Source organism: Chlamydotis macqueenii, chromosome 10 (genome assembly GCF_036417535.1).
Source record: "Chlamydotis macqueenii isolate bChlMac1 chromosome 10, bChlMac1.mat, whole genome shotgun sequence".
NCBI classification, from domain to species: domain Eukaryota; kingdom Metazoa; phylum Chordata; class Aves; order Otidiformes; family Otididae; genus Chlamydotis; species Chlamydotis macqueenii.
In genome coordinates, this window is record NC_141565.1 from 7,696,802 (window position 1) to 7,805,323 (window position 108,522).

General features: G+C 45.8%; 4 protein-coding genes and 1 long non-coding RNA gene across 19 annotated transcripts; 4 read left to right on the plus strand and 1 right to left on the minus strand.

The window, feature by feature from the left end:
- Positions 1 to 373: 373 nt before the first annotated feature.
- On the minus strand, positions 374 to 4,535 carry LOC147599519 (uncharacterized). The gene is made up of 2 exons (XR_015259575.1): positions 4,242 to 4,535; positions 374 to 1,512 (listed from the first exon to the last, which is right to left on the minus strand). It is a non-coding gene; the product is annotated as an uncharacterized LOC147599519 (long non-coding RNA).
- Positions 4,536 to 4,706: 171 nt separating this feature from the next.
- On the plus strand, positions 4,707 to 30,067 carry LOC104478567 (transforming protein RhoA). The gene is made up of 5 exons (XM_086755264.1): positions 4,707 to 4,868; positions 21,832 to 21,989; positions 24,768 to 24,888; positions 27,664 to 27,794; positions 28,797 to 30,067. Exons 2-5 carry the CDS (start codon positions 21,834 to 21,836, stop codon positions 28,968 to 28,970), a joined length of 582 nt encoding a protein of 193 aa, XP_086611390.1. The 5' UTR covers positions 4,707 to 4,868; positions 21,832 to 21,833; the 3' UTR covers positions 28,971 to 30,067.
- A 2,161-nt stretch (positions 30,068 to 32,228) lies between these two features.
- On the plus strand, positions 32,229 to 107,296 carry USP4 (ubiquitin specific peptidase 4). Of its 14 annotated transcripts, none has more exons than XM_086755726.1 (22): positions 32,229 to 32,370; positions 64,241 to 64,368; positions 64,552 to 64,682; positions 75,183 to 75,309; positions 75,930 to 76,075; positions 76,255 to 76,316; positions 81,558 to 81,701; positions 82,346 to 82,463; positions 85,077 to 85,250; positions 87,088 to 87,246; positions 88,693 to 88,917; positions 89,998 to 90,081; positions 90,846 to 90,940; positions 98,103 to 98,294; positions 98,853 to 98,938; positions 99,903 to 100,118; positions 100,193 to 100,263; positions 101,012 to 101,127; positions 102,024 to 102,173; positions 102,855 to 102,958; positions 104,546 to 104,634; positions 104,757 to 105,097. In XM_086755726.1, exons 1-22 carry the CDS (start codon positions 32,258 to 32,260, stop codon positions 104,856 to 104,858), a joined length of 2,832 nt encoding a protein of 943 aa, XP_086611852.1. In that variant the 5' UTR covers positions 32,229 to 32,257; the 3' UTR covers positions 104,859 to 105,097. The 14 variants fall into 14 exon arrangements, 9 of the variants coding, with proteins under 9 accessions (XP_086611852.1, XP_086611860.1, XP_086611854.1 ...); XM_086755727.1 differs by lacking the exons at positions 32,229 to 32,370; positions 64,241 to 64,368; positions 64,552 to 64,682 and adding exons at positions 70,933 to 71,084; positions 71,217 to 71,344; positions 71,621 to 71,751; XM_086755728.1 differs by lacking the exon at positions 81,558 to 81,701 and having other exon boundaries at positions 32,240 to 32,370.
- LOC147599520 (ubiquitin carboxyl-terminal hydrolase 4-like) lies at positions 40,385 to 53,263 on the plus strand. Of its 2 annotated transcripts, none has more exons than XM_086755736.1 (9): positions 40,385 to 40,960; positions 42,161 to 42,278; positions 43,282 to 43,506; positions 44,587 to 44,670; positions 45,434 to 45,528; positions 50,647 to 50,838; positions 51,397 to 51,542; positions 51,623 to 51,693; positions 52,776 to 53,263. In XM_086755736.1, the coding sequence occupies exons 2-9, from the start codon at positions 42,261 to 42,263 to the stop codon at positions 52,947 to 52,949; spliced, it is 1,005 nt and encodes a 334-aa protein (XP_086611862.1). In that variant the 5' UTR covers positions 40,385 to 40,960; positions 42,161 to 42,260; the 3' UTR covers positions 52,950 to 53,263. The 2 variants fall into 2 exon arrangements, with proteins under 2 accessions (XP_086611862.1, XP_086611864.1); XM_086755738.1 differs by having other exon boundaries at positions 43,438 to 43,506.
- GPX1 (glutathione peroxidase 1) lies at positions 58,001 to 59,039 on the plus strand. The gene is made up of 2 exons (XM_086755578.1): positions 58,001 to 58,270; positions 58,382 to 59,039. Exons 1-2 carry the CDS (start codon positions 58,022 to 58,024, stop codon positions 58,745 to 58,747), a joined length of 615 nt encoding a protein of 204 aa, XP_086611704.1. The 5' UTR covers positions 58,001 to 58,021; the 3' UTR covers positions 58,748 to 59,039.
- Positions 107,297 to 108,522: the final 1,226 nt, after the last annotated feature.

Below are 108,522 nucleotides of genomic sequence, written 5' to 3' on the forward strand. Positions count from 1 at the left end.
ATCTTTGTCACCTGATTGCTGTCCAAAGACAAGCATGGTGGAAACCAGTCCACAAACACGTAACATGGCCACCACTTTTTCTTACTTGCCTTTTTCCAATGGCTAACTAATGAATGCATATGACTCGCAAGAACTGGGTCTGAGCCATATTTCTGAAGGCAGAAAGACTGCATAAAGACAGCTCCAGTATGAAGTAGAAAAAGACCTTTGTGGCAAACTGAATTTAGCAACGTCACCAGGAGCTTCTGACTCAGAGCCCCTTTCTGCCCAGCTGCGCACTCAAGCCACCACCACCCCATATACCTGCCAAACCAGCACGATCCAGCCCACTTGGAGCCCTGCCATGAGCAGCTGGACAGAAGACAACTGATGCAGCCATAAAGCAACATTAAATGAAGACCTTCTTTTTATTTCGGGGTTGTAATTAACCCATGCTTTGAAACACTGCTACTGGCTGAGGCAGAAGGCTACCGATGAGTTGTACCGGGAGAAACAGCAGATGGGTGTTATTCCACTTCAGACCAGTCCATGTTGGCTTGAGTCAACCTCAGACCAGTTTACCATAGCTTTTTCCTTGCCTGTTCGTGCTGCCTGGCAGGTATCCCAGATAAAAGGGCTGCTTGCATCGCACGGACACAGGGGAGGGTGCTCTGTCTCTGGCTGTTAGCAGGAAGGCGTTGCACAGGCTGCAGTTTTGCGAGGGCTCTTGGTGCAGCGGAGAGGGGCATTGCTACAGCAACAAAAAGTGCAAGACCCCACTTCCACATGTTCCACCCCTGAACAGCTTCTCAGACCTCCTGCTCCCACTGTCCCTACAGACCAGTTATTGTGGTTTTTATGGTACAGGGGCACAAAATATCACTACATGCACTTAAAGCAAAACCCTTCAGCACTTTCAGGCTAGTGTCCACCTCCTGCAAGTCAGGTTTAACATCTTTCCTCCATGGGCCACCCAGCCAGCTTAACCAGCTCCCAGGTGGGCATCGCTGCTTGCCGAGCAGTTCAATGGTGAGCTGACAGCTCCCTCCTCTGTCAGAAAGCACTAAAAGCAGCCTAAAAATTTGTCCTAGTGCCACTTGGAGCAGGGGACTTAAATAACGGAGGATGTTAGGCATTTTTCCTCTCATTTTTTGCATGTAGGTAGGGAGAGTCTCCAGGAGAGTTTCCTAGTGGTACAGGACCCCCCAGCCAAGTGCACGCAGTGCTACTAAGGCTTCAGTTCTCATACCGACCTGCTGCAGCTGATTTGGGTGAGCCTTACAGCCAGCAGCAGGGCATGGCCAGGACTTCCTTCCCCTTCCAGCTGGACTTGCCAGGTGTCCTGCTCTTGTCCTTTTGTGATTTGGCTTCTCCAGAATGTAGCAGCAGACGGCAGGAAGGGAGCGGAGCAGGGCAGAGGCACTGTCCTGCTCAGGCAGGACTGGAGGTGCTTGTAGATCCCCGGCAGGTCTTTTCTTGCTGCTCACCCACAGCATGTTGCACACTGAGGGGGTATCCCTTAGTCCCTCCCTTCTGCATGTAAGAAAAATAGCAGATTTACTGAGCATTTAATGGCAGGCTGAAATCACGTATGAAAATTTAGTCCCAGTAGGACTAAATCCCCTCTGCTGACAAGCCAGCCTGGGGTAGAAGCAGCGTGCTGCATCTGCTGTACATTTGTGCCTCATGCTAAGAAGTCTAAGGGCTTTTTTTGGTTCTTGAAACAAAACTAGAATTGGGGGGTGGGAGGGGTAGGGGGCATTTAAAACCAGAAAAAAAAATATTTTTAAATATTAGTAAAATGGTGGGGAAATTTAATTATTTCAGGATCAAGTTGCATCAATACATTCTGTTCAATTTACCCTCTAAAACTAAAATGGGAGAGACCTCATAGCAGCCCTCCAGTACCTAAAAGGGGCTTAGAAAAAAAGACCAGGAGAAACTCTTTAGCAGAGCCTGTTGCAATAGGACAAGGGGTAATGCTTTTAAAATAGAGGGAGGTAGATGTCCCTGCTCCGTGCACGGGGGTTGGACTAGATGGCCTTTAAAGGTGCCTTCCAACCCAAACTATTCTATGAAACTGGTTTTATTTCACTTTCTCACAGTATAATTTGCTAGAGGTCTTCCAAATATTTATAAATTCAGAAAATAGGAAGAAAATAATCAGATTATCTTGAACTGCACAAGAAGTGTTAATAAATGCCTTACTGTACAATTGAAATATTCTATTCCCTTTCTATTCTATGTTCTAATGTTTTACAAAGCATTAAAATTCCTGTATAGTAGAGCTATTGCTGGATCCTTCTAAACATCTCTGAATTTTGTCTGTTCTGCTCCATTTACAATCTCAAAGTTCTGGATAAATTTGGTCTTTGAGCATGAACTGAACTTCACAGGTCTTCTTGGCTTGCTGCCTGCTCGTCAAACTGTAGATTTTCTGATATGGTTTTTAGTTCAAATAAGTTTCTCTGCACACACCACAAGGTAAACTTACTTTCATTGCATTTTCTTGCCATAGCAGGGACTGTGCACTTAAAGCCCATGTCCAAGCCCAAAGCAGAGTTGCTGTGTTAGTGTGCAAGCAGCTGAATAATTGCACTGAAATTCGAAGCAGCTTTCAACTGAGATACAAGTTGACATCCAAGGTAAAAGAATAGTGCAGGAAAATAAGTGACTTGCAACAAAATGATAGTGAAAATAGGAAAGGTTTTCACAACTGCATGAGGAGCTGCTTGTGCCCTATTTGTGGGAGAGGAAGGTGGGTCACCCTAGGATTAAGGGATGAGCTTGTGAAAGTCACTCTGCTTGGAGCTGTCATGCCCAAGAGGCACCCAGGGTCTCTAAGAGGTACAGACTTCTGGATACACATTCCCAGGTAGGGATGTGAGATAAAACATTCGATTCAGGTAACAGATTACCTTCACATGAGGAGACCAGGAGGATCCTGCACTTGGACAGGGAATACAGAACACAAAGATCTCTGGTCACTTCCCTGTAGGATTTTAAAGAGTGCTTGCTGCATCTGGGGAGGCAGGGGACAGGCTTTGCAACCCAAGCTGTTCTTGGAAGGTGTACATTCCTCTGAACCTTGATAGTTTCTGTACCAAGGTTTCCCTCCGTCCTGACAGAGCAGGACATGGGGTGATAGACCCATCAAAATCCAAAAAGCTCTCTGCCTTGGGCAAGGAGATCCTGCTCTAGGAAAAGCAGCACACACATACTGTGGTCAAAACACCCTATAGTGTTTTGTAAACAAAGGCCAAACTTCCCACTGGACCATGGAAAATAAGCAGTAGGCCACAAGGTTCTCTATCAGACAGTAAGAATGAAAAAGAGATTATGGAAAGAACATCTGATCTAGAATATCTGATTTGTGGTTAGAGCCCAACCAAGCTGGTGTCGAAACCACACAGGTAATTTCACAGCTGACTTCAGACAAATGAACTTCTGTCTCAATGTTCTGGGAACATTAGAGGTGTAGATGTACCCATCACTCCATGGGACAAACTATCACGGGGCCTCATGACCTCTCCACTGTGGGCGGAGAATCAGTACCAAGCTGTATGCATCAAAACCATTTATCAGTTTGTATCAAATGTTTGCTTGATTGGAAGAGTCAGCTTCCTTGAAACGCTTCACAGAACAAGCTAGTTCCAGAGACATGCTTACGACAGGGGTTAAGCAGCTCCTTCCTCTACAGACACCAGAGAGTAGCCCATAAAAAGGTCAGTCTAAAGTTAGCCAGCAACACAACGGCAGCCAAGTGAGGAGGGAATGGGCACAGGCACCTGCTAACAGGATCACATACCAGGACTGGCACAGCACCCAGTTTCCCTTAGGGGAACCCCAATCAAATAGACTATCCCCTAATGCCAGCTAAGGGCTACAGTGACTGTTGCACAAGGGAACCTTGAGATGTGCAGAGGCTGGCTGTCATCCCTCCCCTCCACAAGCCTGAATTCCCTTTTCAGCAAAGCGATGCCCAAGTGCCCCTAACTACTGAACCTTCCCAGCTGTGCAAGGAGGGAAATCAAGGCAACGGATGAAGCAGTAACCTTCCTCCAGGACACAAAGGAGGCCCTGCATCCCAAGATGAGGGCAATCCTTGCCATCAGGCACACAAACAGTGACACCAACAGCTCAGAAGATCCTGGTAGCAAGACATGGCGCAGAGCCCAACCCTTCCAGCTGCCTCCTGCCAGCATCTTGGTTTCCTCCAGCTCTAACAGCTCTGCTCAGCTTTTCTTCACAGCAGAGCTTACCTCCTAGACCGGAAGAAACAGGGACCCAGCTCCCAGCCTGAAGAGGCTCATCCAAAAGGCCTGTAATCAAACGAATTGCCAGATACAACAGCTCCCCGCCAGGTCCGCCTTCCCCCGGCCTAGGGAGGCCCAGGTACCGGCCGGGGAGCCGTGCCGAGCGGCCAGGCTCCCAACACCGGTGGGTCCCCCCCCAGCGCACGCACTGCTCGGGCCGAAGGGAGCCCCGCAGCCCAGCCGGGGAAGCATGCACAGCCCTTCTCCCGCTGGAGAAGGCCTTAGGGCACACACCGAGCCCGGCCGGCCGCCGGCCCGCACACCGCAGCCCCGCGCCCGCCCAGCCGCCCAACCGGCGCGGCGTAAATAGCACCCGGGCTTTTATAGCGCCCCTTCCCGGCAGCCCCCGCGTCCGGCCGCGCCGATTGGCCGTAAGGCGGGCGGGGACGCGCGCGCGCGCGCACGCCGGAGGCGGGCCGGGCGGGGCCGGGTTGAGAGAGCGCAACGCCGCGCCGCGTCGCGCCGGGCCGGTGAGCGCGCACGCCCCCGCCCCGCCCGTTTCCGTTCGCCGCTGCTCGAGCTCGGGCCTGTGGAGCAGGAAGCGGCGGGAGCGAGACTCAGCACAGGCCGCAGGTACCGCAGGGGGGGCTCTCTGCCGCCCGGGGTGGGGAGGGGGGAGCGGCTCGTCGGCTTTTCTCCCCCCGCCCTCTTCGCGGCGCCACCGTCGCTGCCGCCGCTGCCGGGTGGGGCCCGCCCGCCCCCGCCGGGAGCCCGCGGCCTGCGGGCGGGGGCGGACGGGCCCTGCCGAGCCTCTCGCCGCCGCGTCCGGGCGGCATCGCGCGCACAAAAGGGGAGGGCGTGTGCCGCGGCCCGGCCGCCCCTCAGAGAGCCCTCAAGTTTCCGGGGCCGGTAACGGGGCCTTTTCCGGGCGGCGGGAGCGGGGGAGGGGCGGGCGGGCGGGCTGGGGCGCGGCCCTGCGGGCTGCTCCGCTGGAGCCGCCCGGCCCTGGGCGCCTGGGCCGCGGCGGGGGAACCCCGCTCCCGCCAGCTCCGCCGCGGGCGGCTCGGAGGCGGCGCTCGCCACCCGCCGTGGGGTGTGACACGAGTGGGCACCGGGCGGTGGGGGTGACCCGGCTGACTGGCAGCTTGTTGTGGTGACGTCACCCGGGCGCGCGGGAGGCGCCGCCACGCCGGAGCGCGGAGTCGGGGCGGGAGGAGGGAGCCGGGGCCTCGGGCCGGGCCGCGCCTGCACGCGTGGGTCGCCCACGGGCCCCCCACGCGTCCCGCCGGCGACGCGGCGCCTGGCCGGGGGCCGCAGCTCCGGCGGGAACAGCCCCCGGGTTTTGTTCGCGTTTGAACTTTCTGCTCGCGAAGAAATCGCCTTTCGGAGGGTCACTGCAAACTTTCGGGTTTGGGGTTTTTTTTTTTTTTACCGTAGCCGAAGCCGGCGCAGCCTCAGCAGGCCGAGGGCACGCGGACAAGCGAGTAGCAGAGAGCTCGGGTTTGGGTGAAAACGGCTTCGTGTGGCACAGCAGCCTTACCTGAGACCCAGAATTACCCATCCCAAAGCGATACTGTTACCCGCTACCTAACCCTTCTTGGCCAGGAAGCCCTGCCTTCTGGGGTGAGAGGAGCCTCGAGACTACTTCAGCTGTGTTTGGGTCTGAAAACAAAAAAAAAAGACCCTGAGAACTTATTATAGAGGTTTAGAGAGTAAAAATTATTACAGAGACTCAGGACAAAGTATTGTCCCCAGTGAAATGATGCTGTAACTACTTTGATGTCCCTTTAAGCGTGTCTCTGCGAGCTGTCTGGAACACGGGTTTGTTTGTTTTTAGTTGCTGCCTCATATCCAGCTTTTGTTTCTCTCCTGGTGCTCTTCACCTGTTTGTGGCAGGGAACCCTTCACGAGCAGTGGATCCCACCCTCTCTTTATGTGATGCAGGATTCACAGAAAACTAAATCCTAAGACCTACCTAGGGAATGTTAGGTTTGTTGTTGCTTATTTTTTTCCCCCCAGAGCTTAGACTACATAACAGTTTTGCTGTCTGTGTGATTTTTTTAAAAAAGTGCACTTCTCCTAAAAGCAAACTTTTATACCCTCTTTTCATCTCAGACATTTCAAAAATTAGTTTTACTTGTCCTAAAATTGTTTGTGACTCAAAGTATTAGATTTTCCGATGGCTTTATTTGGGGATTTTTTTTTTTTGAGTAGGGAAATATGAAGTCTCTCCCTCCCTGAAACGATTTTGTGAAAATACTTAACTTTCTGTTGAAGGCTCTCCTAATGCACCTGTGTGCCCTCCTTCTGCCCTGTTCTCTGGCTTTACCCAGATCTCAGCACTAGCATTTCTGTTTCAAATAAGCAGACTAATTCTGGCTCGGATTTGGACCAAGGTTGCATGTTTAAAAAAAGAAAAATTGCCATTAGCCTTATTTCATTTTAATTAGTTCACTGGAATGCTTAACAGCGTATTCAGCATAAATGCTTGACATAAATTAATTTTAATGGGTGATTTGTATCATTTAACACTAGAATACATGGTAAGGTTTTTTGTTTTTTTTTTTTTAATAATTTCTTGAGACATAAATGCACGAAGGGGCAAAAGAAATTCAGTTGGAGAGCTGAGCTGAGCAACTCTTTATGTTCTTCCCTCCTAGTTCACCAAACTCATGCTCTGGCCCAGTGCCACAGCAATTGAGCGCCAGAGGCGGAGAGTTCTCTGAGCCAGGAATTGACAGTAAAAACATCCTAAATGATCTTAACTGCCACCAGGATGTAGGACTAGCGATGGCTCTTCAGATAAGCAAATTCCAAAGAAAAACAATTTTATAGTTTGGAGAGGCTTAGAAATATCGTTGTCTTTCCTCATTTTTTTAAATGCTAACTCTTGTTTTTCCTGCTTTTTACACTTCATCTTTTCCTCTCAATGTATTTTCCTTGCCTTGAACCCTGTTGGCTGTTCTTTACACTGTTTCTGTGGTCCACCCTAGAAATTTCTGACCTTGACTACTACCTTCTCCCTAGCCTAATATATCCTCTCATTCAGCCTCTGAGACTGCTATGATATCATTAGGTTCTTTCCAAGCCTCCACTCAGACACTATCTTTTAGCTTTTATACTAAACTTTAATCTGGCTCACATATTATTTCACATCCATTTATACTCTCTTGTTTACCATTGTTGTCTTACGTTGTCTTTTCAAATGCGGTTTAACTAATGTGGAGGAAAAGTTTTATCAGTGAGTTTGAGGAAGTTAGCGTGTTGAAAAGGCCCTGCTGGCTAGCCTTTAAAATCTGAAATTGATCCATGATGAGTCTGTCCTAGTAAACAAGTCATACAGGTGGAACGCCGTAACACTGAACAGTGCTGTCCGAAATAAATGCACCTAATGGCAGCTTACCTTCATCTGCAGGGATACAGCTGTGCAAATGCATGCGCCTGAATGCACAATGAAAGTCCTCTGCTCATTGCCTGTCGGTGTGATTCCTCTCCTGCAACACTGGGCACTGTATAAACAGCTAAGTAGATAAGCAGAAAAAGGTGGTTGCTTATGACTTTTGAGATGATCCCAAAAGTAAAGCACAAATATCCCGAAAGACTCTCTATACTGCTTAAGTTACCATTGCGTTAAGCCATTTTACACCACTGTTACGCATCCGGGTGTGTGCTGGTGTTGATGTGATCTCTGTTGAGATCTCTGTTGATGTGATCTCATTCTGAACCGTGGATAAAAGCTACCAGAAGCACAATTGGAGTTGGTAGAGCAATTGTGATCCGTCCATCCTCTCTTCTTTTCCTGTCACCATGTTTGCACTTGAAAAGGGCATTTGAAACCGTAAAAGAAAATAGACCACCTTTTAATTAAGATATTTGCCATCCACTGTTGCATACACACAACTAACAGCCAGTCCTTCCTAAGTGAATCATCTAATTAAACTAATCAGAACAAAGTTCCCTGTCTTTCTCTGACCGGCCTCCATGACCAAGATCCCTAGAGTAGAAGGAACAGATGGAGAGTCACTCGTATACCGAGTAAAATTGGGCAGTACACGCACAACAAACATGAGGTCTTTCTTTCCTCAAGCTCTGACAGTTGTGGGGTTTTTGTCTGGGTTTTTTATTTGTTGTTTTTGATCAGAAACAGGGCTGAATTCAATCTCTTTGCTCAGATAATTAGCAATCCTTTGCAACAATAAGTAGTTCTGTCTTACCTGACCATGTACTGACTGATGGAACTGTCACATTTGGAGTAGGTCTCTAGTGTGGATGTGTAAGAAGTGATTCCTCCTTGTCTTCACTGTATAAGGAAAGTTGTCTTTGCGTGTGTCAGTGATTTGAAGGAACTAGCAGCTCTCCAAGTACCAGTTATCTCTGTTTGCATTCTTTGCTAACATTTCATTTTTCTTGTAATTTACACCTGGAGGGTCTTTGTTCTTCGCCTTCTATCTGCTCTGCTGAAATTGTGTGAGATGAGAAGGCTGTCTTACAGCAGGATCTTGACTTGGTACTGACAAAGTGAGTTGGCTCATGTTTTGAACCTCAGTCCAAAAGCTGTTTGGAAGGGCTGGCTTCCATGTAAACCACAGCAGAACTAGGCTTCTGCGCTTGAAATTGAAAATGTTGTTGGGAAGATTTTAAATTATACTGTGGAATGTTGACAGATGAGAATGAGCATGCAGTTTGGGATAAAGAAAGTATTAGAAATAAGAATACAGCCTTCAGAAAGTTCAAGTCGTGAAGTTGACCAGAAAAGTAAATAAGAACGTGAACTCTGGCAAGTCAGATGAAAAATACAAGGACCTGCCAGAAAGACTCAGAGCTGCATCACACTAATAGCGAAGAAAAAAAATATATATATTTTCCAAGTACATCAGAAGCAAGAAAGTTGCTGAGTCTGGAGGGCCATAGATGATGATGAAGTGAAAGAAATATTTGATCATGAAGCCATCAGGAGAAAGTTAAATTACTTATGTGCATTCCTGTTTATTGTGGAGGAGTCCAAAGAGGTTCCTATGCTAGAAATTCTCTTTATGGGGAACAGGACTCACTGGAAGATCTGTCTCTGCTTGAAGTGTCAGGAAATAAGTTTTCAGAATAAAATGATAAATATAGTTACAAAATGCCAAGACCAGATGGTGCTTGCCCAAGGGTTCCAAAGGAAGCCTGAGGATTAAATGACCAAATTATTAATTATGCTATGTGACTTCTCACATAATACCGTGAAACCAGAGAAGCAGAAGACGGCTTACAAGGTAGCAGTTCTTGAATATAGTTCAGCAGGATATCAGAGAGTTCAATGCCTTTTTAAAAAAAAAATTCTAAAAAAAAAAAAAAAAACCAAACAGTTGGGCTAGCAGCTTCTGATGGGAGAAAGTCAACATGGCTTTTGCAAAGGAAACGGTGCAGCTTAAATCTGCTGGAGTGGAATGACTCAACAAGCACTGAGAAGGGAAGTTTGGGACAAGAGAAGAATAGGGGTCTGTGTTACACCTGTACTGGTTAGCATGGTCAGAAGTGATCTAGTGAGGAAGGTGTTGAGTCGTAAGGGAAGAAAGGACAAGAGCTGACAAGAGAAAATTGGAGCTCGTCCTTCTGACACTGAGTTACAGGCAGTAAAATGTCAAATGAAATTTGTTCCAGATAAATACAAAGTTGGGGGGGGGCCGAAATCTTTGTTTATGCACCAATGGGGTGAAAGTTAATTATTGCCACTTAGGAGGAAGAGCTTGTCATAATTCTGTGAAAATGCAAGTTTGATGTTCAACAGTGATCGTGTAAGCACATGTGAGGGGCTTTGGGGAAAGGAATAAAGAAAACAGAGGCTAGCTCTCAGTTCTTAGCATACTGATTACTGTGCTTTTCTGTGGACTTTGAGGTACAGTGCAACTGGAAAAGCTGAGAAGCGTGATCGCGGGTAAGGAGTGGGTTCCATACAGGGATGCTTAAAAAGATTTGAACCTTTCAGCTTGACAAAGACAGGACTGAGCACAGTCTGGTCTAGATTAAAACTGATGGTCCTCTCCTGCAGTCTGTACTGAGACTGCAGAATGCAGCGCCACAAATTGCTTTGAACGACAACAATTTACATGGCTTCAGAATCGAACAGATTAAGTCACAGAAGAAAATGCTATCAAATGGGCTGTTGAGCACAAAGATTAAAATATCTAAGAATACTCCCAAGCTGGAAACTGAGGAAGTACGCTTGCAGAGCTATCAATGTGTTTGCTCCTTTCACTCTTAGTCATCTGGGATACCTGCGTGTGTCAGGCAGGGTGCTGGACTTGATGGGTGTTTGACCCGAACCAGTGCCATCTCAACAGGTATCTTGTGGTAGGAGAAGAGGAGAAACACAGGTGAGAGTGTCAGCTATGAGTACAAAAAGATGGTTGTCTGGAAGAGTTGATGTTAGTTTCTCTTGTTCGTATGTGCTTCTGCCACTAACTGTGGGGCAGCGGTGGGTACCTGAAGATAGGGATCTTGCCCGAGCAGAACCTGCCTTGTTCAGCGTGTGGGCACCCCGTATCCTCTTTGACATGCTGGAGGTGTCTGGGCAAAGAGGATACCACAAAAAAAAAAGTCACAAATGCAAAGCGTTTTGCAGATTGCACACAAGTGGAGATCTACAGATCTACTATAATTACCTCAATATTAAGCCCTAATCTCATTTTGTGCAACGTAATCTTGGGACTCGGTATTGCATAAGAGAAGTGCTCTTGTAAGTCGTTGTACCTACAGATAACAAAGGCCTAGTCGGCAGGGGCAAAGTAATAGGAATGTGAAGTGAGGGTGGAAGGACAGCAATGGCAGCCACAGGTCCTGAGGACAAAATACTGGCTTCTGCCTCCTTGGTCCCTGCTTTGCCTTCAGCCTTGGAGAAGAACTTGTCATGGTGGAGTAAGGCAGGAGAGAAATGCTGGAATTAGTCTTCTTCCCTGCATTCTGAAATGGTGTTAATTTACTAATTGTAGTAGAAATAGGGAAGTGAACAGCATAGGGATGAGCTTTGCAGATGGTCAAGAGCAAAGAAAACTTGTAGTAGACCAGGAGGACCTTGCTGAGTTTGGTGTTTGCAAAACAGGATGCATGGTGACAATGTTAAGATGGCATGTTTTGCTTGCACATATTGCTGGTTTAGTTTCTAACAATTTTGGCTTAAACAGGCTTAAAAAAACATGTTTCAGGAACCTCCTTTTGTGATATTTTTCCCCAATCAAGTGCTGAAAGCAAATTAAATAACCTGACTTGGAAAGGAAACGAAGGCATCTGTTTTGTTTGCACGTAAAAAAAACAATTCAAGAAAGCCCTACAGATGAAATAGGAGAAAAGTAGAAACTGAAAGCAGAAAATACAAAACAGAAGCTCAAAAGCAGAAAAAGTAACTGTGAGAAAAAGGGAGCTCAAAGAGAAATTAGTGACTAAGAAATTGCAGATCTAAAAAGTTGAAGTGTGGTAGAAACAATGAAGCTGTGCTGTGTGCCCTGCTGGGAACCCTGCCTGCTTTTGCTTTGAACCTGACTCATCCTGTGTGCCCTTGTCCTTGTTTTAAAGACTGAACGCTCAGGCCCCAGCTTTTCTCACCTCTGCTTAGGATCTTAGAGAAGTGTCTGTAGTCGTTTTCTTCCTTGGTTGCGTCTCTTCCAGTTTGTCCTCTTTTCCAGTTCTGCAATAGTTGTTCTTCATATGGACGCTGTTGTGGAGTTTAATCGTCTGTGTAGCCCTGCTGTGAGTCATTTCCAGTTCCTTTACAGCCTTTTGGCATGGTGGGCGTCACAACTGCACACGGGGTCAAAAGATGCAGGTGTGTTTGTGGATTCCTGCATCAGCTTAATGATTTCTGTTTTGTTTTTTCCGAGTTCTTAATACTGGAATTTTAATTTTATTTTTTAGTTCTTCAGAGTGTTGAGCTTGTATTTTTTAAAGGAATTAAGTATATAATCCTAAAATAGTGCCCTTAAGTAGCAGTGATCAGCTCCCAGTCCATCATTTCATATAGGAAGTTGAATCTGGTTTTTACCTTGTGTATCACTTCACATGTATCTATTTCAAATTTTATTGCTTAGGCACAGAGTCTGTTAAGGTTCTGAAATTCATCACAGTAAGCCCTTGCCTTTAGTACCTGAATGTCTTGGCATCGTCAATAAATTTTGTTGTATTGCTATTTTTCCTCACGTTTTCAGGTCATTTAGAAATGTCGAGCTGTGCAGGTTCCACTGGTGGTCTTCTGTGACAGCTGAGTATTTCTTTCTGTCTGGTTTGCTGTCTTTCACCAGTTATTTATCTGAACACAGGGACCTTGCCTGTAATCAAGTACTTTGATTATCTCTTTAATTTAATTTAAAAAAAAAAAAAAGTTGAATGTTATTGCATGCCTAATCTGACCTGACTTGGTAGTTGGCACTTTTGTTTTGATATATGTCTTAGCTCTGAAGATCTCTGGTCTGAGAAAGGAGTGGGTTTATATAATTTTATTTTTCCAGAAAGCTCTTTCCATACTGCACCAGTTTTAGAAGTTTGAAAGAATGCTAATATGCAGTAATAATAAAGAGAAGTAGGACAACCTTAATGATTATAATCCCATCAGACTAAGACATCAATCCCAGGTACAATAATGGAATAAGTAACAAAGCGTTAAGGAAAGAATTAAGGCAATGCCACTCAACCTGGACTGAGAGAAATAGAAACAATTAATGTTAATTGTTTCACTTTGGTTCTTAAGTACAGGTGTTCATCTTAGCCTTCAGTTCGCACTTGACAGTAATTGCATGTCATTTGCAGTGAGAAACTAAAGCAGTACAAAATCAATATAATTAATATTAAATTTAATAGAAAGAGGGCAGCTTTAAAAGGCAAGCGGAGACTCAAGTGAATCTGTGTCTAGTAAGAACAGGAAGGAGTTAGCTCCTGGGCTGTATTTCTTATCAGTCACCTGCAAGAAACACAAAGTACCAGTGTGAAGAAATTTGCAGAAGCCAAATAAATGAGGAAGTGACAAATAAAACTTTATCGCTAATGCAGAAAATGGTTACTGGCTGCTGGAGCAAGAAGCATGGGATGGGATTCTCTGTTACTGCCTATTTTAAAGTTAGAGTAGTCCACACTCGAGTTAATGCAAGGAGTGAGACGTGTATGGGGAATGACCAAGCTGCAGCTTGTTTGCACTTGAAATGCAGCTCAGGGTGTGGTTCTCTGATACGGTGTGAGTGGATATAACAGCACACCCTTCTCAAAAAGGGGACATCTCTCTGGGCTCAGCTCCTGGGGCCTGTGTTGCAGCAGCCCTGCTGTGTTTGGGGCTGTGAGGGATGATGTGGGATGGGAAGGTACGTGGTGCTGTGCTGCTGGGCTTCCAAGGGCCCTCCTGGTTGAAGCACTTCACCGTGACACCTCTACCACTTTGTTACTCCTTGTGCTAGGGGCAGTCAGCTGATAGATCAGCCAGTCACTGGTGTCAGTGTGAAGATATTTTAAAAAAACCCAACCAAACAAACAAAAAAAACCAACCAAAAACAACAACAACAAAAAAAACCCAAAAACAAAAATCCCACAACTCTATGTTAGGATGCTTCAGTCTGGAAAGCTTATTATGTGAGCAGCAGAAGGAGGGTGTGTGAGGTAGACTGTTCACCCTCTTTCCATTTTGGAGTTAGGAGGCAGTAAAAGAAACTAATAAGGACAATCTTGAATTTGAAGGAAATGGTTTTACACACAATGTGTAATTAAGCTGTGGGAACTCCCTCCAACAGGATGTTGTGAGTGCTGGAAGTTTTCATGGGTTCAAAGGGAGTCTGAGCAAACTCGTGGAAGAGAAATCTGTTTGAGGTTACCAAACTCATGGGAACCACATCTGATCCAAGAAGCTCCTGAGCTGAAAATGGTTGGAGGCTGGAGAGCACAGAGGGGGAAGCTGCTCGTTCCTTTTCCCTCTTCTGCTTTTCTGTAAGAATCCACTCCTCAGCTGATCCTGAATGCCAGACGCTGAAGTGGAGAGACCTAACTCCCAGGCCGATATCTGTGTTATTATATGTGTGTAGACCTGTAGTAAAGGACAGTCTGTGAGTCTCTAGATGTAGAAAATGTAAGTTTAGCTGTAGGAACAAATTGGTCAGCGGGTCAGTGTCTGTGCTGGAGCTGCTTGCAGGACACAGTGCTGGGTGTAGAAGGTTGCACAGGTCGTGGCTCGGGAGTTTTAACGAAAGATAGTTTGTGTGTTCCTGGGACTGTGTGATTGTGCTCTAAGGCATTGTTCCTGTAAAGGCACGGGCAGATGGGTTGTACAGGGAAAGAGAGCAAAGCAAAATGTTTTTTTTTCCTGTGGTCGTTAGAAATCAAGAAAATTTGTCAGAATCCGAAGGAATTTTCTTCTCCAAGAGTCAGATGAATTGTATGTTGTCACACAGGATTTTGCCTGAAGAGGAAAGCAAGGGCAAAGGCTGTAATTTGATAGGATGAATCCAGCTTTGAGACTTCACATGATATCTCAGATTAGACTTAACTATGTCCACATGACGCACAACATGGATCTAGTACTGACTATTGATTCAGGTTTCCTCAGAAACTTTGCATTGGCAGGCTGGTGAGGTATCTCCTGTCCTCTCACAGCCATCCTAGAGGCAGAGTAAACAACACACTGTGCTTAACTGAAATGCATTGTATGCCAGTGCCTATTAAACACCAGTTTTGTACTTTTGGATAACTCTTAATAACTATATAAACTTCATCGGTCGTTAAGGGTTCACTGGGGCTGGCACCGAACCAATGCTGTTAAGAGCTAATGCAGTTAAGCTGACACTGCTCCCAGTTCTGGTGATGTGGTACAAAGAGGCTTGAGCTGGTTATTTGTGGAGTTAGCTGAGACCTGGTGAGGTTTATTAGCTGGGGTTGTAACGCAGCTACACTGCTCCCAGTTGAAAGCTTGCTCTGGAAAGGTACAGCTATGTTTGCAAAGCACTTTTCCCAAACTAGTAAAATTTGTCAGACTTGAGCATGGTTAACACAGAGTCTGAATAAACTGCTAGCAGGAAGCTGAACGCTGTGCTCACCCTGTGCGAGGACCTTCCCGAAGGACCTTTGTCCAGTACTTTAATCCCATAGGATACTACTTCTGTGTCATTTTTGTCAATTATACTTCAATCTTATAATAGAAAAATTCTGTTTCACTGTGAATTACATTTAATGTGCAACGTCAGTAGCCTGCCCTGTTCTTTGCCAGCTTTGAGATTTTTTTCAAGTGTTATATTTTGTATGTAACCCTCAAAAAAAACCCCAGCAGATATATTTTTTTCTCACCAGCTGGTCCCACATAGTACTGTAGTTGGAAATAGGTCTGTTTTGCAGTACTGTCAGACTGCTTTATGTGCTGGATGCTGTAAGGAATATAAATATAGTTGTTTCCCAAAGGCCTTGTTAGCAATGCTTTAAATAAATGTGGCTTATCACTTTGTGAATGCAGGTGTCCACAGGCAAATCTGCACAGAATTAAGTAAATTTCAATTATTGAAATCAGCTATGTTTACTGTCATCTTCATAGTGGTGACTGCATTCATGTTTTTAGTGTTTGTATTCCAGTGGCTTGTAATTGAACTGTATTTTTACTCCAGTAATACTTGAAATCAAGTTGTATGTGGGTCCCAAACGAGCATGATCACTCTGACCATGGAGTTCCTCTGGCTTTACTTTCAATGCAGCTGTCCAGATGAGTTCTCTTGTGGATGTCTTCAGAAATAAAGACGATAAATAAGTGGTCACTTGCAGCATGTTTTGGTGTACGTAGTTCTTCCAGGATCTTTTGGGAACCCTGTAGCAGAAGCATGGGTTGTATCTAACTCCTTTATGTGATTGAATCACCTTTTTTCTTTTTTTTTATTATTTCTCACTCTTACTGCAGTCCCACGGCTGTTTGCTACCCATTTTGCAACTTCTATAAGAGATTAATTGTGGTCATAGTTTCCTTTACTTCACAAATATTGCTATTTAAGAGCATAGCCCATCCTATATGGGTTATGTGGAAAAAAAAATAGCATGATAGCACACATAGGCTTATGTAAGCTCAAAGGAGCTGATTTGAGGTAGCATGAATAACATTTCAACAGCAAACTGCAATGTTTCTGGCATTTGTTTATACATACTTTCACTAATGAAAAGCATAGCGGAGAACAAAAATACAAAATGTATAATTGCTGACATTTTCCATTGGGACTTCAACGGAGGAGAAGGTTGAAACACTTGCCTCCAGTTGGCAATTAAACAGCTGGGAGATGTGGGGATCCTGGATTCTGCTCTCGAGGGTCGGTTTGAGCAGTTACCTCCTTCTGCCATGCTCCCCCTGGTCTGTTTGCCTGCCCCTTCCTCATTGTCTGCTCATGGTCTTTGTACCTTTTCTTCCACACAAATATTCCGTATCCAGTCCCAGTTTCTTCACTGTCTGTATATAGCTGCCCTAAAAGCAGGCCTATTTGCTTTTGAGCTGATGTGCTCTCTGCTTCAAACTCTTCTGGTAGTTCTCAGTTTTGATACCAGACTTTGCTTAGCAGCCAGAGGAAGACTGTGGAAAAAGCCTGCTCATCCATGTCTCCCTCATCACTGGAGTCTTTGGGGAAACTCACTCCTCCTCCCTGTCAAACTCGAACAAAAGTGAGTGTATTTTATGAGTACATTCAGTAGAAACTGGTGCAGAGGCAGTTCTGCCCTGTGGTAGGTAGAGGGCAGGGCTTGACTGGTCGGGGTGGGGGACACGAGTGGGGCTTCATCATCTGGTCCATCAGCCTTGCTCTTGTTCCTCCTGCTGGCCCAGGGCAGGGCTGCCTGACTGAAGGGGGAAATGAAGCAAGTGAGAAGAGTGCCAGGCTGTAATTCACTCAATAGCTTTCCAACATTTTGGTTTTAAGGACTTCAGCAAGATAAGGTGGGAAAGAATTTAAAGGATGTTTCCCCCCTCAGCATCAGAAACATCATTAACGTCAGTCCTGCTGAACTGCTGCTGCTGGGTTCTTGCTATCATATGCAGTAATCCAGAACTTTTTTTGACAAAACTCTGCATTATACAAGGGATGTACCCATATAGCATAGCAGGCATTAAAAAGTTGGTAGTAGTTGATTGGTAATTTAAATTTAATCCAGTCAGGACACCTGTGTGATGGTAAAGGGCTGTTTCTTCCACCTTACTACTTTCTCCAGGATGAGATCCAGAGCGAGACAGGCAAACCTGACGTGTTTGTTACCAGCTTATCCTGCTTCAGAGTGTCAACAGCTTGTCCACAATCCTCACTCGTGCTGTGTGGCCTTGGGATTTGCAGGAGAGGAGGCACTGGAAATGTTCCTTGGAAAAATAAATAGCATGCTGAAGAGAAGAGACAAATTCCATTGCAGTAAACAATAATGCGTGGGGGGGAGTAAATTTAAAACATGGAAAAAAATATTTTCCCCTTCTCTCATTCTTCTGGAGTATTTGCTAGATTCTCTTAACAAGCAGGGCTTTATGCTGCGTGAGTCTTGGAGCGTCACTGCACTTAGAAATAGCAGCCCTATGTAACAAGGATATTAGTGTGGCAACTCCCAGCAAACAGGAGCTCCTTGTGTTGTAACCTCCTGTGATGTTAGCGGGGATTGAGTAAACAATGTCTAAAGCTCTTGTAGTACCTGTCAAAGGCACTGGCCTAGGTTGAGGAAATGTCATAATCGGATCTCTTCCATTCAGATAAGTCACTTGAGTCATGTTGGGAGAGTTTCCACTTTGAATCTAGCAGCCTAGCTGGTTTTAAGAATCCTATAAATGCACAGGTGGGAGGAGTGTTTCATTTGAGAGTAGAAAAAATTGCAGATCTGTCGTCTTGCTGCAGAAGACAGCACAGATTCTCCTAGAAGATGACTGCAGCCATTCTGTTGCACTAATTGTGATGGAATGTTTCTTGCCCAGTGTTTTGTGCACATCGTCAGTGATGCTGTTCCAGCAGCTTTTTGGATTTATTGGCCTCTCTATGCATTACGTAAAAGGATGAATGTGTAGTACTTGTGTTCAGTTACAGTGAGGTAGTGGTAGCTTGAATTTGATCTATTTGTAATATCCTCTTAGGATTTTTTTACCTCTAAATGTAGACACATACTCACTTGTGACAGGCTGCACTGCACCAAATACTAACCTGCGTGTAACGTAAGTACCGTACATCTTAAATGAAACTTTTTAGGCTAGCGAAGTGCTTTTTGATTCCTGTCAAAACATATTGCTGGTCCAAATTTGATGTATTTTCCAGGCTTCAGAATACTTGATTAAGAGAACCAGAACATGTCAAAACACAGCAGAAAGTCCTGACTGCTGCGAATGCTGTTAGTGTTGTCTTTGTGGTATGCACCACTAAGATGCAGCTCCATTCTAAGCAGTCAGTTTTTTCCTCTATTGTACTACAGAGGTGATGGTTTTCTGAGTATTTGCCAGACCTGAAAATTCCTTATAGCTACCCTCTGGATAGGAATGTACTTATTTTAACTAAAACTAATTAGCTAAAAGATGCTGATCTGTACACTGAATCCTCTGAATTAGGAAGTTATTATTATAAGTGTGCTTAATGCACGGATTACAGGATGCAGTTGCCATGGCCAGATATCTGCTAAAATTTGAAGAACAAATATGTAGCACCACCAGAGCAATTTCCATGCGCATGGAGACCTTCGGCAATACAGACAAGATGAATCTGTCATGAGAAGAAAGCCGGGTGCAGGACCAACAGCAGTGTTCCGTCCTTGAACATCCATGCATTGAGTAGAAGCGAAGTATATTGTTCTGACAGCAAGTAGGGTTCAACCTCACCAGTAAACTTCAAGTATTACAAAGCTGTAAAGGTTGTAACCACTAATGTCAGGAAGAAACAAGCGGTTGTGATGTTTGGTGACTTCCTTCCAAGGTTGATAGAGGGGTCTAGCCAGTGATCAGACCTGACATCCTAAGGCATCTCTCTACCCAGCATTTATATTCTGAGCTGCTTCTGAAAATCTGTTCGTGTCCATAAACAAACTAGCTTCAGCGTGTGCTGCATGCCCAGGGGAACACTTGAGGTAAGCAAATCAAAAGCAATCCTAGGGCTTTGGAGGCAAGGGAGAGCTTCAGAGATCTAAGTGGCAATCTTTACGTCCTGAATTTAATTTTATGCCACACAGTTGTTCCAAGGACATTATGCAGAGGGGATGATAGTGCTCTGGAAGGTGAAACTAAAGTAAAAAAGATGAAGATGTCATAGGTCACCAAGAAAAGATAAGGTGGTTGAGGCTTTTTGTGAGCATTGTGGCAGGATCCTCTAGAAGTTGGTGATGAGGGAATTTTAATTACCTAGATGTTGGATGTACTAGATGGAAGGGACTGCTTAGCAGGTTTGAGATGTCCTGGTGACTGTCCTGCACGTAAAAGACTGTGAGCAAGGGAGAGTCTTGTGGGGTGGGTCTTCAGCAGTGGGAAGGAGGTGATTGAGCATACGCCAGAGTGGTCTTCCACATTGGGTCCAAATAATGTCAGCAGTTCTCAGGAAAGATTCAGGCAGGAAGAGTTTCATGATAGGCTTTTTTCAGGCAAAAGATATTGAGGAGATAAAATAAAATTTCCAAGCTGTTTTTTTTTTTGTTTTTTTTTTTTGTTTTTTTTTTTTTAAGGAAGGGTTTATAGTAAGCACTACATTAGTTTATGATTTTTTTTTTTTTTTTTTGGTACAGAATTGCTGTTTTCTTGAAGACCTTAGGTATAAGTATGTAGAAAGCCAAAGCATAAAATGAGATTCAGCTGGCAAAGAACACTTTAAAAAAAAAAATCTAGAGTGACGGAAGTATTTAGAGGAAGATAAAGGAAGAGTTGATCTGATAATCCACAGAAAAAGACAGTTATCCATAGGTGATGCCGAAAAGGTCACCTACCCTAGGTGTTACCGCAGGTAACACAAGTGATCCAGGGCCAGAGGCCCAACCACTAGCACAGAAGGGAGAAGGAGAGAGGACGCTGAGAAAGGACAGGTTATCCCATGCTGCCATCCACCTGCTTTGTCTCCAGCGTGGTTTTGTCAGTGACCTAGATAATTATCTGGAAATCATGATTATTAAACTTGCATCTGAGAATGATTAAGCTGGAGGACAGAACTAGAACTTGAAGGTAGAATAAAATGTCAATGAGAGGACAGATAAATAAAGCAATGACAGTAGAATATCCAGCTGTGTGAACAGAGAGCAACTCACCATGTAGCAGTCCTAATGGAAACAGATCCGGGAGTCACCATGAATTAAAAGGCAAAAGTATCAACAGTGTTGTCCTTGGTGGGGACTGGGGGCGCAGGGGCAGACCTACACTTCCAGTATGGTATTTAAGCAACAATATATCCTGGAAGATCAATAACATAAACCTTCAGCTCTAGTTAATGTTCCTAAAGCCCTGGGTGGAATACTGGATTCAGCTTCTGAGCTCCGTGCTTTGGTGAGTTTGTGCCAATTGGACTGTGCCCAGAAGTGAGCAACAGGAAAATCTAGTGACTATGATTGACAGAGAATGCTTGAATAAACTGCAATTGTTTTGCCTGAAGAGAAGACTAAATGAAAGCATGTATTCTCAAGTGCACTAGGGAAAGGGAATAATCTGTTCTCATGTAAACAGTAGTGGACTTATGTTACATCAGAGAAGGCTGAGGATACGTGCTGGGGGAAAATTTCTCGTAGTCGATATTGTGGAGCACAGGAATTGACACCTTCAGAGATTTTGTAGGACTCAGCGTTACGGTTTTTAAGGGCAGATTAGACAAAGCTAAAGTAGGTAGAACTTGTAAGTAGTTGATCTTGACTTGGTACAGCGGACAGATGACTTCCAGTTCTGTAAAAATCAGATATTACCATTGCTAGAAAGTATTCAAAACCATCTAAAACCACTGAAAGAAAACCTTTTTAAAGCTTGGATCATTTTAAACCTTCCATAAATGTAAAAATAACCCCAAATTCCTAAGGTAAATAACTTGAATGTGTGTACAAATATATTCACAAGGTTAAAGAAGCTCATTTTAGAGATAGATTTGGATTACTTGAGCAGTTGTGTCTGACAAAGCTGTGCTCTACAAGTCCTTGAGCTGCTTGCTACCTGATGGGCATATATATAGTGCTTCCCAGAGCACTCTCAGCCTCAAAGTACTTTTTACTGTGGCACTTTGTAGTTAAGACAACTCGGCATGACAAGAAAATGTTACTGCCCTCAAATAGAAGCACCTCTTATTTGATTACTTAAAGACACTTTTCAGAAGGTGCTCTTGGACAGTGCTGCTTGCTCGCTCGCTGTCTCTGGGTGTTCCTACCTAACCTTTAGAATAGGTACAGGAATGCTAAACCAGGCTCATCTCCTCTCCTTTCTATTATTTTTGCATCCAGTGGCTCACCAGTGTGTTGACAAGTCCTGGGGAATGTTTTTCTCAAAAGGATGGGAATTTGAACTCGTTTGATTCCAAATACCTGTCTATATCTCTAATGGACACGTAGACCCAATTTAAAAATTCTCACTAATTGAAAACTTAGTGGTTGTTAATTATAAACGTCTCGGTTAAAAGCTGCAATGGACGAATTAATAAGTCGCTGTTTTGTTTTTCAGCTATGGCAGCCATTCGAAAAAAGCTGGTTATAGTGGGTGATGGTGCCTGTGGAAAGACCTGTCTGCTGATTGTATTTAGCAAAGACCAGTTCCCTGAAGTGTATGTTCCCACCGTCTTTGAAAATTATGTAGCAGATATCGAAGTGGATGGAAAGCAGGTATGTGTACACCTCTGTAACAGTCAAAATGAACTTGTATTTATTCAGAATAGCATGGAGATCTCCACACTTACTTAATAAGTGATTAGCACACGTGCTTAGTGCTTATGTTGTAAATATATTTTTTTAAATATTAAGCATGTTCCTATGGAAAAAAATATTGGCCTTGCTAGAACCTGCTCATATCCAATGTCTGCTTAACAACCTTACGCATCTAAGAAATGACAGCTGTTGCAGGTGAAATGTTGCAGTAGGTGGGAGGAGATGGAGCAATTCAGAGATGCCTGCATGCTGAGGACACTGGGCTTGCTAGCCTTTGGAATTGTGTAGTGTAGTTCCTGTTTTGATAGGGACCTGGTATGGTGATTAACAAAGACTAGTTCCCGGAGATAACTCTCTTTCATACTCACTCCTGGCAATGTGCAGGATCCTCTTGAGAAGAGATGACTGGCAGACTTCAAACAGATTTGATTTTTGTAGTGTACACCAGCATCATCTGTCCTGCTTGTCTGAAGGAATGCAATTCTTAGCAGCCAAGCATACCCACAGCTCACTGAGCTTATTTTTTAGTTTGTATTTCAGTAAATTCGTCATTCAAATATTTCATTTTAGTTTTAAACATTTTGAAAATCAGTTTCCACTCTGTGACCTCTGAGTCTTTTTGTTGGCCTTCAAGCAAACGTGCCAGACGCTTGCTCCAAGAGGCAGTTTTCAGAAGACTGCTCTCTGAACGCCAGATAGGTTGCCTTTTGCATTCATTCATGTCACACAAGGCAGCGTGTGATGTGTAGAGTTGTCACTTTCCAGGATACTCTGGAAGCACAGAAAGTGGAAACTTTGCACTTTGAAAGCTCAACTATTTTAAAACCCTTTTAGGCAGCCATGGCGTATGTCTGTTTTGTTACTGTAACCGCACAGAGCTGACCTCGGTGCTGTGCGTCCTCATGTCAAGCAGGTTTTTGATGCTGATGGTGCTGAGCTGCAACATGTGCCTTTGCTCTGGGTTCAGGCACAGCCTGAACATCTGGTTCAGGAACATCTTTCAGTCAGTTCTAGTTCAGATGCAGTGACTGATTGAAACTGCTCGGTTTCGATCCTGATTTGAGCAGAACCTTTTTGAGTTCGTTTTGGGCTTTGTTAAATTTGATTTCCTACTGTTATAGGCATGGATTATTTGTGGTTTTCATCATGATAGTTCATGTTACTTGAGTCTAAAAAGAGCTTTTTTTTCTCCCATGCTATGAATGGGTAAAAAAAGAACTGTACTTTTAGACTAATATTAGAACATGTTTCCCCCCCAAGTGACAGTTTCTTCAATTTCTAAATTGTATCTTAAACTCTAAGGACTATTGTTTAAAATACGTATGATACTAACTTCTCTCTCTTGTCACCTAGTCAAACTACCTCATTCCCTTCTGCCTGAATCTCCGCATCTCTAAATGGGTGAACAGAGAGTCATGCCTTATCAGCTGTAGGCAGCTGGTATCTAAATAAAAATTGCATGAGCAGCTTGAGCAGTGCCTTTTCTGTTGTGGAAATGTCAGCTGAAGTTTTTGTAACTAGATGACGCACTCTAAACACTTTGATTTCTGAAAACTTGATTACAGAAGTTTGTAAGAGAGCCGTGCTTAAAACTATTCTGTTTGACAGCCACTTACTGTGTCTTCCTAGAAAAGTGTTACCAGAAATGTTCAGAAGCCACATGAAGACAAAACAGAGGTGGTATGGGATGTAGCTTTTTAGGTAGAGCAAAGGAGCTGATTTCAGTGTCGTGTGAAGGAACCCTCAACATCTCTGTAAAAAATACAAACATTTGCCATAAAATTCACATTTGCAAGTGCAGAGATGACTCTGAGAGGAGTTTTTCTGATGGAAATACAGAATATTTTTTTTGTATATGCACACAACTAAAGGCTTTATATCTTCACAGGTTAAACAGACGGTTTCATTGCACGTTCAAGCTCACATTTGTGTTCCAGTTCTGCCCATCTATCTTTAGCTGAGCTGCTGTGGACTTTTTTCCTCATAATTTTTGAATGTATGAGCATAAACAAGAAGGAACTCAGGCTGTTGCAAAGGCAGATGCATCTCAAGCAAGAGTATATCTTAAGAGTTTGATACCAGTTTTTAAATTTCCCAGTTTAAACATTGGCTATTCCTTCTGCAGTTTTAAACAGTCCCATTGGGATGTTCTCCCCTAGCTCCACCATAAGTAGAAATATAGAGAACAGTAGCTACTTTACTCAGTTCTAAATGAGTTCTATTTCAAAGCAAATTACAAGTGTAAATTTCTGCTGTGATGGAGTTTTAATGTATTTGTGCACAAGTAAGTACAGTCTTGACATCTCTTAGTCACTAAAGGTTCCAGCTGTAAATTAATTGAAAATGTGCATAGTCCTAAAAGTGTATACTTAGAGAGCCCACTTTCACTGAAAACTGGTATTTCTGGAATGCTTATCAGAGAGATTCCTGACCCTTTGGAGCAGATTCCCTTTGATTCTTCTGTCTTGCTTTTCTGCTGGTAGCTTTTATGTCCTTTCAGAGAATTGACAGTGGTCATGGATGTAGAGAACAGTCTCATAAGATGCAATAAATTGAATTTTGGAGATATGGAACATAAAATTTCTAATAGTTCTCTTGTCAAAGCAGTTTGTCTTGTAGTCTCCTCCTTTTGAGTGGTGTTAACTGAAATATTTTATCCACATCTCTTGGGTTACTAGCTTCTGTATTAAAACTTCCCTGGTGATCTGGCTAACCACCTTGATCTTTCTTCTGCAGGTTGAATTGGCTTTGTGGGATACAGCAGGACAAGAAGACTATGATCGACTTAGACCGCTTTCTTATCCAGATACTGATGTTATACTTATGTGTTTTTCAATTGATAGTCCTGATAGTTTAGGTAAGTAGATCAGTAATTGGATCGGAGCTACGTCTCTGTGTCGCAGTATTACCCTGGGAAATCATGCTGTAAAATACATTTTTCCTGTGCTGTCATGATTGAGAGCATTCCTAGTTTCAGAATGCGTACTGATCTGAATGTGTAGTTTTCAGACATGAAGATCTTAAAAGAAATTGAATTCTTCAACAACGCTGAGTGGCATTTTGGAAGCCTCAGCAGCTCATTGTGTTTACCCAGGGCTGCTGCCCAATTTGAGCAACCCTTGGCAGGGAGGCAGCTCCTTGGCCTAGATCAGCACCTCCAACCCGACAGCGTTGTCTTGTTGACTCAGATTTCTGAGCTCCAAAAACATAGATTTCAAAAACCTGTGTGTTGGAGAGGCACCTCTTCTGTGTGGAGTACAAACCTGAAATCTTCACTGATTGATTTATAAATCTGATGTGTAGCTATTGATGTTTTTTGGTCTTACAAAGACATTTTGAAGAGGGTACGGAGCAGGAGATAGATACTGTTATTTCTAAGACTTGGCATCTCTGGAACTTTGATTTCTGTCCCTCTAAAACGGTAATTACTCCACCCATCCAATGTAGTCTCCTAAGCAAATACATTGTGGTAGCACTTTCTTAAACAAGTGAATTTCCGTAAAAGTTCCCTTGTCTACTTCTCACCGGTGGGATTTGTTCAGTAGTGGCTATTTGTGAGGTTTCTTATTAGAATGCAGGCAAAGTTAGGGTAGGTCTTTAGGCGCATCAGTTCTGGGTGTACGTGCATTTGAATGACCAGTGGTACCCTGACAAGAACTTTCTGCACAGTGACTGGTACTTGTTTGTAACTGGTCAAAATTATGTCCATGCGTTGGGCAGCTCCTAGCCAGGAAAAGTGAGATACCTCTCTGCTTCATTTATTAATGGCAGGTGTCAAATGATTTCAGCTGCTGCTCGTAGATGGGATACTAGTTCTCAGTTAAACGTGTTAAAACCACTGAATCCTTTGGAGTTTTCTACTGCCAGGGTGATCACGATCACTGCAAGCTGTCCTTAGAGAGGCTTTTCCTACACCTCTGATCTATCTTATGGGTGAACCCTGCCTCCCAGAGTTGTGTCTTAGGAAGAAAGAAGAATGAGACAAAAAAGATCCCGGAAGCACAGAAATGCAGTTAATGGAAGGATTAGTCCTGAATGCAGGTACCACAATGGTTGAAAAATACCATTGCTGCCACAGTCACAGAAGGTTTGAGGAAATGAGCAAAGCAAATATTCTTTAAGATCTTGCTGTGGCGTTACAGTCTCCCTGGGATAATGTTTGATAGCTGCTCAGTCTCACTTCTCACCTTGCCTCTGAAGGGTAGCAGCCGTTCAACGGGCAGTTGGGTGTGAAAGTGCCTTTTTAGAAAAATCAATGGCAAATCTGGGAAATCCTGATCTCTCTCTTCATCGCTTCCACCTGATCCTGTGTTTAGAGACATCTTTCATTGTCTTTGTCTCTCTGCAAAACAATTTGAGGTTTAGTTGGCAGCAGCGCTGTGGTCATGCCTGGTGTGGCTGTAAACAGCTACGTCCAAGGTTTGAGCTGTGCTCACTTCTGGCTGCTCCCTTAGCAGCTGGAGCTAAACTGACTGACCACCCTGGAAACAAGATGGGTTACTGAACCCTGGAGGCAAGGCTCCCCTTTGTAATTAAGTCAAGTCTGATCTTAGCTAGTTTTTTCTCCCTCTCCTCCCTGCTTACCAGTATCAGGGGCCCTGTCTCCCTGGGAGCAGTGGAGGGAGCAGTGAATGGCCAGACAGCTCTTCAGGCGTGCAGCATCCAGAGGCCGGTACCCCCTGAGCGCTCCAGGTGCAGCTGCAGATTTGCTGTTTTGGCTGTGGTGTGAAAACTGGCTTCAAAATGCTTGTCGAAGTTGTTCTTTCAAACAGAAAAACAATGCCATAATAATTAATGTCTCTTCCAAAGCTCAATGGAATTTTGTGAAGATAAAAAGAGGTTATGTAGCCTGTAGGTACATCCACTGGGGAATCTCAGATGTCTGAGAGCTTCTGAAAGGAAAGCCGAATGTTTTGGACTGTTCAACACTTCCTGCTGTATAGAATTTATCAAGGATTTGCTTTCAAAAGCCCTTAAGTCTTCTGTTTGCATTTCCATTAAAAAAAAAAAAGTCAGTTAGGGAAGTTACATTAGGAGGAAAAAATTTCATGTATATGAGTGCAAATCCATTTGTTGCAGAGAGGGAGAAATGGCAAATCTGCAAATGACTTACACAAAAAACAAAAGTCTTTGTTTCTGTGCATCTGCAATTAGTGTATAGAAAGCATTTCTGCTGCACTTAATGGGATAGTTTGGAGGGTTGTTTGATGTTGCTTTATAAAAGGAAGAAGTGATGTAAAACCTTAGGCTTCAGGGTTGTGCCCATCTTTAGCTTCTGGAGATAAATAAAATGTTTCTCTTGAAGCAAAATATTCCATAACTTTCTTCTCCAGAATTCTGCACGCTGTTCTTTAAAGTACACCTTATGCTAACTCTTGTCAAGGAAGTACTGAGAGATGTAGAGAAGCCAAGAGCTTAGGTGTCCCTCAGCCTTAAAATTACTGTACATAGGCATGTCTTTTTTTGGTAATACGGGAACAAGTTTCTTTGCTTCCCAAATTGAGAGTAAGAAAAAGGGCATTAATGTGGATTAGCAAGCTAAAACCACACAGGAAGCAGGTAAAAGCTTTAAAATAGAACTCTCTCCAGAAGTGGGTTTTAGTACAGTCATGTTTCTATTTATTTTTTTCAGAAAACATCCCAGAGAAGTGGACCCCAGAGGTGAAGCATTTCTGCCCCAACGTGCCTATCATCTTGGTAGGAAACAAGAAGGACCTGAGGAACGACGAGCACACAAGACGAGAGCTGGCCAAAATGAAGCAGGCAGGTTCCTTTCTGGTAGCCTTACAGTAAATGAAGAACGCGTGCAGTGGTTGTACCAGAGCATTCAAATGGGCATCCGCAGCTTGCGGCCAGCTTCCGATGGGCTGCGTAATGAGCACTTACCCATGGCAGAAACAAGAAAGTATATATTGCCTTTGAGCGCTGCTTTCTTCATATTTGGCGATTTAATTTTTAGAAAAAGGCGTTCTCAGCAATGACAGGGGCTATGGTAAGAGCTGCCGGGTTACTAACAATCAGCTGCTCTCCGTGCTGGAGAGAGCTGGATCCCTGAGGGAGAAGGGAACTAATTAGAAGACATCGAGGCATCGAGTGCTTCTACACTCGAGTTGTTCGTTCTTTTGTACGTTCAGGATGTGGAAGGAAACAGTTTTATCAGTAGGTGTTTTGAGGTGATAACCACGGGTACTTGTAGCTCATTCCGAGCCCGTCACTAGGGTTCGCTTTCAGATCACGTCCGAAACCCCCAGCCTGGGCAGGGGTCTGCAGATATTCTGCTCTGTCCTGGAATTTTTGCTCCTGTTGCCTATTACTTGTTCTTATACAGAAACTGAGGCACTAACTTGGGGATTTGTTCCTAGGCTTTTGTTAAATTGTGGCAAACAGTTGCATAAATGTTTTCTCTGAGATAAGCAATCTTTTGCTCCAGTTTCAAATGGTCTTCTGGCCTTCAAGCGCAGAGGTGTCGAAAACCCGTCGTGTCCTCGAGCGTGGGTGCACTATGCAAATATACACCCTGTCAGCACCAGGCTGAGGTGCATGCTGCCTCTTGAGGAAAATAAGCAAATTTATTTTAAATCTGCCTTTATTATTTTAAGGGATGGCTCTCGGGGGAATAGCTAAGTCTTAATTAACCAAGTAATTATGTGCGTTTAATCCAGAAAATCCTTTGCATTTGTTGGGAAGCTAGATGGGAAAGGGGAGACAGGCGCGCGTCAGTGTGGCTTTGGATTGTCTTCACCTCTTGCTTCTGTGCCGTTACAGGAGCCTGTCAAACCCGAAGAAGGAAGAGATATGGCAAACCGCATTGGTGCATTTGGGTACATGGAGTGTTCGGCAAAGACCAAAGACGGTGTGAGGGAGGTTTTTGAAATGGCCACTAGAGCTGCTTTGCAAGCCCGGCGTGGCAAGAAAAAGTCCGGGTGCCTTCTCTTATAAAGCGTGGCCGGAGGAAGATGGCCAAAGCAGCACCCTGCACTTGAGTAATTTTGAAGTGCTGTTTATTAATCTTAGTGTATGATTACTGGCCTTTTTCATTATCTATAATTTACTTAAGAGATTTAAAAATCGAGTCATCTTGCTACCAGTATTTAGAAGCCAACCATGATTTTTGTAACAATCTGCATCAAATTCATCTGTGCACCCAAGGTTAACCTCAACATTCCTCTAACAAACCTTTTCTGCACTCACAGGATATGCCAGGCACTAATTGAAGACAATTCTCTATCTTCTTTCTTCTCTCTAGGGAGAGAAAAAGCTGTCAACACAGAGGATTGGTCTGTAACTACTTTATAACTAAAGTCCTATTCTAATTGAGTACAACAGTTACATGGCTGTATGTGGAATCAAGCGTAGCTTCAGTGCTATCACATTTGGGAAGATCTGATTTTCATGGCTCAGTGGTGTAAAACATTAGTTTGAAAATGTGATGACTCTGAAATGACCAAGTCCCATTCAGCTAAGGAAAAGTGAGGGTTCTGTGGTTTCATGTTAGTTACCTTTTAGTTACTGTGTAATTAGTGCCAGTTTAAATGTATGTTACCAAAAATAAATCTATTTACCCCAGCTTAGATGTAGTATTTTTTGTATAATTGGATTTCCTAATACTGTTACTTGTAACCTCTGCGTTAAGGTGTTCTGGGTTTTTTAAGAAACTGTATTTGAAAATAAAGTCCGATGGAAAGCAGCTGATCCTCTTCCCCTGTCCATTTGTAAGAGTCTGACCCATTTGAATGATTTGAGTGGTCTGCACACCCAGGAGGAGTTTTTTCCATGACGTGCCGTAGGGATGAGAAAAGACAGCCTGCTCACACTCAAAGCTTCTGAACTGTTCAGTTGCCTTAAGTTCATTGCTGGACCCAGTTTCAAAACATAAAAAAAAAAAAAAAAAACTTTTTGTGTAAGTTTGGTTACCATGTAGTGATCAGACTCCTAACCTGTGAACTTCTTGCTGTTCTGCAGCCAACTAAACTCTTTCTGTACTTTCATTTTTCCAACAACTAATAGAATAAAGGCAGTTTTCTAAGCTCCCTGTATCCTGGTGTCTGTATTCCTCAGTCTGGGTTTTTGGCCCAGCATCTGGCAGCCTGAATCAGAAATACCATTTTCCTACAGCTGTGGTAGGATTTGCAGAGCAGTTGCAAGGGCTTTACTACTTATTTATGTTTCCCAGCAAGTGATACCCATCTGCTGCTCACTGTGGCTTCCAAATGCTGCAGCAGAGCAGAGGTGGAATCCCTCGCCCCGGGGTGAGCGGCAGAGCTTCCCAGGAGCTTCTTGTGATTCTCGAACCAGCTGAGAGGACATCAGTTGAGATAATTTGTCTGTCCTGAGCATGGGCATTGACGAGCAGACGGAGGGAGCGTAGGAAGAAGGAGGGAGAGGATGGCAGCGTTGCTGTAGAAGCATGCGAAGGTACGCAGCGTGCTGGTCTGCACTGGAGCACGCGTGAGATGTTGCGCACGGCAGCACGTTTGCCCTGTAACCCGCCGCTTTCGTGAGGGACGCCTTCAAGGGCTGCAGCAAGGGATGGGCTTGAGGTATGGGCGGTTGTGCTGCACTCACGCTGGAGAGCAGATCGTGCTGCTCCGGGGTGAGAAATGACGTGGAGCACCAGTGTGCATCTCGACGCGTGTACTGGTATCTACAGCAGCTGCTGTTGAGGGGAGCCTCTGCCCACCGGGCTGGCAGGAGGGAGTCCAGTTGCTGATGACAATCCCTGTAAGTGAGCACCGAGCTGCATCCGAGTTCTGTCCTAAAAAATGCCAATGTTGCTGCTTTTCTTTTTTTTTTTTTTTTGACAACGTTCCTGATTCCTTTTCCTGCAACAAAGGAGATGCAGACCTGGTGGTGGAGAGTGCCCCGTACCTCTGGTCCGTATCCTCCCTCCGCAGCCACAGACACCCCAGTGAAGCGCCTGGCCTATCTGCGGTGAGACTGCAATAATGTCATTCCCTAGTACTGAATCAGAAAGCTCTGAATTAGACTATTTTAATTGTTCACCACTCTTCCTACGAGGAGGAGGTAATTCAGTAGCAGAGGGAGGTCAGCCCTGTAAGCTTATCTCAGAATGCTGCCTCACTGGAAGCACACACCCAGTCTTGCCATAACAGGGCATACCAGTTCCCAGAAGCCCAAAGGGGCCCTGCCCTTTGAGGAAAACAGGAGTAAGGAACAGGACTCCACTCTTGCTGGAAGGAGCAAGTGGTCGTCTTTTTCATTGTTAACTGGATGGACTTGCCCTGCTGCTGCTGTTCTTTAGCATTTTACCCAGGAACGCTGCAGAATTGCCAGGCCTGGCTGGTGGGAGGTAGAGCCCATCTGCCCACCACGCTGCCAGGGGAGTGCTCCCCTGCGCAGTCATGGCCCCAGCACACCACTCCCTGTCTCTCTTTTTTTTTTCTTTTTTTTTTTTTTTAATTGGCAAATGGATTTATTTGGTGTATTAGGTTAAAGCAGATTTTTGCATCTCTGTTTCACCATCACCATGTTTCCCAATTTTCCCACTCCTCGAGGACATGCTCCCTATACAGCACAACGCTTCTCCATCAGCATACGCTACTTGAGACACAAATCCCTACATCTCTTCTGGAGAGGTGCCTTCCAGGGACACTCCCAAGCGCTCCCCAGCTGGTTACTCAGACCCATTCCCCCGTTTATTCGCGTAATAACTTGAAGTCTCCTTCTTCAGGCAACGCCCTGAGCAGAGGGCTCCACGAAGTAGTTATGGGAGAAAACGGAGCATGTAACCCTGAAACAGTACAGTCCACAGCAAACGCTTCTGACACCTGCTGTGGCGGTGGCTGCCCCAGGGGACCCTCTCAGACAAGGCCCACGCCGGGAAGGGATGAGGCCGCCCCGCACCCTCTCAAGCAGCCCTGGCTGCTCTCTGCACCCCAGGGGCGCGGGGAGGGGGGTTCTCCATCCTGCCCGCCCCTCAGCGCGGCAGACACCACCTGCCCCGGCTGCCGCAGGGGCTGCGCCCGGCAAGAGCCCGCATTCGTCTGTCACCGCCGCCGGGCCTGGGCGGGGCGAGCCGGGCCAGGAGCCGCCCGCAAGATGGCGGCCGCCGCCATGGCACCCGCGCCGCCAGCCCCGCCCCTTCGAGCGGCCCCGCCCAGGCCGTCACATGGCGCGCGGGTGGGGCGGGGACAGCGCAGCAGGAGCACCCAGGGCGCACGCGTGCGCGAGCCGACATCTGCCTGCGACGGGGCTCGCGCACCGATATGGCGGCGGCCGAGGGAGGCGGCGGAGGTGCTGGGGTGCGGCCGGACACGGCGGTGCAGCGGGCCGAGCTGGGGCCGCTGCTGGCCACGGCCCTCAGGCCGGGGGAGCCCTGGTAAGCGCGGCCGGCTGGCCCTCCCCTCCGTCCCCTTCCCCTCCGGGCGGCGGGGCCTGTGGGAGCGGGCCGGGCCGGGCTGCGCCGCGCCGCCGCTGAGGGGGCCGCGCCGGCCGGTGCCGTGTGTTGCAGGTACCTGGTGGACAGCCGCTGGTTCAGGCGGTGGAAGGACTACGTGGGCTTCATGAGCTGGGGCGTGTTCGGCGTGGGCGATCCCGGCCTCTTCCCTGGGCCCATCGACAACTCGGGTCTCTTCGGCGGTGAGTGGCGCCCGGCGGAGCGGGGCCCGGGGCGGGAGGGTCCGGTGCTCGGGCCGGTGACTCCCGTGCGCGGCCGTCCTGCCGTGCGGGTTTGGCTTTTGAAGCCGTGTGCTCCGGATACAAGTAGCCGTGTTGGCCTTGTAAGCAAGGAGACTGGTGTGGCTTCTGCCGCCCGTGGGAGTGTCGGTATTTCTTAGGGTCATGGCAGTATGTGTGTAGATCTCGAGAAGAACGGATTCTGTTTGATGCCACGTTTTATTGTGTCTGTCTCCCTTTTAGATCCAGAAACTCAGAGTTTAAAAGAAAACCTAATTGACGAGTTAGATTATGTACTGGTTCCTACCGAAGGCTGGAATAAGCTAGTGGCGTGGTATGGCTGCGTGGAAGGACAGCAGCCGATTGTGAGAAAAGTAAGTATGGGTGAACCAAGTTCTCTTCAGCCTGGCTTCATTATCTGATCTCCACCGAACTTGGGTGATGTTTAATTTGCTAGATGTGAGTTAAAACAGGATCCTCAGCAGCTCTTTTGAGGTGTCGTAGTTCAGCCCCGATCGGGACCAGACTACTCAGTCTCTCTCTCGCTCCCCCGACCCTCTGAGAGAATAGGAGGAGATGATATAGGAAAAACGGCTCAAGGTTTGAGATAAGGTCGGGGACAGAATCCTTAAAGTTACCGTTACGGGCAAAACAGACTCAACTTGGGGAAAAACACTCATTTATTTCTAAAATTAGCAGGAGAATGAGACAGGGAACAAGATAACCTCCCCCACCCCTCTCTCTTCCCGGGCTTAAAATTATCTATACTACCTCCCCTCCTGAGTGGCACGGGGGGGGGAAAGGAAATGGGGGTCGCGGTCAGTTCATCACACGTTGTTTTACGCCGCTGTATCATTGTCGGGGGAAGAACTCCTCACGTTCCTCCTCTGCTCCATTGTGGGGTCCCTCCCACGGGCCACAGTCCTTTGTGAAACTGCTCCGGCATGGGTCATCTCTTCCACAGGGTGCAGACCCTCTAGAACAGCTGTCCCAGCGGGCCCTCCATGGGCCACAGCCTCCTTCAGGCCTCCACCTGCTCCGGTATGGGGTCCTCCACGGGCTGCAGGTGGATCTCTGCCCCTCCGTGGGCCTCCATGGGCTGCAGGGGGACAACCTGCTCCACCATGGTCGTCACCACAGGCTGCAGGGGAATCTTGGCCAGGAGCCGCATTACTCCTCCCCCTCCTCCTTCACTGACCTTGGCGTCTGCAGCCGTTCCTCACAACAGGCTGGTAGATGTCTCTCTCTCAGGATTTTTTTTACATCTTAAACATCTTATTCACTTCTCATCTCCTTTCCACTTCTTGCAGCTGGGCCAGACCGAGTTGGGCGCGGTCGGCTGCCTAGCGAGAGGCCAGAGGGTGAGGCCTGCAAGGGCCTGCAAGGCCCATGAGGCTCGCGCCTCCCCCTCTGCGCCTCTGCCCCTGCTCAGCTTCTTCACATCTTCTCTCCTCTCTCCTTTTTTTTTTTTTTCCCCGTTTTCCCCTACTTAAATACATTATCGCAGAGGTGTTATCATGGGACATTCTGCTACCAATTGCCTCGGCCTTGGCCAGCAGCGGGTCCGCCCTAGGCCCGGCCAAGTCCACTGAACAAAGGGGAGCAACTTCTAGCAGTTTCCTACAGAAGCTGCCACCTTAGGCCCTGCCTCACTAACAAAACCACGACAACATGAGGTGATAACATAAGGCCTTTTTGCCTTGTTGTCTGAAGGAATGACCTTCCAATATTACAGTTAAAATGCCTGAGTGTTCACTGACTGTCTGGGGTAAGAACCATGAACCTTGCTCTGGTTAACTTTTGATGTTGCGATTGTTTGGAGCGACGCAGTGCCTGTATGTTCCATGGAATAGTTTATGCTTTGTTGAAAAATGCAAGCTGCTAGTCAAGCTTATGGATCTTCTGTGACGGAATGAGACATTGGAATAAACTGTCCTTTAGCACAGATGGCTTAGGGGCTTTCTCTGGAGTTAAAGATGGTTCTTGTTTTCTGTTCCAAAATTCTGTGATTCTAAAATCATGGGAAGAGATGTATTTGGGTTTTGTCCTGTAGATCTTGCCAGTGAAGTAATTCTGAGTATATAATCTGTTCCAGGAGGTGAAATGAGCACGTTGCTGTTTTGGAAATCTGTCAGACAGTTGTTTATGGGTGAAAGGGGAGTTTGTTTTTATTTTAGTCCTAAGTTTTTGCACTGACTAAATCAAGCATTGCCAGTCTGTGGGTTTCGTAATGACTGATCACTACAGCAAGTGAGCAGTGTTGATATAATGAACAGAATTAACATTGCAAAAGTTTTAAGTAGGATTATATTACAAGAAGGGCTGATTTAAGGTACGCGAGACACAGGAAAGTGTGGCAGCAGAAGGTAAAAAGGAAAAACCAGAAGTGAGGGGAGCAGAAAAGAATTATAGCATACAAAAGAGATGTCTTTTTTTACTAGAAACAGATAATTTCTTGAGGAACAGAAAACCTATGCTTAGAGGAAAAACTAGAACTCTTCCTGATCTGTGCCTCTCTGAGTGAGGAGAAATAGCAGAAATATTGTGTTGAAATATAGCAGAATAGTAGGTTTGTGGGATGTTACAGCCTCTTACCAAAAAAAAAAGGGTCAATGGGACGCACAAGCTTCAGCACTGCGCCTGAGTAGAACGTGGTCAGTATCTGGTTACAGTGTTCTCCAGAGAGCAGTGGAAGTAAAGCTCGTAAAGCATTCAAGGACCACAAGTTTATTCCTTTTCCTAAAGCTGGATCAACTGTAACTTGTACATCAGAGTATCCATAAAAGTAGGATTGGGGAAGTAATTTTCAGACCTCCTTGAAATTTTGCGAGCTAGTATTCCACACCTGCGTACCTGGTGATCAGAGACAAGTACAGGAGGATTAGATTAGATTTATGTGTGGTTCAGGTTTCTTTTGATAATCTCAGACCATCTTTTCAGGCAGTCTTGTATAGAGTCGCCCTGCAAAGTGTATTAATGTGCAAAATATAACAGTGTGCAGCTTGAGCGGTTGAAGGAGTGTTGTGCTCAGATTGCTGTCCAACGGATGACCTGAGTTTTCCTTTGACAAAAAACAAGGTATCTCATCAGGCATTGTTGAAAAGACATCTGCAGGCAATTTCTTGCCGTTCATCCATCCTAACGGGCCCAGTGATCTGATCAGAAGCTGCTTCTTGGAAAGAGTTCTTTGATTTCTGAATATGGTTCTTATTTGTTTCTAACTATAGAATCCCGAAGAAGAGGAAGTTCTATTTAATGAAATTCCTTCTGAAAAAGAAATTGGGACCTTGTGATTTGGTTTTTTTGCATTCTTAAGAAAAAAAACAAACCAACCTGATCTGTCTGTCAAGAAGCTGTTTAAACAGGGAGTTTTACTTTCTCTTTCTGTTGTAACAGCAAAATACTGCAGATGTTTCCAAAAGTATTTGATAATTATTTACCTTTAAAACACCATGCATATCTAATACAGCCCTATAAACGCTCAGAAGAGGGAAGCATAATTTAGGCAAACTCTTACAGTAACTCTTAGTCTTTAATTCTTCTTTTCTTTCCAAAGCTGGGCAGAGTTGTTTAGTTTTTTTTTTTGCTTGGTTTGTGTTGGTGGCGTTTGGTTTGTGTTGGTGGCGTTTGGTTTGTGTTGGTGGCGTTTGGTTTGTGTTGGTGGCGTTTGGTTTGTGTTGGTGGCGTTTGGTTTGTGTTGGTGGCGTTTGGTTGTTAATCTGTAAAATGCTACAGACGTAGATGATAGCAAGTCTGGTGTCACATGACTAGAGTGTTTCAGTTGGAAGGGACCTACAACAATCATCTAGTCCAACTGCCTGACCACTTCAGGGCTGACTGAAAGTTACAGCGAATTATTAAGGGCATTGTCCAAATGTCTCTGAAAGACTGTTACTTTTAAAAATTATACCTGCTAGTTCAATGAAATATGATCTCCATTTCATAGACTTGATAGCTGCAAAGCACTGTGGAGAGTGTTGAGAAGCGTTTTGGTTTTCTTTTTTCTCCAGTTACATCATGGTTGTCTCTTCTTTCTGGCGTAATGTGTTTTGTGATCTGTAGGTGAAGAGTGGTATCTAGGCTTACAGAGTACCTTTCTAAAAATATGCTGAAAGCTACTGGCATGGGTAGATGCAGCTATGGGAGCATTCTCTCGGATGCGAAATTGATTTGAAAATGACTCTGAAATAAAGCAATGTCATCAAAACAAAGATTTTTTTTTTTTTTCTTTTTTCCTAGAATGCTCTGATTGTGTGATCAAATATTTTGGATGGGTATTTAGCTGGCACTATCAGTTCAACTGTGATGATGGATCTTTGGAACTTTGCATTGTGGAAGGATTTCCTATGTTTTAAAAACAAAACAAAACCCCCAAACAAGCTGACAGAAGTTGTGACTGAAACTGGACTTGAGAGCAAGTCACTGTTCAGTTTATGGCTTGACTTGCAAGACTCCTAAATACTTAAAATATTTAGACAAGGATACCTTACGGAGCACTGCTCGGTATTTTAACCTTGTGTTGTTTTGTTGTCGTGTCTGCCTTCTGCTTGCAGGTAGTGGAATACGGTCTGTTTGTCAAGCACTATAAGGTTGAAGTTTATCTTCTAGAGCTGAAGCTGTGTGAGAGCAGCGATCCTGACAATGTGGTTAGCTGCCACTTTAGCAAAGCGGATACTGTTGGTAAGTGGTTCTCTGATACATGAAGCTGTTCTCTGATGCTGTCTCGAGATATTTTACGCCTGCCAGAACAAGAACGATGTTGATAAACTGGGGTGAGTTTAGTGGGCACCAATGGGACAGCTGGGGTGGGAGCATGTGATGTGTGAGAGGAGGCTGAGGGAGTGGCGCTTAACCGGGAGAAGAGGAGGCTTTGGGGGAACGTCATAGCACCCACGAGTAGGTTACTGAGAACTTGGAGTTGGGCTATTTACTGAGTCACAGAGCAAGAAAAGAACAGATGATAGTCATACGTTGAAATAGGAGAGATTCCAACTGAATACAATGAAAACTTTTTCACTATTAGGACAGCTAGACATTTGACCAGGGCACACAGGAGCAGGGGAGTCTCCTTCCTTGCAAGCTTTGAACACCTGATTGGATGAGCCCCAGGCAGGCTGCTCTGAATTCAGTGTTCACCCTACTTTGAGTGGTTGGATGAAGAACCTCCTGAGTTCCTTCCAGCCACGGTGATTCTGTGTGCAACACAGGGAGCTGTGGTTAAGAGCTCTGAGGAGCACATTGCTTAATAGCTCATGTCCTGAAGAAACATCCATGTCGCTCATGTAAAGCAGTTCTGTCTGTGGTTCTCCTACGATTCCTTTCTTTCAGTAACTGAAAACGCTTCCTTCTTGAACCCGTGCTTTCAAATGATGGCTGTTTCACAGAAGTTGGCCTTTGGGCAGAAACTTCTCAATGTGTTCTGAGCGTTCTGTGTTTGAGGGCTTGACAGGCAAACATATGACTGAAAAGAGAAGTCTTTTGTTCTTTCAGACTAAATATTAGACAAATTGTATGAGCAATTGTATCTTCCAGGATACATTTTCTACTTAAAGGATCTTGAAGGGTCAGTGATGTACCTCCTGGGTGAATGTCTGGCTTATCAGATTTTTTTTTTTTTTTGCAAAAGCACTCATGTTTTAGGCATTTTGATGTGAGTGGTGTTTTTTCTTTTTTCCCCCCTGAACAGCTACCATGGAGCAAGAAATGAGAGAACTCTTTAATATCCCAGCGGAGAAGGAAACTAGGTTATGGAATAGGTATACAACTAACGCTTATGAGTTGCTCTATAACGTGGACAGCGCTTTGCAATACGCAGGGCTCTCTGAGAGTGAGGTAAGTGGCGTAACTTTTTTTTTTTAAGATCTCATGTACTGCTTTCTCTGACTTGTAAATGTTGTCACTTACTTCTATGTACTTTGAGTAAACATAAAAAATGTGATTTGTTAATGATTTTGCAGAAGCATTGTAGCAGATTGGCAGTTACCTCTCTGTGTTATCTGAACTGTCTTTCAGGTTGTTCTGATAGAAGTGAAAAATGAAGATGGCACGTGGCCTGGACATCACTTCCTAGCAAAGTAAGGAAGCAAGCATGTTCTGATGGGTTCTGCTCTTCTGTCAAGCTTGTTCGCTTGTTTTTAGTGACCACGTGTTCTCTGTGAAAGCCTGGTGGCTGTTGTGGATTTCTTTGTTTTGAGCATTTTGAAGAAGGAGATAAAATCTTGACTGTAAATGTTCTTCAGCAATTCTACTGCTGGTTCCTTGGGTGGTACGTTCAGAGTGTGCCTGGCCACTGCTGTCTGTTAGTTTGCTGCTCCCTAAGGAGCAAAATACTTTCTTGTTGTGCTTTGCAACTGCTTTTATTCCTAGACAAGGTTCCAGAAGAGGGAATGGGTTATATTTATTCTGAGAATTTCAGAATTGGAGGCATACTTTTTTTCAGAAGGGAGATTAATATCACTCTATGGAACTTAGTCCTCTTCAGCTGTTACTTACAAGAGTCCAAGAATAAATTCCTGAGCTAGCAGAGTTCCTGCTCAGTCCTAGCACACACGGGTTTTGGTTTTGTGGGTTTTTTTTGTTTGTTTTTTTTTATCCTGGGCATAATTTTCATAGCATCTTAGCACAAACAAACAAGAAATCATGTCAGGTCTGTAAAAATAACACTGCTTCCATCAGATACTGCATTTGAAAGCAGGAGTGAAGTTGTATTTAGCGTCTGCCTGGTAGCTGCCTGCCTTCCTTTGCAATATGCAGCAGGAAAATACCTTTTGGTTCTTTGCTTGCTGCTAGTGTTTTCTTACTGTTTCCTCTTCTCGTTTTTCTGTTTACTGACGGCACTGTATACTCAGTGGACCTTTTTTCTTTTCCTTTTCTTTTTTCTTTTCTTTTCCCTCCTCACCTAGTACTCTCCTCAGTAAAAGTGTTGAGGAGTGGTTGCTTAGTTCACCCGTCTTGTAACACGTGTGGCTTTTCTCAACTGCTCTGTGTTGATTTAGGCATCTGTTCAACCTGATACCACAGTCGGTGATATGACATGCCAGAAATTACTGTACAATTTTAAGACCTCAGTGGTTGATGCGTATTTTGTAGATACACAGCACAATAATTATAGGCTCTTCCATATTTAAAACTGATCTTTCCCGGTTCCTCATGTGCTGATGACTTTGGAAAACTCCTTTGGCAACCAGGCTAAATGTTTTGTGGGCAGATCTTTACTACATGACTTTGAAGTGCTTGAGTTTGCAGCAGATGCCATGCTTTCAGAGCAGCACTGAGTATGTAAGATAAGGAGACTTTTGCATGTAAGACCTTTTTACATGAAAATCTGTTATGGCCTCTGCTTTGCCAGTTACATGTGCGTTCTAGCCTGTGTTGCTTTGACAAAAACTTTTTGTCACAGTATGTTTAATGTGGTGGGGTTTTTATAGTCATAGTGGAAAGGAGGAGGAGTAAGTCTACTGTATGCTCTGAAGGTGGTCTCAACTGAATTGAAATGCTTTTCCTATCTCTGTCTTCCAGCCACTTGAAAGCCTTCTACAATATTTTTTTTCAAGCTGTTCAGCTCAGCAGTTTTTCTGCTTATCAACCATATGGCCTCACAGTTTCTGTACAAAATTAACCTAACTTTGTTCTCTTTCTTCTGCTAGTCTCCAGATTTCTCCTTGCTTGCCATTTGTGTGGGTTTTTGGAACGTTGCATGGCAAGACGTGAAACGACTGTCTTTAATTGGCAGATGAATGGGGCAGTGTGCATCAATATTGTGAAGCATAAAGTTGTGTCCGTGGGGATGAAGAACATGAGCCCAAAATACATGCTGGACTCTGTGGGAATGTGGTTCCAGTCCTGGTTCGGTCTCCTGAATGTGAGCTCCTGTAGCAGCCTTGAGGCAAAAGCAGACAACCAACCTCAGTGGTTCAGCGGGGAAATGCTGAGCGTGGATGAGAAGAGTTGTTTTGGTAACTGGCACACTGATAAAAATCCATGTGGAACGATCTGGTCTTGTGAGGCTGTCAACAAATTTGAGAAGTAGACTAATGAGACGTTTCAGAAGCAGCCAAGTGAATGATTGAAGAATTAGCAAATAATTTTTGTGCTGGAAGACTTGGAAGTTAAAGTATCATATCAGTGGGAAATTTGAAAGTTGATTTTTAACACTTAAAAGCTTCTATGGGATATGAGGAATGGAAACTGAAGAAGGACCTCTACAGGCAGCAGGTGGAGATGAGCACAAACCAATGTCTGGGTGATGAAGCCAGATGTTCACGCTACAAATGAAATGCAAGTTTCTTCTGACTGTAAGGATTATTGGTCTTTGGAACGGTTTAGCAGAACAGTCTGCTGGATTGGCTGTTGCAGGCCACTGTGAAACCATGATGGTAGATTTCTGGGGTTTTTTTGTTGTGGTTTTTTTTTTTTCCTAGAAGAGGTATTTTTAGCTCAGACAGGAGTTATCTTGAGAGACTTAAATTGTGGTTAAGCAGGAGGACTGATTCAGCAGTCATAGCAAGCAGTCTCATCCTCAAACCTTTTTAAATGGTTTTCTCAAATCCCTAAACTGTTGCTTGGTTAGATGAAGTCTGTCTTTGCTATAGTTTACTCTGGTATAGATGATGTTGGTTAAATGTAGCTGAATTTGTTTATTCCTGTCAGAAGCATTGCAGTGGTGATCAAAGGGAAGCTGCAGCAGCTTGGCATCTTCCAGTCCCGGGTATGCTTTCTTGTAGGGCCCCTTGAGGTACTGGAAGGCCGCTATCACGTCTCCCCGGAGCCTCCTCTTCTCCAGGCTGAACAGCCCCAACTCTCAGCCTGTCCTCATAAGAGAGGTGCTCCAGCCCTCTGATCATCTTCGTGGCCCTCCTCTGCACCTTCTCCAGCTGGTCCATGTCCTTCTTGTGTTGGGGGCTCCAGAACTGGACACAGTACTCCAGGTGGGGTCTCACCAGGGCAGAGTAGAGGGGGAGAATCACCTCCCTCGACCTGCTGGCCACGCTCCTCTTGATGCAGCCCAGGATGCGGTTGGGCTTCTGGGCCGCAAGGGCACATTGCCGGCTCACGCTGAGCTTCTGGTCGACTGGCACTGCCAAGTCCTTCTCCTCAGGGCGGCTCTCGAAGGGGTGATACTCTTTTCTCCATCTACCAGTGTGGTAGAAGCCTTTCCAGACAGAGATCATAACTTTCTTGTTAACTCTTACAATATATCGTGTAGAGTCCTGCTGTGTTAGGATTGTGTGCTGTGTACTTGTAGACAGAGGAAGTTAATGTGTTATGAGCCGTAGATTAATAATAGACTGTCTAATGATTAATGTTTCCGAAGTTAGCACATATACTTCACATTCCTGGAATTCAATATTGGCCACTATGAAGCAGCAGAAACACGTAGGCTGGTTAAAGGATTTCATTAAACAGTTTATTTGACATGTATTTGATGTGACTCTTAAACAGTATTGAGAGCTGGTAAACTCACTGTGGAGTTCATGGTCTTGTCTTTTTTCCAGAGGTTCTGGATTTGTCTGTAACTCTGTCCCGGCAGTTGCAATTGTTCCCCTGTTGCAGCCTGGATTCTCTGGACTCGATAACCTTGGGAATACCTGCTTCATGGATTCTGCGTTACAGGTAAGAACTGGAAGGAGCCCTCCTTAGAATTAAATAAAAGAGCAGTCTTGCAGAGACTGTGGGTTAAAATCAGTGGAAAGAAAAGCATCTTTTAATTTGATTCAGTGGGGAGGCTGCGCCTGGAATGAAACTGAAAAGGCTGTGGGAGAAGTCCTACTAAACAGATGCCCAACGGTAACGTGAGGTCCTAATGCTGTTCTCTGGCAAAAATGGGCTGACTTGGAGGATGTTTGGACTTCTGCGTGCAGCATGAGTGACATGAGCAGGCCACGGCACAGGGTTCCGGAGTCTGTGTTTAAAGACTCTTGAAAACTTAAAATAGTGAAAAGCCGTAGGAGAGGTGCAAGGTGATTGTGTGGGGTGGTAAGATTGTAACGGTTGTGCAAAGCCAATAATTATTAGTATACTTACTTAACTTCATCTCTTAATTATTTTTTTTTTTTGTTCATTTCAAAAAATGCAGAAGCTTGTTAGGGATATTTGTTTGCTAAGGAATTGGTAGCACGAGCCAACTTACATCAACTTTGATATAAGCAGCGGACAAACTTCTAGTGCAACGCGCGTGCTGTGTAATGACTTCTGTCACTCAGTGGTAGCTTTGAAAGTTAGAACAGATCTTAAAATAACTGTAACGCATTATGCCTGTGGTACTCAAGATACCACAGTAAACCTGAACTGCCTCACTCTTTTGTTCAACTGCACTTTATTTTCAGTTGTATCCTGTCCCCCTTGGCTTCTTTCATGCTTCTAGCATTGTGTGCACCAGGGAACACCTGACCAAGTGACTCAGCTAAAATAGATGTGTTACGTTTGACTTGGTTTGGCTTAGTTTCACTGAGGAAAGAATTCCGGTGTGGTATGCTGCACACACCAGTAGACCTCTATTTCTGTGAAATTTACCCACCGGTATCAATTTTCTGAGTTTTCTTTGGTCCCTGTGCTTGCCGTGCTATGGAAGTATTTGCGAGAAATAAGTTTTTAATTTTTATTTTTCTTTTTATAGGAGGTGGCAAAAGAGGCCTGGGAGAATCATAGGCTGAGGAATGATTCTATCATTGTGGATATTTTCCATGGCCTTTTCAAATCTACTCTTGTTTGTCCCAAATGCTCCGAAGTTTCTGTGACCTTTGATCCCTTCTGTTACTTAACCCTTCCACAGGACTCGAGGGGAGATCGTCTCGTGGCAATTACCCTGATATATGCAGACCCACAGCGTAGACCTGTGCAGGTGAGACATGTTGAAGACAAATTTCTTGAAGTCATCTGTGTCTTTTTTTTAGGTTTTAAAGTTGACACTTCTCAGGTAATCTAAAGGACGTTGATGTCCACCTTTGAGTGAGGTAGGCTGGGTTTTTAAATGTAAAAACTGGGAATTGAACATGTGAAATAAAGCAGCTTCGTACTCAGTGCCCCGTGCCCTCTCCCCAGCAGGAACGGGGAGAGACTAGAAAGGACAGAAGGAAGAAAACTCATGGATTGAGATAAAGATGGTTTAATAGGTGAAGGAAAAGCAGGGAGGTGGGGACGATGGCACAAATGGCACAAAGGAAGTCACTTGCCACCTCCCATGAGCAGACCAGTGCCCCACCACTGTCTGAGCAATAACCCTGGAAAGCAAAACCACCCTTTCTTTCTCTACCACAATTTTTATTGCTGAGCATCACTCTGTACAGTACGGAACAGCCCTTTGGGCAGTTCAGGACAGCTGTCCTGGCTGTGTTCCCTCCCAGGCTGTCTGCTGAGGGGGCAGAGTGGGGACAAAGAGAGAGCCTTGGTGCTGCACAACTCAGCAGTGGCTAAAGCATCAGTGCAGGATCAACCCTGTTTTAGCTACCGATCCAAAATGTGACGCCATGTAGGGTGTAACTGGGGAAGTAACTCTCTCACAGCCAGCCCCAGCGCAGTGTAATGCATGGTGTGTCCTTTTCAGGGAGATGTGTTTCAGTCTGAGGGTATGTCCAGAGCAGAACTCTGAAAAGAAGTAAACCGCAGGTTGTGTCAATGACGTTGTCCGTCAAATGAGGACTGAAGTGGTCTGATCTGCTCAGGAGGGTTTGTGTGTTTTACCGCTGCTGGGCCTGACCAAAGCAAAAGACCAGCTGTTTAAGACTCTCTCGTTCCTTCCAGATCCCTGCTTTGTAAGGGAGAGCTGCGATCCAGAAGACCTTAAAGTGTGTGCCTGTGACCTTGACTTCAGCAGAACTCCTGCAAATTCAAAGTTTTCTTTCCGTTTTCTTGCAGTCTGCCTCGTGTGGGTTTTATGGGTTTATTTTGCCTGGTGTAAGCGTGACGTTCTCTTTGTTTCTAGTACCGGCTTGTGCTGCCGATGATGGGAGCCATCTCAGATCTGTGTGAAACGCTCTCCTTACTCTCTGGTGTTCCTGCGGAAAATGTAAGGATAAATGCAGCACAGTAATTTTGATAAGTGTTAGTTTTTCTTGAAGCATTTTGGTGGCCTGGCTTTTAGATGGGTGCTAAGCTGAACTTAATGGAGTAATGACAAAATGCTAACAAGCTTGAATGCTATTTTTAGTTGTAAAATAAGAAGATGCATGAGACTGTGTGTGTTTATTCGGATACTTCCATTGCAGTCGAGAAGTTTGAGAGAAGCTTGCCCCCACCCCCAACACTTCTGATAGTGTAGTTTCTTAGTCCTGAGAGACGTTCAGTGTCTGTTGTGGGTCCACCTCTTCTCAAAGATCCTTTTAAAAACGAAGGGATCAGGCGAGCTTTTCCAGAGGGAATGGTTTTGTAGTTGGTGGGGTATCTTCAGGATGCCAGTGCAGCCCTTAGTTGATTTCAGTGAATGACAGGTGTGAGTGATCCATGTCTGAAATCTTAGCCTGTTGCCACTTTGATGTTTGTTGGGATCTGTGCTGTTGTTTCCACCAGGCTGACTTGCAGCTGTTGGAAGTGCATCTCCTCAGTACCTCTGTGAAATCAGGCTGTTAGTTGCTTTGTTTTTCTGATCCGTCTTAACAAATACAGCTGGTTAGCTGCTGGGTGGTTATGGAAAACAGCACTGATGTTGGTGTGCTGGGAACTGCAGTAAAGAAAGAATAGGAATAAACTGTTGCTTGAGTTTAAAGTTAGTTTGCCTAAATTTCTGTAAGCTTTTCTTATAATCTCTTTATAAATATCACTTACTGTTCTAGATGGTGGTGACAGACGTCTATAATCATCGATTCCACAAAATCTTCCAAAAGGATGAAGGTTTAAATCATATCATGCCAAAAGACGACATCTTTGTGTGAGTAAAGTGGGAAGAGGCCGTGATGCGAAGAATGCTACAAACCACTTGCTTTGGTTTCAGGATAGAAAACCCGAATTTTTTTATTTTGCCCTCTCAAAACCTAAGCCTTCTGTAGACCTCTTGCATGATGTACAGTAATACATCTCTTAGCAGCACATCGGCATGTGCAGCGTTTAGCAGGTGTTTTCCTAACACAAAGGAAGCCATGGCCCTGGGTAATGATGAACGCTTTGTTTGATCTGTTCTGCTGTTTGGGACTTTCTACAAGGCTATTTCAGAGATGAGAATCTGTGTCTGGATCACAGGTGCACTTTCACTGGCATTTTTAGGCAAGCTGGGTGATGCTCCCAGGAAAAAGATACACAAAGCCATATTCTAACCTACGACCAAAAACCACCATTCTTTTATTGAAAGGGAGTCTTGTGTCAGAAACACAGCAGAGAAACACTTGCTCATCAAGAGCAAAACTTTCTGTTTAAAGGCAATGCATAATTACTTTTATTGCGGAAAATCTGCTTACGTGTCTAGTTATAAAAAGTCTGCTCTTAGGTGTTCTAAGATTTAATTATTCAAGAAATACTAATAGTGGCATGAAGATTTTTAAATTCCAGTCTATTTCCGTCTGTTAAGGTCTTGTATCTGCTGAAGCGGGTGTGAAAGGAGAGGTTGACAGTACATCAGTTTTGTGTTACGATCGGTACAAGGAGGGAGTGATTAGGCTGGGTCGCTTGGGATTTCTGAAATGCAGGTTTGAGTGATTCTTTAGGAATTTTGATCCTTTTGCTGTTAGTTGCTTGCAGAGCCTGAGGTGAGCAGGCTGTGAGAGTACAGCGGCACTGGTAGAAACTTTGAAAATTGTCGCTGAAAGGGCTTGGTTGGATTAAAGACCAGATGTGTTAGATGCTTGGTTCGTTGAGCTCTTGCAAACTGGTGACATTAAGGATATGCTGAAGGCATTTTGGTTTGTTTTTTTTTTTTTTTTTTTTGCTTAGTCCATGTGTTACGTGTTTCTAAGAAATTATGACTTAGATTTCTTGCAGGAAATTTTTTAAATTTTTCCTCATATTTAGCCCATGGTCTGAGGAATCCTTGGAATCTCTGAATTAAAACTCTGCAGTAATTTGAAACTGTCTTGTATAAGTTTTTTTCAGGTGTTCTAAATCTGAATGTTTAAGACCGAGTTATCTGAATTGCTTTTGGAGGGGTAAGATTGTCTTTTGAACTCTCTCCTAATTCATGTTCTATTGATCCTGTCCATTTATATACTGATCATCTGTTCTTGTTTTCCGGTAACGTCCAGTGGCAAAACTTCTCTGTTGGCAAAAAGTAATGTGTACATCTCATTGCTTGTTTTGAGTAATTGAAGCTAGAAGCAAAGTTTGTTTCACTGGTTAGAAAACAGAGTGCCAAGAAGTGAGCAGTTGAAAACAGAGCTAAGTCAGCACAGCGTACTCAGGAGATTCGTCACGTGTACATTCCCCAGACTTACATTTTAAAATTGCAGGCTGCTCAGTGGGTCCTATTGATTTTTGAGGTGTTTTTGTGAAGGATTTTGCTGCCTCGTCTTTGAATTTGGGCATGCTCACAGGTCTTTTAATTTGTTCCTTCCTGATAGCCACACAGAGCATTGTGACAGAAGCTGTGATAAACTGAAGACAGCATGCTTCCCTGCCTCCTGCTAGTGTTTAAATCCTCTTCCTAACGGCGTAACAAATTCCTTACCTGAAAAGTACTCCCCCTTTCCACTGGCAGAAGCAAACCGAGGTTGTATTAGTAATCATCTGTGGCTGTTTGCTGGAGTCTGAGAATGCAGAGAGTGAGTGTGTAGTGACCGCTACAAGGGCCCTGGACTCTGATTTCATCAGCGGCTGCCATCAAATTGTTCCTTTGTTCCTTGCTCTCCTTGCTCCTCTCTAAACAGGACTTTGCTCAGAGTCCAGCAGATCTCCCACCTGTGATCACCAGGGTGGCTCTTCTGTAACAGAAATCAGTTGTTTCAGTGGTTCTGAAGCTTTAAGGTCTTGAAGTAACTTAAACTGGCAGTTCTTGCCTTCTGTACATTTCTTAGCATCACCTTAAGTTGTCTCAGGACCGAAAAATTTGACTATGAATAGTCAGTCTCTTGCAGCATTTCTCCAGGTTTACTTTGCTGAGGTAGCCAGACCTGGGTCTGCGTATGACAGCAGTGTCCCTGTTTGTTTGACAGATTTCAGAATTTAGAGTATCGTGTGCTGGCCAGCTAGCAACGCACAGGTCAAGTCAAAATTCAGGGAAGAGTCTAATACTGTAGAACGTCTGTGCCCCAGCAGGGATGTGATTTGGAAAAACAAAGCAAAAAAGAAAACCACTGACCAAAAAACCCAACTCCAAACAAAAGGGAAAAAAACCCCTAAACAAAAAACCACACAAAGTCAGTACTTTTGTACAGATGTCTTGCTTTTGACACCAGTGTCTGTAAAGTATCAGCTTTCGATTTAGGCCTCTGTATTGGTTGGCTACTGAGTAAATATCTATTCCATGAAATGCTTCCGTTAAAATGTCCCTGAGCAGGAGCTCACACAACGCATTACAGTAGCCGTAGCGTAGCTGCAATGTGCTTTGTTGTTTTTCTTGTGTTTGCTTGACAGAGGGCTGAGCCTGCAGGCGCAGATGCTGTAGTCCAGGCTGTACTGTTGATGAGTATTTGTGAAACGTGTAATACATGGGATGCGTCGAATATTGAGCCTGCACCTTTTTAGGTGATTTCAGTGGTCAGGAAAGCTGTACTTTCTCCTGTTTTCACCATAGGGATATAAGGGAAGACAAGTTCGGCTTTCTGAGGTTTTTGCAAGGCACCTTGGGCGTCCTGGGCTATGCTTTGTGAATTTTCACGTCCCACTAAAGTGGTGGGAGATGCTGAATATGTGGACTGGGGAGGGGGGTGAGAGTTGGACTCCATTTGGGATTTGAGGTGACTGGACAGTAATTTGGGGTGGCGAGGAGGTGGGGAAACCTGCCCTAGATGGCTAAGATATGTTTTTCCCTTTCAGTTGCTCAGTTTGTCTCATCAGTTCTTGTGGTGTATTACCTTACCTGTTGTGCTCTCTGACAGTAAAGCTTCAAAAAGAAGAAATGTGAATGTTACTGGGCTTCCTGATATTTAAGTGACTTCAAGTAACTCTCAGATGCATCCCAAGATTAACCTGGCTCCTTTTATGCAAAAGGACAGAAAAATACATTTTTCTGCTCCAGGTCACCTGAAAGCGGAGGAGAATTTGGAGCTGGGATTCTCCAAGCCCGTTCTTTCATGAGGCTTTGCACTTGTCTTTCTCATCATGACAGGCTTGGAAACGTAGTGTAGTCCTGATGCGAGCTGTGTTAATATTCCACATCGGAGAAGAGGGGAGCTGCTTGCAGACACGGAGGGGTTTGATGCAGGACTTGAAGCGAGATCTCTGGCAGGATGTGTCGGGGCAGTGCAGCCAAAGAAGGGTGGGAGTAGCCCACTTGTCACAGCGTTGTAAACGTTTCTCTCAAGACATGTTGTTCCTGTGCAAAGACAGGGAGATCTGTGGCAAATGGTCAGAAAGTCCCTTACGTAAAGGTGGTCTGCAAATCAATTTGACGGCGTTGGTTCAGAGTTTGTGCTGAATGCTCTCATTCTCCAGGCTAAGCAGAGAGCAGCATTCAGCACATGACCGAAATGCTTACTATTTCTTTTTCTTCATAGACTGCAGCACTTGGGAGGGAATTCTTCAATAACATCCAACATATATATTAGCCTCGTGTTCAGCTCAGAGGATTTTTTTGCTTTCAGGGCTTTTGTGTAGCTCTGCCTTGTCTTTCTGTAGCTTTTCATGCTCCTGTGCGCTTGCTCAATTAACCTCAGTTTGCAGGGGAACAGAAGTTACCTGCTTCGCTGCTCACTGCCTCCTTTCTGAATTATAACCACAGAGCTGAAGCCTTCGTAATGCTGCTGGAGACTGGTCGAGTCCCACCCTATTGCTCAGCAGCTTTCAGGCACTTCTCAGAGGTGTCATGAGTTACAAAGGCAACCAGCCAGTGTCCAGTAGCATGGTAACAGCTGCGCTAACGACTGGCTTCTAAAGCCACCTTGTGTAGTCTGCTGTGGCACCATCTTGTGTTCTGTTATTCCAATGAAATTGTAAGATACAGAATTACAGTGTACTGCCCAGTAGTTCTCGGTGTCGGCTCTGTAGTCTCCTTTAGAGATAAAGTATTTTATCTTAGATGTTTTTTTTTTTTTCCCGAAGGGCTGACTTGCTCAAGAGACTCAGAAAATGACGTGTCCCGATTCTGATGTATCTGCCTCTGATACTTGCATGTAAAAGCTGTTTGGAGGTGGAGTGGGTAGAGGGGCACTTGAGTAACCAAATTTGATACGTTTCAGTGAGAAGTGTGCGAGACGCTCTTTTGTAGGGTGCTGTAGGAGTGCAGCATGCTGGCTGTTTGTGATGGTTGACACCTGCGTATGGGTAATGCTTGGCTTTTCCTCTCTGTCCCATCTGTTCCGTCACATGGGCAGGGCTTCATTCAGGTGCCTGATGGTGCCTGTGTTCTCCAGAGCTGTTTGTTTTCCTCCAGAAGGTTTTTCTTGTGTCTTTACTGTCCTTGGATTTTTACGTGAAGCAGATGTTTCTAACCTCTTGCTTTTCTGAACCGCTGGCTGGTCAGAGATGTGAGCTCAGGCCATTAACCGTACGAGAGGCTGGGAGAGTGCGGGACCCAAGGTATGAAGAAGGTTTCTTTCTCCAGAGGGAACAAACACTGTCTTGAGGGATTTGAAAGTGCATTTAGTCTTTTTCCCTGGTGCCATGATCCGGTTGAAGCAACTTGTAGATGGCAGGGTAATATTTGGAGAGGTGAGTGGCAGTAGGGATGTGAATTAGCAATGAAGACAGAGGGAAGGTGGCAGCAGAGTTGGTGGTAGGTGTGTATCCTGTGAGCCGTGGGAAGTGTTCAGGAAACTGCTCTGTCGCGTGAAGAGTACAACCCTTTTTGTCCTTCTCAGGAGGACCTGGTGGAGAACCGTGTTGGACTGAGTTCGTATTGGTGGTTCTCGCTGTGCTGCTTGGCAGAGGAAATAACCCGTGGAAATACCTGTCTTTCGAACAGATACGAAGTCTGCAAGCCAAGCGCGGACGACTCGGAGTGTGTTACTCTCTGTGTTTACTTTCGGGAGAAGACAGTGAGGCAGTCCAGCAATACTTCAGGGACCGTACTCTTTGGTCAGCCGCTCTTAATATCGGTGCTGAAACACAGGCTCACTGTGGATCACTTGTACAGCGTGGTTTTGGAGCAGATCAGGTAAGTCCTGTCTGTGCCTTTTGAACCGATGCAAAGTTCTAGCGGTCGCTTATTCAGTTACTGTAACAGGATTACTGCATCCTTGTTAAGGGGAAGAATTTTCCTTGGTCTGTGCGTGGCATTCACACCAGGATTTGCATTGCATTAATACCTGGATGTCCCAGGGACGTTTCAAGTTCCTGGGACTTTTTGGCTCTGTAAAAGCAAGCTGTAAGGCAGTGCCGGTGGCAGTCGCAAGGGAAGCTGTCTCCTTGGTGTTGCAAAATGGGTCAGGAGCAGAGCTCAGGCCACGTTTTCAGGGCTCTCGGATGAGGCCGCAATAACTTATTCTTGCCTTTTCCTTCTACTGCCAGTAAAACTCGGAACAAGTGAGAACAGAGACTTACTAAACTGTTGTTTGACTCAGTCTGAGAGCTCTTGGTCTGTAAAGGGGGCTGTACAGGATGGGTTCCTGTTTGCTAGCGGGGATTGGAGAGCAAGAACTGATGGGGGAGAGAGGTGCTGTTGTAACGTACAGCTTTGGTATGATCGTGTGACAAATGTATTCCCTGTCTTCAGCCGCTACGCAAAACTCCCTTTGGAAGAACACTGTACACCCTGCCCAGACAAAGGAACCTGCAAACCTTTCACTTTTAGCCTCATGAATTCCTCCGGGTCCCCTGAGATAAAATCCACTGTACAAGGAGAAATCTTAAAACTGAATGGTAATTATTGTCTTGCTATCTTTTTTTTTTTTCTTCCTTCCTTTTACACCTTTGCAATAAATGTTTCTTCTTTCTTGTAGCTTTTTCTGAACTTGCCATGGACTGGGATTATGATACACGGAGGCTACTTTTTGGTGAACAGGAGGCACAGGTTGTAGTATGCTCTTTTCATAAATAATCTCTGTGTAAACTTGCATGAGCACACAAGACGAGAGCTGGCCAAAATGAAGCAGGCAGGTTCCTTTCTGGTAGCCTTACAGTAAATGAAGAACGCGTGCAGTGGTTGTACCAGAGCATTCAAATGGGCATCCGCAGCTTGCGGCCAGCTTCCGATGGGCTGCGTAATGAGCACTTACCCATGGCAGAAACAAGAAAGTATATATTGCCTTTGAGCGCTGCTTTCTTCATATTTGGCGATTTAATTTTTAGAAAAAGGCGTTCTCAGCAATGACGGGCTATGGTAAGAGCTGCCGGGTTACTAACAATCAGCTGCTCTCCGTGCTGGAGAGAGCTGGATCCCTGAGGGAGAAGGGAACTAATTAGAAGACATCGAGGCATCGAGTGCTTCTACACTCGAGTTGTTCTTTCTTTTGTACGTTCAGGATGTGGAAGGAAACAGTTTTATCAGTAGGTGTTTTGAGGTGATAACCACGGGTACTTGTAGCTCATTCCGAGCCCGTCACTAGGGTTCGCTTTCAGATCACGTCCGAAACCCCCAGCCTGGGCAGGGGTCTGCAGATATTCTGCTCTGTCCTGGAATTTTTGCTCCTGTTGCCTATTACTTGTTCTTATACAGAAACTGAGGCACTAACTTGGGGATTTGTTCCTAGGCTTTTGTTAAATTGTGGCAAACAGTTGCATAAATGTTTTCTCTGAAATAAGCAATCTTTTGCTCCGGTTTCAAATGGTCTTCCGGCCTTCAAGTGCAGAGGTGTCGAAAACCCGTCGTGTCCTCGAGCGTGGGTGCACTATGCAAATACACACCCTGTCAGCACCAGGCTGAGGTGCATGCTGCCTCTTGAGGAAAATAAGCAAATTTATTTTAAATCTGCCTTTATTATTTTAAGGGATGGCTCTCAGGGGAATAGCTAAGTCTTAATTAACCAAGTAATTATGTGCGTTTAATCCAGAAAATCCTTTGCATTTGTTGGGAAGCTAGATGGGAAAGGGGAGACAGGCGCGCGTCAGTGTGGCTTTGGATTGTCTTCACCTCTTGCTTCTGTGCCGTTACAGGAGCCTGTCAAACCCGAAGAAGGAAGAGATATGGCAAACCGCATTGGTGCATTTGGGTACATGGAGTGTTCGGCAAAGACCAAAGACGGTGTGAGGGAGGTTTTTGAAATGGCCACTAGAGCTGCTTTGCAAGCCCGGCGTGGCAAGAAAAAGTCCGGGTGCCTTCTCTTATAAAGCGTGGCCAGAGGAAGATGGCCAAAGCAGCACCCTGCACTTGAGTAACTTTGAAGTGCTGTTTATTAACAACACACAGCACACGTGAGGGTTCTGTGGTTTCATGTTAGTTACCTTTTAGTTACTGTTTAGTGTTTTGTACTGTTTAGTGCCGGTTTAAATGTATGTTACCAAAAATAAATTATTTACCCCAGCTTAGATGTAGTATTTTTTGTATAGTTGGATTTCCTAAAACTGTTACTTGTAACCTCTGCGTTAAGGTGTTCTGGGTTTTTTAAGAAACTGTATTTGAAAATAAAGTCCGATGGAAAGCAGCTGATCCTCTTCCCCTGTCCATTTGTAAGAGTCTGACCCATTTGAATGATTTGAGTGGTCTGCACACCCAGGAGCAGTTTTCTAAGCTCCCTGTATCCTGGTGTCTGTATTCCTCAGTCTGGGTTTTTGGCCCAGCATCTGGCAGCCTGAATCAGAAACACCATTTTCCTACAGCTGTGGTAGGATTTGCAGAGCAGTTGCAAGGGCTTTACTACTTCTTCTTTTGACACTGTCCCGCACGACATCCTTCTCTAAACTAGAGAGACATGGGTTTGATGGACGGACCAGTCGGTGGATAAGGAGTTGGCTGGATGGCTGCACTCAGAGAGTGGTGGTCAACGGCTCAATGTCCATGTGGAGACCGGTCACGAGTGGCGTCCCTCAGGGGTCCGTGCTGGGCCCGGCCCTGTTCAACATCTTTGTCGGCGACATGGACAGTGGGATAGAGTGCACCCTCAGCAAGTTCGCCGACGACACCAAGTTGTGTGGTGCTGTTGACACGCTGGAAGGGAGGGATGCCATCCAGAGGGACCTGGACAGGCTGGAGAGGTGGGCCCGTGCCAACCTCATGAAGTTCAACCAGGCCAAGTGCAAGGTCCTGCACCTGGGTCATGGCAATCCCAAGCACAAATACAGGCTGGGCGGGGAATGGATTGAGAGCAGCCCTGAGGAGAAGGACTTGGGAGTGCCAGTCGACCAGAAGCTCAACATGAGCTGGCAATGCGCCCTCGCGGCCCAGAAGCCCAACTGCATCCTGGGCTGCATCAAGAGGAGCGTGGCCAGCAGGTCGAGGGAGGTGATTCTCCCCCTCTACTCTGCCCTGGTGAGACCCCACCTGGAGTACTGTGTCCAGTTCTGGAGCCCCCAGCACAAGAAGGACATGGACCAGCTGGAGAAGGTCCAGAGGAGGGCCACGAAGATGATAAAAGGGCTGGAGCACCTCTCTTATGAGGACAGGCTGAGAGAGTTGGGGCTGTTCAGCCTGGAGAAGAGGAGGCTCCGGGGAGACCTGATAGCGGCCTTCCAGTACCTCAAGGGGGCCTACAAGAAAGATGGGGAGAGGCTGTTCAGTAGGGCCTGTTGTGATAGGACAAGGGGTAATGGTTTTAAAATAGAGGGAGGTAGATTTAGATTGGAAATTAGGAAAAAATTTCTTACGATGTGAGTTATAGAACACTGGAACAGGTTGCCCAGAAAGATGGTGGAGGCCCCATCCCTGGAAACGTTCAAGGCCAGGTTGGATGAGGCTCTGAGCAACCTGATCTGGTTGGAGATGTCCCTGCTCACTGCAGGGGGGTTGAACTGGATGGCCTTTGAAGGTCCCTTCCAACTTTAACCATTCTATGATTCTATGATTCTTTTTGTTTCCCAGCAAGTGATACCCATCTGCTGCTCACTGTGGCTTCCAAATGCTGCAGCAGAGCAGAGGTGGAATCCCTCGCCCCGGGGTGAGCGGCAGAGCTTCCCAGGAGCTTCTTGTGATTCTGGAACCAGCTGAGAGGACATCAGTTGAGATAATTTGTCTGTCTTGAGCATGGGCATTGACGAGCAGACAAAGGGAGCGTAGGAAGAAGGAGGGAGAGGACGGCAGCGTTGCTGTAGAAGCATGCGAAGGTACGCAGCGTGCTGGTCTGCACTGGAGCACGCGTGAGATGTTGCGCACGGCAGCACGTTTGCCCTGTAACCCGCCGCTTTTGTGAGGGACGCCTTCAAGGGCTGCAGCAAGGGATGGGCTTGAGGTATGGGCTGTTGTGCTGCACTCACGCTGGAGAGCAGATCGTGCTGCTCCGGGGTGAGAAATGACGTGGAGCACCAGTGTGCATCTCCACGCGTGTACTGGTATCTACAGCAGCTGCTGTTGAGGGGAGCCTCTGCCCACCGGGCTGGCAGGAGGGAGTCCAGTTGCTGATGACAATCCCTGTAAGCGAGCACCGAGCTGCATCCGAGTTCTGTCCTAAAAAATGCCAATGTTGCTGCTTTTCTTTTTTTTTTTTTTTTTGACAATGTTCCTGATTCCTTTGCCTGCAACAAAGGAGATGCAAACCTGGTAGTGGGAGTGCCCCGTACCTCTGGTCCTTATCCTCCCTCCGCAGCCGCAGACACCCCAGTGAAGCGCCTCGCCAGCCTGCCGGTGGCACCAGCCCCCCCTTCCCTCCTTCCTCCCCTGGGTCCCCACTCTCCCCCTGCGCAGGGCAGATGGGGTTGAACAGGGCAGGAGGTTCCCAGCTGCAGGGCTGCCGGGGAGGATTTCATTCCCTGCCCTGTTAATGAGCTTGCTCACTCCTCTGCAGTTCCCTTTTTTGGGGTTTTTTCTTGTTGGGCGGTTTGGGGGAGTGGTTGAAATTGAGCAAAACTGGGGTTTTCCAGTCTTGTGGAGCCGCTGGGTTGCAGTTCTCTATGGTCACCGTTACAGAGCAGCTCTTCAGCCGCTCCGCGGGGGTTCGGAGTAAGGTCTGCACGTCCCTCAGACCCAGCTCGTGGGTTGGGTATCTGCTGACGCACTTCCACCCAGAAGTGATTAGTTTGTTATCCCAGTTTTAATCTAAGTTCTTGCTAACCTACAGCACCACCTCCTTGTCTCCTCTGTCTTGTCCACCAGCTGGCAATTAGGCTTCCAGCCCTGGCCGGCCTTTCAGTGAGCTGGTATCTCCCATTTATGACCAGAAATTCCAGCTCCCTCTCCTTGTTCCTTGGACCACTGGCATCGGAGCGGAAGCCTGCTTAGGAGCACGCGGTCATTGAGGTGTCAGCCCTTCTCAGCCTTCCTGCCTTCGAGGGCTGGCAGCCTGGCTCCCTTTGGGTTCCCGTCATGTCTGTCACCTCTGGAAGCCACCTTTGTTCCAGATGAAACTGAGCTGAGGACACAGACAGCCAGACCAGACTTTGGAAGTGAGAGGAGAGCGATCTGGCCAGACGAGGAACTGTGAAAGGGGCAGGGGAAAAGCCAGGAGCCAAGCGCCAGCCCCCCGGCCAGGGGAACGAGTTTGGTACCAGGAGTGGGGAGAAGATGGAAGCAGGAGGTGTGTTTTGCAGCCTTTGCGATGAGTCACCACTGTTGCTGTTAAACAGCAATCTCCTGACCTCACAGGACACCCATCGCTTGTCACGCATCTCAAAAGGGGTTCCTTGGGCCCGTCCAGTCCCTGGGAGCCCCTGGCACTGCTCTGGATCCAAGTTCAGCGGGCTGCACGGAATGTTTCCAGGCACGGGGCGTAGCTCCAAGCCAGCAAGGAAGTTCAACTCTGTTTCCTTAAAACTCACCGTCAAGAAAGAGAAAGCCCTAACCTGCTTTTGTTGAAAAGAGCCCCAGAAGTGAACCCCTTATTTCAGATGAAATCCCCAGGCCCAGCCAGAGGACTGAAGGAGCCAGCCTGAGCAAGCGTCAAAAGCGGCAGGCCCAGGAGCCGGTGAGGAGTCCGCACAAGCTGTACCCGTCAGTTCACTCGAGCACACGTGGGTCATGTGCCTCTGCTCCTCCCGTCAGCCCCTTCCCGGCTGCTCTGGTCTCTCTCGGGACACTTGTCACGGCTCTTGCTATCGGTGCTGCAGCACGCTGCAGAAACTGCAAGGTAATCGGGCGAGTCCCCAGAACTCGCCGCAGCCAGGAACTATTCCAGTTCCCGCTCTCAGGGGCAGGTGCCAGGAGCAGCCCAAAGCAAAACCCCAGGGTCCTGCGGTCACCCGGCCCGGAGACGCAGCGTTGCGTGGTGGCCTGTTAGCGACAGCTGGTGTTTGTGATGGGTCCCTGACACCAACCACGAAAGAGAACAGGCAGCGGTAGAGGGGGGGCCCCGAGCGCATCTCCCCCGCGCTCTGGGGCCTGGGCTGGCGTGGCCGGAGGCCAGCGCTGATAAGCAGCTGTCTGACCTTGGGGCTGCTCTGAACGGAGCTTGCTCGCCTGGCGCAAACGCTGCCAGGAGCCTCGAGCAGGGGCTCCCTGCTTCCCCGGGGGGAACCGTGATGAAGCTGAAGCCCTCGGTCCCCACGGTCCCCGTGGGTCCAACCCACGGACATCACCTCAAGGCCTGACCCCGGACCCCTGCGCTCTGCAGGAGGGCGATGTTTTGGCACAAAGACCCATGGAAGAGTGGCAGGGCGGCGTTGCCTGGCATGGGTGCGGGCAGCAGTCAGCGTAACTCACCTGGGGCTGCTCTGAACCCAAGAGAAGAGCAGTTGCTACTGCAGGATTTAAAACTCCCTAAAACAGACCAGAGCAGTACGGCAAGAAATGGAAAAGCCAAGGCTGGGGGAAGGCGACTGCTAAAGGAAAGGGGGGCTTTACCAGCCTCAGAGAGGTGGAAAATCTATAAATGGGGACTGAAGAAGGGAAGTTATGGGCCCTCCTGGAGCTTTGGGGCCAGAGCACCTCCTGTTCCTCCTCCTGGTGCACAAACTGGAGGCGTCTGTCTCCCCAGAGCCGCTCTCGTGGCAGTAGTGCCCCGGGAGGGGGCTGTGCCCCGCTCCCGTTACGCCGGGGGGCTCGGCTGCTGGCGGCGCTCTGAGGGTTTGCCGATTATCCACGGCACCTCCGAGAGCCCGCGACGCTGCCCTGGGGACGCAGAAACCACCCCGTTCCGGGCCGAGCACCGCCAGGCCCCCCCGCGCCCCTCGCCCGGCCGGGGACCCGCCCGCCGCCGCCCCTCGGGCCGGGCCCCGCGCGGGAGGGGTGGGGGGCGCGGGGGCGGGGAGCGACGGCGAGGCCGGAGGGGCGGGGCGCGGGGCGGGGCGCGGGCGCGCAGCGGGCGGCAGTGCGCGCCATGGCGGCGGTGGGAGCGGGCGCGGGCGCGGCGCGGGCGCTGCCGTCGGGGCTGTCGGCGCGGCCGCTGGGCGCGGCGGAGCCGCTGTCGCTGGACTCGCTGCGGGGCAAGGTGCTGCTGGTGGCCAACGTGGCGTCGCTCTGAGGCACCACGACCCGCGACTTCCTGCAGTTCAACGAGCTGCAGCGGCGGTACGGCCCCCGCGGGCTGCAGGTCCTCGGCTTCCCCTGCAACCAGTTCGGGCACCAGGTAAGGGAGGAAGGGAGGGAGGGAGGGAGGGAGGGGGGCGCGGAGCAGCCGCCCGCCCCGGCTGGGCTCTCACGGGCCTTGCTCGGGGCGGGTTTGGTTTTGTTTCCCTAGGAAAATGCTACGAACGAGGAGATCCTGCTCTCGCTGGAGCACGTTCGGCCTGGCAACGGGTACAAGCCCAATTTCATCGTGTTCGAGAAGTGCCAGGTGAACGGGAAGGACGCGCACCCCCTCTTCACCTTCCTGAGAGAGGCGCTGCCCTTCCCGCACGACGACCCCTCCTCGCTGATGACCAACCCGCAGTACATCATCTGGTCCCCCGTCTGCCGCAACGACATCTCCTGGAACTTCGAGAAGTTCCTCGTCGGCCCCGACGGCGTGCCCTTCAAACGTTACAGCCGGCATTTCGAAACCATCAAGATCCAGGATGACATTGAATTGCTTCTGCAGAAGGTTCCCAAGAACGTTCTCGAATAAAGCGGAGCGCCGCAGCGTCCGCTGCCCGGCCCCCTCGCTTCCTGCTCCGCTTGCTGTGCTCCTGCCTGGTTTTCTCGCAGGGGGGCTGCTGCTCTGGCAGAAATCCCAATGTCTCATGCAGGGTTTGCTTGTGATGGTGCATCTTCCAAATTCTTGAAGTGCACTTGATGTTTTCAAAAGTTGCATGTGAATGTTTGGGAAACTATGCTGGGGAAAGCAGCTGTGACTCTCAGTAGCTTCTCTGAATGAAAAAAAATTAAAGTGTACTTTCTTTAAGGCTGTGTCTTGATAAATCCAGGCGAGTTGGGTGAAACGTGGCGGCCGCGTTACCCATTCATCAGCTCGTGTGGGTGCCCACGGGGCCTGACTCAAACCGCTCGAGCGTGACTGTGCAGTCGGGCTGAAATCTGAACACAGTGGCAGCGTGATGGGCAAACAGTGTTCGTGAGTGCCGCAAACTGTGAATCAGAGCCGTGTCTTACCCTGCGCGTAACGAGCTTGGCAGAGCGGGAGGGTGGCAGAGAACGGAAATACCGTGCCAAACTGCTTACTGGACCTCACTGGAGGCTTGCCTGCCAGGGAAAGACATGGCAGCACACGGCCAGGGGGTGATTTTACACTGGCTGACGAACTCCCAGGTTGGCTACCAACAACAGGCCACGATGGGTTAGTAACTGCGCAGGCAGGCAGAGGAGTGATTCCCAGCCTGGGCTGCTGGGGCCTCGGGCAGAAGAGCCTCCAGAAGAGCCCTTCAGCCAGGGGCCATCTCCTTATCTGGCCTCCATCAGCGGATGCCTTGGGGGGACCTAGAGCAAGAGCAGCACCCATGGTCCCCCCACCACCCCCCAGAGCCGCTCCCCCCTTCCTGGCTCAGCTGTCCCCTGGCTGTAGCCCATTTTGCATCAGTGGTAGCCCAACACAGATCTCTACACACTCACTCAGTTCTGCGTGAAGCCTTTATTGCCTTTGTGCGTCCCCAACGCCTTGCAACGCAGGGAATCGCACAAAGAACCAGTGCTCTCGTGTTCCCAGGGCAGCATACCAGCCCACTCGACCACCTCTCCCACAGAAACTGCGCCTTGCCTCCTGTCCTTTGTTGCCCTCAGGGCACGGGAATCCGTGTGACGCTCCAAGCGCGCCGCACCAGTGACGTGCGGAAAGCAGACTCCACAGTCTGTAAGATTGTAAAGTAGGTATGTTTATTCGGCGCCGGGCAGCACGGGGGGTAGTCCTGCCAAAACCGTGCGCACCTGACGCGGCACCTCACTTTGAATTTATACGACCAGGTGTTACATATACATGAAGTTTCAAAAAACCACGCCTATACATATGCATGAGCTATCCCCGCTTCGTATTAAAATTAGTTCCAAGGAGTCATTTGGTCGGTTTTAGCTGGTTCTTGAAAGAGGCCCCTGAGTTCTTATCAGGAACTGTCCTTGTGAGGAATGCAAGACTTCCCCCCCCGGGATAGTTTTTACAATAGCTAGTTAGTAAAGCATAAAGCATCACGTGTTAGCATGCACAGCAATAATCAATAAATGCCATATCTATTAAAGTTTCTTTAGCCCCTTCTCTCACCAGGGTTCAGACTATTTTCCTCTTGACTCCTTCCTTAACACTTTTTTGACTCCTTCCAAGCATGGAGCTGACAGGTATTTCACAGAGCTGTTACAATAATCCTGACATGCTGTTCCTGCGCAGCGACCCTGAGTTTACAGCTGGAATTAGGATTGGTTTCCCCCGGGAAAGCCCGAGCCTGTGCCACATTTCACCTGCCATCTTACTGCTTAGGGGCTCAGGTCCTTCTGCAGGTATATTTTCAGTCCTTAAATGGCTCTGTGAGCACATTTTTGTTACAAGCCACTCCTCACAAGGCCTCATAGCACTGAGTATAAGCTTGGTGCTGCACTGAGGAATACTAACGCAGACGAGAAACTCGGGCTCTCAAACGGAAAGCATAACACTTTCAAGCATTAGTGAACGGTTTTCATAATTAAAAACCCTTGGGATTTAAGGTTTTGGGGGATTTTTACCTGTACGTAGCTTCTCACCTCACCAGTTCGCTGGCTGCTTTGTTACTGTACCTACACTCACGGCCCCTCCGGGCTGACTTGAGACACCGGGGCAAAGCCTTCAGCCAGCTCCACCCTGCTTGCTGCCACCTCTGAGTCACCGAGCTTTGAACTTGGGTTGCACAATCCTCACCGGGCTGTTTCTTAACTTCCAGTACAGCTTCGTGGGAAAAACAGGATGTTTTCAGTAGCTGTTTCAGCTCTGGAGCAGAAGCTGCTTGATTTGGGGGATTATTTTTTCAGTCAAATCTGCTTCTCTCATTAATGCAGGATGTTGAAATACGCGGAGAGTACAGAGGATCACGGGCAGCAGGAACTCACTGCTTTGAAAAATCGTTCTTGACACGAGCTGTGGCACTTCCTCAACCCTGACTCACCAAACTGGAGCAATTTGAGCGGGACGCCCTTTGCTTCGCCTGCTCCTTACCAGCCTGCAGCCTCTGCTGAGCCCCACCGCCGCCGGGGAGCAGACCCTAAACCCGCTGCTGTTCCCCGGCAGCCCTGCCAAAAAAGGGTCTCTCGCTGAGCCTGCCAGTCAGAAAGGCATCTTACGCTGTGCTTACTCAGTGCTAATGGCCAAGGGATTTATTTACCTTCCGGCTGCTGCGGCTGTGCTAGCAGAAAAACAAGGCAGCAGCTCTAGAACAGATACAGCCACGCCAGCAGAAGCACCATGACGCGATTCCAGGATGAAAATCAGCCATGCCAGCAGGAAAATGACTGAGCTCAGCGTGAGCACACCAGCGGGAACTCCGCAGCATAGACCAAAGCCTCCCAGCCTTGCTATTCCTTGTCTTGTTCCAGCATTCCCTAGAGTAGCTGGCTTCTGGGATAAAGCAGGCTGCGGGGGGAAAGGGCAGCCTGCGGGCTGGAAACCTTGGAACGCCCGCAGAAGAGCCCAGCCCCCAGGCAGGCCCTCACGCCCCAGCGTTATTTGGTGTGTGACCAGCGGGGATGAAGACGTTTCACTACAGGTTGCAGCTCTACGCTGAGAATCTACCTGAAGAATCCCAGCTCAGGGATTATAAAACGGCCCAGTTCTATTTCTGCCATTTCAGAAGAAACAGACTGACTCAGTAGGAAACCTTAAAAGAAGTACTGTTACTTTAGCACACTTGGATGTTTCTGTGGCTTGAAGACATTGTCCTTTCAACATCTCTGTCACATCTACACTCCTACACTCTTTTTTTTTTTCTGGTTCTACAATTTAATGCAAACAGTGAATCCCTCTGTTAAGTGTTCACCCTGCTTGTCCTTTCTTCCACAAATCAGAGTCCCATGCATTCCCCTTTTCTAGAGAATATTTGCCCCCCCCTCTTCTCTCCTCTCCCAATGATTCCCTCCCCCACTTAGTTCCTGACAGTTGCCATCAACTTCTTAAATCTTTAAACAAGTTCAGGCATTTCTGGCTGTTAGGACTGTTAACTAGCCACAAAGGAAATTCTTTTTTTCTGGCCCCTGTCCTCCCTCCAGGGTTTCCTCCTGTTCTACCCCAGCATTTCTCCTGAAATCATGGCTGATGAGATGTGGTGTTCAGAAGCGTCTGCTCAACAGAAACGCGGTCAAGTGGAGCCCAAGACCTTTCTTACTCAGCATGTTAAATGTTCTTTCAGCTATTTAAAATCCCTTTCTCCTGCTGAGCTTTGTTGCACCCGCCAACTTTTAAGACAGCTTTCAGTCACCGGTTTTGATCACTGCCATGCTAAGGCAGGTAGGAAACAGCTGCCTACAACTGCGTGGTACTTGAAAAGGCTTTGTTCCTGTTGGGGCTGCTCTTGCAGCCAGCAGCATCGGGTTCAGCTGCAGACAAGGGCAGGAAGCCGAATGGCTGAGAGGAAAGGGCTTAGAGAGCCAGGAGAACGCAGACACCCCTATCTGTGGTGAGACTGCAATAATGTCATTCCCTAGTACTGAGTCAGAAAGCTCTGAATTAGACTATTTTAATTGTTCACCACTCTTCCTACGAGGAGGAGGTAATTCAGTAGCAGAGGGAGGTCAGCCCTGTAAGCTTATCTCAGAATGCTGCCTCACTGGAAGCACACACCCAGTCTTGCCATAACAGGGCATATCAGTTCCCAGAAGCCCAAAGGGGCCCTGCCCTTTGAGGAAAACAGGAGTAAGGAACAGGACTCCACTCTTGCTGGAAGGAGCAAGTGGTCGTCTTTTTCATTGTTAACTGGATGGACTTGCCCTGCTGTCAAAAAAATTAAAATTCTTTAGCATTTTACCCAGGAACGCTGCAGAATTGCCAGGCCTGGCTGGTGGGAGGTAGAGCCCATCTGCCCACCACGCTGCCAGGGGAGTGCTCCCCTGCGCAGTCATGGCCCCAGCACACCACTCCCTGTCTCTCTTTTTTTTTCTTTCTTTTTTTTTTTAATTGGCAAATGGATTTATTTGGTGTATTAGGTTAAAGCAGATTTTTGCATCTCTGTTTCACCATCACCATGTTTCCCAATTTTCCCACTCCTCAAGGACATGCTCCCTATACAGCACAACGCTTCTCCATCAGCATACGCTACTTGAGACACAAATCCCTACATCTCTTCTGGAGAGGTTCTTTCCAGGGACACTCCCAAGCGCTCCCCAGCTGGTTACTCAGACCCATTCCCCCGTTTATTCGCGTAATAACTTGAAGTCTCCTTCAGGCAACGCCCTGACCAGAGGGCTCCACGAAGTAGTTATGGGAGAAAACGGAGCATGTAACCCTGAAACAGTACAGTCCACAGCAAACGCTTCTGACACCTGCTGTGGCGGTGGCTGCCCCAGGGGACCCTCTCAGACAAGGCCCACGCCGGGAAGGGATGAGGCCGCCCCGCACCCTCTCAAGCAGCCCTGGCTGCTCTCTGCACCCCAGGGGCGCGGGGAGGGGGGTTCTCCATCCTGCCCGCCCCTCAGCGCGGCAGACACCACCTGCCCCGGCTGCCGCAGGGGCTGCGCCCGGCAAGAGCCCGCATTCGTCTGTCACCGCCGCCGGGCCTGGGCGGGGCGAGCCGGGCCAGGAGCCGCCCGCAAGATGGCGGCCGCCGCCATGGCACCCGCGCCGCCAGCCCCGCCCCTGCGAGCGGCCCCGCCCAGGCCGTCACAGGGCGCGCGGGTGGGGCGGGGACAGCGCAGCAGGAGCACCCAGGGCGCACGCGTGCGCGAGCCGACATCTGCCTGCGACGGGGCTCGCGCACCGATATGGCGGCGGCCGGGGGAGGCGAATGCGGCAGCGAGTACGACGCGGAGCCGGACACGGCGGTGCAGCAGGACGAGCTGGGGCCGCGGCCCTGAGGCCGGGGGAGTCCTGGTAAGCGCGGCCGGCTGGCCCTCCCCTCCGTCCCCTTCCCCTCCGGGCGGCGGGGCCTGTGGGAGCGGGCTGGGCCGGGCTGCGCCGCGCCGCCGCTGAGGGGGCCGCGCCGGCCGGTGCCGCGTGTTGCAGGTACCTGGTGGACAGCCGCTGGTTCAGGCGGTGGAAGGAGTACGTGGGCTTCATGAGCTGGGGCGTGTTCGGCGTGGGCGATCCCGGCCTCTTCCCTGGGCCCATCGACAACTCGGGTCTCTTCGGCGGTGAGTGGCGCCCGGCGGAGCGGGGCCCGGGGCGGGAGGGTCCGGTGCTCGGGCCGGTGACTCCCGTGCGCGGCCGTCCTGCCGTGCGGGTTTGGCTTTTGAAGCCGTGTGCTCCGGATACAAGTAGCCGTGTTGGCCTTGTAAGCAAGGAGACTGGTGCGGGAAACTGCATCTCCCTTTTAGATCCGGAAACACGGAGTTTAAAAGAAAACCTCATCAATGAGCTGGATTACGTACTGGTTCCCATGGAAGGCTGGAATAAGCTAGTGGCGTGGTATGGCTGCGTGGAAGGACAGCAGCCGATTGTGAGAAATGTAAGTATGGGTGAACCGAGTTCTCTTCAGCCTGGCTTCATTATCTGATCTCCACCGAACTTGGGTGATGTTTAATTTTCCAGATGTGAGTTAAGACAGGATCCTCAGCAGCTCTTTTGAGGTGATAACATAAGGCCTTTTTGCCTTGTTGTCTGAAGGAATGACCTTCCAGTATTACAGTTAAAATGCCTGAGTCTTCACTGACTGTCTGGGGTAAGAACCATGAACCTTGCTCTGGTTAACTTTTGACGTTGCGATTGTTTGGAGCGACGCAGTGCCTGTATGTTCCATGGAATAGTTTATGCTTTGTTGAAAAATGCAAGCTGCTAGTCAAGCTTATGGATCTTCCGTGACAGAATGAGGCATTGGAATAAACTGTCCTTTAGCACACTGTTCTGGTTTTGTTTAGTGAGGCAGGGCCTAAGGTGGCAGCTTCTGCATGAAACTGCTAGAAGTTGTTCCCCTTTGTTCAGTGGACTTGGCCAGGCCTAGGGCGGATGCGCTGCTGGCCAAGGCCGAGGCAATTGGTAGCAGAATGTTCCGTGATGACGCCTCTGCGATAACGTATTTAAGAAGGGGAAAACAGAAAAAAAAAAAAGAGAAGAGAAGATGTGAAGAAGCTGAGCGGGGGCAGAGGCGCAGAGGGGGAGGTGCAGGCCTCCCCCTCTGGCCTCTCACCAGGCGGCCAACTGGGCCCGACTCGGTCCAGCCCGGCTGCAAGAAGTGGAGAGGAGATGAGAAGTGAATAAGATGTAAAAAAAGATCCTGAGAGACATCTGCCAGCCTGTTGTGAGGAATGGCTGCAGACGCCAAGGTCAGTGAAGGAGGGGGAGGAGTAATGTGGCTCCTGGCGAAGATTCCCCTGCAGCCTGTGGTGGCGACCATGGTGGAGCAGGTTGTCCCCCTGCAGCCCATGGAGGTCCACGGAGGCGCAGAGCTCCACCTGCAGCCCGTGAAGGACCCCGTACCGGGGGAGGTGGATGCCTGAAGAAGGCTGTGGCCCGTGGAGGCAGCTGTTCTAGAGGGCCTGCACCCTGTGGAAGAGATGACCCACGCCGGAGCAGTTCCACGAAGGACTGTGGCCTGTGGGAGGGACCCCACGCTGGAGCAGGGGAGGAATGTGAGGAGTTCTTCCCCCGACCATGAAGCAGCGGCGTGAAACAACGTATGATGAACTGACTGCAACCCCCATTCCCTCTTCCCCCCTGTGCCGCTCGGGAGGGGAAGGTAGTAGAGATAATGTTAAGCTTGGGAAGAGGGAGGGGTGGAGGGAGGTTATCTTGTTCTCTGTCTCATTATCCTGCTGTTTGTAGTAATAAATGAATAGTTTTCCCCAAGTTGAGTCTGTTTTGCCCATAACGGTAACTTTAAGGATTTTCTCCCCGTCCTTACCTCAAACCTCGAGCCGTTTTTCCTTATATGATCTCTCCCTGTTCTCTCGGAGGGTGGGGGCAGTGAGACAGAGACTGCGTAGTCTGGTCCCGATCGGGGCTGAACTACAACACACAGATGGCTCAGGGGCTTTCTCTGGAGTTCAAGATAGTTCTTGTTTTCTCTTCCAAAATTCCGCGATTCTAAAATCATGAGAAGAGATGTATTTGTGGTTTTGTTCTGTATATCTTGGCAGTGAAGTAATTCTGAGTATATAATCTTTTCACTATTAGGACAGCTAGACATTTGACCAGGGCACACAGGAGCAGGGGAGTCTCCTTCCTTGCAAGCTTTGAACACCTGATTGGATGAGCCCCAGGCACGCTGCTCTGAATTCAGTGTTCACCCTACTTTGAGTGGTTGGATGAAGAACCTCCTGAGTTCCTTCCAGCCACGGTGATTCTGTGTGCAACACAGGGAGTTGTGGTTAAGAGCTCTGAGGAGCACATTGCTTAATAGCTCATGTCCTGAAGAAACATCCATGTCGCTCATGTAAAGCAGTTCTGTCTGTGGTTCTCCTACGATTCCTTTTTTTCAGTAACTGAAAACGCTTCCTTCTTGAACCCGTGCTTTCGAATGATGGCTGTTTCACAGAAGTTGGCCTTTGGGCAGAAACTTCTCAATGTGTTCTGAGCGTTCTGCGTTTGAGGGCTTGACAGGCAAACATATGACTGAAAAGAGAAGTCTTTTGTTCTTTCAGACTAAATATTAGACAAATTGTATGAGCAATTGTATCTTCCAGGATACATTTTCTACTTAAAGGATCTTGAAGGGTCAGTGATGTACCTCCTGGGTGAATGTCTGGCTTATCAGATTTTTTTTTGCAAAAGCACTCATGTTTTAGGCATTTTGATGTGGGTGGTGTTTCCCCCCCCGCCCCGAACAGCTACCATGGAGAAAGAAATGAGAAAACTGTTTAATATCCCAGCGGAGAAGGAAACTAGGTTATGGAATAGTTATACGAGTAATGCTTATGAGCTACTCTGCAAGCTGGACAGCACTGTGCAAGATCCAGGGCTCTCTGAGAGTGAGGTATGTGGCCTAACTTTTTTTTTTTTTAAATCTCATGTACTGCTTTCTCTGACTTGTAAATGTTTTCACTTACTTCTATGTACTTTGAGTAAACATAAAAAATGTGATTTGTTAATGATTTTGCAGAAGCACTGTAGCAGATTGGCAGTTACCTCTCTGTGTTATCTGAACTGTCTTTCAGGTTGTTCTGATAGAAGTGAAAAATGAAGATGGCACGTGGCCTGGACATCGTTTCCTAGCAAAGTAAGGAAGCAAGCATGTTCTGATGGGTTCTGCTCTTCTGTCAAGCTTGTTCGCTTGTTTTTAGTGACCACGTGTTCTCTGTGAAAGCCTGGTGGCTGTTGTGGATTTCTTTGTTTTGAGCATTTTGAAGAAGGAGATAAAATCTTGACTGTAAATATTCTTCAGCAATTCTACTGCTGGTTCCTTGGGTGGTACGTTCAGAGTGTGCCTGGCCACTGCTGTCTGTTAGTTTGCTGCTCCCTAAGGAGCAAAATACTTTCTTGTTGTACTTTGCAACTGCTTTTATTCCTAGACAAGGTTCCAGAAGAGGGAATGGGTTATATTTATTCTGAGAATTTCAGAATTGGAGGCATACTTTTTTTCAGAAGGGAGATTAATATCACTCTATGGAACTTAGTGCTCTTCAGCTGTTACTTACAAGAGTCCAAGAATAAACTCCTGAGCTAGCAGAGTTCCTGCTCAGTCCTAGCACACACATTTGGGTGTTTTTGTTGTTGTGGGTTTTTTTTTTTTTTCTTGTTTTGGTTTGGATTTTTTTTTTTGCCAGCAAACCAACCAAGGATGCGCCGGAGCCCCGCTCCGGGGAAAGCAGACCACCGCACGCATCCCGTCAAGCCAAGCCTTCAATTTTATGCTGCGCAACACGGTCTTATATACCCGTACACCCGCTACGCACGCGAACGCACCCGCCCCATGCGCCCACGGACCTATCCGCGCTTAGCGCGCGAATCGCTGCGGACCGCCCCTCCTGTGTACGTGCAGCCCCGCTCGCAGCCCTTCCCGCGCTCCTGCAGTCCATTCCCGCTCGTAGCCCTGTTGCTACGCTGTCAGTTCTGCCTTGCAACGCCCACCAGTTCGCTATCGCTACCCCACAATCTGGGGCATGATTTTCATAGCACAAACAAACAAGAAATCATGCCAGGTCTGTAAAAATAACACTGCTTCCATCAGATACTGCATTTGAAAGCAGGAGTGAAGTTGTATTTAGCGTCTGCCTGGTAGCTGCCTGCCTTCCTTTGCAATATGCAGCAGGAAAATACCTTTTGGTTCTTTGCTTGCTGCTGGTGTTTTCTTACTGTTTCCTCTTCTCGTTTTTCTGTTTACTGATGGCACTGTATACTCAGTGGACCTTTTTTTCTTTTCCTTTTCTTTTTTCTTTTCTTTTTTTTTCCCTCCTCACCTAGTACTCTCCTCAGTAAAAGTGTTGAGGAGTTGTTGCTTAGTTCACCCGTCTTGTAACACGTGTGGGAGACTTTTGCATGTAAGACCTTTTTACATGAGAATCTGTTATGGCCTCTGCTTTGCCAGTTACATGTACGTTCTAGCCTGTGTTGCTTTGACAAAAACTTTTTGTCACAGTATGTTTAATGTGGTGGGGTTTTTATAGTCATAGTGGAAAGGAGGAGGAGTAATTCTACTGTATGCTCTGAAGGTGGTCTCAATTAAATTGAAATGCTTTTCCTATCTCTGTCTTCCAGCCACTTGAAAGCCTTCTACAATATTTTTTTTTTCAAGCTGTTCAGCTCAGCAGTTTTTCTGCTTATCAACCATATGGCCTGCTCACACTCAAAGCTTCTGAACTGTTCAGTTGCCTTAAGTTCATTGCTGGACCCAGTTTCAAAACATTAAAAAAAAAAAAGGGAAAAAAAAAAAAGAAACTTTGTGTAAGTTTGGTTACCATGTAGTGATCAGACTCCTAACCTGTGAACTTCTTGCTGTTCTGCAGCCAACTAAACTCTTTCTGTACTTTCATTTTTCCAACAACTAATAGAATAAAGGCAGTTTTCTAAGCTCCCTGTATCCTGGTGTCTGTATTCCTCAGTCTGGGTTTTTGGCCCAGCATCTGGCAGCCTGAATCAGAAATACCATTTTCCTACAGCTGTGGTAGGATTTGCAGAGCAGTTGCAAGGGCTTTACTACTTATTTATGTTTCCCAGCAAGTGATACCCATCTGCTGCTCACTGTGGCTTCCAAATGCTGCAGCAGAGCAGAGGTGGAATCCCTCGCCCCGGGGTGAGCGGCAGAGCTTCCCAGGAGCTTCTTGTGATTCTCGAACCAGCTGAGAGGACATCAGTTGAGATAATTTGTCTGTCCTGAGCATGGGCATTGACGAGCAGACGAAGGGAGCGTAGGAAGAAGGAGGGAGAGGACGGCAGCGTTGCTGTAGAAGCACGCGAAGGTATGCAGCGTGCTGGTCTGCACTGGAGCACGCGTGAGATGTTGCGCACGGCAGCACGTTTGCCCTGTAACCCGCCGCTTTTGTGAGGGACGCCTTCAAGGGCTGCAGCAAGGGATGGGCTTGAGGTATGGGCGGTTGTGCTGCACTCACGCTGGAGAGCAGATCGTGCTGCTCCTGGGTGAGAAATGACGTGGAGCACCAGTGTGCATCTCCACGCGTGTACTGGTATCTACAGCAGCTGCTGTTGAGGGGAGCCTCTGCCCACCGGGCTGGCAGGAGGGAGTCCAGTTGCTGATGACAATCCCTGTAAGCGAGCACTGAGCTGCATCCGAGTTCTGTCCTAAAAAATGCCAATGTTGCTGCTTTTCTTTTTTTTTTTTTTTTTTTGACAATGTTCCTGATTCCTTTTCCTGCAACAAAGGAGATGCAAACCTTGTGGTGGAGAGTGCCCCGTACCTCTGGTCCGTATCCTCCCTCCGCAGCCGCAGACACCCCAGTGAAGCGCCTGGCCTATCTGCGGTGAGACTGCAATAATGTCATTCCCTAGTACTGAATCAGAAAGCTCTGAATTAGACTATTTTAATTGTTCACCACTCTTCCTACGAGGAGGAGGTAATTCAGTAGCAGAGGGAGGTCAGCCCTGTAAGCTTATCTCAGAATGCTGCCTCACTGGAAGCACACACCCAGTCTTGCCATAACAGGGCATATCAGTTCCCAGAAGCCCAAAGGGGCCCTGCCCTTTGAGGAAAACAGGAGTAAGGAACAGGACTCCACTCTTGCTGGAAGGAGCAAGTGGTCGTCTTTTTCATTGTTAACTGGATGGACTTGCCCTGCTGTCAAAAAAATTAAAATTCTTTAGCATTTTACCCAGGAACGCTGCAGAATTGCCAGGCCTGGCTGGTGGGAGGTAGAGCCCATCTGCCCACCACGCTGCCAGGGGAGTGCTCCCCTGCGCAGTCATGGCCCCAGCACACCACTCCCTGTCTCTTTTTTTTCTTTTTTTTTTTTTTAATTGGCAAATGGATTTATTTGGTGTATTAAGTTAAAGCAGATTTTTGCATCTGTTTCACCATCACCGTGTTTCCCAATTTTCCCACTCCTCAAGGACATGCTCCCTATACAGCACAACGCTTCTCCATCAGCATACGCTACTTGAGACACAAATCCCTACATCTCTTCTGGAGAGGTGCTTTCCAGGGACACTCCCAAGCGCTGCCCCAGCTCCCCAGCCCGCAACATGGCGGCCGCCGCCATGGCACCCGCGCCGCCAGCCCCGCCCCTTCGAGCGGCCCCGCCCAGGCCCTCACATGGCGCGCGGGTGGGGCGGGGACAGCGCAGCAGGAGCACCCAGGGCGCACGCGCGCGCGAGCCGACATCTGCCTGCGACGGGGCTCGCGCACCGATATGGCGGCGGCCGGGGGAGGCGGCGGAGGTGCTGGGGTGCGGCCGGACACGGTGGTGCAGCGGGCCGAGCTGGGGCCGCTGCTGGCCACGGCCCTCAGGCCGGGGGAGTCCTGGTAAGCGCGGCCGGCTGGCCCTCCCCTCCGTCCCCTTCCCCTCCGGGCGGCGGGGCCTGTGGGAGCGGGCCGGGCCGGGCTGCGCCGCGCCGCCGCTGAGGGGGCCGCGCCGGCCGGTGCCGCGTGTTGCAGGTACCTGGTGGACAGCCGCTGGTTTAAGCAGTGGAAGAAGTACGTGGGTTTCGACAGCTGGGACGTGTTCGGCGTGGGCGATCCCGGCCTCTTCCCTGGGCCCATCGACAACTCGGGTCTCTTCGGCGGTGAGTGGCGCCCGGCGGAGCGGGGCCCGGGGCGGGAGGGTCCGGTGCTCGGGCCGGTGACTCCCGTGCGCGGCCGTCCTGCCGTGCGGGTTTGGCTTTTGAAGCCGTGTGCTCCGGATACAAGTAGCCGTGTTGGCCTTGTAAGCAAGGAGACTGGTGTGGCTTCTGCCGCCCGTGGGAGTGTCGGTATTTCTTAGGGTCATGGCAGTATGTGTGTAGATCTCGAGAACGGATTCTGTTTGATGCCACGTTTTATTGTGTCTGTCTCCCTTTTAGATCCAGAAACTCAGAGTTTAAAAGAAAACCTCATTGACGAGTTAGATTATGTACTGGTTCCCACAGAAGGCTGGAATAAGCTAGTGGCGTGGTATGGCTGCATGGAAGGACAGCAGCCGATTGTGAGAAAAGTAAGTATGGGTGAACCAAGTTCTCTTCAGCCTGGCTTCATTATCTGATCTCCACCGAACTTGGGTGATGTTTAATTTGCTAGATGTGAGTTAAGACAGGATCCTCAGCAGCTCTTTTGAGGTGATAACATAAGGCCTTTTTGCCTTGTTGTCTGAAGGAATCACCTTCCAATATTACAGTTAAAATGCCTGAGTGTTCACTGACTGTCTGGGGTAAGAACCATGAACCTTGCTCTGGTTAACTTTTGACGTTGCGATTGTTTGGAGCGACGCAGTGCCTGTATGTTCCATGGAATAGTTTATGCTTTGTTGAAAAATGCAAGCTGCTAGTCAAGCTTATGGATCTTCTGTGAGAGAATGAGGCATTGGAATAAACTGTCCTTTAGCACAGATGGCTTAGGGGCTTTCTCTGGAGTCCAAGATGGTTCTTGTTTTCTGTTCCAAAATTCTGCGATTCTAAAATCATGGGAAGAGATGTATTTGGGTTTTGTCCTGTAGATCTTGCCAGTGAAGTAATTCTGAGTATATAATCTGTTCCAGGAGGTGAAATGAGCACGTTGCTGTTTTGGAAATCTGTCAGACAGTTGTTTATGGGTGAAAGGGGAGTTTGTTTTTATTTTAGTCTTAAGTTTTTGCACTGACTAAATCGAGCGTTGCCAGTCTGTGGGGTTCGTTATGACTGATCGCTACACCAAGTGAGCAGTGTTGATATAATGAACAGAATTAATATTGCAAAAGTTTTAAGTAGGATTATATTACAAGAAGGGCTGATTTAAGGTACGCGAGACCCAGGAAAGTGTGGCAGCAGAAGGTAAAAGGAAATAAGATCCCTCTCTTGCAGACCCACTTATGCTACTCAGTGCTACTGGAACGCTGTCATTCAGCGTGGGCTAGACATTGTACGTAACAAGAAATTCTGGCATCTTGAGAAGGTGACCCCAGGCTCGCTCTGCTGAGGATATAGAACTCCCATGTGAACCAAAAGTAAGGGGAGCGGAAAAGAATTATAGCATATGAAGGAGATGTCTTTCTTTTTTAGTACAAACAGATAATTTCTTGAGGAACAGAAAACCTATGCTTAGAGGAAAAACTAGAACTCTTCCTGATCTGTGCCTCTCTGAGTGAGGAAGCTTTCGTTCATGGATTGGCTAAGCGCTTTCATGAAGTCTGCTGTGTTATTAGACACTCCCTTTTCTGTAAAACGTGTAAGCTGGACAAGAGGTTTGGAAGCTGTTGGGGAAACAGTTCGGTGACAAGCTTAACTGGGTGAGCCTCCTTTTCTTGGGATATCGGATGCCACTATTCAGCACTGTACGAGGGCTGGAGCTTAGAGCTAGTGCTCTTTTACAGACGGGAGATACTGAGTTATGGTGGTCCAGTTAAGAGTAAATTTTTGAGTTGCTGTAAGAGTTTCAGTCTCTGTTTGTTATTAAGCTGGTAACTGAAGTGGATTTTAACATTTAAAAAATGTTGAAATATAGCAGAATAGTAGGTTTGTGGGATGTTACAGCCTCTTACCAAAAAAAAAAGGGTCAATGGGATGCACAAGCTTCAGCACTGCGCCTGAGTAGAACGTGGTCAGTATCTGGTTACAGTGTTCTCCAGAGAGCAGTGGAAGTAAAGCTCGTAAAGCATTCAAGGACCACAAGTTTATTCCTTTTCCTAAAGCTGGATCAACTGTAACTTGTACATCAGAGTATCCATAAAAGTAGGATTGGGGAAGTAATTTTCAGACCTCCTTGAAATTTTGCAAGCTAGTATTCCACACCTGTGTACCTGGTGATCAGAGACAAGTACAGGAGGATTAGATTAGATTTATGTGTGGTTCAGGTTTCTTTTGATAATCTCAGACCATCTTTTCAGGCAGTCTTGTATAGAGTCGCCCTGCAAAGTGTATTAATGTGCAAAATATAACAGTGTGCAGCTTGAGCGGTTGAAGGAGTGTTGTGCTCAGATTGCTGTCCAACGGATGACCTGAGTTTTCCTTTGACAGAAAACAAGGTATCTCATCAGGCATTGTTGAAAAGACATCTGCAGGCAATTTCTTGCCGTTCATCCATCCTAACGGGCCCAGTGATCTGATCAGAAGCTGCTTCTTGGAAAGAGTTCTTTGATTTCTGGATATGGTTCTTATTTGTTTCTAACTATAGAATCCCGAAGAAGAGGAAGTTCTATTTAATGAAATTCCTTCTGAAAAAGAAATTGAGACCTTGTGATTTGGTTCTTTTGCATTCTTAAAAAAAGCAAACCAACCTGATCTGTCTGTCAAGAAGCTGTTTAAACAGGGAGTTTTACTTTCTCTTTCTGTTGTAACAGCAAAATACTGCAGACGTTTCCAAAAGTATTTGATAATTATTTACCTTTAAAACACCATGCATATCTAATACAGCCCTGTAAACGCTCAGAAGAGGGAAGCATAATTTAGGCAAACTCTTACAGTAACTCTTAGTCTTAATTCTTCTTTTCTTTCCAAAGCTGGGCAGAGTTGTTTAGTTTTTTTTTTTGCTTGGTTGGGTTTTTTTGTGGTTTGTGTTGGTGGCGTTTGGTTTGTGTTGGTGGCGTTTGGTTGTTAATCTGTAAAATGCTACAGACGTAGATGATAGCAAGTCTGGTGTCACATGAATAGAGTGTTTCAGTTGGAAGGGACCTACAACAGTCATCTAGTCCAACTGCCTGGCCACTTCAGGGCTGACTGAAAGTTACAGCGAATTATTAAGGGCATTGTCCAAATGTCTCTGAAAGACTGTTACTTTTAAAAATTATACCTGCTAGTTCAATGAAATATGATCTCCATTTCATAGACTTGATAGCTGCAAAGCACTGTGGAGAGTGTTGAGAAGCGTTTTGGTTTTTTTTCTCCAGTTACATCATGGTTGTCTCATAACCGGCCTCTGAAATGTGCTCTTCTTTCTGGCGTAATGTGTTTTGTGATCTGTAGGTGAAGAGTGGTATCTAGGCTTACAGAGTACCTTTCTAAAAATATGCTGAAAGCTACTGGCATGGGTAGATGCAGCTATGGGAGCATTCTCTCGGATGCGAAATTGATTTGAAAATGACTCTGAAATAAAGCAATGTCATCAAAACAAAGATTTTTTTTTTTTTTTTCTTTTTTCCTAGAATGCTCTGATTGTGTGATCAAGTATTTTGGATGGGTATTTAGCTGGCACTATCAGTTCAACTGTGATGATGGATCTTTGGAACTTTGCATTGTGGAAGGATTTCCTATGTTTTAAAAACAAAACAAAACCCCCAAACAAGCTGACAGAAGTTGTGACTGAAACTGGACTTGAGAGCAAGTCACTGTTCAGTTTATGGCTTGACTTGCAAGACTCCTAAATACTTAAAATATTTAGACAAGGATACCCTACGGAGCACTGCTCGGTATTTTAACCTTGTGTTGTTTTGTTGTCGTGTCTGCCTTCTGCTTGCAGGTAGTGGAATACGGTCTGTTTGTCAAGCACTATAAGGTTGAAGTTTATCTTCTAGAGCTGAAGCTGTGTGAGAGCAGCGATCCTGACAATGTGGTTAGCTGCCACTTTAGCAAAGCGGATACTGTTGGTAAGTGGTTCTCTGATACATGAAGCTGTTCTCTGATGCTGTCTCGAGATATTTTATGCCTGCCAGAACAAGAACGATGTTGATAAACTGGGGTGAGTTTAGTGGGCACCAATGGGACAGCTGGGGTGGGAGCATGTGATGTGTGAGAGGAGGCTGAGGGAGTGGCGCTTAACCGGGAGAAGAGGAGGCTTTGGGGGAACGTCATAGCACCCACGAGTAGGTTACTGAGAACTTGGAGTCTGTGGTTCTCCTACGATTCCTTTCTTTCAGTAACTGAAAACGCTTCCTTCTTGAACCCGTGTTTTCCAATGATGGCTGTTTCACAGAAGTTGGCCTTTGGGCAGAAACTTGTCAATGTGTTCTGAGCGTTCTGTGTTTGAGGGCTTGGCAGGCAAACATATGACTGAAAAGAGAAGTCTTTCGTTCTTTCAGACTAAATATTAGACAAATTGTATGAGCAATTGTATCTTCCAGGATACATTTTCTACTTAAAGGATCTTGAAGGGTCAGTGATGTACCTCCTGGGTGAATGTCTGGCTTATCAGATTTTTTTTTGCAAAAGCACTCATGTTTTAGGTATTTTGATGTGAGTGGTGTTTTCCCCCGCCCCTTCTGAACAGCTACCATCGAGAAAGAAATGAGAAAACTGTTTAATATCCCAGCGGAGAAGGAAACTAGGTTATGGAACAGGTATATGAGTAACGCTTATGAGCAACTCTGCAAGCTGGACAGCACTGTGCAGGATGCAGGGCTCTATCAGGGTCAGGTAAGGGGCGTAACTTTTTTTTTTAAGATTTCATGTACTGCTTTCTCTGACTTGTAAATGTTTTCACTTACTTCTATGTACTTTGAGTAAACATAAAAAATGTGATTTGTTAATGATTTTGCAGAAGCATTGTAGCAGATTGGCAGTTACCTCTCTGTGTTATCTGAACTGTCTTTCAGGTTGTTCTGATAGAAGTGAAAAATGAAGATGGCACGTGGCCTGGACATCCTTTCCTAGCAAAGTAAGGAAGCAAGCATGTTCTGATGGGTTCTGCTCTTCTGTCAAGCTTGTTCGCTTGTTTTTAGTGACCACGTGTTCTCTGTGAAAGCCTGGTGGCTGTTGTGGATTTCTTTGTTTTGAGCATTTTGAAGAAGGAGATAAAATCTTGACTGTAAATATTCTTCAGCAATTCTACTGCTGGTTCCTTGTCTCAGCCAGAGTCTTCTGTTTTAAAGCCTGTTTCAGATAGGTTGTGTAGGGATTAGATAGATTAGGTTTCCACGGTGCTTAGGAGACGAGCGTACTATTTGCAATGAGCTAGTCTACTTAAAAAGCTATCTCTGCAGGCTGCACAGTAGGGGAGGAAAAAAAAAAACCAACTCTGTCCTCTACCATTGTGAAATAAAAAGGATCTTGCAGTGTGTTTCCAGAGCCACCCAGCAGTAAATACTCAAAGAGTTCCGGTGGTTCTGCCTTAAAACGCTCTAGAGATAGCTTAACAACCCCCCTGCTGCCCAAGACAATTAGAAACCGGTAAATATTGCAGAGATATTATCTCTCTACTATCTGATTTAGAGATGAGTAAGGTGGGGGGCTGGTGAAATACTGTATGTGTGGAGTGAGTGGTGTAGAATGGAAGTTGCTTGCAATGATAAAGAACTGCTGTTACCTTCTCATACTACAGAAAGTAAAATCCTGTGATTTTATTGGTCTGATGGCCTGCTTACTTTCCTATGTGTAGGCCATCAGACTCGATATTGAGAAGGAAAATGTTTTTCTGTACAATACAGTTAAATTGTAGAGCTTGCTGCCAGTTGATTTCATTTGAGATCAAGATCTTACTAGTGTTAAAGAATGGATCGAGTAAGTCTGTGAAACCTGTTTTGAAACAGTTACCTACTTCTCAGATATAATACTGGGTAAATGGATCAGGAGAATGTTCATAGGATTATAATGAACTTTCTGTAAGAGTACAGTGTGAGAAGCATTTAAACGTTCATATCATTTGCATAATTGAGTACTAGTTGGCAGTCACTCTTTGAGAAGCAGCTGTGCAAGACCAGATGGTAACTTTTTGTTTCCATGTGAAGCAAAGCTAAAAAGGAGCCCTTTAGCATTCCCAGGCTTCAGTCTTTTTTTTTTTTTTTTTTTTTTTTCCTCCCCAGCAGCTAGTCTGTAGTCTGATAGGTAAAGACTTTTTTATTAAACCTCTAGGATATTTGAAGGAAAGTGATTATCAGTATGCAGGTTAGTATTTTCTAATGATGTGGAAATAATGCTTTGGTTTTTATAATGTGAACTTGAAGTTGTTTGACTTGACGCTGATGGTGGCTTAAAGAATTGTAATGTCATACATCTAGGATTAGCTGTTCCTTTGTACTTTGTCTTGGCTGTTTCCTTTGCTATTATCTCTGTTAGTTAAGAAACTAAGCGTGTATATTCCACGTAATGTCTTCCTTTTACAGTTGGTTTATCAAGTTCTGCCCTCTGGCTCTTGTGCCCTTATTTAGTCTTGTAGGTTAAATGCATAATAACAGCAATGTTTGGGAACCTGAGGAGGGGAAGAAGCCGGACTGCCCCTCCTCTTTAGGATTGACGTGGGTGTGTGCTGATCAAAGGAGGAGGACCTTTTTATGTGGATAGGGCAGAGGCTGTCTCTCAGGAAAGCAGTGTGCTTTAACGTCTTTGGATCATAATGAGCCCTGCTGGACTAACAGTATGCCTTCATACGCCAAAGGTGACTGTGTCACGTACGATAAGTCAAGTAGAAAGGCTGGACTTCAAAATTCTTTCTGTGTTTGAAATGGAAGGAGGGAAAAATCGAGAACTGATTTTTTCGTAGACATATGATAACAAAATATGATAACAAACAGTAAGTATTTTCCTGTTAGGGTCGGTGATGTTTTCTATGCCGTTTTATGTCTTTAAACTACTAATATTGTACAGCAGTTGCCTTGATAACCCCAAAACCGCTTATGAGTTGTACTCATGCTGTTTAAAATAATGAGGAAGGCAGTACTAGATCTGGACCAGGTGTGGGCAGTAGCAGATGCACGTAGGAGGAGTAAAAAAGGTTCCCTGTAAGAAGAAGGCATAATTAGCAATTATGCTGCTGTCTGCTGGTAGCACACAGGTCAGACTTTTCCCGGATGATTGAGTCCAGATATTTCTGTTGAATATATGTTGATGGTCTGGGAGGGACTTTCCTTCCTCTTTTTGGTGCTTCCTCTGTTTCATGTCATCACTCCCTGTCAAGTGTGAGTGGGCTGATGGCAGTCTAGACTGGATCGTTTGTAGATCTTAAGTTTTCTTTCAAGGATTACTTCACAAAGCTTTCTACCTTTGTTTTATGGGATTTATATTTAAAAAAAGGAATAGTGAAGCTTTTTTTTTAACTGAATATATTTTTAGCGAGTAAGCTAAATTTAACTTCTCTTTCTTGAGTCACTGGCGTTGCTCCATATTAACGCATTTGTAATTGCTCTGTTCTTTCCTTTCACGTCGGTCATAATCAGTTCTGAAGCTTATTTGGTTTCCTGCCATTTTTTTAGCCCATCTTCATATGAATGCATAAATACTTAATAGTCTGTAGCTTGTAATTTCTGTGATGTTTAAATATTCTCCAGCTAGTTCTCAGTGTTTTATTGAGAATCCTTAATTTTTTAAAGACATTCGTTTTATTAAGGGTAGTTTCACAATTCATTTAGTTTTGAGTACACTGTTTAAATTCCATCTCCATATGAAGTTGAAATCTAGGAAAGCACTGTGCAAAGATTTCTTATGAATCTTAGGTTGAGTCTTTTACTTAAGTTAATCTTGGAGTAACATGGATTTCTTTTTTTTCCCTTGGAGGGCAGTAATTTCATAAATAAAAGTATGAAGCTTTTCTACATCATTAAAAAAATTAACTTCTGTTTAACCATGTTCTTTCATTTGTCGGGTGTGTCAGCAGACAAACCTCAAGTGAAAGCATACTCTGATTTAGTGTATTCTGAGTTGATCTTTTTTATTTTCATTTTCTTTTGTTCTGGAAACATTAGATATCTGTATTGCAATGAAACGTTGCTAGCATTTTAACTGTTTTTATCAAGTCTTGCTAATGGGTTGGGACATGGTTTGTTTTTGCGGGTAACTACTTGGTATCCAGGACTTCTGTTGTCACCTCTGTGCGAATGGGGCAGTGTCCTTGAGAGCCTGGAGTATTGTGGGGTCATTAACAGTAGCTTCTGGGCTTAAAATGGAGAGCTTTCGTTTTTCTTAGCTGTATCTGTTCCTTTCACCTGGAATCGTAGCTACCTTTGTGATCATCTTGTGAAATGAGGAGGAGCAGCTGTGCTTAGTAAGTCCTCCATCTTTCTCTGGTTATTACGGATAGATGTGCAGATAAGTTGTGAAATATAGGAGAGCTTAGAATTTTTATCTTCCCAAGTGTATTTAATTTCTTTTTTTTTTTTCTCCACACTTGCAGTGCTGTTAACCTCTCTTTTTCTGTTGTTTTACTTCTTACGTGATCCTTCCCAACTTTCTAACAGGAATTCACAGCAGATCCTTGATGACTTTGCAGGTCCCCACTCTGACTTGTCCCTTATCTTTGTTTTTTGATCCGTGTTTTATCTTCCTCCGTGGTTCTTAGGGGTTTTTGTGTGTGTAGGACACTGTTGAAGTACTTCTTGGAACTCTTCAGTTGCCGTCTGACTCTTGGTTATGCACTGCTTCTATGCTTCTGTTGGAGATCTTGAAATACCTTAAGAGGTCAACCTTCTTTTCTCTTTTTCCCTGTTGGTTTTGCTTCATGTTACTTTCTAAGCGTCTTACTCTGTTCTCTCGCTGGGGTCAAACTTATCACGCAGAGTTGCTACATTTTCAAGTCTAGCAGTTTCTAGATTGCCCTTCTTTGCTTCTAGATAACTCACTTCTACTTAAAATTTTCCAAATGTGTTCTTAATGGATTTACAGGCTATCATTAGCTTAATTGTTTTATTATTTACCCTTGAAACTCCTGTATGTGGAGAGTAAATTGGATTGTTGTTTTAGTCTAGACCCACTTGTTCTCTCATTGGTCTTGTCTTTGTGCCCGGGGAATCTAGAGAAAGTTCCACTTCCAATATGTAGTGACCGGAAGGTTCTGTATTTTCAGAAATAATTGTCTGGATTATTTCAGCAGATTTGATAATTCTAGCTAGTATACATTCCAGTATGCTTTTGGGTTGTGCTGGCTGGTGGTTTTTCTGGTTTTTTTTTTTTTTTTTGGGTTGGTTGGGTTTTTTTAAGCATGCTTCGGGTTTAGACTGCGTCTGGGGTTTGCTTTTTCATCTGGTGCTCGGTTGTGCTCTGGACGTGTTAACCACTGTTGTGTGATGGTTGGTGTCCTGCACCTTTTTGCAGTCAGTTCTGCACGTTTATTCAGGCAAAGATGGAGAGAATAGGCTATTTTCCTGGTTAGCTCTTGCTGTAGAGAAATTGGTTAGTACCAAAATAGTTTCTTTAAGCTTATTTATGTAGTACTATATTATGGTTTTGCTTTTTTTTTTCTTTGTGGAGCCAAAGCTGTCTATGACAGAACAGTGAATTTTGGTGCCTTGTTGGTGTTCTGTAACTTTGTGGTTCATTTCTGGACCAGGAGGGTAGTAGTGTGGCATAGCCTGGGGTGTGCAACTGGATAGACTTGAGGCTTATGAACTTTTCATCCATTTCAACATCTCGGCCTCAAAATGCTGAGGATTGCTGTGTGTGCTGTATGCACATAGCAGTGCATCTTGCATCCAAACAACATGGTTGTATGAGCTAGGCTCTTTTGTGCCCACTCTGGTTATCTTCTTACTAATTAAGGTTCTGTTTGAGTGTGGGTGATTTGGGTTTCAACTAGGGAAGGACTGACTTTGTCACTTTTAATGTGGGACAAGTGTTTTGTGGTCTCAAGGTTAGGATTTTTTTGCTTGCTTGTTTCAGGGTAGTTTACTCGTAAACTTAAAGCTTGCTTCCCTGTCACCCATGCCATCCAAATTGCCTACTTATGTCAGTCTGCGACCCAGATTTTGTTTTAAGAATTGTTACTCCTGCTTCTGATACCTTTTTTTTTTTTTTGTCTGAGTTTTTTGTTCCAGACAAGTATTTGGAAGTGTGATCACACAGATCAAAACAGTGAATTCTGTGCAGGGGAGGCCAACTGTAATGTGTCAAGTCCTTGGAGTTTTGCGGGAGATGCGGCTGGGGGGTGAAAAAAGTAGTAGCACTGTTTCTACTTATTTTTCCTTTCTCCCAGATCAAGCACTGCAACTAGCAGAAACTTTACTACCTCTTCAAAATCATCAGCAAGTTCTTATTCCTCAGTGTCTGCCACTTCTGTCATTACTAACGGTGATAGCAGTAACTCCTATGGACTGAACAGCTCCCATCTGGGCAGGGGGTAAGAGCAGGAATGTTGTTTTGTTTCTTTGTCTTTCATGTGAATGAATACTCCTGTGCATCCTTGCCTGTGTAGAAAAGGAGTGTGGTGGTGCCCTACGAGGAGTTCTGCTACTCTTGTGTACTTGTTTGTCAAACTTTGCTTTTGAAACCACTGCATTCTGCTATTCCTTGCTCACTTGCAAAAGCAGCACATGTTCCAGAGCTTACTAGCTAGGAGGGCGTTGCCTGATTTTTGAGGGGACTGGGGGTATGAGAGAAGGGGTGATACTCTTTTCTACATCTACCAGTGTGGTAGAAGCCTTTCCAGGTAGAGATCATAATTTTCTTGTTAACTCTTACAATATATCGTGTAGAGTCCTGCTGTGTTAGGATTGTGTGCTGTGTACTTGTAGACAGAGGAAGTTAATGTGTTATGAGCCGTAGATTAATAATAGACTGTCTAATGATTAATGTTTCCGAAGTTAGCACATATACTTCACATTCCTGGAATTCAATATTGGCCACTATGAAGCAGCAGAAACACGTAGGCTGGTTAAAGGATTTCATTAAACAGTTTATTTGACATGTATTTGATGTGACTCTTAAACAGTATTGAGAGCTGGTAAACTCACTGTGGAGTTCACGGTCTTGTCTTTTTTCCAGAGGTTCTGGATTTGTCTGTAACTCTTATAACTGCAGGGACAGTGCTTCCCTCTCGCAGCCTGGACTCTGTGGACTCAGTAACCTTGGGAATACCTGCTTCATGAATTCTGCGTTACAGGTAAGAACTGGAAGGAGCCCTCCTTAGAATTAAATAAAAGAGCAGTCTTGCAGAGACTGTGGGTTAAAATCAGTGGAAAGAAAAGCATCTTTTAATTTGATTCAGTGGGGAGGCTGCGCCTGGAATGAAACTGAAAAGGCTGTGGGAGAAGTCCTACTAAACAGATGCCCAACGGTAACGTGAGGTCCTAATGCTGTTCTCTGGCAAAAATGGGCTGACTTGGAGGATGTTTGGACTTCTGTGTGCAGCATGAGTGACATAAGCAGGCCACGGCACAGGGTTCCGGAGTCTGTGTTTAAAGACTCTTGAAAACTTAAAATAGTGAAAAGCCGTAGGAGAGGTGCAAGGTGATTGTGTGGGGTGGTAAGATTGTAACGGTTGTGCAAAGCCAATAATTATTAGTATACTTACTTCACTTCATCTCTTAATTATTTTTTTTTTGTTCATTTCAAAAAATGCAGAAGCTTGTTAGGGATATTTGTTTGCTAAGGAATTGGTAGCACGAGCCAACTTACATCAACTTTGATATAAGCAACGGACAAACTTCTAGTGCAACGCGCGTGCTGTGTAATGACTTCTGTCACTCAGTGGTAGCTTTGAAAGTTAGAACAGATCTTAAAATAACTGTAACGCATTATGCCTGTGGTACTCAAGATACCACAGTAAACCTGAACTGCCTCACTCTTTTGTTCAACTGCACTTTATTTTCAGTTGTATCATGGTAACCTTAAAACACATCATATTTTCTTGAACTCCATAGCTAAGAGAGAACTTCTTAAATTAAGTTTGGCTATCAAAGTAATTTAATCCAAACACATTTCAATCTTAATTTTGCATGCAAAGTAATCATGTTAAGGAACGATTACTTTTTCTTGTATTTTCCACTACGCTTTAATTTTCTAGACTTCAGTCTTTTGAATGCAGATTTCTGCCTTCGTTTTTGGAAATTCTTGGAATTTTGTCAGCAGTGGTATCCCAGTGAGAGACTGATATCAAATAATAGCAGTCTTTAAGCACTTTAATGTCATTTTCCTGGAGGAAGACACTAATGCTTGGTCTTTGGAACTGCAGAAATTTGATAGGAAATAAATCCCACAAGGTACACATCAAGGCAGTGAAAGTAATGTTGGCTGAAGGGCAGGACTACACTTTCCTGACTCTCTCCAGATTGATGTACACAACTGTGCTGGGAGATCCGTGTGCCTACACGTATTTGGTGAAGCACATAACGGGCATCTGCTATGGGTCCTGAAATTTTAAGCATTCAGGAAGACCCCAGTTTAATATTTTGCTGATATTACAACACCTTGATGTCTTAGTAGTGTTAATCACAATCTCAGACTTGACTCTCTTTTTGTTCACATATCCAAGCCTTGCCTTACTTCTGAGTGTCACTTCTTGCTCTTAGTTTCTGTATTCGATGAAAGACTCAAAGCTACTTCCTGTGCTGGTTTTACTTATGTCCTGAGGTTTTCGGTGATTCCCCAGGATGTAATAAATCATTACTGTGATACACTGATAAGAAGTATGTAAAAAGGAGAGAAGAGAGAGTAGTATCCTTCCTGCCTGTAAACTTTGCTAACCTTTTGATGAGGACTTTTTTAATGGCGTGTGGTTCTTCACAGGATAAAGTATACTTATGTTTCACCTCAGGAATGAAAAAGGACCTCTCTTGTTCTCGCTGTTGCTTGTATTAGAATTTCAAGGTTAGAGAGTGGATGTGGGATGTAGACCTGAGAACATTAAGGTGGCATCTCTAAAGTCCTTCCTGACCTGTTCCATGCAGATTTCTATGTAATGCGTCAGTAAGGTAGCCTACCCTAGAACCTCGGTAATGTGTGGGAAAACAGGTCAACTTACAGTAATTAAGGGATTTGGTGAGTGTTGGCAGGACTGTGATGGTAAACTTTACTCTTCTGACACTTGCAGGCTTGGTTTTGTGACAGGCTTCAGCATTATACCAACCAAGAGACTCTGCTCAAATTGAAGGGTCAGTGGAAGTTACAGAACAAATTAACAAAATGTGGAGGGACGTAATACAAAGCGCAGATATCTTCCTTTCAAAAGTTGCTTTGCTTTGCTGAACTGATAAATACAGTAACTTTAAATGAACGCCTAAAACTTTTCTGCACCAAAGGAATGGAAGGTGACAAATGTGATGTCAGTTTTAAACAAATTTCTGAAGGAGAACCAAGGAGCTGCAGTCCAGTGAGCCTTAAGCTAGATAAACCAGTACAAACTACTCCAGAGGGAAGGCTTACACTTGCAGGCAAATATATTGTATAGGAGAGAAGTCAGTGTGGCATCTGTGAAGAGGAACCGTGCTTCAGAAATGAGCTGTTAGTAGTTTGAATGCTTATTTGGTGGTGATGTTTATTTCAACCGTGTATGTGAGTTGCACTGGTTACAGTGTCCTGCCCTCCCAGTAGATTTTTGGTTTTTAATTTTTTTGTGCGGTTTTTTTTTTTTTACTAAATAGATATTCAATTTCAGTCTCACCAGTTTTTTTAATAGGTTAGTATGTATTCTCGTGAGAAAGCTGGATTTGTTATTTCATTGTTGCACAGATTTATTGTCTTGTGCACCAAATTACTTTTCTTCATGCTTTTTCAGTGTCTGAGCAACACTCCTCCTCTGACTGACTACTTCCTGGAAGATAAATATGAAGCTGAAATAAATCAGAACAATCCACTGGGGATGAGAGGGGAAATTGCAGAAGCCTATGCAGACCTCATTAAACAGATTTGGTCTGGGAGACAGTCTCACGTGGCCCCGCGTATGTTTAAAGTAAGTGCTGCATGTTCTGGTAGCGTAGCTCTTTGACAGAAGAAACAGGGAAAGCTAATACACACCTTCCATGTGTTTTGGTGTTATGAAAGCAGTAATGACAGAATTGCTTCAGTGTGGTTTCACGTTTTATGTAAATGATTTCCAGGGTACAGGGAGGAACTTGCTGGTGAGTAGTGTCGTACCCTGGAATTGGTTACTGCTCCTTCGTGTCAGGTGCCTGACTTAGTAAATGACCGTCCAGCCTGAGAGCTGTTTACAGAGGCATCAAAATGAACCTTGCTACAAAACTAGGCAAGGTCATGTGAATTGCCAGCTGTGAACTTTAGTGAAAAAAGGTGTGCAAGTTATAAATTTAAAAAGTGAAATTATAAAGTAGAGAGCAAAATGCATCCCCCTATCTCTAACATATCTATTGATGTAATGTTTCCAGTGCTTCAGTGTAAAGAGCTGCTTTCAGCTGAAATACCACAGTGTAGTGGTTGTATATGAACCCTTAGAAAAACTGTAGCTCTTTTGTTTTAAACATAGTGCAAAGATGCTCCAGTCTAGAACAACGTAATCAAAGCATCCAAGGAACACTAAGAGTTTGCTTCTGTAGCGTGATCTCAGTATGCTGAGGGAGAATAACATCCCAAATGCATGAAATAACCAATGACCTGATCTTAATGTAAACGTGCATCCTGTTGGTGTTTAGGTTTTGCATGGTCTTGAACGTGAGGGTATATGCTTTCGAGACCTGGAGCAAAGTCTTATAGACTATAGGAATCTGTCTTCTGTAGGTAGTTCTGAAGCAACAAGATGTTGTTTAATTTCTGTGACTTGGAGTTGCTGGCACATCATCCACCGCTATTAGAGCGGTAAACTTCTGTTCAGAGGAGATATGTGAGTCTGTAGTGGACATCAGTAAAAGTGTGTTAATGTGGACTGTTCTTGTCTAAGACTGAAAGAGGAATTACTCTTTATTTCCTAGTACGATTGTTGTTGATTTAGTGACAGTGTTAGCTGTCTCTGTAATATAAACAGCCCTTCAGTTTGGGCTTCCTTGTAGTTGCCATCTCGAATGGTTAAAATGTACGAAGCATAATTCTGCAAGTTTGTTGGAGTCTCTGTGTTTATGTGAAAACTAGTGGTGGTCACTAGAACTGACTCCTTCAGCTAACTGTTGGTTTTCCTGTGGGACCCCTTTCTGGTGTTTGTTTTTTGTAGAAGTGGGAACACCAAATGGCGGTGTTGTGAGACAGCACTTAGGAAATAAGAGTCTGTACGTGGCTGTGCTCTGGCTGTATGTTTCTGGTTCTTGCTAACTCAGGCTGTTACATTTCTTAGCTTCATATCACAATTTTTAGAATAGCTAGGGATTACTGTCGCGATTTCAGATTTGGTTTTAAGCCAGTTTTGTTAGTTCATAAGTATGTTCTGCAAGCATTTTCAGTCTTGCAGTCCATCTGCTTCAAGATGCTACCCTGCAGCAAATCTTCATTTTGGGAACTATAGGTTTCTGTAAGAGAAACTGAAGTACAAAATACATCAGGCGTATGGGTTTTGTTTGCTGGTTGTTTACAGGTTCCTGAATTAGTATTGATAACTTAGATTTCTAGTGTGACAGCACTACATGCATACATCCAGCTCAACACTAGGGGAGGAAAAATAAAAATAGTCGGGAAAATTATTCTGGCACCCTTACTGCATTAGCATCCAGTTCACTGTGGTTTACTGCTGAGATAAGGTACCATGGAGTTGATCTCCGCTAAAGCCAAGATGTGAGTGTTTCTGTTCTTGTCTTCTACACAGAGGTAATGCTCGCCCCTCTCTGACTCTTGCCTTTGTGTTTCAGACGCAGGTTGGCCGATTTGCTCCTCAGTTTTCAGGATACCAGCAACAAGATTCGCAGGAGCTCTTGGCTTTTCTTCTAGATGGCTTGCATGAGGATTTGAACAGGGTGAAGAAGAAGCCCTACTTGGAGCTGAAGGATGCCAATGGCAGACCTGATTCGGTATGGTGCCCTTTACTTGAGGGTAGGGCAGGTAGTGCTTCCAAGGGACTTTAATTTGGTTTCGTGACACTTCCTGACCTTCCTACTCACAGGCCACACAAACATCCTCCCTATAAAGCAGTGTACCTGGGACGGGAGAACCCTGTCATGCTTTATGGCCTAGCTGACTCATGGCACCTTGTGACACACTGCTGTTGCCATGCCTTACAGTAGAACATCTGTTCCGGTACGGGCGTGCAGGAAGATGTGCTTATGGTACAACACTGACAGGGTTCTGCAGTGGAAAGGAAGTTAACTTGATCTCACAATGTAAAAGCTGCCTAAAAGTAGACTGTAGTTATTACCACAGCCTTTTCTCCTGAATACTTAGGCCCACTTTCTTCCTCCAGATGGACTGAGCAGCAGCTTCTAGTAGCAGTTTGAGGATAGTGCTTACTGTGCAGGCCATCATACTTCCCTGTGAGCTAGGGTGGGACTGGGAGCATTCTCCTGTGGAGGTGCTGGGGTGCCCCTCAAATACGGATCTGAACACATGCGCTGGTCATGGGGTTGTAAGCAGCTGTTCCAGTGTCCCAGTAGTAGACAGCAGAGTATCAAATGACATCCAAGAAATGCTGATAACTGTGTGATGGAAAGAATGCCCAGATGCCTTCATTTTGTTTAGGTATTTCCCTCCACCTGATGTAGCAGATAGACATGTATTTCTGCCTTGCATCCATATCACTGCAGTTTTGGGAGCCCGTTACTCTGTTCCCATCTCAGCATCCCAGTTAGTGACAGTAGCATTGCAGTGCTTGTGCATCTCAGGCACTTATTTCACTTGAGATATATAAAAACTATATGGTATTGTACCATAAACTAGAAGTCTCATGCTGAGAAGAGCCTCTGATTGCATTGAATAGACAAATATCAGTTATCAGATGTACTTAGTTAAGGAGTCGAAAAGTTTTATTGTGAAAGTCTTCAAGGGATTGTAGTTTGTCTACTTTTATACTTTGTGAGACATGGGCCATGATTTTCCAAGAAGAACTCCACTTATGTCTTGGAAGCTAACTGTAGTTGTCTTTCAGAAAGCAGGGGGCAGCAGTCCATTCCTCATGAAGGAGAGTGGGGCATATCTTGTTAGCAGCTTTCTGTCCTGAAGAGCATCATGTCACCCTGTCACTGTCCCCTTGGATCCTTTCATGCTTCTAGCATTGTGTGCACCAGGGAACACCTGACCAAGTGACTCAGCTAAAATAGATGTGTTACGTTTGACTTGGTTTGGCTTAGTTTCACTGAGGAAAGAATTCCGGTGTGGTATGCTGCACACACTAGCAGACCTCTATTTCTGTGAAATTTACCCACCGGTATCAATTTTCTGAGTTTTCTTTGGTCCCTGTGCTTGCCGTGCTATGGAAGTATTTGCGAGAAATAAGTTTTTAATTTTTATTTTCCTTTTTATAGGAGGTGGCAAAAGAGGCCTGGGAGAATCATAGGCTGAGGAATGATTCTATCATTGTGGATATTTTCCATGGCCTTTTCAAATCTACTCTTGTTTGTCCCAAATGCTCCAAAGTTTCTGTGACCTTTGATCCCTTCTGTTACTTAACCCTTCCACTGCCCTTGAGAAGAGATCGTCTCATGGAAGTTACCCTGGTATATGCAGACCCACAGCGTAGACCTGTGCAGGTGAGACATGTTGAAGACAAATTTCTTGAAGTCATCTGTGTCTTTCTTTTAGGTTTTAAAGTTGACACTTCTCAGGTAATCTAAAGGACGTTGATGTCCACCTTTGAGTGAGGTAGGCTGGGTTTTTAAATGTAAAAACTGGGAATTGAACATGTGAAATAAAGCAGCTTCGTACTCAGTGCCCCGTGCCCTCTCCCCAGCAGGAATGGGGAGAGACTAGAAAGGACAGAAGGAAGAAAACTCATGGATTGAGATAAAGATGGTTTAATAGGTGAAGGAAAAGCAGGGAGGTGGGGACGATGGCACAAATGGCACAAAGGAAGTCACTTGCCACCTCCCATGAGCAGACCAGTGCCCCACCACTGTCTGAGCAATAACCCTGGAAAGCAAAACCACCCTTTCTTTCTCTACCACAATTTTTATTGCTGAGCATCACTCTGTACAGTACGGAACAGCCCTTTGGGCAGTTCAGGACAGCTGTCCTGGCTGTGTTCCCTCCCAGGCTGTCTGCTGAGGGGGCAGAGTGGGGACAAAGAGAGAGCCTTGGTGCTGCACAACTCAGCAGTGGCTAAAGCATCAGTGCAGGATCAACCCTGTTTTAGCTACCGATCCAAAATGTGACGCCATGTAGGGTGTAACTGGGGAAGTAACTCTCTCACAGCCAGCCCCAGCGCAGTGTAATGCATGGTGTGTCCTTTTCAGGGAGATGTGTTTCAGTCTGAGGGTATGTCCAGAGCAGAACTCTGAAAAGAAGTAAACCGCAGGTTGTGTCAATGACGTTGTCCGTCAAATGAGGACTGAAGTGGTCTGATCTGCTTAGGAGGGTTTGTGTGTTTTACCGCTGCTGGGCCTGACCAAAGCAAAAGACCAGCTGTTTAAGACTCTCTCGTTCCTTCCAGGTCCCTGCTTTGTAAGGGAGAGCTGCGATCCAGAAGACCTTAAAGTGTGTGCCTGTGACCTTGACTTCAGCAGAACTCCTGCAAATTCAAAGTTTTCTTTCAGTTTTCTTGCAGTCTGCCTCGTGTGGGTTTTATGGGTTTATTTTGCCTGGTGTAAGCGTGACGTTCTCTTTGTTTCTAGTACCGGCTTGTGCTGCCGATGATGGGAGCCATCTCAGATCTGTGTGAAACGCTCTCCTTACTCTCTGGTGTTCCTGCGGAAAATGTAAGGATAAATGCAGCACAGTAATTTTGATAAGTGTTAGTTTTTCTTGAAGCATTTTGGTGGCCTGGCTTTTAGATGGGTGCTAAGCTGAACTTAATGGAGTAATGACAAAATGCTAACAAGCTTGAATGCTATTTTTAGTTGTAAAATAAAAAGATGCATGAGACTGTGTGTGTTTATTCGGATACTTCCATTGCAGTCGAGAAGTTTGAGAGAAGCTTGCCCCCACCCCCAACACTTCTGATAGTGTAGTTTCTTAGTCCTGAGAGATGTTCAGTGTCTGTTGTGGGTCCACCTCTTCTCAAAGATCCTTTTAAAAACGAAGGGATCAGGCGAGCTTTTCCAGAGGGAATGGTTTTGTAGTTGGTGGGGTATTTTCAGGATGCCAGTGCAGCCCTTCAGTTGATCTCAGTGAATGACAGGTGTGAGTGATCCATGTCTGAAATCTTAGCCTGTTGCCACTTTGATGTTTGTTGGGATCTGTGCTGTTGTTTCCACCAGGCTGACGTGCAGCTGTTGGAAGTGCATCTCCTCAGTACCTCTGTGAAATCAGGCTGTTAGTTGCTTTGTTTTTCTGATCCGTCTTAACAAATACAGCTGGTTAGCTGCTGGGTGGTTATGGAAAACAGCACTGATGTTGGTGTGCTGGGAACTGCAGTAAAGAAAGAATAGGAATAAACTGTTGCTTGAGTTTAAAGTTAGTTTGCCTAAATTTCTGTAAGCTTTTCTTATAATCTCTTTATAAATATCACTTACTGTTCTAGATGGTGGTGACAGACGTCTATAATCATCGATTCCACAAAATCTTCCAAAAGGATGAAGGTTTAAATCATATCATGCCAAAAGACGACATCTTTGTGTGAGTAAAGTGGGAAGAGGCCGTGATGCGAAGAATGCTACAAACCACTTGCTTTGGTTTCAGGATAGAAAACCCGAATTTTTTTATTTTGCCCTCTCAAAACCTAAGCCTTCTGTAGACCTCTTGCATGATGTACAGTAATACCTCTCTTAGCAGCACATCGGCATGTGCAGTGTTTAGCAGGTGTTTTCCTAACACAAAGGAAGCCATGGCCCTGGGTAATGATGAACGCTTTGTTTGATCTGTTCTGCTGTTTGGGACTTTCTACAAGGCTATTTCAGAGATGAGAATCTGTGTCTGGATCACAGGTGCACTTTCACTGGCATTTTTAGGCAAGCTGGGTGATGCTCCCAGGAAAAAGATACACAAAGCGATATTCTAACCTACGACCAAAAACCACCATTCTTTTATTGAAAGGGAGTCTTGTGTCAGAAACACAGCAGAGAAACACTTGCTCATCAAGAGCAAAACTTTCTGTTTAAAGGCAATGCATAATTACTTTTCTTGCGGAAAATCTGCTTGCGTGTCTAGGTATAAAAAGTCTGCTCTTAGGTGTTCTAAGATTTAATTATTCAAGAAATACTAATAGTGGCATGAAGATTTTTAAATTCCAGTCTATTTCCGTCTATTAAGGTCTTGTATCTGCTGAAGCGGGTGTGAAAGGAGAGGTTGACAGTACATCAGTTTTGTGTTACGATCGGTACAAGGAGGGAGTGATCAGGCTGGGTCGCTTGGGATTTCTGAAATGCAGGTTTGAGTGATTCTTTAGGAATTTTGATCCTTTTGCTGTTAGTTGCTTGCAGAGCCTGAGGTGAGCAGGCTGTGAGAGTACAGCGGCACTGGTAGAAACTTTGAAAATTGTCACTGAAAGGACTTGGTTGGATTAAAGACCAGATGTGTTAGATGCTTGGTTCGTTGAGCTCTTGCAAACTGATGACATTAAGGATATGCTGAAGGCATTTTGTTTTGTTTTGTTTTTTTTTTTTTGCTTAGTCCATGTGTTACGTGTTTCTAAGAAATTATGACTTAGATTTCTTGCAGGAAATTTTTTAAATTTTTCTTCATATTTAGCCCATGGTCTGAGGAATCCTTGGAATCTCTGTGAATTAAAACTCTTCAGTAATTTGAAACTGTCTTGTATAAGTTTTTTTCAGGTGTTCTAAATCTGAATGTTTAAGACCGAGTTATCTGAGTTGCTTTTGGAGGGGTAAGATTGTCTTTTGAACTCTCTCCTAATTCATGTTCTATTGATCCTGTCCATTTATATACTGATCATCTGTTCTTGTTTTCCGGTAACGTCCAGTGGCAAAACTTCTCTGTTGGCAAAAAGTAACGTGTACATCTCATTGCTTGTTTTGAGTAATTGAAGCTAGAAGCAAAGTTTGTTTCACTGGTTAGAAAACAGAGTGCCAAGAGGTGAGCAGTTGAAAACAGAGCTAAGTCAGCACAGCGTATTCAGGAGATTCGTCACATGTACATTCCCCAAACGTACATTTTAAAATTGGAGGCTGCTCAGTGGGTCCTATTGATTTTTGAGGTGTTTTTGTGAAGGATTTTGCTGCCTCGTCTTTGAATTTGGGCATGCTCACAGGTCTTTTAATTTGTTCCTTCCTGATAGCCACACAGAGCATTGTGACAGAAGCTGTGATAAACTGAAGACAGCATGCTTCCCTGCCTCCTGCTAGTGTTTAAATCCTCTTCCTAACGGCGTAACAAATTCCTTACCTGAAAAGTACTCCCCCTTTCCACTGGCAGAAGCAAACCGAGGTTGTATTAGTAATCATCTGTGGCTGTTTGCTGGAGTCTGAGAATGCAGAGAGTGAGTGTGTAGTGACCGCTACAAGGGCCCTGGACTCTGATTTCATCAGCGGCTGCCATCAAATTGTTCCTTTGTTCCTTGCTCTCCTTGCTCCTCTCTAAACAGGACTTTGCTCAGAGTCCAGCAGATCTCCCACCTGTGATCACCAGGGTGGCTCTTCTGTAACAGAAATCAGTTGTTTCAGTGCTTCTGAAGCTTTAAGGTCTTGAAGTAACTTAAACCGGCAGTTCTTGCCTTCTGTACATTTCTTAGCATCACCTTAAGTTGTCTCAGGACCGAAAAATTTGACTATGAATAGTCAGTCTCTTGCAGCATTTCTCCAGGTTTACTTTGCTGATGTAGCCAGACCTGGGTCTGCGTATGACAGCAGTGTCCCTGTTTGTTTGACAGACTTCAGAATTTAGAGTATCGTGTGCTGGCCAGCTAGCAACGCACAGGTCAAGTCAAAATTCAGGGAAGAGTCTAATACTGTAGAATGTCTGTGCCCCAGCAGGGATGTGATTTGAAAAAACAAAGCAAAAAACAAAACCACTGACCAAAAAACCCAACTCCAAACAAAAGGGAAAAAAACCCCCTAAACAAAAAACCACACAAAGTCAGTACTTTTGTACAGATGTCTTGCTTTTGACACCAATGTCAGTAAAGTATCAGCTTTCGATTTAGGCCTCTGTATTGGTTGGCTACTGAGTAAATAAATTTCCATGAAATGCTTCCGTTGAAAATGTCCCTGAGCAGGAGCTCACACAACGCATTGCAGTAGCCGTAGCGTAGCTGCAATGTGCTTTGTTGTTTTTCTTGTGTTTGCTTGACAGAGGGCTGAGCCTGCAGGCGCAGATGCTGTAGTCCAGGCTGTACTGTTGATGAGTATTTGTGAAACGTGTAATACATGGGATGCGTCGAATATTGAGCCTGCACCTTTTTAGGTGATTTCAGTGGTCAGGAAAGCTGTCCTTTCTCCTGTTTTCACCATAGGGATATAAGGGAAGACAAGTTCGGCTTTCTGAGGTTTTTGCAAGGCACCTTGGGCGTCCTGGGCTATGCTTTGTGAATTTTCACGTCCCACTAAAGTGGTGGGAGCTGCTGAATATGTGGACTGGGGAGGGGGGTGAGAGTTGGACTCCATTTGGGATTTGAGGTGACTGGACAGTAATTTGGGGTGGCGAGGAGGTGGGGAAACCTGCCCTAGATGGCTAAGATATGTTTTTCCCTTTCAGTTGCTCAGTTTGTCTCATCAGTTCTTGTGGTGTATTACCTTACCTGTTGTGCTCTCTGACAGTAAAGCTTCAAAAAGAAGAAATGTGAATGTTACTGGGCTTCCTGATATTTAAGTGAGTTCAAGTAACTCTCAGATGCATCCCAAGATTAACCTGGCTCCTTTTATGCAAAAGGACAGAAAAATACATTTTTCTGCTCCAGGTCACCTGAAAGCGGAGGAGAATTTGGAGCTGGGATTCTCCAAGCCCGTTCTTTCATGAGGCTTTGCACTTGTCTTTCTCATCATGACAGGCTTGGAAACGTAGTGTAGTCCTGATGCGAGCTGTGTTAATATTCCACATCGGAGAAGAGGGGAGCTGCTTGCAGACACGGAGGGGTTTGATGCAGGACTTGAAGCGAGACCTCTGGCAGGATGTGTCGGGGCAGTGCAGCCAAAGAAGGGTGGGAGTAGCCCACTTGTCACAGTGTTGTAAACGTTTCTCTCAAGACATGTTGTTCCTGTGCAAAGACAGGGAGATCTGTGGCAAATGGTCAGAAAGTCCCTTACGTAAAGGTGGTCTGCAAATCAATTTGACGGCGTTGGTTCAGGGTTTGTGCTGAATGCTCTCATTCTCCAGGCTAAGCAGAGAGCAGCATTCAGCACATGACCGAAATGCTTACTATTTCTTTTTCTTAGGTTCTGTGAAGTCCGGCCCCGCTAGGACCTCGGCTCCGCTCCAATGTAACACGCACGCATGCACCATGCTGGTGATAATCACATCACCCAGGGATCCTGCTGGAGCTTGGAGCCGGCCTACAAGGGGTCAGGTAAGTACCACTGGAAAACAAACGCCGCAGCCCGTTTCAAGGGTATCGCTCTTACTGTTTCTTCTTGGTTCTTAAGGCCTAAGAAGAAAAATGTTTTGATCAATAAATGAGATACCCCTGTTCTCTTAGCCTGGCTAATGGGGCATATAATATAATATATTGTTTATGTTGATAAGAATTTGACAAATTGATTTGCAGGTCACCTTTAACCTATAAAAGTGTGCATATTTGAATAAAGTATATTTAGTTTGCCATACGTACCATGTTTTCTGCCTTCTCTTACAACATGCTGTGTATTATGGTCAGATGAGTTCATGGTCTTGAAAAACCGTGACTGGCTGCAGAAACATCAGGTTTGTTCGTGTGACTGAGGCTACAACAGTCACTGAACTGAGTTAGGTTAGCAGACCAGCTAGTCCAGTAGTTCTGTATGAAATGTTTGAGATGTGCGAGATATTGTAGCAGAGTGATCTAAGAAGTTTGTTCTTACTTACTGAAATCAATGTTTTCTTCTTTGAAATTAGGGTTTGTGTCCTTTCCAAAATGAGCTTGTATTTTTTTAAGCTTTGTAAAAATCTTGCTGGTGGAATTCCCTCATCCTTTTAAATCTTGCTTCTCTGTAAGACTGGCAAAATCCCATATCCAGCTTGTCTCAAAAAGTTTTAACTCTTGCAGTTTCTCGTCCCCTACTTTACTTGTTTGTATGTGTTCTGGTATTATGAAAGAAAGTAAACAGATTAGGAGTATTTCTGCTTCCTAGAAGAGATCAGAATATGTGCAGCATTTTCACTCAGGTTTTTCCAGTCCTCTGTTCATTCTTATTGTCAACTTTTGAACCTATTGTAATTTCATAGCAGCATCTCTGGGTTGGTGGGCAGTAGTAATCCTGTTCAGACAGATCTGCATGTCAGCTTCTGCAATGGCATTTTCTTCTACTCTTCTTCATTCTCTTAGAAAATATACTTATTTTCTTGGTTGTTGCTGTAGACCGACTTGTGATCCACATTGTGTTTTCCAGCTGGAATTAATATCATAGACTGCAGCACTTGGGAGGGAATTCTTCAATAACATCCAACATATATATTAGCCTCGCGTTCAGCTCAGGGGATTTTTTTGCTTTCAGGGCTTTTGTGTAGCTCTGCCTTGTCTTTCTGTAGCTTTTCATGCTCCTGTGCGCTTGCTCAATTAACCTCAGTTTGCAGGGGAACAGAAGTTACCTGCTTCGCTGCTCACTGCCTCCTTTCTGAATTATAACCACAGAGCTGAAGCCTTCGTAATGCTGCTGGAGACTGGTCGAGTCCCACCCTATTGCTCAGCAGCTTTCAGGCACTTCTCAGAGGTGTCATGAGTTACAAAGGCAACCAGCCAGTGTCCAGTAGCATGGTAACAGCTGCGCTAACGACTGGCTTCTAAAGCCGCCTTGTGTAGTCTGCTGTGGCACCATCTTGTGTTCTGTTATTCCAATGAAATTGTAAGATACAGAATTACTGTGTACTGCCCAGTAGTTCTCGGTGTCGGCTCTGTAGTCTCCTTTAGAGATAAAGTATTTTATCTTAGATTTTTTTTTTTCCAGAAGGGCTGACGTGCTCAAGAGACTCAGAAAATGACGCGTCCCGATTCTGATGTATCTGCCTCTGATACTTGCATGTAAAAGCTGTTTGGAGGTGGAGTGGGTAGAGGGGCACTTGAGTAACCAAATTTGATACGTTTCAGTGAGAAGTGTGCGAGACGCTCTTTTGCAGGGTGCTGTAGGAGTGCAGCATGCTGGCTGTTTGTGATGGTTGACACCTGCGTATGGGTAATGCTTGGCTTTTCCTCTCTGTCCCATCTGTTCCGTCACATGGGCAGGGCTTCATTCAGGTGCCTGAGGGTGGGGTGTAAATGGGAGCTGCATTAATTGCTGCTTGCAGAGCACAGTGTACATGTGAGAGGCAATTGCAGGAATTTCAAGGAATGTGCGTGTGGTGTGCTGGTCTGTTTTACAGGAGTCCAGCTTCAGGGTCTCACAGGACCTGGGGTTAATCGTAGATGATATTTTGGGACTGAGTATGGTCTTTTGTTATTTAAACAGTGCTAAGTAAAATAATTCACCTCTTTGTGGTGCTGTTTCTCAGGAAACTTGAGATGGTGTGAACTGCATCTAGTGCTGTGTCAGCTGAATAGCATTGACAGCCTAGAAAACCTCAGTAGCCGTTTGCGTTGGGCTGTCTTACGCTGACTGATCTCCAGTGCTCTTGGTGGGCTGGGCTGGGGCTCTCTGGAAGGACATTGTTCTTCATGTACTCTGCTGACTCAGTGGAAGCCCCAAGCTGAGTTCTCCTTTTTGTTTAAGTAGGGTGGAGAACTACAACTCTAAAGTTTGTTCTTCTCCCTGCTCTCCAAGGGCATTTTGAACACAGGAATAGAAAAAAAAAATCTTTCTTGTCTCTTGGAAGAAAGGACGAGGCTTGTCTAGTGTAAGAGCTGTTAAGGGTTGGTACATTCAGATATGCAGTTGTGGTCTTGGTCATTGTTTGTAGTGATATTTTTAGTGAAATCTTTATTTCTCTTTCAATTTTAAGGTAAGTTTGGGAGAGGTGACTCACTAAAGTAAGGATCAATGTGACTTGACATTTCTGAAAATGAATCTTTTGTAATGAATAGTCCTGAAGCAAACAATGTGATAGTGTTGGACCCCGTGCTTTCTTTTGACTCTGACATCTGCCAATATCTCATTTGCTGTTTCACCCAGTAGCACAAGTTGTGTCTCAGTCTCCTCTGTGTTCTCCAGAGCTGTTTGTTTTCCTCCAGAAGGTTTTTCTTGTGTCTTTACTGTCCTTGGATTTTTACGTGAAGCAGATGTTTCTAACCTCTTGCTTTTCTGAACCACTGGCTGGTCAGAGATGTGAGCTCAGGCCATTAACCGTACGAGAGGCTGGGAGAGTGCGGGACCCAAGGTATGAAGAAGGTTTCTTTCTCCAGAGGGAACAAACACTGTCTTGAGGGATTTGAAAGTGCATTTAGTCTTTTTCCCTGGTGCCATGATCCGGTTGAAGCAACTTGTAGATGGCAGGGTAATGTTTGGAGAGGTGAGTGGCAGTAGGGATGTGAATTAGCAATGAAGACAGAGGGAAGGTGGCAGCCGAGTTGGTGGTAGGTGTGTATCCTGTGAGCCGTGGGAAGTGTTCAGGAAACTGCTCTGTCGCGTGAAGAGTACAACCCTTTTTGTCCTTCTCAGGAGGACCTGGTGGAGAACCGTGTTGGACTGAGTTCGTATTGGTGGTTCTCGCTGTGCTGCTTGGCAGAGGAAATAACCCGTGGAAATACCTGTCTTTCGAACAGATACGAAGTCTGCAAGCCAAGCGCGGACGACTCGGAGTGTGTTACTCTCTGTGTTTACTTTCGGGAGAAGACAGTGAGGCAGTCCAGCAATACTTCAGGGACCGTACTCTTTGGTCAGCCGCTCTTAATATCGGTGCTGAAACACAGGCTCACTGTGGATCACTTGTACAGCGTGGTTTTGGAGCAGATCAGGTAAGTCCTGTCTGTGCCTTTTGAACCGATGCAAAGTTCTAGCGGTCGCTTATTCAGTTACTGTAACAGGATTACTGCATCCTTGTTAAGGGGAAGAACTTTCCTTGGTCTGTGCGTGGCATTCACACCAGGATTTGCATTGCATTGGTATCTGGATGTCCCAGGGACGTTTCAAGTTCCTGGGATTTTTTGGCTCTGTAAAAGCAAGCTGTAAGGCAGTGCCGGTGGCAGTCGCAAGGGAAGCTGTCTCCTTGGTGTTGCAAAATGGGTCAGGAGCAGAGCTCAGGCCACGTTTTCAGGGCTCTCGGATGAGGCCGCAATAACTTATTCTTGCCTTTTCCTTCTACTGCCAGTAAAACTCGGAACAAGTGAGAACAGAGACTTACTAAACTGTTGTTTGACTCAGTCTGAGAGCTCTTGGTCTGTAAAGGGGGCTGTACAGGATGGGTTCCTGTTTGCTAGCGGGTATTGGAGAGCAAGAACTGATGGGGGGGAGAGGTGCTGTTGTAACGTACAGCTTTGGTATGATCGTGTGACAAATGTATTCCCTGTCTTCAGCCGCTACGCAAAACTCCCTTTGGAAGAACACTGTACACCCTGCCCAGACAAAGGAACCTGCAGTGGCTCCAATGGTGTGGTTGAAGGTAAAGTCCTTTCCAAATTGACTGGAAGCTTTTCAGCACTTAAAGCTTCTTATTAGCATTTGCTTTGTGCTGTGTGTATTTGGCTTAAACTCTAGCAGATTGTATTTCACAGTGATAAAAACACACTATTGCATAGGAGTTCTGCAAGGTATGGTCTTCTAGACCATTTTCCTTCCAAGGGAGATCAGACGTACATAAGCAGCAGCAGAACAAGGTGTGGTGTGTATTCATCTTTGACCCATGTTAGGGAAGTCCTTGCTTCCCTATTAGATGTTCATTTGCCTCTCTCCTAAGGCAACTCCTTTCGTAATACTCTTTCGTGATGAAAACTGTCCTGTTAGATCACAGAGACAAGTTCTGGAGAAATGAAGTTGAAATGATATTTTCTATTCATGGACCTAGAATCAGAAGGTCTCGTTCCCAGGTTAGATGCTTACAAGGAAGCTTTTACTGTTGATGGCAAATGCACGCTTCCCTTTCCTCTTTGAAATGCTTCACTTGTGCTGCTGTGAGAGTAACAACTGGAACAATTAAATGGGAAACTTTAAATGGGGGGAAAGAATCTGCCCATTTTTCCCAAAGAATGGAAATAACTCTCTTGGAGACTTATGTATTCCCTTCTGTAAAGGCACCCAACTGCAACCTTGCTGATTCTCCCTTGGGATGTTTATTAGGATGCGCTATCAAAAGGTGTGGTTGTTAACCTACTGTGATCTGAGCACTGTCCATCGTGTCTGATACTAGGATATAAAACCCAGCATGTTGCCTAGCATCTGCTAAAGGAAAAAATACAACTTCAGATATAGTGGTTAGCAAGCACAGATTTCTTTTTTTTGCATGTCTTTTAATTACTTTATGGGTAATCAATGTGTGTCAGGCTCGTGCAAACAGCTGTCCATGTGAGGTGGCAGTCTGAACTCTCACTGAAGCTCTTTAATGTTGTGGTTGTTTTAAATTTTGCTAGGTGATGTTGAAGAGATGGAGCATCAGGATGGTGGACAGGAAGGCAAGGAAAAGTTGGCAGAAGTTGATCCCTGCCACTCTGAGGGTTGTATGCAGATCGAGTCAGCAAGAGATCTGCAGCCTCGCAAGAAGCAGTATTTCACTTTTAGCCTCGTGAATTCCTCTGGGACCTCCGAGATAAACTCCATTGTAGAAGGAAAAATCTTAAAACTGAATGGTAATTATTGTCTTGCTGTCTTTTTTCTTCCTTCCTTTTACACCTTTGCAATAAATATTTCTTCTTTCTTGTAGCTTTTTCTGCACTTGCTATGGACTGGGATTCTGATACGCGGAGGCTACTTTTTGATGAACAGGAGGCACAGGTTGTAGTATGCTCTTTTCATAAATAATCTCTGTGTACGCTTGCATGGTACTTAAGATTACAGTAAATGGTGAAATGTAGGTATAGCTCCTTTCGTAAAAATTGAAGTCACTAGCGTGAGATATGTTTAATTAAAATCTTTAGTGATAAGGTCTGTACATCTATGATTGCTGATCTGTTTCCAGTGTATTCTGACAAATAGATGTTCTAATTTCAAAGCTAGTAGTCTAGTTCATAGTACAACCCAACCCGGAAAGAAACCGGAAAGAAACCAGAAAACAAATTCATAGAACCTAGTAGAAAGCTCAGAATTCTATCTGTGAGAGTTCTGCTGGATCTTGTTTTTTAGCAGAACTCCCTGTTGTTACTCTTTTGCAAAAAAAACTCAAAACCTACCAACTTTTCTGTAAGGACATGCAATATTTTCTCTTATGCGCTGTTTGTAACACAAGAAAGGAGTGGCTGAAAGCTTGAGATGATTATGTGAGTGGGAAATGGGGAGGCGGAAATAGGCAGCATGGTGAAGGTAAGTATAGAATCATAGAATGGTTTGGGTTGGAAGGAACCTTAAAGACAATCTACTCCAACCCCCCTGCAAGGAGCAGGGACATATCCAACCAGATCAGGTTGCTCAGAGCCCCCTCCAACCTGGCCTTGAAATTTTCCTTTTCCTTGAGCATGTTCCTTTTTGTGATGTCAAGGATTAAAGACTACGTGGAATTTAATGAAGCATGTGTCTCTTTCACTAGATAGTTGAAAAACATGGAAGTATGTTACATCCACAGAAGAAGGTGGCTGTGGTAGCCCTCAGAGACTGCATAGAGCTCTTCACTACTATGGAAACGCTTGGTGAACATGACCCGTGGTAAGAGCCTGTCTGCCTGCCATGTTTATCACAAAATGCCATTACTGTTTGAGTTCATGTTATTTGTCATGGGATTCTGATAAGTTCCCAGGGCTGTCCTTTGGTCTTCGTCTGTGGGAAATATGTCACTTTTGTGTTAAGTCATTGACTCCGTAGGCTGCAGATGTGGATTAATAAAGAGTATTTGTTTCCGGCCTTTATATAAAAAACAAAATTGGCAGTGGGCTTACAGCTTCCAAGTATCAGACTGTTTTTAATTCCTAGCATACATCTGTCTTCCAGACAGCGTCAGAGGAAGCAGTTGTGGTAGTAAAGAGCAAAAGCATGTGGCTACCTTAATGTTTAATGCTGTATTATTTTTACGTTGAACCAGTTCTGACCTGCTTCCAACTCTACCAAAAATCCCCAGTCCAGAGGGACTAGGTACAGCAGATCCTGAATATCCAAAATGCGATTACTGTGTGTGCAGATCATCTTTGGAGGTTGTTTGCTAACTGTGTAAGAAAATAACTTATATTGTAGTAGGTGATTGTTTATTATTAACTTCCAGTTACATGCTATACATGTGTTGGCAACTGTTACCTGTTTGAGCTGCATCAGGAGATAATGTAGAAGTAATGGGACCTTTAAACATTTTTTTTAATTTACAAAAGAAAAATTAGTCTTTGTACAATGTTCAGTTAATGCACTTGCCGTAGGACAATTTGTCTATAAAGTGAAAGCAAATGGCAGTTTGGAAATCTCTGAGGAAGTGTGTTCACCTGCGTATTTCACAGCCAAAATGCCTTCTGTAAGGCAGGGACTGTACTGCATTATTGAAGCATCTTTTAGTGGAAGGCCAGAAGCTTTTCTTTTAACGTAGTCGTTCATGTCCTCATTTGTTACTTCTTCCTCAGGTACTGCCCTAACTGTAAGAAACATCAACAAGCCACAAAGAAGTTTGACTTGTGGTCTTTGCCCAGGATTTTGGTGGTACATTTAAAACGTTTCTCATACAGCAGATACTGGAGGGATAAACTTGACACTGTTGTGGAATTCCCTATCAGGTAGGAGTCTTCTCTCAAGCTAGAAAAAACCTGAAAAAGGCTGGTCAAAAGAAATCTACTTCTGATGTTATTGTTGGTTGGGCTTGCTATTAAAGCTGTAATTGGAACAGCTCTGCCTTTGAGGTTTGAACTGCAAGACAGCAGGCATGAATTGATTGGGTTTTTGTTTGTTTTTTAAATTTTAACCTTAATCAGTTCTACACATCTCAAAGAACACTAGTTACTAGTAGGTACTCTTTCTTCTGAGATGAATTTAAAACCAAGAGAACTTCTATGGAGAGTTTAGCAGATTTGTTGGGCAGAGCTGCACTGTAGTACTGAGGGTTGCACAAGTGCAAGATGAAAGCCTGCCTCATTCCGCTGCTTCTGCATCCTGCCGCGGGGTGAAGCATATTCCTTACTACTCTTATGTCACTTTTCATGCCTGCACAGGGACACTCTGAGCTGTCTTGTATTCAGCACCTCTGAATCTTTGGCGGTACTTGATGTGTTTACCAGGACCTGCCCTGTGTGGGAGGGGTGACGTGTGGTCTTTACACAAATAACCTCTGGCTGCTGAGCAGCAGAGTGCAGGACTTTTCACCAGTGCTGCCTGCCTGCAGAGCCTCACTGGTGTCATGCATCACTTTCTAAAAAGTGCTGGTTACTGGTGTACTGATACTTTTTTGGATTTCCTTCCAGGGGTTTAAACATGTCCGAGTTTGTCTGCGATCCAACAGCAGGCTCATATGTGTATGACCTCATTGCAGTTTCCAATCACTATGGAGCCATGGGAGTAGGCCACTGTGAGTAACTGCTGCTGTGTACTTCGTGTGCGAGGAAGTACGGGCAGAGGGGTCATGGGAGGGCTCTGTGTGTTGGAGACCCTGCAGCAGCCCTCACCAAGGGTGTCTAGTCCAAAACTTACCTGTGTTCTTTATGCAGGTGAATATCATATTGAAAGGTAAAGTCCTTCCTATTAGGGTTTGCAGAGCAGCTAGCTGGTTTGTGTAGTTTGCAGCTGCCTGATGTCTGATGCCGATGTCTGTGGGACCTTGTGTAGTAGTCATTGGAGTGTGTGATGATGTTCCCCAATTTATGAGTAGAGTCTAGATTTTTCCATGCTGAATGTGAAATTGTGGAAAGGAGCTTCTTACTGAAGAATACTGGGGAGACTCTTCAGCATAAGCTGTCTGTTCAGCTCCAAGAGCCAGCTTCTTGCCCTGCAGCATGCCAGAAGGCAGCTGCTTGTCCAGTGTGGGTGCAGCATCACAGCTGCAGAGCAGAGATTGCCAGCAGTCGAGCCCGTCCAGCAGGAGCTTGCCAGGTTCCCTCAGTGGTGGTGAGACAAGGTCTGACGAGCAGCAGTCACCCATGGGCCAGGAAGACAGAGCGGAGGGCACACCTTGTCATGAAGCTGGATCTGATGCCTTTCTCAGTTTCCTATCCCGAATTCTACTTGCTGCAATAGCAATTTAAAGCACTTTTTTTTTCCTTTCATTTTCCCTTGTTCCAGACTTTTTCTGAAACAAGCCACAAACACACGTGTGGTTCTTGGGACCTCTTGCTTGCACACCTGGCATTACTTGCAGTAGAATGTCTCCAGCTTTGCACTTTTCCCCATATAGCAGGGAAAATGTCTTGTATAACAAAGGGGGTTTTTTTTTCTCCTGATGGCGTGACAAGTCTGTATTTTCTGTCACTGGTTTTGTTGCAGCATAGACAAAATGCATCTGTAGGTGGAGTTCCCTGTATCAGGTGTCCTTGCAGATACACGCTGTAGTGATGCTTCTGGAACCACCCAGAAGCGTTTTACTGTGAGAGGATGATGAACTCCCGTTTGGCAGTGTATGTGCTGAACTCACAGGACATGTCACTGTAGGACAGCTGAAGGGGGCTATGTTTTGAGACTGGAGATCATAGTCACAGAAGTCTTGGTTGGAATAGACTTTTCAGGACTTTAGTCCAATTTCCTTCTTGAGTGAGTACTTTTGCAAGCACTGGATCAGATCCATCATCAACAGAAAACTTACCTTTCATGTGAAAAATGTGAAAATGCAGAGTCCTGAACTGTGCGTTTGGGAAAGCTCTGGCTCAAGGAGGGTTAACAAAACACTGTAACTTTTTGCCTAATTTTCTTTGCCCTGTGTCTGAGCTCTCAGGGGTAAGTCTGGTATGTGGAACATGGTTCTGGACTAGCTAGACCAGCTGGCATGTTCTAGAAGATGTGTATGTTTGTGAACTAGTTTTGGGGTAGTTAATGTCAAAGCTGGCTCCTGGCCTCCCCTGCGTACTCAGTTTGAGTTTTGAACATCACTAGTGCAGTGCAGCTCGTGTGGCGTTACCTGCGCGTCTTCCCTGCAGTACTGAGCTGCAGTTTCTTCTCCTGACAGACACTGCCTATGCAAAGAACAAAGTGAATGGCAAGTGGTACTACTTTGATGACAGCAGTGTATCGGTGGCTTCAGAAGACCAAATAGTGGTGAGTATTTGGCCTGAGGCTAATCTGAGCTTCTGCTGAAAGTGTGGTTCCCTGCTTTGGGTGTTTTGTTTCCAGACAAGCTGTGTGGATTGTTTCAGATAGTTTTCTTCTCTGTTTGGTAGACAAAAGCTGCGTATGTGCTGTTTTATCAGCGCCGAAACAGCGACGAACATACTGCCCCGTCTCCTCCCCAAGAAGAGTGTGACGGCATGGATACCAACTAAACATCACCCCCAGCACTTGACCACCATGTTAGCGGTTGCTCTTCTAAAGCCATGCCTGAAGCATCTGAAAATTTTTTCTTCCTTCTGTAGGAGTCAAGCAGAAAATCTAGCACTGAAAGGTTCAGTGCTGGGGGTTGCAGAATAGCACTGGAGAGCCAGGAATAGGTGCTGACACTTGGGTATTTAGAGGCCAAAAATAATATATATTGGAGCTTCAATAAAGTTCTTTTTAAAATCTGGCTGAGCTGTGTGGCTAGAGGCAGGGGTTGGGGCTGAGCTGGGGCTGTGGGTCTTGGGCTGAGGGTTGTAGCTGGGATCAGGAGAATACAGCCTGAGCTGGAGGCCAGGCCACAGCTGAGCCTTGCAGGAGTCTGTGGAGAGGTACAGTGGGTATGATTCTGTGAATCGGAATGGGGACTTCCTGCCAGCTCTCTGGTGTTGTCGTTGGGCCCTGCCTGTGTAAGGGAGGCTTGCTGCACCCTTTCTGGAAGCTCAGTTCAAGTCTTTGTACATCTGGCCTGTCTGTTGCAGTCTCTGCCATTGTACCTTGGTCCCCTTGCTAAGCAGCAAATGATTCTTTCTTGTATCCTTTCACGATGCATTTGAGGCTCTTCTGGGCAGTTTTGACTCAACCTTTTTCATGAACGCAGAACCCTGTCATGGAGGAAACTGCCCTGGGAGTGAATCAGACCTGCCTATGGTATGGCACATGTGCAGGCTGGTCGCAGCCATGCAGGATACAGCTGCTCGGGCTCCCATTCTTCTGCAGAGAAAATATCATCCATAAGGTTGGCGATTTTTTTATCCTCTCCATCCAGCTCTTACACCCCTCACTTCTAGGCTGCTCTGTAAGTGCTTTTCTGCCTCCACAATTTTTTTTATTTGTGCAGTGGCAGCATTTTTATCCTTTTTTGCTCATTTTTGTGTCTCCTTGGATTCTTTTCTCCAGCAAAGCTCAGTGCTGTCCCCAGAGCTGTCACCTGCATAAGGATGACAGTCCAGTGCAATGGATTGTGTGAATTTTCAGCCTTTTCTCTTGCAACTTTTGGTTTTTTGGACTGCTCTTTCAGCCTTTCTCCTCCTCCCTTGAGCACTGCCCTTTAGATTCCCCACCCCATCATCTTCTGGGAGGCTGCAGATGTGACAGTCCTGTCCAAGGTCTCTTTGCCTTAGCTGTTCAATAGTTCTCCTCCATTTGGCGCAGCTGGCAAATGCTCTTCCCTCTGTCCTTCTTTACTGTCTGTGTTACCTGTAGGACTCAAGTCCAGGTTTCTTCTTGAATGAGGACTCCTGTGAGCACTAGATCAGGTCAGTCCTTAGTGAAGAACTGGTCTTCCATGTGAAAAATGGGAAAAATCTAGAGCTTTAGTCTGTGTTTTTTAGGGAAAGATCTAGCTCAGGGTGGTGAACCAAACAGGAGGGATTTTCCTTCTTGGAGCCAAGTTACGCTGGCAGAACCAAAGGCTAGGAGAGGTGGTTTTTTTTTTTCCTGGAAATGCATGCTTGCAGCCACTCGGTCCTCTGTGCACAGTTCCTGTGGCTTCATTGCTGACCATAACCTTCTCTGATGGTCAGCGTAACAGGGGTCATCCGTGTAACTCCAAATGTGCCAGCTCAACTCCCTTTCCACAGCTCTCGGCAACAAGCCCCGTGGGAAACTTGTGTGCCCACCCTGCAGCTCTGCTGTGCTGCAGCCAAGCAGAAGTCCAGCCGAGTACTCCCTGTCTTCTCCTGCTCCGAGCGGTGGGAAGGGAGGGCAGCACCCTGCCCTTAGCCAGGGCACTGGACAACCATAGGAGGAGGGAGGGCTGCCTCTAGCAGGCACACCAGTGTTGTGATCCTCTTCTGCAGAATTTTGCTTTGAAAGCATTGAAATTGAATTGTGAGACCAGAGTTGCTTAATTGCTTCTGGTGTTTGGTTTTCGGGGTTGTTTGGGATTTTTACAACTGTTAATATTGTTTCTGTTTTTTTTTTCCTTGTTACTGAAGGGAGCATCCCAAATGCAATTTTTTTTTTTTTTAAGCTGTAGCACTGCACTGAATTACTCTGATCAGCATTTTTTTTTTTGTTCATTTTACCCTGAAAGAAAATCATATGGGCATTCCAAAATGGGGAAGAGAGGAAAAGGTGGGGAGTAAAAGACATTTTTAATAGAAAAATTGATCTGAAATAGCCGTTGCTCTCCTCCTCACCTCCCTGCCTGTGCTGACACCGAGAAACCCATCAGTAGGGCTAAACCTCCGCTGCTCGGATGTTGAACAGACTCTGTTGTACTGCAGAAAAAGTGGCCCAGCTCTCACTTTCTCTGCCTCTGAGCTGATGGGCTTTGGCTGGTGTGTGTGTGCTGTAATACCAGACCTGTTTTTTAGACTAGCACTTTGTAAGTGGCTGACTCTATTGTACAAAGCGGAAAATTAAAGAGTGGTTTGCACTGAAACTGGTTTTTGTTGTATTTTCAGCTTTCATTATGTGACCCGAGACTGCTGGTTGAGGGCATGCCTCATGCTCCAGGAGCTCTTTTGGCTGGGTGAGGGGGAGTCCTGTGGATCCAGCCCCTCCCTGCTCTGCCAGTGGGGATTTGGGAGAAAAGCAGCTGTTCCCTGCGCTGCTCTGTAGGTTGGAACATTTGTGCTTGTTCCTTCTGTCCATTTTCTCCAGGCTGCTTATGGCCGTGCCACTGAAATACTGTCCTGCGGTCACTGCACTTTCCTCCTCAAGGCAACCTGAATGCCTGTATGAGAGCAGGCTGGAAAAGACTGAGGAAGTTAAATGCAACGGGCTTGTGTGTGTTTAGCACTGGTGTGCATGCAGGGAATTGAGGGGGATTGTCAAAATCTTGCAGGTGAAGGAGGGCTGTGAAACCCCAGTAAGAAGATTTGAAGTCTTCATGTCATGATCGCAGTGTAATAGTGGAGGAGCTTGATCTTAGCTGGAGTCTCTGAGGGTTAGAAGAGCTTTAACGTAGAACAGCAGATGGTGAGCTTCGCTACGAAGTGCTGACCTCCAAAGCATGGCATGAAACACCTAATGGAAAGAAAGGGAAAGCAAAGTGGCAGCTTTTGGATGTGGAGGTGTCTCTGAGCCAGAGCAGAACATCCCTGTTCAGAGGGGAGATGATTTTGGTAAGAACAGAAAATGGGCTGTGTCTCAGTCCTGGCTCAGCTCCTGCTTTGAAGAGGGTGTGTCCTTTCACCCTGAAACATAGGGCTCAGAGTACAGTGAGGAAAAAATAACAGCCACAGAGTATGGAAGAGCTTCTGTTTAAGAAGCAGTTCCCCAAGTTAGGACTCTTCTCCCTGGAGAAGAGGGCTCCTGCAGACAGACAAGCCAGGAACAGCTGCTTCCTGTTCAGAAGTGCAGAAGATGGTCAGGCAGGAGGCTTAAAACAAAGCGAGTATTTTCCTCACCTGGCACAGTAAAGAATGGGGAGTACAGGGAATGGCCAGGCACTGTGTACCTACTGCTGTGAGTCTGGCAGGCAGGAGGGGCTCTGTAGGCAGTCTGTGGTGCTTATAAATGGACTTGAGAGTTAAATTAATGGGGAATTAGCCTGTGTGTTTGCTACCTCTGCATAGAAATGCCATCTCTGACTCTGCTGCCCAAAGACCTCTGAAAAGCTGCTCTGCCCAGGAAGGAAAGCAGCAAAGAGGGGGCCAGAAGTTG

Coding starts and splice junctions, on each gene's coding strand:
- LOC104478567 (XM_086755264.1), top strand. CDS start 21,834: ATGGCAGCCATTCGAAAAAAGCTGGTTATAGTGGGTGATGGTGCCTGT. Junction 24,889..27,663: donor TGATAGTCCTGATAGTTTAG/GTAAGTAGATCA, acceptor TATTTTTTTCAG/AAAACATCCCAGAGAAGTGG. Junction 27,795..28,796: donor AGCTGGCCAAAATGAAGCAG/GCAGGTTCCTTT, acceptor GTGCCGTTACAG/GAGCCTGTCAAACCCGAAGA.
- USP4 (XM_086755726.1), top strand. CDS start 32,258: ATGGCGGCGGCCGAGGGAGGCGGCGGAGGTGCTGGGGTGCGGCCGGAC. Junction 32,371..64,240: donor CTCAGGCCGGGGGAGCCCTG/GTAAGCGCGGCC, acceptor CGCGTGTTGCAG/GTACCTGGTGGACAGCCGCT. Junction 104,635..104,756: donor CTTCAGAAGACCAAATAGTG/GTGAGTATTTGG, acceptor TCTGTTTGGTAG/ACAAAAGCTGCGTATGTGCT.
- LOC147599520 (XM_086755736.1), top strand. Junction 44,671..45,433: donor CTGGTGTTCCTGCGGAAAAT/GTAAGGATAAAT, acceptor TTACTGTTCTAG/ATGGTGGTGACAGACGTCTA. Junction 51,543..51,622: donor AGAAATCTTAAAACTGAATG/GTAATTATTGTC, acceptor TCTTTCTTGTAG/CTTTTTCTGAACTTGCCATG.